General features: G+C 46.0%; 4 protein-coding genes across 9 annotated transcripts; 2 read left to right on the forward strand and 2 right to left on the reverse strand.

Moving 5' to 3' along the window:
• Positions 1–22,583: 22,583 nt before the first annotated feature.
• On the reverse strand, positions 22,584–44,216 carry LOC144156130 (uncharacterized). Its single transcript, XM_077687956.1, has 9 exons — positions 43,702–44,216; positions 43,343–43,435; positions 36,575–36,650; positions 32,866–32,913; positions 31,533–31,603; positions 31,356–31,435; positions 30,251–30,312; positions 30,104–30,165; positions 22,584–24,081 (listed from the first exon to the last, which is right to left on the reverse strand). The coding sequence occupies exons 1-8, from the start codon at positions 43,736–43,738 to the stop codon at positions 30,111–30,113; spliced, it is 522 nt and encodes a 173-aa protein (XP_077544082.1). The 5' UTR covers positions 43,739–44,216; the 3' UTR covers positions 22,584–24,081; positions 30,104–30,110.
• LOC144156127 (G-protein coupled receptor 83-like) lies at positions 22,769–24,215 on the forward strand. Its single transcript, XM_077687955.1, has one exon. The coding sequence runs from the start codon at positions 22,813–22,815 to the stop codon at positions 24,052–24,054; it is 1,242 nt and encodes a 413-aa protein (XP_077544081.1). The 5' UTR covers positions 22,769–22,812; the 3' UTR covers positions 24,055–24,215.
• A 149-nt stretch (positions 44,217–44,365) lies between the features above and the next one.
• On the forward strand, positions 44,366–79,262 carry Nst (phosphoglucomutase 3-like protein nst). The gene is made up of 16 exons (XM_077687954.1): positions 44,366–44,524; positions 46,021–46,091; positions 48,889–49,018; positions 51,867–52,036; positions 57,107–57,231; positions 61,160–61,312; positions 61,402–61,444; positions 62,512–62,636; positions 62,699–62,812; positions 66,385–66,486; positions 66,580–66,635; positions 66,719–66,782; positions 70,506–70,628; positions 70,710–70,831; positions 74,102–74,153; positions 74,912–79,262. Exons 1-16 carry the CDS (start codon positions 44,424–44,426, stop codon positions 74,999–75,001), a joined length of 1,641 nt encoding a protein of 546 aa, XP_077544080.1. The 5' UTR covers positions 44,366–44,423; the 3' UTR covers positions 75,002–79,262.
• Positions 79,263–84,923: 5,661 nt separating this feature from the next.
• Positions 84,924–116,254, reverse strand: LOC144156131 (uncharacterized). Of its 6 annotated transcripts, none has more exons than XM_077687960.1 (7): positions 116,026–116,252; positions 112,742–113,004; positions 108,471–108,540; positions 103,797–103,976; positions 98,526–98,614; positions 97,919–98,029; positions 84,924–85,928 (listed from the first exon to the last, which is right to left on the reverse strand). In XM_077687960.1, the coding sequence occupies exons 3-7, from the start codon at positions 108,509–108,511 to the stop codon at positions 85,837–85,839; spliced, it is 513 nt and encodes a 170-aa protein (XP_077544086.1). In that variant the 5' UTR covers positions 108,512–108,540; positions 112,742–113,004; positions 116,026–116,252; the 3' UTR covers positions 84,924–85,836. The 6 variants fall into 6 exon arrangements, with proteins under 6 accessions (XP_077544086.1, XP_077544085.1, XP_077544087.1 ...); XM_077687959.1 differs by lacking the exons at positions 112,742–113,004; positions 116,026–116,252 and adding exons at positions 99,894–99,960; positions 111,019–111,711; XM_077687961.1 differs by lacking the exon at positions 112,742–113,004 and having other exon boundaries at positions 116,026–116,254.
• Positions 116,255–137,614: the final 21,360 nt, after the last annotated feature.

Consider the following 137,614-nt stretch of genomic DNA (forward strand, 5'->3'; position numbering starts at 1 on the left):
TCGTTTTGGCGGCTTCAACTAGCATAGCATTCTCTACACGAAACATTATTTGCACCAGTTGGAGTCCTCGTCCTAACAAATCTAAGAAGCATTAGCGGGGCACATTGACTGCCGAAAGCGCTTCATTATAAGCGTCGGACGGCTTTCGCTCGTGACATCATCGGGAATGTGGGGGAGCTCTTCCCACAGTTCACCGATGCTGCTGTCTTGGTCCGGACTCGCTGACTGCGCGGGTTCCGTCGTGAGTCCCGCGCGTCGGAAACAGTTACGGAAAGTGTCGGGTGTCATGTCGCTCCGTGCGAGGCGCAATGCCTAAGTCGCAACTCTTGCTCCGTGGTCGCGGCCAATCCACATCTCAATCGCCGCTCCGAGACCATGCATTTCGGCGGCCATTCTAGGCGCGCAGAGTTCGATATATCGGATGTGAACTTCGTTATAAGGAATATGTTTCCCATGTATTTCCGTAACTAAATTATTTTTGTTCGATATATAGCATAATTCGCTCTATCCGGGTTCGTTATTGCCGGGTTTGACTGTACTCTGGACAACGTTGCCTGGGGCGCCATCGCGGTGGCGTAGCAAAAACCTTCTCATTGTATTTGCATGTGCATAAACAAGGCACGCCGCGGATATGCACTTTTTTGCAAGTAGCCATAACGGAAGCCCATTTGTGAAGAAGCGAATGTATGCCATGCATACAGCCTGAAGAAAGTATCCTCGCGATCTTTGTGAGTCTCCCAAACATCCCCAAACCTACTAATAAGACGTTTGAGACGGTTATTAAATAGTTAATTAATTAATATTATAATTAATGCGTTGGGAACAACAAAAGACATTCATCTGATACAAGTCAACAACAGCGAAAAAAATAGAAGACAGCCACTTTATTTCCTGCTGTGTGATGCGCGTGTACGTAGCACTAGACTGTTGAGTCGTCATAAGACATCTAAAAAACTACTGTAGGGAAGTCAACGCATTTCGAATACTTATCTGTGCGCTAAACCTCGCGAATAAGCTAGAAAGGACGGGTTGAACACGAGATTCCGACCGATGCTCTGAAGAAAGTTATTCTTTCTCTCATCGTGTGCTGCAAACTTGTGGGGGATACAGCTTGAAATATTCAGATGCGTCAGAAGCTTGCAAAAATGACTGAATTACTAAAAATACGCTTTTTAATGCACTAAAGCAGTGGTTCTCAAATGGGGGTCCGCGGACCCCAGGGGGTCCGCGCGAACATTTGATGGGTCCGCGAGCCTCCCTCAGAATTTTTCCAACCGCCATTATTTTCTCGATTTTGCCAGCCCTTCCTTCCACTGGAAAAACGTGGCTTCGCCGCATTACATGTACACTTAAGTTCTCCGTGTAGCACATAGGTACTTTAACATCTACTTTTTGCACAGCACGCCAGCTCTGAGAAAAAAAAAAAAAAACAGAAACAGAAAAGGCAACATATCGGTTTTCAGAAGACTTTTAGATTCAAGAGAAAATTGTTCACCATTATGGGGCGCATCGTCATTTACGTCAAACAGAAAAGGCGGGCATTGGATAAGTGTGTGGGCAACATAAGCTGCAAGGACAAAATGTTTGGAATTATTGTGGTGTCCCCCATCACTTTCGCAAGCCCAAAAGGGGTCCTCGGGGCAGACATGGCTGAGAACTATTGCACTAAAGCATCAAAGCGGGCGATTTCGAGCACAGGCACTGCTGCCCCTCACAAGCGGAGTGTAGCAGACGACAGCGGCGCGAGTCCCTAAGCCGACGTCAGAGCCAGGGGGCGCCACTCAAACATGTCACCGCCAATGGTGTATGGTGCGTCACCGTGGCGGCTTTCCCGCTTGCCGGAGTCACTTGGCAACGCGGCTGCCTTTAGCCAATGTCGCCTGTATAACCACGTGCCAACATGCGAAACGCTAACCTTGGAAGAAATCATGGCGGAATAGCGCCATGAAGCAGCGCCGGCGCTGGACGAAGCCACAAAGATGGAGGCGACGACGGGGAGGAAGAGGTGGCGCCTGCGGCGACCACATAAGCTCAGGCCGTAGTCGGCTTGGAAGCGGTGCGGAGTTACTTTCGCGCGAAGGACAATCCCAGTGCGGACAAAAGTCTGCAATGTTTATAAAAGTAGCTCTTGCTCTCAAAGGGGCGCAGCGTGCGTCAGCAGACGTCTACAGACATGTACAAGTGAAAAGGGCTGTTAAATGCTGATGTTCGTCTCTTATTAATTTCTTGAGAATTTCTTAATCATACATTTTCCTGGATAGTACGTTTCTCCCTCGCGTTTTCTTTTTTTTTTTTTTTTTTTACGTATCAACGAGGCTCTACTGTATGTGGCTTTCGATGAAGCTAACCTGAATATGCTTTTACCAAGCAAGGTATCCGAACAAATTTATTCAATAATTTATCCATTAGGCCTGTATATTGCAGGCAAACGGGCCAACTTCATGGGCCTTGTTAAAGCCAGGATCAGACAGAACGAGGACGTTTGTCCCCAAAGAGTACGGCCGCACCGTTACAATACTGATAAAAAAATACAAATAAAAAAATCAGTAATGAATCGGCGTTGATTAGTCTTTTGCCCCAAACGTGTGGTTACCGAAACGTTTTGAAGGCGAAAGGTAGAGCGATACTTTGGGTCTGGTGGATTTTACCTGTGAGGGATGACTTGAGGGCGAAGCGATGTGGAGACGGTCCTGCGATGGTGGGGGCTGCTCAGGTGCGGCAATGGACCATGGCCGTAGATATATTTTCGGGTTCGGGATAGTCAACCGGCGCGGAAAAATTTTATCTTCTTTATCAAACAAGGCGTTACGTTAAAATCAGCATAGGTATTTCCTTAAAGGAGCTTCTGAAGTAATTTTTGCTGTAGAAAAATCTAAAATGGACGACCCGGTTTTGCGCTTGTGTGAAACAGCTACGGAATGCTCACAAACGCGAGCGCACTTCTGCGCACGGAGGCTGCGAGGTGCCCTAGTCGGACTTTTCTAGTCCGACAGAACGAAGAATTTTGTTCTGTCTACTCACGAGGTACACATTGTTGTTACGACTGGCGTGGGGGAAAAGGATTGAGTTTTCGACGCCCACGCCAGCTGAACGGCTGAACGCTGGTGCTGCCGATTCCACTTGTCGCTGACACTATACTAGCAGAGCAAAAAAAAAAAAAAAAAAGAGAGAGAGAGAGAGAAAAAAGTGAGCATACATTTTTTGCCTTTCGAACGGGAACCGCAAGTACGACTTCAAGGCACGCAGGAGCGAGTCAGAAAGATTTCATCACCATGGAAATCAGCAAATGCTTCCACATACACACCCAGAGGCTCTTGCTCGATTTGCAAAATGAAAGGGTGCATCTGAGCACACTGCAATTGCGAATGCATTTATCTTGTTGACGCTGAGCGGTCGCTCTGGCCCTTTGTGTTAAAGACGGAGGAGGTGCGCGGGTAGGACTGGATTATAATACTATTCACCGGAACCTCGTTACTTGCAGTCATGTTTTCGCAGCTTTAGCAAAGCTATGCGGAACAAGTAAATATATGCACGCTCGGACTCTAAGCAGCAGCTTCCGACCAGAATGTTCTGCAGGAGAACTCATTTGACACGGTCCTCGAGTGGTTCAGCACCTGCCGGGTTGGTGCTGAACGAAGAACATAGGCATAACTAATCCGTGGATGGACAATCTAGGTCTCGCATTAGTCCGAACTGCAAACTTCAATTTCTCAGAAAAAATGCCAGGGATAGAATTTGCAGGGTAAAGACGTCCAGGGGTGGCTAGCTTAGATCTCTGTTTAGAAGCGCCCCCCGCTCCTTTCCTTAGGTAACGTTGCAATGAGCGTTCTGCAAGGTTTCTGACCACATTTTTCAGCGAAAAATAAGCAAGCACGAATGGAGTTGCGGGGCTGCCGACGAGTGAGTTGGAGGGGGGGGGCGGCTTGGGGAGGGGGGGGAAAGGGGGGGGGGGGCAAGTGCCCCATTTGCACTCCCCTGCCGATGCCCACGCCTGCCGCCGTTGTTTCGTCGTTTCCTCGGCCCGTTGGGCTCATTTTTTGCCGATTCACCATGGGAAAAGTGCACACTTTCTTGGGCTCGACCGTGTGCATAAATGAGGGTTTGTTAACGCGGAATCGTTACTTGGCTAGGTTAGCGAAAGCACACACACGGCTGGCGGACACCGAATGCGCACTCCCTCTGATATCGTCCGCAAAAAGCGTCCACAGCTGCTCTTTGCTAACGCATTCCACAGCGTTTTACGCGTAACATAGCGCGAGTACATCGGAAAGAATCAAACACAAACAAATGAGGCGTTTTTTTTTTCCGAGATGAGCCAGATCCACCTAACGCGAATTTGAGAAACAAGCGAGTTTGGTACTGGACGTAAATGCAGTGCCGTCAAAGCTATTGTATGATGTATTTTACATGTCAGCAAGGGAGAGTTCATGGCCATAAGTTATTAGAAATTATGCCGTGAATTTGAGCAATATTGGGGTGATAAGTCTCGATTTGGCTCATATTGAATTGAAACACTCAGGTTAATGCGGCATTCTTATAAAAACTTCACTTAAATTGACTTTCAAGCACCGTGAGATTTAGTTTTGGTTGAAAACGCATTAAAATATGCAACAGGTCTTCAAGAACAGTAGAACCAACTATACACGGAGAACAGGTGAGTCCTCTTGGCTCCATTAGCGGCTCTTTTCGAATTATTCCCTAGGGTAATTTTCTTGGGCACGCCTGACGGCACTCACGAAGTTAGCAAGCTCTTATTCATTGCTTTGACCGGAATTTACAAATGCTTCACAAGAAGGCTGCTCATATCTTATAGGCCGTGTCTAGAGTGCCGTCCGACGGTATTATAAGCACTCCACTATATCGACGTCCACCGGTGTTTGGGGCAAAATTGCAGAGTCTAGCAGTACATCGATCTAGATAACGTAAAGCTAGGCAACCTAACCTAAACATATCATAAGATAACCTAACACACACAAAGAAATCATTTAAAACACCAAAACTAACCTAAGGCATAAAAATTACACCTCAATTAAATAACGAAAAAACAAAAACAAACGGGGAACAGCCGGTCTCGAACCCCCGACCGTGGGATCAAGAAGCAAAGACGGATCCTGTACACTACAACGACAGACTCTTTCGGCGGTCTTAGCCTAGTGTTAAATATTCGAATGTCGTCGGACGGCACACTAGCCATGCCTGCAACGATCAGCTAGAGTGCCGTCGGACGGCACTCAAGACACTGCGTATCTTATTTCTTAATTCAGTGGTTCGTACTCTCACAGAAAAAGGGGGGGGGGGGGGGGGGGGCGATTTGCCAGGGCTGAAAGCAGCCGCTATTTAGTTAAGTATTAAAATGGTAAATATGGAAGTAAAAAATAACTATAACCAGGGTTATTTTGTAGGAACAGGTGAGATGAAATAACTCATTGATTCACATCTCTCAGTATCGTTTCGTTCACTTCTTGCGTTCACTTCGTCGTTGACATCTCGGGACAGATCTTTCACCGATCTCCTAATTGCTGTCTGAATTCATGATAAGCCAGCTCCGAAAAGCAAAAAAAAAAAAACCACCTCTGAAAACACCCCACGAAACAGTCTGAACACTCAACCCTGAAGCAAACTCCCATTGGCCAAAAGGAGTTGGCTCATTTTGATCCGTGAAACAGCAGGATCCGGCTCATTTTCGATACAAACTACGATCCGCGTACGTGTTTACAGGGCGTTATCTCAACTATTTTCTAGCCACTCCTTTTTTAGCGGAAAATTGCCCAGTTTTCCTCGTCACTGCAGTTTTACCCGACTCAGTTTCGGTTTCTGGATCTGGCTCGTTTAGAAAAGAAACGCCTCAGATATACAGCCCGTTTTGTGCTATAGCATGGATCGGAAAAAATAAACACGAAGTACTTGGCGCACACTGTTTCATGTAGTGCATTATAAGAAGGAGGAGGAAGGCACAATTGGCGCGTGGTCAATTCCCATTGGCTTATGACGCGCTTCATAGGAAAAAAAAATTACACCATCTTCCCGTGGGGAACCCGCATCGTGGCGGTTCCGTGTGGTTCCATTGTGTTGCCGTTATGTTGAGTGATCTGGTTTTTACTAGCGCCAGAGGGAATTCCGCGTCCGGGTCCACACCGGTGGCAAAGGCACGCAAGTGCTGTTGTGTTACGGTGAGTAGGCGGTGGTTCTCGAGGCGCCGAAACTCGTCCATCATGTTCTTGTCGATGTTGTCTCTGTGGTAGAATCGGTAGTCTCCGTCAGCTTTGGTGAGGTAAAGGTTTTTGACATTGGTGCACCGGCTGAGAGCAATGTACACGCCCTCCTCTTCGCAGCTTTGTTTTCTTCTCCTTCTTCTTCGGCGGTTCCCCTACGGGAAGATGACGACGGTGGTTGAACGCGAAGCTATCTCGTGATGGATTCTTTGGTTGGCCAATCCCTAGGGGCATCCTGCCACAATCAGCATCAGAGGCGCTGCGGACGGGGCTGGTTGAGCTGCAAGGCGCGTGGCGCTTCCCGCCACAGCTTTCCCACGGGAAATTCAGCATCCCCCTCTAAAGTTTTCAGTTCGTCGTTTCCGTTGACGTTCAGCTTCGCGTGCCTTCGTTGTATCAGTAGCTTCTTGACGTAGTTTGAATGAGTCAATGTCCTAAGGCGCGTTCTTAGCACTAGCTTCTGTCCCGGATTTGTAGCGTAAATTTCCTTTCTGCGAGGTTTTCCCTGCAATATCTGTTTACCCTTTCCAGGAAGGCTTTGACGAACACTTTATTAGATAGTCTGTTCCCAGTGCCGGTTTATCGCCAGCCTTACATTGGCCACCATAAGGACAGTGTTTTGAAGCGGGTCACACGTATGTGTCTTCCTCCAAATGCAAAAACGTTTTTCTTTAAGCTGCATACATCAACACTCCCAGTGAAAACATGGTTGCGCGAGAAAGGAATGTCTATTCCTTGGTCTGACAATTGCCATTTATGCAATGAACCTGAAACCATTGATCATTGTTTTGTTTTGTGCCGGGATGCGGTGTTTTTCTGGGATGTGTTGCAACGAACTCTTAAAAAGGACATGGACATTACCCCTTATACAATTCGGTTCTTGCCTTTTAGAGATGTTACTGGAGTGCCCTATGATATGTTTGTTGTGATCGGATTGTATAGCTTGTGGAAGTGCCGCATGCACGCGGAACCCCCTCGCCCAACGAAGTCCATTTTTCGGGAGCAAACTGCGTTGGTGCGGAGCATTTATGCGGCGCAAAGTGACCCACCAGAATGGCTGCATCTGTTCGACGCGTGCGTCTGCTTGCCAGAGTTTTAACGGACGGCTTATTTTAGCTGCAGTGATGTGCATCTTCTTGGATGACTCCTAACTTTTGTAGGCTGTATTAAGGGCAGTTTTCCATGCAGTAAAGAAAAAAAAAAAGGATTTGTAGCGTAGTGGGAAGAGCACCGCGTACCTCCCGTTGCGACCAGAGAGTCGTGGGATCGAAACCGGGCGCCGCTAACTATTTCTTTTTTTTTATATAGTGTAGTATCGCAGAGCTGTGGGTGTAAGGAGGAGAGTTGCGCATGCGCAGTGAGCGTGTGGACGGCGCCGCCATCAACGACGCAGGACCAGGCGAGCCTAAGAAATGCTCCGCATTTAAAAAGCGCAGAAAACGAGCGTGCATCGAAATTTTGCCCGCAAATTTGATTGGTGTAAGGTTTGACCACGGAAGTCGTCATACTCAGTGCGTCCCCCACATAGTTTCTTAGTCGTGTGCAACTTTCGAGAAGGAATATGCTGAAATATCCTGTGTAGCTTTTTTTTGCATCGTATTTCAGTGAACATATCGTACGCGATGGCATTTGTTGCGCACAACTGAGCAAGACTGGCAAGCCGCGCGGCAAAGGCAATGTCTTTTCACCAAGCTCCCATTGGTGCGGCGGCAGTGGCCCAAAAAGATATCCCAAAGATAACAGCGGTTCTCATGTCAACTTTTCAATTTGTTGGGCTTGCAAGTCACCCCGAGGAACATCCTACAATCTCGGCTCCAGTTATGCTGAAAACACCGCAGTCATTGAAGAAATGTGCGTCGATTACTGCTCTATTCGCTGGAAAAACAATGCGTTTTCGCGCAAGAATGACGGGGTTTCCAGGACGAAATTGCACTGCTAGAGCTCCTTTATACAAATTGAAGCCTTCCCAGTGATCTTTTGCACGTGCGTATTACGCGCTTCACGTAAAGAGAAAGTTCCTCGACGTAAAGCCAAAGTCGACCACGTTTTCTTATGATTAAATGAATGAAGATGATCGAAAATAAGGAATGCTAGTCGAGGAAACAGGTATGGTAGCAGTGTGGTTTACTTGTGTACATTTAAGTTTGCATAGGTAAAAAACGCCAGCAGCGATGGCGTAGAGGTAGAACACCCGCCTCGCGTGCAGAATGACCGTGGTTCGAATCCCGGTGCCAGACAATTCCCACCGGAATAAAAAAAAATCCGCGTATTGATGGAATTGCACAAAGTGGCTTGGGGTGCGGCCTGACCCCGGCGACCATTGCCGGTAATGCACTCCCTCACCAGAGCAGGATTGGCCACCCTGTTGCAGTAACGGCCACAACCTCCTACGAACACGCCAATTAACCCTCGGCCCTCAGTCCCCAGCGGCTGCAAAGCAACTGACCACGGCGGCGGTCAGACCTGTGACGCAGCAGAGGGTGCTAAGAATCCCTGGATCAGGATAGGCCGCCAATGGAATCTGAACCTGGCAACGTTTAACGTGCGAACCTTATCTAGTGAAGCAAGTCTCGAGGTGTTCGAGGAATTAGAGGGCATTAAATGGGATGTAATAGGGCTTAGCGAGGCTAGGAGGGCAGGCGAAGCCCTTACGGTGCTGAAAAATGGACATGTCCTATGTTACCGTGGTCTAGATGACAGAAGAGAACTGGGAGTGGGATTTCCAGTCAATAAAAGCATAGCTGGCAACATAGACGAACACTATAGCATTAACGAAAGGGCAGCAGGTCTTGTAATTAGGCTCAATGAGAGGTACAAGCTCAAGGTGGTGCAGGGCTACGCGCCCACATCCAGCCACGACGACCAAATAGTGGAACGCTTCTATGAAGATGTGGAATCGGCAATGGCTAAAGTAAAAACGCAGTATACCGTAGTTATGGGGGACTTAAGTGCTAAAGTAGGCAAGAATCAGGCTGGAGACAAGGCAGTTGGGAACTATGGTCTGGGCTGTAGAAATAGCAGGGGGGACCTACTAGTTGAGTTTGCAGAACGGAATAACCTACGCATAATGAATACCTTCTTCTGTAAACGGGAGAGTCGGAAGTGGACCTGGAGGAGCCCGAATGGGGAGCACAAAAATGAAATAGACTTCATATTATGCGATAACCCTGGCGTCGTGCAGGATGTGGAAGTGCTCGGAAGGGTAAGGTGTAGTGACCACCGTATGGCAAGATCTTGAATTAGGCTAGATTTGAGGAGGGACCGCAACAAGCTAGTACGAAAGAAGCCGATAAATGAGCTAACAGTAAGACGTAAAGTAGAAGAATTCAGGATCGCGCTGCAGAACCGATATTCCGCCCTTAACGAGGAAGCCGAGCTTACGACACAGGAAGCCAGCGACAACCTTACACGCATTCTCACGGAGTGTGCAGTAGAAGTCGGGGCACTATGGCTACTGGATACTGGTAAACTTTCACAGGAGACGAAAGATCTAATCAGGAAACGGCAAACCATGAGAATCTCTACCGCAGCTGACAGAATAGAACTAGCCGAGCTCTCGAAGTTAATCAATACGCGTAAGACAGCTGACATACGGAAGTATAATATGGAGAGGATCGAATACGCTGTAAAGAACGGAGGTAGCCTGAAAGCAGAGAAGAGACACCTTGGCGTGGGGAAAAATCAGATGTATGCACTTAAGGATAAGCAAGGCAATGTCACCACAAATAGGGACAAAATAGTGACAGTGGCCGAGGAGTTCTATAGGGATCTGTACAGTAGCCGGGACATACAGGATAATGCCGAACGAGACAGTAGTTCAGAGGAGATAGACATCCCACCAGTAACGAACGAAGAAGTAAGGAAGGCTTTGAAAGAAATGAAAGGGGGCAAAGCACCTGGTGAGGATCAGATAACAGCAGACCTCTTGAAGGATGGCGGAGAAATTGTACTTGAAAAACTGGCAAACCTGTATACGCAATGCCTAATGACCGTAATGGTACCGGAATCTTGGAATAACGCGAACATCATCCTAATCCATAAGAAAGGCGACATGAAGGACTTGAAAAATTACAGACCGATCAGCTTACTGTCAGTCGTCTACAAGGTATTTACCAAGGTAATCGCTAACCGAATCTCTGCAACCTTAGATTTCAGTCAACCTAAAGAACAAGCAGGGTTCGGTAAAGGTTATTCAACAATGGACCATATTCACACGATCAATCAGGTGATAGAGAAGTGCGCTGAGTATACTGAACCCCTATATATAGCCTTCATAGATTATGAGAAAGCGTTTGACTCGGTCGAAACCCTAGCAGTCATTCAGGCATTACGGAACCAGGGGGTAGATGAGCATTATGTAAGAATACTAGAGGATATCTATAATGGGTCTACAGCTACCATCATCCTCCATAGGGAGAGCAGTAAAATACCTATAAGGAAGGGTGTCAGACAAGGAGACACAATCTCTCCAATGTTATTCACAGCATGCTTACAAGAAGTATTCAGAACGTTGGATTGGGAACAGGTGGGAGTAAGGGCTAATGGAGAATGCCTCAGTAACCTCAGATTTGCTGATGACGTTGCCTTGCTAAGTAACTCGGGGTACGAATTGCAAAGCATGCTTTCCGCACTGGGCGAACAGATTAGAACCGTGGGCCTGAAAATTAATATGCAGAAAACTAAAGTAATGATCAATAACCTCGGGACAGCACAGCAGTTTGAGATAGATGGCGAGGCAGTGGAAGTGGTAAGCGAATATATATACTTAGGCCAAGTTGTGACCCCAGATCCCAACCATGAGGCAGAGATAATTAGAAGGATCAGAATGGGGTGGGGTGCATAGGCAGACATTCTCAGATAATGAATAGCAGCCTACCATTGTCGCTGAAGAAGAAAGTGTATGACAGCTGCATCCTACCGGTACTCACGGGGCAGAAACTTGGAGGCTCACTAAGAGGGTTCAACTTAAATTGAGAACGACTCAGCGGGCAATGGAGCGGAAAATGATAGGTGTAACATTAAGGGACAAGAAGAGAGCGGAGTGGGTCAGGGAGCAAACTGGTGTTAAAGACATATTAGTAGAAATTAAGAAGAAGAAATGGACGTGGGCAGGGCATGTAATGCGAAGGCAAGATAACCGCTGGTCATTAAGGGTAACAGAGTGGATCCCTAGAGAAGGCAAGCGTTGCAGGGGGCGGCAGAAAGTTAGATGGGCAGATGAGATCAAGACGTTTGCGGGGATAAATTGGTCACAGTTGGCACAGGACCGAGGTAATTGGAGAATAATGGGAGAGGCCTTTGCCCTGCAGTGGGCGTAGATAGGCTGGTGATGATGATGATGATGAGGTAAAAAACGGGTCTAGACTGAACCGCAAATTCTCGGTGCTGCCCGGTACTGATTGGTACCGATCGGTACAATCGGTATTAGTTGGTACGATTGCTATATTTTATGCGAGCAGTCGCACGTCGCACTGCCCGTCAAGCGAAGCTGTCGAGATTGGCGATTAAATTTAGCAACGCCTGACGGAGCACGCGGTCGCTACAAAATTTTCCGGCCCGCTGGTTCCCATTGTCGCCTGCTGCTATCCATGGGCAGGTCGCTATCTATAAAGCCGATCGTGGTCCTATTTTGGTCGCCTGTGTTCTGAACCTAATTCGGCTGTTCCACAAGTAATAACGCAGAGGGAGAAATGCTCGCCGGGCATACGCCGCGGCATTCCATTCGCCGACGCTAGTCTGTGCACGCCGTTTTGTTGACTGCTCCTTCGCCGCTTGCGTATTGTTTTTTTCTTTATTAGCGGAGCACAAGTTCGCTGCAATAAACTTTTCTTCCTTGAAGAAACCTGCGTCGTATTTGGCTTCGTCACAATAGTACTCATTCAAATAAAAACCCTGCTTCTCGCCGAATTCAACATACTGAAATAACACCATGTAAGTTAAGCCATATAGTGAAGAGAGTGGCAATGATTTCCCTTATTTATTAGACATCACTAACTCGGAGCAATGGGGCACCCCACTGCTCAGTACAGACCTCGGAGGTCCAGCTTCAGGTGGTTCGCATTGGAGAAAACGCCGCCAGGGTTCGAGGCCTGCTGGCCGTGGCCAGAGGGAGGCGGGAGAGAAAAAAAGAGAAGGAAGAGGGCCCCCATGTTTCTCTCCACTTGACCCCATCCTGGACACAATAAAGTTTTATATACCTGTCTAACCGGAGCACAGCAAACGCTTTAGCTCTGGCCAATCCCCCCCCCCCCCCCCCCACCCCTTGTTGATATCAAATTCACCAAAAAGTCATCATCACCACCACTATCCCTTAGGAGTGGCTGCCACGCTCATTCCACTGGTTGGTTGGTTGTTCAATGGAAGCAACCAATTAGGGGAGAGGTCGTGTCGACGCAAAGGCAACAGCGCCCACCATTCCACGCTGCTACACCAGGTCTTGCCACTCTTGGAGGTTCGCAGCAGCGTCTGACATTCATCTGGGGTCCGGGTGGCTAAGGCTCGGTATCTTTACCTGTGCAACGACCGCCGGATCCTCGCTAAGATGAAGCCGCGGCCGCCACAGCTCCGTTCAGGCACCTGGAATTGCGACATCCGTCGCGCGACCTGTTCTTCGGACACCATCTCATGCGGCGCTGGCAGCGTGACTGGGCCCGGTGTACGAGCTGCTGCTCCCTCGTTCGCGACGGTCGTGGGGCCGTTTGCTGGACTGGTACCTGGTGGGCCTCGTGGTTGGCAGTACGCCCACGGAGAGTGCGCTGGCAGCGTCACTGGGTCCGGTGTACGAGCTGCTGCTCCCTCGTTCGCGACGGTCGTGGGGCCGTTTGCTGGACTGGTACCTGGTGGGCCTCGTGGTTGGCAGTACGCCCACGGAGAGTGCGCTGGCAGCGTGACTGGGGCCGGTGTACGAGCTGCTGCTCCCTCGTTCGCGACGGTCGTGGGGCAGTTTGCTGGACTGGTACCTGGTGGGCCTCGTGGTTGGCAGTACGCCCACGGAGAGTGCGCTGGCAGCGTGACTGGGTCCGGTCTACGAACTGCTGCTCCCTCGTTCGCGACGGTCGTGGGGCCGTTTGCTGGACTGGTACCTGGTGGGCCTCGTGGTTGGCAGTACGCCCACGGAGAGTGCGACGTCCAAGCTCCTCTTGCACCTCCATAAGGGTGCTAAACGTCCTACAACACTCTCCGGCAGCAGCGTCCACTATTGGCATCAATTCGGGCCTGACCCAGTGGTGCGCAGGGCATGCTACTTCATGACCTGCTGTGCAAGAGCCACCTCACCAAGGTCAACCTGAACCGAGACTCTTCGCCGCAATCTATTTACTCGATGACAATAAAGATAAATTATTCGCTTGGAACGCCGTGTATCTCTTGTTTTACCTAAAGCAAGTCTCTTTGCCCACCCGCCGCGGTGGCTCAGTGGTGAATGCGTGCCCAATGGCGTTGCTGGGTAAACTTGCACCCGAGGCCCAGAAAATTTGTCACCCCCTCACATATACAAAACAATTATTGATAATAAAACTAGTGTTATTGTTCTTATTAATAATATTAATGTCTTCCATTGTTACCATAGTAAGGCTGGTTCACACTTGAGACTGGAACTACCAAAAGCGATTTCTGTCTCTCTTGTCGCTCGGCATCGCTCTCGTCGCGGGACAAGAGCAACTGATCTCGACAAATTTTGTATCTTTCATTTAATACCAATGCAAAAAAAAAAAAAAACTTTTCACAGATACTGAATGCGTGGGCTTCGAAATGTCAATGCAAGCATGCATAATATGCAACATGCGATGCGAAATGAAGCCACAGGATAATTGATGTGTGGTTATTTATAAAGAACTGGCAATATATCAGAAAAGTAAGCAGCAAGATAAGAAGCCGTATGTTATTTAGGCAAACTAAACCATAATAGCTACACGAGCTTGGTTTAGAGAACCCCAGACGACGCCTCGGGTGCATATCTCGAATACACAATACCGACCTTTTCAGTGAATTAGGCATCGATAAAAATCCTAACAGTAAGGAGCATCGTGGCGTGTCGCTCGTGAGCACGAAAACACTGTTAGCAGCCGAGAAAGAAGTGGCCAAGAGCTACTTGCGGCAGTACAGGGCAACGTTTATAGTATCTATAAACGTTGGTACAGGGTGTCGGGCGCTTCGACGCACTTACTGGCGCGGGCGCGCCCTGGGAAGAGCAGCGCAGGAATGGAAAGCACGTGTCGCCCGGCGCCTTGAAACGCAGCGCATTCCGAGAAAGGCCGCGCCTGCTCGCACCGGGTGTCCTAACGGCCACCACATGTGGATGGACCCCGGCGAAGACGACTCGCTTTCCCCCCTTCTCCTGGTCCTCAGCGGCAAGAGGATGGGAAGATGAAGACAGGGAGACGCGGTCCGGGCGCAGGAGAGCTCGGCCCATCGTCTTCGGGCTCGCCGAGTACTGTTTCTTAGGCGCCCGCTGGGCTGTAAATAAATTTTGTACAGTTTTTGCATCGGAAGCTGAGTTTGTCGGTTGAAGATACCCGGGGTCAGATCCTCAGCGCTACTGCGGCTTGGAGGAGAAGCCCCGGGGAAAAGAACATCGCGAAGATAACTGGCGCAGTCGGCACGATCTTCAACAGCGACTACTCAGCTAGCCGGCGGGTGATACGGGCTCTCGACGGACGGAGCACGCGGAGAAATCGCGGTCTGCTGAACGAGATCGGCAGGAGCAGCAAGCTCGCCACCCAGGTGGAGAAGCGGCTCGATCGGCGCTCAGCGGACTTCTCAACGGCGACCGAGGGAATCTCTGCGGCCTGCTGAGCAGCGGAGAAGCAGCTTGACCAGCGGTCAGTGGAGGCATCAGCAGCCCATTGAGCGTGGAGCGGCAGGAGCAGCGAGCTGTCGGCAGGCGAGAAGTCAGCTAATAGTACATGTCACTACATGTAATAGTAATAGTACATGTATCGTACACGTAAAAATAATATAATAGTACACGTACCTAATAGTACACGTAAAAAGGATGAGAAATGCAAAATTCTACGTTTCAAACATGAACGCGAGCGACGCAAACGGCTCACGACATTCGCGTTTTCGGAACCGAAACTGAATAGAAAAGGCGGCCATTACTGGCGGCCGGGCGTGACGTACGTGATGGAACGGAAGCCTCAGAGCCGCCTTAAAATGCGCGGGGTACTGTCGCGTTTCGCAGTGTGATTTACACAGACGAACTCCCACTTATGTTTGCCCAGGATAATGAAGTTAGGCGCAATTGCGACATCGCGTCGCTATCAATCGAAATGAAGTAGACCCCACGAAAGTTATTTTTCCATCAGAATAACTGCCGTTGTAACAATCCTTGGCATTGTGAGTAAAAAAGTGGGCCGTTATTTACAAAGCTACTTGCTAGTACGATATCGAAAAGCAGCTTTGGTTAGCCGGCGTCTCGGCTATCACATCGCTCTCTTTGAAAGGAACAAACCGCATACGGGCGAAGATCAATCACTATATTTTTAATATACATTACTTGCAAACACCATCGTGAATACCAGCCCAAGATTTTTCGCCTTGCTGCACATCGAGAATCGAAATATAGAAAGGATCTGAAACTACAAGCCAGCTCCCATAGCTGAATGATGCCCTAAAACACAAAAAAAGTTACCTATCTGCCGCTGTTTTCTACTTTCACCACAGACATGTGCTGTTGAAAACATTTTACTTTCCAGTAAACTAAATCTAGCGCTCTACAAAAGTAAATGCTTCATTTTGGGAATTGAAATAAAAATCAAGTTTGTTTAGGAGAGAAGCAGTTTCGTTTCAAGATTCCCTCTTCAAGGCCAACTGCACTCAAATTTTTGACAACGTAAAAATAATGTCACCTAATAGTACACGTAAAAAGGATGAGAAATGCAAAATTATGCGTTTCAAACATGAACGCGAGCGACGCAAACGGCTCACGACATTGGCTTTTTCGGAACCGAAACTGAATAGAAAAGGCGGCCATTACCGGCGGCCGGATGTGACGTACATGATGGAACGGAAGCGGCCGCCATAGAACCGGCAGCCGGTCAGAGCCGCCTTCAAATGCGCGTGGTAGCGTCGTGTTTCGCACTGTTATTTACACAGACGAACTCCCACTTATGTTTGCCCAGGATAATGGAGTTAGGAGCTATTCCGACATCGCGTTGCTATCAATCTCGAAATGAAGTAGACCGAACGACAGTTCTTTTTCCATCAGAATAACTGCTGTTGAGCAATCCTTGACATTGCGAGTAAAAAATCAGGCCCTGATTTACAAAGCTAGTTGCTCGTACGATATCGAAAAGCAGCTTTGGTTAGCCGGCGCCTGGGCTGCCAGATGGCTCTACTTGAAGGGAATAAACCGCATGCGGGCGGAGATCAATCACTATTTTTACTATACGTTATGTGCAGGCAGCTTCGTGAATATCAGCCCAGTATTTTTCGCCTTGCTGCACATCGAGAATAGCATTATAAAAGGGATACGAAACGATAAGCCAGCTTCCACAGCTGAATGATGCACTAAAACACAAAAAAGGTTACCTATCTGCCGCTGTTTTCTACTTTCACCAGAGGCATGTTCTGTTGAATACATTTTACTTTCAAGTAAACTAAACCTAGCGCTCTACAAAAGGAAATATTTCATTTGGGGATTGAAAAAAAAATCAAGTTTATTGTTTATGAGAGGAGCTGTTTTCTTAGCTTCCGCACTTCGCGAGACGACGGCCAATATTTGTGCCGATGTATTCGTTACCACGAGCAAGGCTGATTTTGGTTCTCTTAGCGAGTGAGGCAAAAGTCGCGCAAAAGTCGCGCGTGTACAACTCAGGTCGCAAAACTTTGGACAGACCCGCCGCGGTGGCTCAGTGGCTAAGGCGTTGCGCTGCTGAGCACGAGGTCGCGGGTTCGATTCCCGGCCGCGGCGGCCGCTTTTCTGATGGAGGCGAAAAGCAAAAACGCCCGTGTGTACGAGATTTCGGCGCACGTTAAAGATCCCCAGGTGGTCTAAATTAATCCGGAGCCCTCCACTACGGCGCGCCTCATCGCCTGCGTTGCGTCGGCGCGTAAAACCCTACAATCAGATCAAAACTTTGGACAGGTTTAAGGGATGGAGGTGACGTTGGCCTAGCCCAAATATTGCAAATATTGGACGCGGAAGTGCAAGTGGTCAATAATTTATAAAAGATCCTCTTTTTTCTGTGATAGATGCAATAGGAACGACAAATGTAAGGCAAGTGTGCGTGTCGCGTTATTTCTTTTAGCAGAAAAATTATTTCCAAGTAAAAAGAGTTTTAAATGCAGAGCATTTCAGTAACTCACGATGTCACCCGCGTTGACGTCCGTAGTCCGCACCGTCGTTGTCCCTACTATATAAAAAAAATACTATCCGGCGCCCGGTTTCGATCCCTCGACCCTGCGGGCGGAACGCAATGTACATGGTGCCCTACCCACTACGCCACAAAGCCGACACAGAATGGGACGCTACGAACGCGCCTTATATCGTTGACTCATTCAAATTACTGCTGACAAGCGCTCTCTCGTCAGCAGTTGCCACAAGTGCAACAACATTAAGTAACTCAAACTACTTAACGTCGTGCGCCCCCGGAACTGCTCTGCATTTGATCGTGCCCCTCGCGAGGGGGATGTTTCACTGCGTCTTCTCTCGGTCGAGGGACCCGTGGCGCCATCTGGCGGAGGCGCGGCACAACTCGTAGCACTTTGAAAAGATGCGGCGCCAGCCAGCTGTGTGTGTGCGTGCCGCACTTGTACAAATGGCGAGTGCATTGGCTGTCCACAGAGCAAAGCATTCGTGCAAGTAAGCCGTTGCGGTCAGTCAGTCAGTTAGTTAGTTAGTTAGAATTAGTTAACAACTCCGCAAGCATTTGCGTTTCTTGCTTTTTGCTAGGTCCAGAATGTTCGCAAGCGCGCGTATAGTTTGTAGGCTTCTAATCTCTTATACTGCGCTGAAAAAACGGCTGATATTGCTACCTATGCGGTTAGTTTGAAACATTTGATGGCGACGGCGGTACAGCACTACAGTGAACTAGAATACCTAGTTCACTATAACAGCACGGTGGTGTAGCAGAGAATTTCCGGGCGAACGCGCCCGGCGCAAGTCGCCGGAGAAGCGCGAGCTCCGCGGGACAGGTTCCCCAACTACAGTGTACACTGTACCCATGCTGTACCCCAACCTCCGTCACAGGCCGCTCGGAACTTGTTTCGGCGACTCTCCGCCAGGTGCAAACGTCATCTGCACGGAGCTATACTTTGAACGACGGTACCTAGTGTGCTGTGCGCTTACGAAGCTTAGAATTTCGCCCAGGTGATTTTAAGAGCTTTGACTGCTTATTTGGATCAAATCTGAACAAAGAATAATTTGAGTGCAGTTGGCCTTTAGCCCTCATTCACACAGCCGCTTTTCACCCCGTCACGTCACCGTCTTCCGTCATGGGCGACGGTTTTTCGGGCGATTTCTCGCCGAAAACGGTGCGACGGTGACGGAAAGCCGAGCTCTACGTTTCTGTTCCGCCAACGCGACGGGACCACGCCCCGTGCTAAACTATGCAGCCAATCAGAAAACAAATTTTTACGGGTAAATTTAGCGAAAAGTGAGCACACGTAAAATCTAAGCCATTTCCTTTACTTTTCAGATTAAGCACGCTCAATTCTAGGCTAAACTGATCACTAGGTAGACGGCCTGTACACTGACGGAGAGCTCCAGTACGAACGCTACTCCGTTTATGTCTCCGTCGCAGTTTCTTGACGTGACGGTGCCATGACGGAGAAAGTGACGGCTGTGTGAATGAAGCCTTAAAGGCCAACTAAACTCAAAAATTTCTTTGTCTAAATTTGATACTCTATGCTCTTAAAATCACCATGGCGAAATCCTAAGCTTCGTAAGCACAGAGCACACTAGGTACCGTCGTTCAAAGTAGCTCAGTAGCTCCGTGCAGACGACGTTTGCACCTGGCGGAGAGTCGCCGAAACAAGTTCCGAGCGGCCTGTGACGGAGGTTGGGGAGCCTGTCCCGTGAAGCTCGCGCTTCTCCAGCGACTTGCACTGCGCACTCTGCCGGGCAAAGGGCAAATCTGCCGGGCAAATCCTCCTTTTTTTTTAATGCAATAAAAGAGATTAGAAGTCTACACACTATTCGTGCACTTGCGAACGTCCTGGAGTTACCAAAAAAATTTTTCTTACTTGAAAAGGATATTTCTGCTAAAAAATAGCGCGACACGCACACTTGGCTTACATTTGTCATTACTGGTGCATCTATCACAGGAAAAAAGGATTTTTTATAACTTCTTGACCTCATGCACTCCCGCGTTCAATATTTGCAATATTTGGGCTGGGCCAACGCCACCTCCATCCCTTAGACTTGTCCAAAATGTTGCCACCTAACTAGAGTTGTACACGCAGGTGTGTGTAGGCATTTCTGCGAGTTTTGCCTCACTCACTAAGTGAACCGAAATTGCCCTTGCTCGTGGTAACAAACACATCCGCATAAATATCGGCCATAGTCTTCTTTAAGTGCGAAAACTAACGAAACTGCTTTTCTCCTAAACAAACTTGATTTTTTTTTTTCAATTCCCAAAATGAAGTATTTACTGTTGTAGAGCGCTAGATTTAGTTTACTTGAAAGTAAAATGTTTTCAACAGCACATGCATCTGTGGTGAAAGTAGGAAACAGCGGCAGATAGGTAACTTTTTTTGTGTTTTAGGGCATCATTCAGCTGTGGAAGCTGGCTTATAGTTTCAGATCCCTTCTATATTTCGATTCTCGATGTGCAGCAAGGCGAAAAATCTTGGGCTGATATTCACGATGCTGTTTGCAAGTAATGTATATTAAAAATATAGTGATTGATCTCCGCCCGCATGCGGTTTGTTCCCTTCAAAGAGAGCGATGTGATATCCGAGACGCCGGCTAACCAAAGCTGCTTTTCGATATCGTACGAGCAAGTAGCTTTATAAACGCGGGTGACATCGTGAGTTACTGAAATGCTCTGCATTTAATAACGGCCTGCTTTTTTACTCACAATGCCAAGGATTGTTACAACGGCAGTTATTCTGATGGAAAAATAACTTTAGTGCGGTCTACTTCATTTCGATTGATAGCAACGCGATGTCGCAATTGCGCCTAACTCTATTATCTTTGGCAAACATAAGTGGGAGTTCGTCTGTGTATATCACACTGCGAAACGCGACAGTACCCCGTGCATTTGAAGGCGGCTCTGAGCAGCCGCCGGTTCTATCGCAACCGCTTCCGTTACATCACGTACGTCATGTCCGGCCGCCGGTAATGCCCGCCTTTTGTATTCAGTTTCGGTTCCGAAAAAGCCAATGTCGTGAGCCGTTTGCGTCGCTCGCATTCATGTTTGAAACATAGTATTTTGAATTTCGCGCTCTTTTTGTGCGTACTATTAGGTAACATTTTTTCTACGTTGTCGAAAATTTGAGTGCAGTTGGCCTTGAAGGGGTGACTGGGGTCACGTCGGTCACGTAGCGCCGGTCACTCACAAAGCGCCTCGCTGCGGAGCACAGTGCCCGCGTGTACACAAGTGGGCGGGTTCGGATGGAAGGGTTTCATCTTCTCCAGTTGGTCACGCTTCCGTAACGTTTCACAGAAATCTCTTTTGCGGTCTGATGTTTTGCAGCCGCACGTCGCTGTTGCGCTGCCCGACTCGTTCCAGTAGATTTTTCCTCGCCCCAGTGCATGGGGAGGGGCACTCAGCTCAAAAATCTTGTATACTACAGCAGCGTCCTGTCCTTTGTCGCAGCCTTAGGCATTTTTTTCTAGTAATGTTCACAAAGCATCCAGCAGAACGCTTTCATGTTCACGAAGCATTCAACAGAACGCTTCCACCAGCACCGAAGCGGCCCCTCTCACCCACCGCAATTATCGTGTGGTCCCCCGACCATCTTCGGGGATGGGAGCACTCAGCGGATCGAATGCCTCATAGTAGAAAGTGGGTGACGTACTGGGTGTTTATCTTTTTGTTACGCAGTTAATTTCGTTGCCCTGTCTTTTTTTTTACTCATCTTCCACCTTGAAAGATGAACCTATTAAAGCAAAATATTTAGGTCATCAGCTTCAGATATTTCTTTACTTAGAACTCCGTGGGACGCCCACACGAAAACCATGATAAAATAGAAAGAAAATGAACACAAGGCTATCCACTTTATTTATGTACGCAACGCAAATACTCATTTATATTGCTATTAACTTACAGGTGAATGAATTAAAACAACGTAGATTTACCTGATTAACAGTTAGGTAAATAAAATAAATGCCTACATAACTGTTCTATTTTTTGCATAATTTGTTCGACAAGCTACTCGTCCGTTGTTCTTTTAGTTTAATAACACGGGGCTGCATGGGATACGCCCTTTCCATATATCGCCATCTTCGCGCAATTGCCATGTGCTGGCTGCGTCGCTGGGCACGATGAAAGAAAGTCAACGGTCAAAATATGAGCTATCAACACCCGATTTCAGGTTCAAGCACTGAAGGAATCTGGTGCAACCAAGGGAAATCGCGACGACCCATTCGTCTCGCCCATTATTGGACACCTGAGCTACCCCCTCCCCCCCCTTCCTCCTTCCACTTGCACCCCTCCCCCCAATACAGGCTGTTAGCTCCTCCGCACCAACCTTCATTGCATGTTTCACATTTACTTTCATTTCGTTTTAATTCTCAGGCCCCGCTTCCTCAAGATTCAATCTTCCCCATATTTCTTTTTCAAGTCATTTTCACCTTGGTTTCCTTCGGAAAATATGACAAGCGGACCGGGGTACACGGTCTCCGACGTGTCACCGCGAAGACTCCAGAAAATGCTTAACATTCACCATGACGTACCCCGTACAGAACATTTCATGTGCGTAAAAAAAAGCCACGTGGAAAGCCGCCAAGGACACATGACCAGAGTGTCGTTGGCCCTAATGCCTCACCCCTTCACCCCTGGAGAGCTCCAACTTGTTTCCTCACTTCGAAATATTTAACGTGTGCCAAAATCTTGACTCGCGGGTGTTCCCGTTTTTCGCCTCCACCTGAAAAACTCACCACGGCCGAGATCAACCCGCATCCTTGAACTCAGCAGCACAGCTTAGCCAGTGAGCAAGGCATAGCTATGAGGCGTTTTCTGAATTTCTACCTGTATAGAGCTGTCGCTCTGAAACCAATCATAAAAAGCACCGGCTGTGAATGACCCATTTTCCACACAATTAAACACCCTTTAATGAAAGGACTCCAACGAGAACATATACAGAGGATATGTGCGGAGATGACCCTCTGAATTATCTGACTACTCCCATTTACAGCTTCCTTTTTTTTTTTTTTTTTTTTTCGCTGCTCCATTAATCTGTAGATTTAAAGCATGAAAGTCTGCATTGAATTTTGATGTGTTGCTATTTGCTTTATTTGAAAATGTACAGACAGAAGTTTCACACGAGGCAGATCCAGAGACTCGTTGCCACAGTTTCAAATAACATTGTATTTCACTGTTCATGTCGAGCATGATGAGGGACTGTCTTGCAAGAATCAAACACTACAGGCTGTGCTTTCGCAGGACTGGACGTCGGGGGCCAGAGGCCGAGACCAGCACTCCACAGAACGAGCATGGACGATGGGGATAGAGTGTCGCCACCATGGCTCACCACCCGTTTACAAATGCCCGAGGATCCATGCGCTGGCACGGCCACTGGCAACCTCAGCATGCTATGCTCACTTCTGCGGAACCTATCTATGGAGTCACAGCCGCTTCTGCAGCAGCCGCGAGATGTGCTCGTCGTGGTGCTTTACGGCCTCGTCGTGCTGGTGTCGGTGTTTGGCAACACACTCGTGTGCCACGTAGTGCTCCGCTCTCGCAAGATGCACACCAAGACAAACGTGCTCATCGCCAACCTGGCTGTGTCCGACCTGCTCATGACCACGCTGACCATTCCCCTGAGTGCCTCGCGCTTTCTGCTGGACAACTGGCCCTTTGGCGAGGCCCTCTGCTACCTGGCGCCCTTCCTGCAGGTGACCTTTGTTTATGTGTCCACACTCAGCATGACGTGGATCGCCTGCGACCGCTACAGTGTCATCGTCTACCCACTGCGGCTGCGGCACCTATGCCCAGGACACCGGGCCGTAGCCTGCATCTGGGCACTGGCCGGCATGTTGTCGCTGCCGCATGCCGTATTCAACCGAGTGGTGTCCCTCTTCACATACCGGCTGCTGGTGCGCTGCCAAGTCCAGTACCCAGCACCTTCAGCAGAGTTCCGCAGGTGGCTCACCCTGGCCACTTTCCTGACACAGTACGTGCTGCCGCTGGCGCTCACAGCCTACATGTACTGCCGTGTGAGCCGTACGCTCTGGACACGCAAGGCGCTGGGTGCACTCACGCGCGAACAGCAGGCCTGGCACACGCGCTCCAAGCACAAATCACTCAAGATGCTCGTTCTGGTGGTCCTCTGCTTTGCCATCTGCTGGCTGCCACTCAATGTGTACCACCTGGTAGTGCACTTCCGCGACCATGATGGGCCCGACCGGCACAACTCGAGCTTGTTCATCTTCTTCCACTGGCTGGCCATGAGCAGTGTGTGTTACAACCCCTTCATTTACTGCTGGCTTAACGACAGCTTCCGCCGGGGCGCAATGACCTGTCTCGCCTGCCTGCTGGGCTGCCCCAAGCCAGCAGCGTCCTGGGGCCTCAGCCAACAGTCTAGCCGGCTTGCCCAAGACACGTCGCTCGAGAAATGCCCCTCCACAGACTTGCCCGTCACCCGTGGGGGCAGGTTGCAACGCTGTTCGGCTGGCCGCAACTCGACACTTCGCAGCACGTCCCTGGGGCACAGTGACAGGACCACATTTGTGTGACCAGCCACAGCGTCCAACGCCCGACCTCTGCATGCGAGGGAAGAAAAAGTGCGCACCATGAGCTTATGCGTGCTAAAAAGCAATGCACACACGGAGTACGTGTTCGATTTTCTGGTTGCGACACCACAAGACCTGAGTATAATGTAAGATTCATGCAATTCTGGAATAGCCGAGCATTAGTTTTGTACAAAGTAATTGATACTTAGTTACATTAAAAATGATAGTGGTCCTGAAGCATTTACTCTGGCAGGACACTTTATACAGCAACTTTCACAGCCATTTTCTGGAATAAATTCCTGGCAATTAGAAAGTTCATCGGACCCTTTATTTCAAAGCACTCCTAAATGCAGTAGCACAACATTCCTTTGCATCGACAACCAGTCGCCCACATTGCAGATAGCTCCGAAAATAGCTTTACTGAGCTGACAATGTGCATTGTCATCTTGTGCTGTCTCCCTTTGATACTTACCAGCAAAACTATTTTAAGTACGATGCACCGAGTAGCCCACTTAAAGCTTTATTGAGAAAAAAAAAACATCTTTAGAGGTGTTTTACATGCTGAAGATGCACCTGTGCTACGAGGCAGACCATATTGCAGGGCTACAGATGGCTTTAGACCACCCAAGAATCTAAACGTGTACTGAAATCTTTACACAGGCATTTTCAACTTTCGCCTCCGTTTGTAAACCTTCCACTCCCGCTCGGATTGAACTCATGTCTTCGTGCTAATCAGCACGCCTTAACCATTGAGCCACCATGGCAGGTTGTATTGACAACACACAACACCTGTGCCAGTTGTAACAAAAATGGCAACAAAAACAGAAGGGCGAGGAGTCACCAGCTACTTTCCCCCACTCAACTCATGATGCTACAAGCCTAACTTGTGGGACTGATGTTGAGCAAATAAACCAAAAATTGGAATAGTTTTGTGGGCTTGCCGCAAAAACTCGTGGCGTTTCAAATAAAAAAAGTTGCTTTGTGGTTATTGTGGGAATTGCTGAAACCCGCATTCCCGGTGCAGGGTCTGCTGTCATGAAGAGACGAGAGTCGTGCTCAGGCGGTTAGCAGACGACGCGCCCAGCATGTGATGCCAGGCGACACACTGCTGTGCTATGGCTTGTCAAAGAAATGGAAAGAGTGGACAGTACCCGTGCCTTGAAAATGTGGACGCGCCATGGTTAAAGACGAGGAAGCCGACTAAATAAATATAATTACTGGGGAAAACTGACTAGCAGGGTTGTTAAAAAGAAAGTACAGGAAACGGGAATGGTGTAAAAGATGGACACCGAAAAGTGCGAGTCTATGAAGCAGGTGAACAAAGGACCAAGGAAGGACATTTTTACAATAAGAGTAAGGGGAGTTGGTTGCATTTTGAGGCCCGAGATGGCTGCCTGGGGACGAGAATCTATGTGAGAAAACACTCGCCACAGGATGACTCCTGCGTATGCCAAGGAGAAGATTCCGAAACAATCGAGCGCTTAGCGAAATTACAAAGTATCCATCCAGCCTAATATGGAAAGAAAGTCCACCTTCCTGAAGCACAGGATTTTAGTTACAGTTGAGGGACGTATTAATGATAAGTCTTTGTGAGAAAAAAAAAAAAAAAAGAAGGCAGGAAAGGGACATTACAGAGCCGCCACAACCATAGTTGTACCCTTGTCAAACGTGCCTATTTAAGGGCACAGGGTAAGCCCTATACTTTCCATGCATTTTTTGCCATTTTGAGGTACACTTTTCTCGGCATCTAATAAAGGTATCTGCTTAACGTATATATCATTTTCTTTCAAATTTTGTGCTCTTTTAACTGTACTAGAATTATGAACATTCTTAAAAAATTCAGTTTTTTATAATTTTTTGTCCGTTAGTACCTAAATTTTGGCATTATTTTAGTATTAAAAGTTGTGTACCAAAAAAACTCTTACGTGCATATTTTCAATTCTAGTACAGCAGGTGTGACAAGTTATGTAGATGACAGGGGGAAAAAATCAGCTCGTTGTCTTGGAAGATATAGGAAATAATGGTACCTATGTAAGAAAAAAGATTGTTTTGAGATAATTGAGTTTAAAGTAAAAAATGAGGTGAAAAACAATACTTTTTTGCCAGAAACACCAATGGAGCCATTTATTTAAAAAGCACCAGCTTCATAATCACTGTCAAAGTCAGTTTTTTGCTTTTCACCCAGTCATTTGTCCTTCCTTGACTATTTTGTGCACCCTTGTACAGATCTGTTCACAAAGTGTTTTGCTTGTGGTCAACCTCTTTAAGCCACTTGATGGTGGTGTTGCGCCCAGGGTTTGGTCTGAATGATTTCAAAATGCTGGCTCATGCGTTGCTTCATCATTTAATGAAAGAACAGCATCCAATGTTGCAATCATTAGAGTGTGAAGCCCAAAAAACATGTTTTTTGTGCGCAGCTTCGAAGGGCAAATGTGGAAAAAACGTGCAACAGGGTCTTTGGATTGCCCTCGCTGAAAAATCAGCTATGCAATGGTTGCTAAGCAATTTCTTAATACAGCTGGTTCCAGAAAAGCATTTTGATCTGAAACTGGAAGTTTTTTGATGAAAAAAAATGACAATACACCCTGAGAACATTCTTAAGAGGATGTGGGCACTTACTACTTGCTTACAGGAAAACTGCTTTTTAGCGAGAAATAAGACTTTTTAAGGCAAGTGTGAATATGGAAAACGTGCACAAGGAATTGAACTTCCTTAATTGCGAAGAAAAACAAAAAGTCATTTTTTCAAAATTTCACTTTACCCTGTGCCCTTAAGTGCACTCCCACGGAGTGTACTCAGCTAAAATGTCATTTGGGTGCAGCTAAACGGCAAACACAAATGACACTTTCCATGGAACACACTTTAAGCTAAGTGTGTTCCCGAAACACGCTTTACCCAGGCCGGCTCGCTGAGTGAGTGCTCTCATCAGCAGGGGTCCGAAAATGAGGAAAAAATAAAATAAAAATAAATAAAACGTGTGTTTAGATGAATTTAATTCATGTTCACCGTTAATTATGGATATATTGTTAACTTATTTTTACAAAACACAAAAGACAAATAATCTCGCACCCAACGATGTTTGAACACCGCCTGGCGGGGTGTTTGTTGCTCCATGGAAGCTGTTCTCTGCAGCATTCGCATAAATGGTTTATTGTGCCGTTGTGGTTGTGTTCCCGTTTCAGCCTTTTTGTGTTGTAATCCACGCTTCCTAATAACCTTCCCTCGATGATAATGCTGCTGTGATTTACTGTGCAGGGAATAACAGTGAAGATATGACTACCGGTGCTCAGTCGTCGTTCCGACGGCGTTCTTTGTGGACATGTGAGAGGCACCGATTGAAGTGTTGAACAATGTAAAAACAATCACGTTTTTACATTATTTCTCACGTGACAAAGAGTGCGAATTTCAAGTAATATTGCCGAATATTTACGCCAGCTATTGTCACTGACATCGTGGCCAAGGGCACTTTATTTCGCCGTTTAGCAGCGCGTAGCCAAAGTGTCATTCGGGGAGCTCGAGTGCACTCGGCGTAAGTGCAATTAAATAGGCACGTTTGACAGAGGTATTAGCTTCAGCGGATACAGAAAAAAGAATTGAGAGTTGCAGTTGGAAAAAAAAAAAAAAAAAAAGGATTAGCAGTAGCAAACTAATTACTTGTGCAAATGCCATGACATTTGCCATCACCCCAATCCAAAGGGGAAGCCTTTAGCCATTATCATCATCATCAGTGGGTCGCTTTCCCAGTGAGGTTTGGCTGGGCCCTGTCGCCTCAGGTTCAGTTAGTTCCAACAAGGTGGCACTACTGCTGGACAGACCGTCCCCGTGCGAACTGGGAGATCTGCAAAAGCGCCCTTGAAGGAGACGAACACAAGACGGTAAAGGTGTGCCATATCAGGTGAACCGCTGTGAGCTTCGTGCCCACGTTTTTGGAGGTCCCAAACAACTGCGCTTCGGCACTACTGTCTACTCTGTTCCCACACCGGAAAACCTCGCTCGTACGACTGCCACGTGGTTAACGTGCCGGGAGCTGGTGGGGTTGCCTATGCCAGAGAGTTGGGATAGGCCGCATAAGAACACCTGCCCACACAATATATAAAGCAATTGACAAACCAACATGAATTGCAGGAACACACAGCTAATGGCTTTAGGAGCTGCAGGGATGTTGCACCATCTCTTCAGTGGCTCTAGGAATGGTGAGACAGCCTTTGAAGAATTGCAAACAAATTGCACCCGCCACTTTGCTAGGATCTACTACGTTTGATCAGCGATTCCAAAGTTCCAGTTTCTTCACGAGTCAGTGCTCATTTTTGGCCGTTCTTCCAAGTAAGTCACAGGGGCACACCATAATATGGCGCAATTAAGCACTCACTCCAAAGTAATGCCAGTATAGCATCTATTAAACAAAAGTGTGCGGTATGTCTTTTTAAAAATGGAGCAGAGTTCATAACGAGACGCCTCCACTCAGAGTTTTATTGTATAGCACAAGTGTGCTCTATGGCAGCTTTAAAGAATTTTAACACGTTGCAATATTCTGACCACACCAGCGCAAGACTGCCAGTGAAAGCACAGGCCCCGCACAGGTAAACTAAGTGAGACCACACAGCAAAGTCGATGTAACCAATAGATTCGCACTACATGCCCACCGGCATCACACCTCGGGTCACACAACAGATGGAGTTAGAAGGTCAATGAAGTGTTTTGTAAACATTGCGGGATTCAAGAGAGTGAAGTGCCGGCAGATTGCTTCATACTGTACATAGAAGAGCCCGTGAAAAGACGCGAGACACAAGAAGAAGGAACACACACATGCCGCTGGATAAACAAACACCCAGCACCGTGTTTGTGTTCCTTCTTCTCATGTCCTGCGTCTTTTTTTGCTGGTTCTTTCATGCATTGTGGAATTACTTGTGCAAATTGAAGTCTGGAGGCCCTACGCCATGTTTCAACCACTCTAGGTGCGTTTACGCAAAATTATTTAGTAGAAAAATCAATTCAAAAGTGCTGTTCTCTTCTGATTGATTGATTGATTGATTGTAGGGTTTAACGCGCCGACGCAACGCAGGCGATGAGGCGCGCCGTAGTGGAGGGCTCCGGATTAATTTTGACCACCTGGGGATCTTTATCATGCACCGAAATCTCGTAGACACGGGCGTTTTTGCTTTTCGCCTCCATCAGAAAAGCGGCCGCCGCGGCCGGGAATCGAACCCGTGACCTCGTGCTCAGCAGCGCAACGCCTTAGCCACTGAGCCACCGCGGCGGGTGCTGTTCTCTTCTCTGCATCTCCGTGCCGATTTCCCACGGCAGTTCGTGTGGGACGCTTACTCTTGCAGGCTTGGCTTGGCTGCGCCTACTGCACGGCTCGCCGACCCTCCATCAGAGTCAGTCTGCCAGCCGCCGGCAGGTCGTCGCAATTAGTTCGCTCAGTCAAAACTAAGCCTGACAAGGTTTGTGCCAGGAAGATCGGGCTTTAGTTTGTTGGTTTGTAGACTGTATCAAGCTTTCTTTGCTTTCTTACTTTCTTTTTATTTAGGCAATGTTTTCTATACTGCATTCAACATTCTGCACTGCAACCTTCATTTTCCACGAGCAAGTTGGCAGACTGCGTGCAGACTGACACTGACAGCTTGCGGGCACAGTGCCGAATAAGCTGACTGTCGGCTTGGTGTGAGCACGCCTCTTACCACACAGAGACGAGCCAGGAAAGCTCCAAAGGTGGGGGCGAAGCGCTTCCCAGTTGAGCGTCTCCCATGACGCGGAGGGCATTCAGCCATTGTGTACGCCTCGGCTAGTGAACCGTATGATTTTAAGCAGTGCTGGCAGGCTTATCTGACCCATTCTACAGCCGCAAACATGGCAGAAGTGTAGTATGCCAATTCCTTAGATTAGAGAATACGCAGCCATCTACTGCACTAACTGGAATGTACCCTAAATGTGGGCAGTGGACAACGCTATACCCCACACAGGAATGGCAACACACACAGCTGTAGAACCCAACAAGTGAATATTGAAATAGACATGCCAAAACAAAAGTATTTCAAGGGGAGCACCATACCAGGAAACTATGTGACGAAGTCCAGAGGGCGGTTGAAGCCTCCCTTCCGATTCATGTATTGGCTGGGGGAGAACAAAAACAGTGTCACGTGTGTATACCTTGGTCACTCAAGTCTCGCACAACATACTAAACAACCGTTCCACTCACCGATACTTCCGCTTCTGAATGACATGCACGGCCCCAACGTTGTTACCAGGTATGTGCTTGCCCTGCGAGTTCGTACACACCAGACACAAAGACAAAAAACCTTGAGACAAAGGCTACAAGCAGCAGAGAAAATTCCAGAGTTGTCACTATATCAACTACATTACTGTACTTGGTTACAATTCCTTTCAACTGGTGGCAAGACAATGCAAAAGAAGTGTATGCTGCTATTCATTCCTTCCTTTTTTTTAAGACACACTGACTGGCTAAGGCCGAAATGGAATTAGTGCGTGCCTATACAGCTGAACTGCTGTCCTGGCAGAATTTTGCCCAAAAAGCTTATACACCACCACATTTACTGCAACTGCTCACTGTGCCTCATAAAAAAAACATGGCCAGGGTGCTAATGCTAACAGATCTGCATCTAGCTAAAAAAAAAAAAAAAAATCCGAGCTGAATACCTAGAAATATTTAAATCAAACATGAACAGCACTAGAACATGCAACCAAAGTGCATGTCCCATAAAGAATGCCTGCACATAAAAACAAAAATCATGCACGCCTTGTCAAACGACTACTGTGGTTCAACAGAAAGCTTTCTTGTGAGAGATTCTTTGGTTGTTGTCCAATTTTCCCAAACCACTTCGACCATGTCAAAATTGAGCAATCAGATAGACGCCGGCTTCATAACGCAAGGGACCCAGGTTCGATTCCGGCCAAGGGAAGCATTTTTTTTTCTCTTTCACTTGGGCATTTTCACGTTAGACGCCATCAATGAGAACACTAAAGCTTCGCTTTAAAAAAAGAAAAAACTGCTGTCAAAGCCCCCCCCCCCCCACACACACACACACATAATACACTGTTTTGGGACAAAAGAGGTAAGTCCACCGCTACATGCCGCAGATTTAAATGAGTTAAACTTGTTTGGGGAAGGAAAAATATTCGGCACTGTAACCACTATACATTATATTATAAATGAAATCTGCTTGTTGCAAGTCCCCAATAACAACTCTCATCCAGGCAATCACGGAAGGGAAAACAACCTACGAGATGCTCATTCCTCCCCCTGCACTACTACTCACATCCATCAATAAAGCAAAAACAGGCACCTTGGATGAATCGAAACTGCCGAATCCCATCAGCTTCATCATCTCTTGTTCCTCTTCCGTCTTTCCTTCCAGGTCCTTGTCTGCAGAAGAAGGCAAAGGGATCATATTGGGGCATACCCTGGCCTGTCAAGAGTACTTCTGTCTTTCAAGTGAAGAAAGCCATACCACGCCACGTACCAGTGATAGGTGGCCGGTCCAAAAGGAATTTTGGAAGTGCTCCAGGAGTTTCCACCTTCTCCTTGCGTTCCCTGCAAGCCCAACACAGAGAACCACACATCACCACTTTACAGTATTGAAAAGTAACAAAACCAGAGCTGAACAACAGTAAGACTTTACAAAACCGAGCACCCCACATTACTGATGCAGACATGATTGCAGGCACTTATTTAGTCAGAAGCTGCACCTGGGGACCTAAAAGAAGCTGCATCGAAATAAATTAAAAAAGCACGTCCCCGTGAAATCTTAAAAAAAAAAAAAAAAAAGCATGCCTAGTGAGGCCATTCCAAGTTACCGTAAGAAAAAAAAAAAAATCACACATGCGCACACACACACACACACACATACATAAGAGAGAGAGGCCACTTTACATGGCTTTTTTGGGCCCTAGAAGTACTTCTGGCAGCAGAAAATGCTGAAATGCACTCGAATGATGATAGTTTAAATCAGTATTCAGCTACAACTGAAATGTGAAAATAGTAAACTTCAATACTGAAACTTACTGTGAACTGCATAAAATTCAAAATCTAGAATAGTCGCACACACACAAACACATACAAGGACACACTAAAATAAAAAAGAACTGAAGTAGAACACTCAGTATAAAACAAAACTCAAAACGTGCAAATAAAATCACCACACAACCCTTAGTAACATGAAGCCAAAATGGAAATAACCAAGAACACACCAGACTACCAAAAAATGTGTCAAGAAAATGCTAGTGCACTAAACAGGGGGAAAAAAAAAGGCAACAAAGCAAGAAGACGTGCGTCTCACAATTAAAAATGTTAACCATGAAGTTAAAAAATTATGACGACACCTGGGAATCATGACGTAGTAAGCACAAGAGCAAGAGTGTTCAGTTGGTGAACATGTCTTCGTCTCTCTTTCTCCCCATTACTATGACTCAGCTTATAATTGTGCTCAAATCGCCAAACAAGTAATCGAACCGCCTAATTGCTACTTCCGTACTTGGCATGCACATATAACTCATGTAGTTCAAGGTACATGTTTCCAAGTTGAAAGTGACAACACATTCACTAGGTGCGCCTCTAGTTCACTGGAGTTTCCAGCTGCAGTGGTGTTGGGGATGTGCGCTCATCTTGATACCTATAGCTTCTGGGTTCCATACCCACCCAAACCAAAATTTGCTCAATCTTCTTTTTCGGCTCAACTACATTACTTCTATTCTTCTGCCGTTGGCCACTTTGTGTGCCATTCTTTCCTCGCAACACACGACGCCCGATTTCTTGCTCACTGAGGTGACTCACGATTCTGCATAGTAATGGCTCACCTGCTCCTTGACCTCCGCCTGGGAGACCGAGAGCGTCTTCTTGGGGATCTACAGCAGGAGATGGGGAAAGTTAAAACTTTTTTAAAATATAAAGCAAGCTTATAGCTGCTAATGCAACACAAGTTTCAAACAAAATTTTTAAAGCTCCAAATTGCCGGATTTCATGTAAAGCAGATTTAAGCAGAGGTGCCATTGAAAATGGCTCCAGATGAATCTGACTATTTGGCTTTGCGTTAATGTGTGCTTACTGATGTGTACGCAGTCAGTTTTGTCCCCAACAGAAAAGCAACCCCAGCAGCGGCTAAAAATGGCAATCAGCAGGAGAAAATACAGGCACTATGACACCAAGGTGAGTTCGGCCTACTAGCATTAGCATCAGCAGTTGCAATTGGGGTTTGCAAGACAGCCAAATCGCTCAAGCATGGTTATGCACCCAACGCGCATCTTCCTCGGAGGATGGTGAACACGGTGCTGTGTCCCACTGTTCACTTTTCCTTCACTTGAAAATATGATCCGCAGCGGCTCAAATGGGAGAGTTGACCCAGCCTTAATCCCTGATTGATTGATTGATTGTGGGGTTTAACGCGCCGACGCAACGCAGGCGATGAGGCGCGCCGTAGTGGAGGGCTCCGGATTAATTTTGACCACCTGGGGATCTTTATCGTGCGCCGAAATCTCGTACACACGGGCGTTTTTGCTTTTCGCCTCCATCAGAAAAGCGGCCGCCGCGGCCGGGAATCGAACCCACGACCTTGTGCTCAGCAGCGCAACGCCTTAGCCACTGAGCCACCGCGGCGGGTAGCCTTAATCCCCCTTGTTAAGACAACACTCTTAATAGAAGGAGTATGAAGATCAAGGGGACACTTTCAACTGTTCGTAGATTTCCCTTCAACATGACTCTTCCATATTGCAAGCAGCGCTGTTTTAAAAAGGAAGTGAAACCAGCAGATGTAAAGCTAATGATTTGTTCAATTAGCAAAATATGTTCGTTTCATTTTTTTACGTACATTTTACACATATCCTCAGCAGTATTCTTCTATGCATAGCCAATTTAGGACACTTGAAACGTGATTATGCGGGCCAGTTCAGTGTTGAGAATTGCTCCTGAAACCAGATGAAAGTTGCTTATGTCACACAACAATGAACTCGCAGTCGAATTCATTTCTGAAGCCTTATCCTCCAAAGCTTACATGGCACTGTTTAGTGCCACTTCGCTGCACATGAATTATAACTAATGCCAATAGCTCCAACTAGCAGGAATACTGGTCCTCATTATCTAAACAAGGACACTTGTTTTCAAGTAAATTTTACAGCCTTTGTAAAGCATGTGCTTTCAACTTCTTTCCAATAATCATCTTTTGCTAAGACTGGATGAATCTAAGCTTTTTTTTTTTGTATACACACACCCAATCACTTCTCAATAATAACTAAAAAAATTGCTTCTTTTAAAAGTTTTAATAAAGACGAAAACAAGATTATAGTTCTTACATAAGGCTCTAAAAAATGACCCCACTAAAGTGGCAAAGTTAGTCTTCACTGCACTGCTTCCCAATGAAGCCACAAGTCCTCTCACGAACAGCTGAAGAAAAAAGGTTTCGCAATTAAAACAGCGTAAACTGGGAGGTCACAAGGCCAGTGTACACGACACAGATAAATGTGCACGGTTGTTCCGAGTTGACCCTCTCGTGCTGCAATTTTATGCCCAGAAAATCAGGACACACAGCACCTATGAACTACAGCCTTCCTAATTCAGAACACAAGCTTGCTTTTCTTCTTCTTTCACAAAAGTATTGAAACAGCTATATTTCCTGCACGATTTAAAGATGGAGTGTCAGAATGCACTGCTGATAAGAATAATCAAATAACAAATAACAACCATTTTTAGACACTAAATCCCATTTTGGTCAGACTGTTTTCATGACAGTAATTTTGCAGTTTACCATTCTTTAACATTTAAGGTAGTTAGTGATGTGAATTATGACTAGTGGACTAACACTGACTAGTGATGGAGGCTTATCGATTGTACTACCATTACTATCAACAGCCAGAAACTGGTGGTACACTACCACTGATTGTCAACTACAGTAGCCGACCGATTTTCGGACTCGAAAAATTCAGACTTGCTGGATATTTCGGACTCTCCCGAGTAACTGCCAGTTGTCCCACAGGAGTAATGACTCATGGATTTTTCGGACTGCTCTTTTATTCGGACTATTTTTCGTTCCCCTACAGGTCCGAAAAATCGTTCAGCTACTGTATTGCAGCCCTACCGAGTGCCGACAGCTGCAAAGCCATTGGTACAGTACTGCCAAGAGTCGGCTACGGCTGCTGCCGGCAAATTCACCCCGTGACCTCATGTTCAACAGCCCCACCTTCCCGTCACCAAGCCATCGAGGCTGGCATTGCAATGTGCAGATGAGGCTCACGGTGCTCACATTACCGCACAAGTATTTGCAATGCTAATGGGTAGAGCCCCTATCTTTCCGCGATTCCGCAATTCCGCGAAAAATCGCGGAATTGCAGTGTTTTTGCGGAATTCAAAAAAAAAAAAAAAAAAAACACCGTCAAAAGTGTGGTGCTACGTCCCCAAAACGATATATTCGGTGAAATGTGGCGGAAAAGTGGTATTTTCTATTAGTAATAGCAAAATGGTTTCTATTAATTGTCTGCAACGTTTTTACTGTTGAAAATTTTAATTTGCATCTGCGTATTCCTACCTTATCAAATAATCAAATAATAAAAGTGTCTAGTTGGTGCAGCCTCCACCCGAATGAAGGGGCTTAGCCACAGCCACAGAAAGAGAACATTGCACACGACAAGGCCTGTCAGATTATAAAAACAAATGAAGGGTGCAATGAGAAAAGCGGCTAGCAAGGCGCTAGTATACTTGGAGAACTCTTACACTTGAAAGTTCTTCAAGAGTGTGAGGTGCTTGGATTTCCAGCAAGTTGGGTGTCTCTCAGAGTAGAGATCAAATTTTGGGGCCGTTCCTGGATTTATAGGCCTAGCTGCTAAATGGCAAGTGTACCTGAAGTCTGCCCAAGACCTCAAGTCTAGTGACAGGGACTTAGCACCATTTCTTTCTAAACAAGAAAAGCCAGGTGGAGATTTTGATGTCCTGGCTTTCTGGGCTAGGATGGAACACCCGAGTCCAACACTTTCTTCCATTGCCCTTAAATACCTGTTGGTGCCAATCAATTCTGTTGACAGAGAAAAGTCGTTCAGTCGCTATGGTGACATCGTGCTATTCTCTTGGTGAAGAAAGCACAAAGCATCACCAGATGCTCAGCCACAACAGCTTTCTTCAGTTGTAAATAAAATCTAGCATGTAAGGAGTCTGATGTGTCTACGTAATAAATGAACTGCTACATGTACCTTATGCCGTTTCAATGTTGTCGCGGAATTTTGCAGATTCCCCTATCTAGAATCGCAGAATTTGAAATGTTCCACCGCAAAAAGTAAGGGGCTCTACTAATGGGTTGCCACTATGTCCAGAGCCTGTACAATGCAACACACCTGGCTCCATGAAAAAGAAAATGAAAAAGAGAATGCACGGTGAAGCTGCACTAGCACTACGCCCCACAAGGGCACTAGCGTTGTGAATACTAATTTATGTTCTTTTGCTCTGAATATAAACATTCCCAGCAAAATTGCAGTGCTGAAAGGCTGCATAACCTAGGCCCACGAAGCAGGTGCAAAAAGAATGTACCGGCTTCTCGGTCGGCGCCTTGGTGAACGGTTGCGAAGTCTAGGAGACAAAGATCGGGACCGGCTCCTATGTCGTTCTGAAGAAGAAAAGCAACAAGTATATTCAAGCTGCCACACACTGGGTGTTTCGAAGCTAATGTGAACATTAATTTTTTTGTTCTGCATGAATTTCACGTTCTTGCCACCACATTGCATGCTCTATTTAGTTGACCAAAAAGATTGGGAACAACTTTTACCTAGCGGCAGAACATGTCGTCATGGACAAATGGAATGCGGACAGCAAAATAAGAACCAGAAATGCAAAAACAGAAAATACGCCTCACGAGAGTCCAATATTGGTACATTTGGAAAGCCACGTTTTGCAACTTAGTTACTGTTATTTTAAGCCACGCATCAATTTGACTTGCATTGAGAAATGTCTCACTATTTGTGTACTTTGGTTGATATTTTCGTGATCGCGTTTCATCTGTCCATGACTATACACGTATACAACACTTGAGTTCTATTAGACCGCAAAATAACATAGTAAGTGCTACGGCTAATCTTGGTATTCAAAAATAAACTATAAAATGTGATCCTCATGCGCAATCTCAGCCACAAGGAATGACTCGTTTGCAAAGATTTTGTAGTGGGCATAATAGTACTGCAACACCGTGTAGTAAGTATCACTGTTAACAGCAAATATACGAAACATGACATGAAGGTACCACAAATACCATGTAGGTTGGCTCCCTAGCCAGTTCTGTTCAATAATGTACTTAAAGCATGCAGAAAACATTAAACTTTGCCTTTCTCTCGTCACAAGAAATGTAATGTGCTTGCCTCCCCCTGTAAATCATACTGAAGTGATTTACGATCACAAAGACCACACAGTAAGAGAACATTTGGAAGCATACAACATTAACGTGGTTGCTGAGACTTGCATCAGCAAAACGTTCATCACACTGCATGAGAAAAAGCACACCCTGATCAGTTCCATTTTTCAGTAATCTTTGGTTTGTGTTTTCCTGTATAACTATCGTGTTTCACTAAACCTTGCAGTTGAAAGTCACCGCTTGTGTCACTGTATTTGCTTGTGTCCTGTGTTATTGTGCGCTATTAAGTTTCTAGATATGTGCCAACCTGCCTAACTTTCAGTTCGATGCAAAACCTCAACATGACTACCAATATTGAAGTGGTGTTACGAGTGCCTTCCAGGACATTTGGTGGTAACAATAAGCCATGGGCTTGAGATGAAATAACTAGTAGGTACTCTGTATCTTCAAAACCTTGTGTGCTGTCGTATGCACTCTGACAAATGCTTGCGGAAGGCAAAAAAGAGCAGAAAAGGCGAGATGCTTCAAACTGCAAAAAAATTTGTCTTCCATTTTCAAATAAAATGCTAAAAATGCTAGTCTGCCCAATGCACTCTCCCTGCCACTTGCCTGTTTCAAATCAAACCAAGTGCGACTGTACAGCCATTGCAATTTTAAAAGAACTAGATGCATTTATGCGCATTTTACATGCCCATGTCCCCATGGCTCAGTCCAGTTCTGTGCATCATCTACAACTGCAGACAAAACAAACCAGATTATGGCAGAATTGCCTGAAATGCACCGCAGCAGTTGATTTATCTGCACTTACCAGAACAGCACTACATTATCTCAAAAGTTGTGATGACTGAAAAGGCAGGCACGTTTTGCAGTGTGTGCTGCTGTTTGAAATGCTCAAAAGAAAACGAAGTGACTGCCTGAAGGTTGTAAGCAGATGCAAAGGTTTGCTAAAGGCAATAGCAGCAACTATGCATCTACAAATACCATAGGTGCAGCATACCACCTTTGCACTGAATCTGCTGACATCGTGCACCTGTTCGCAGGTCACTCTGCTTCCCGCTTTTCAGAGGCTGGTGCTTGTCAGAGCAGTGCTGCTGAGCTCCGTGTTACCCAAGACTTCCTACCGGCCCCATCAACTCTGCAGCAAAAGTTCATGACGCAATGAAAAAACTTAAAAGCCAAGAAATAATGCAGCAGTGGTGCACACAAAGTTTTACGTTAATGGCTCTGTGAGAATACGAGCACCCATTCTTGCACTTAGCACTTATTTTATACTTACTGCAAAGTCCGGAACTTTTTCAGTCATGTGGAAGAGCTCTTTTATTGCCCCAATGTTAAAAGTGCGGGACCCATCTCATAAGAACAATTACAAAAAATGGCAGCATCTCCACTCCGTGGATGATGGCGAGGGTGCGGAGTACAGGGACTCAAAATGACATCCAAGTTGTGCCCCGAGTGACATCCGATTTGCGCCCCGACCATGACGGATACTAACTCTGTCTGGTCTATCAGACACAGACTCGAATCCTGACGGTGACTGTGTGATTTTTTGCGATCCTAAGGTACTCCGCACCTAATAGATTTATTTTATACTTCTCAAAAATGCTGAGATGGCACTTTGTATGTGCCTGTATGCCTACTTTTCCCAGAAACTTGGCACTCAGAAGCCAGTATTACTCTTCTGCCACAAAGCTGTGCTTTCCTAAACAAGCTTGCTCCTATCACGGTTTGCTTAAAACACTGAAGCTACACCTGGGCTACGAGGTGCACTGGGGTGGAGGGCTTCCGTATATCAGACTGCAACTCGCAGAAATTTCACAGGGCGGCAACCTTGGCATCCTGCTCCTAGGGTTTGTAAGTGGCCTATCATGTGCAGCTCTGAAAAGTGTGGCTTTTGCAGATGTTATAAAGAATTTTTGTGCAGTTAATATCACCCAGGCGTGCCACTCACTCCACCACGGCACACCAACATGATATGATACAAACCAGCTATTATATTCCTCCAAAGCCTACCTATGTCATCTCGTATGACTGAAAGCCCCAGAGGCTGCAATTTATGCACAAGGAGGAGATTTACAACATCCTACGAGCTGCTGTGTGCAGAAATAGGCTTTGAAATGGATGAGATGCTGTTTTAAGCCTGCCGGTACTGCTACTATTTAGGCCATGATGGTCATCTGTACCTGCAACATGACAATGTTTTAGTTCATCACCCTCCCGTGTGTTGGTGCACTCCAAAATGGAGTTTTGTTTCTGCAGCATGATCCACCAGGGAGTATTTACGATATGGCACGATTGCTTCCTGCATTGGCCTTGACATGCTCTCGAATGACACGGCTCATTAATGCCTGAACAGCAACTGTGCAGTATTGCTTCCTGTGGTCACCCTTCCCGAACCAACCCTCTGCACTCGTGACAAGACAAACAAATGCAGCGCACAGGTCCTGATGAAGGTGCTTAGTCCACCAGGACATGTAACGGTGCATTTTCAATGAGCCCACCCACTGCAACTGTGTTTTTAAGATGTATACACGCAGATACACAATGTGTAACCTGAGCACATAAGGACATGCTCAGTTCACATTATCATGAAGCAGATGGCACCGCTGAAGTGAAAATAATTGTGACTAACCTATCGCCTAGCCAAAGTTCCAGCCTCCAATTACTTGCATGTGTGCTTTGCAGGATTTTACTTTAAGAGGGGTACTCCAATACACTATGCTGTAATGCTAATGTGGATATCCCAAGTTTTCGTCGCATTTGTGGTTAATTAATTTAATCACAAACACCTGTGACAGCCTTTATCAAGATATTTCCCAATCGTTATAAAAAAAAAACATTTCCGGCCACTTTCGAAGCACCGGCGTTCTTTTCATTGCATTTGCGTAAACACGCAAAGATATGCAAGCACTTTGGAGAAAATGTTTTGTTGGCATAAAAGGACAATGAAGACCAATATAACATGTTTTAGGTAGATACATTACCTCGCTGAAAAAAACAACAAATACCCCACTCTTGAGAGCAGCATTTCTATGATAAGTCAGAAAACAGCTAAAATATGACGACACATCACCACCACAGGCCACTCTGTGCAACTTGCACCAGAAGTAAAATAAGACACACAACAAAGACGCAACAGTACAGCTCTGCAAGTTTCCAAAAACGTTCAGTGGAAGTTTACATAGTTTACATGTTTGAGCGTTGACAAAAAAAAAATTTAGAAGCAATATCATGCAAACTGAACTGACAGGATATGCAGTGACACCAAAGGTCAAAGTGTGGTTTCAGTTTCAGTGCGATGCCCCAATCCTGTGGCCGCTGTACGCACTGAATACATGACTGCCTTTAGTGTGGCCCTACTGCATGGTCTTGTTGCTTTTGCGCAATAATTTCTGCTAAAGTCAATTTATCAGTGCAAAAGTACAAGGAGGGTTGGCCACAATAAATCCGACTGCATACTCAGAAGCCTCACAATCTGTGCGCACACTCTGAAGCCTCCGCAAGAGCAAACGAACGCACAACAAATATTAAAGGGACCCAGAAAAGCCTTCTGTAAAAGTTACCAAAGGCCTTTACTGTCGCGTAGTACCAATATAGCGATGCAATGCCGTTGGAATTATTGATCTACATTCAGTATTAGCTGCACCAGAAGCAATTAAGTGCCCCTCTCCCCCCTTGCCGATCGATTCCTCCTCCCTCTCTGCTTCTTTCAAAGCAGCTGGAAACACTCGGAATAGCCATGTGACATCATGACGCTCGACTTCTGTTCTCCGCTAGCTACATTCCTGCGCCTAGGCACGCGTCAATCGCTGCAGACCCGCCTTTGCCTCAGGATCGCGCAGGAAGGAGGAAGAGCAGCCGGAAGCCAATGGCAGTGATGTTGCCGGCGACCGACGATCGGCTGAATCAGGGGGGGCGCCTCGCCATTGCGTCAGCCGCGGTCGGCGTTGCGTCAGCCGCGGTCGGCTCGCTGCGGCAACGCGCTCATCGGCTGAGAAAGGCGATCTTCAAAAATCGTTTACAAATTATCCGTACAACGTATAGGGCTCACACTTGGCTCAAAAATCCCCCGTTATGTGTTCTACCACCTGAATGCATTTGATTGCCACCTTCACAAAGCTTTTCTGGGTCCCTTTAATACTGAATGAGCACCCAGCAAAGAAGAGGACGGGTGACGGCAACACACGCCGTGTCTGCACAATGGTGTAATGTGGTAAAGATGTGATATGTGCCTCTGCATGCAGGTGGTGGTGTGTATGTGCACAGCCTCCGTGATCAACAGTGCAAGATGAGACCTTACACCGATAGCAAGAGAGGGCGGCGATGGGCACAGAAAGAAAACAATTCGATGTGCTAACGCTGATCTAATTTGCCTTACTTGGCGATGCCAATTAACCAAATGTGGAGTATTTGAGCGCCTAGACCAAACCTGCATCAAACCACCCCAGAATTGTTGTTTTCTTTTCTTTTTTTCAAATTGATAAACTTCTTACACCCCCCATAGCAAAGCACATTGGTTGATTGTAGGGTTTAACGCGTCGACGTAACGCAGGCAATGAGGTGTGCTGTAGTGGAGGACTCTGGATTAATTTTGACCACCTGGGGATCTTTAACGTGCGCCGAAATTTTGTACACACGGGCATTTTTGTTTTGCTTCTCGCCTCCAGCAAAAAAGCGGCCGCCGCAACCAGGAATCGAACCCGCGTCCAAAAGAAAGCACAGAATAGGCAGACCAGCGTCAGCTCTCTGCCTCTGCGATATTAGTTGTGTGGTTGGCTCTGTCATCCAAACAGTAGTGCAGGGAACAAGCAAGATTACCCTGAGTTAGAAGATGAAGAGAAACCGAAAATTACCATGGAAATACTTACTCTGTCATCCCTAAAAGATGTACGTGTGAATGCATGATGCAGTGTGTTATGCTCACTGAGAGACAGATGACTCGATCATGTATTAAGAGAGCATCGATTAAATGTGTATAACATTCCCTGCTCTTTTTCGGGGAATTCTTTCAGACATAGTAAATGTCAAGACTACAAATAAAGACATGCATGGTGTGCAATATCGCCAGGTCTGCTAGCGGCACGTGGTGAAGCTTGAGAGCTTGAGTGGTCGGCTTGATGTAAGTGGCAGCCAACTTTTTGTGTATTTAAAAGCGATTACATGCTCCTTTTCAAAAACACGACGAAGCGTATAACAGACAGACTCCACCGAGAAAAATTTTGTTTTGTGGTCTGGGGCAGAAAAGGATGCAGGAGGTTGGGAGGCCACAACTGAATTAACTGGAACTTACGAAACCACACGGTACATGGTATAATGGTCTCGATTGTAGGGTTTAACGCGGCGACGCAACGCAGGCGATGAGGCGCGCCGTAGTGGAGGGCTCCGGATTAATTTTGACCACCTGGGGATCTTTAACGTGCGCCGAAATCTCGTACACACGGGCGTTTTTGCTTTTCGCCTCCATCAGAAAAGCGGCCGCCGCGGCCGGGAATCGAACCCGCGACCTCGTGCTCAGCAGTGCAACGCCTTAGCCACTGAGCCACCGCGGCGGGTGGTATAATGGTCTCGCTTTCGACAGCTTTATCATCACACACAAATAGCATACAGTTGTTTTGTCATTCACTCACTAAGAAAATGTTATCCGTGAAATGTTTATTTCTGTGATTTATTCGCATTGTTTAATTTGCTATTTCTCAGCTACTAAGGTATCTCCCGCCGCCAAATAAAAGCTGAGAGGGCTGCAGGCAGGTTGGAATTTCGTTGGAAACAAACTTATCAAACTTGCTAGATATCTTCAGTGTTCCCTGAAGTGTCTACAATAATGCTGCAGCAACCTGTAAACGCAAGCTTGCGGGTCTCTTAGGAAGCCGCCCCCGTCACCGTCCTGGGATAACGCAGATTGCAGGCTAGATCCACAAATTCTGCGTAAACGCGAATGCTTGGTACCTATGACATACCTCTTGGAAGTCTGTTGCGCTCTCGATCGGGATCACGGTCCCGCGGAATGTCCCGAGGGCCATCCCTCTCGCGGGATCGGGACCTGGCCCTGTCTGTCCAGAGCGAGAAGGGGAAGCAGGTTGAAAAGACGAACGGAGCATCAGGCAAGCTCAAGAAAAAGCACACACACTGTTCACAGACCAACAACCCGCTGTATGACCTGCAGTACATTCACTTTTTTTTTTAATATCTGCAGTCTCACAGCTAGCTCAATGTGTACAAAAACTCTGCAGTCTCACAGCTAGCTCAATGTGTACAAAAACTCTCCAGCAAAAACCTTCTTTTACGTCAAACTTGGGATGAAACAATACCAGCTTACCTCTTCTCTGTGGCGAACGAGATCGACTTCGACCCATCGTTAGCTGATGACAACACTTGCACACCGCAACCTCTGGCGCCTTCACACAACTGGGGCCGGAAGGGGCGGAAAGATTCCAGTCGCCGTCCTCTACCCTCAACGAAGCTGGTACACAGGTATTTGGTGACACGGACTGTTACTCACAGAACAGGGAGGGGCTAAGAATGACAGGGGGTCGCATAAAAACGCTTTCTTGATATCTTGACAAGGAGGAGGTAAAACAATTCCAAAACCGCACAAACCAACGCCCAAAGCCTGCGGGGCTCTGGGGGGTAATAGCGGACCGGTAGTTAATTATACTTTATATATGCTTCGTCCTGTTATCACATTACGTTTTTGCACAAAGAACACTAGCACCCACAGTACAGAGTACCCACAGGAGAAAAAGTGGGTGGGTGGCCTCTGTCGGGCACACGCGGCAAACACTTTTGTATTTTAAGTAAAAAAAAAAAAGCAAAGGAAGAAATGAGGCAAAGTTTCGCTGGTTGTTGAACTGTTCATTATTTTTGTTCGTAAGTCATAATTATCTCATCATGTAGTGCTTCTTCGGGCTCTTCACTGTAGCTAGGTCAGCCAGCTCTTTCCCCATGTGCACCCTCCTCACCATGCACTTCACTTCGTCGTCTTTTGATGCGTTCCCTCTCCTGTAGGATTTCCCGCTAGGGAATCACGTTGACGTCAAGATGGCGCTCTTCTTCGAGCAAGCTGTCAAAACTGCTCTGCAAAATTATCCAAAATCTGCTGTAAAGCCTCTTCACTATGGAACAGCTGGAATTCGCGACAAGTAAGTCAGAACGACGCACGCAGTGAGTGGGCAGCTTCGAGAGCGGAGAACAAATCGCCGCGACATTGTCGTGGTTATCGAAAACCGGTCCGTCAAACAGACGTGGCAGAGCCAGCGATCGGAGAATTCGCCGCAAAAGCAGGGCTTAGCATGCTGATAACGCGGACTATAGCGATGCAGGATGTTCGGTCGAGCTATGTTGAAGCATTCTGTGGGATTTCAAAGAAATCTGTCGCCTAAATTTGTTCGTGGAGGGTGGTGGTTCTGTATCCCCAGTGCTACAGTGTCTAGGGAAAGCAAGCACTTCTCATAGCTCCTCGTTAGCTAGTATGCGGGCCACGTAAGAAGTCAGTTGAGTATGTTGTGGGTGTGTGCACTGTGTTATCCATAAATCTGAAACCTGCTTAGATGTTGAGACGGCGCTATTCTTGTTTCTCTTTTTAAATTGCACAATATTAGGCTGTGAGGTGGCATTCGTTCCCATCATTCGTACTTAATGAGTGCCGTCAGAACTTCAGAAACACCTTGTATATGCACGGACCCACATGTACTACGCGTCAGTCACACCGTCTGTGTACCCTTCGGCTTTTCAAGAAGTCTATTTAAGCAGACGGCTAATGGGTCTCTCTGGGCCCTGGTGCTTTAAACGAGTACTGACAATAAATTTGCGCTGTTTTTTTGCCCTCATGATTGCCTGCTATCCCGTGAATCTAACGCCAGAATCGAGACTCGCCAGCGCGCTGTCAAGGCATTACAGGCGTCATTCATGTCATCAGTTTCGGTTTCGGCCGGTGAGAGCCCGGTAGCCCGCCAACCCTTACGTCGGCAGATTCGAAAGCATCGACGGGCAATTTTCACGGCCGCCCGTGTCCCCGCAGTGCTATTAAACAATTTGGCTGTCCGAAACTGCCTAGAAAGGTGGCAATAGTCAGCACAAGCCCCACTAAAATTAAAAAAAAAAAAATTATCACAGGTGTCCTAAGAGAAAATGGTAGCTGGTCCCAGCTGGTTAATGGTTAAGTTCCCAGCTGGGCCCAGCTGGTCTTAGCTGGTCCCAGCTGGAACCAGCTGCTCCCAGCTGGGAATTTAACCATAAACCAGCTGGGACCAGTTACATTTTCTCCTGGGGTGGCGGTAATTCTTTCAGATGTTGCGCAGGCTACCGGAGCTTTAGCGGCTGTGAGCTTTTACTTCACGTTTCCGTACATGTCGCCACTACCCAATTTGACATTTCTCGACCCCTCGAGAAAATCAGTTCCAATCAACGTCTCACGCCCATAATTGCAGGACGACATCTCAGAATCTTCGTGATATGATACGGACTACGTCAGTGTATCTTTTTACAAATCGAACTTGTGGTCAGTAGTCCTTTAAAATTAATAACAAATGCGTGACATACAGGAATGTGTGTGTTTTTTTTAAAAAATATATTACACAATGGCACATCATCACAAAATTTGGGTTTGCATAAGTAACCTTTTCTTCCTGTGTTTCAGAGGTGAAATCTTGGGGTCGTGTATGTTTCGTATGGGCATCCTCGCTGCCTTACGTTCAAAGTACAAAAAAGGTATACAGCTCTTCTTTATGTCCTTATTCAAAAATTCATACTGTGTCTGCAATCCTCGACAGTCATTATTCGTCGTTACCATATTGCGATTGCTTGCCTGCCTAGGAGTAATAAATAAAGTGCGTTTTTAACCTTGTGAAGAAGCAATGTAGGCATTGTATTGAAAGAGGCGAGAAATTCAGTAAAGGTTAGCATTCTTCTGTAATTTTATATTGAAATGTATTCCTCTGCCTGCAAATTAGCAAGTGCAATTCTATCACCTGTGGGTTGCTGCCGTGAAAGTGGGCTCACTTTCTGGTTCAAAATAGTGGGTACAAGCTCAGTTTGACTACAGGAGGTATGTGTGTTGTCAGAAAACTACTTGAATGCATTTGAATTCTGTTAGTTCAACTTCACATACTTTGAGATTTCCTCCCAGTTCGTCCAGACTTTGTGGTCCCATCGCAGTTGAATTAATGGGAGCATTTCAAGACTGTTTTCAGGGAAGTTCAGGGAAGAGCTGATAGATTTGTCGCGTCTTGTAATAGCTTCTTCAGTGCTTGTTTTGAGCTAAAAGGTTCTTTCCATGCTAAAAATTTTGCAGGTAAAGCAGGAAGCTGACTTTCTCCTCATCTTTGATTTCTTTGTAATGTAGAGTTTGCCGCCGTGAATTGATACTATGGCAGGGCTCCCTCTTTGCTTCAGCCATATTAAGCTACCAAAGTTTCGTGGGGCTTTGTTGTGCGTTTGAAGTCCTGTGCATCAATGTACTTCAGAAGCCCTTATAAACTCAGTGATTTGTGACGTCACAAGTAATCCAGTGAAAAATGTGCCAACACAGTCTCTAGCTTTCAAAATGGCTCTTCACATGTTATTCTGTTTGCGCATTGCTTTTGTCCCTTTAGAAGCCCTTTAATTATAGTTAATTTAGCTGGTCACAATTGTGGTAAGAGGAATTTTGAGAGCACTATGTGAAGCTTACTTTAAAGGGTCCATGAAGACAAAATGCAAGTTTGGTTCATTCTTGAGATTGCGTCATTAAAATAACACTGACACCGCTTGTAACGCTAAGTTCAGTGACATGTTATGTAATTAAGAAAAAACCCAGGCCGTCTCCACTAACGTGAAACCTGGGGAGGGGCAAACATGCAGTGTACAAGTGTATTCTTGGCACCTTGGCATTTTCGCTAACAGAGATGAAACCGTTGGGGGGTAGAGGTATACAGCTTTGCTGTAAAAGTCTCTTGTCTTTGAAGCACGAAGCTCTCTAGCGCGAAGCAAAAACGAGTGTCCCGGTGTTTTTTTAGTACGCATTACGAAGCGTTCCAGTGCGAGGCGCAAACGAGTGTCCCGGTGTTTTTTGAGTATGCCTCATGTTCTAGCACGAGGCGTAAACGAGTTTCTCAGTGTTTTTTTAGTACGCGTTTTGAAGCGCTCTAGCGCGAGGTGTAAATGAGTGCCCCGGTGTTTTATTTATACGCGTTACGCTCTAGCGTGAGGCGTAAACAAGTTTCCCAGTGTTTTAGTACCGCGACTACATATGACGATTATGACGATGACGACGACAGGAGATGCTAACAGCCCTAGCCCCTAAGGGGCTTTGCCCCTAAAAGAGAATGGCCATGTGACCCACTAGCTCATTTCCCGCACTAGAACCTATGACGTATTATGGGCAGCTGTGCGATTGGCTGAGGCCGGCAAAAGGAAACGGAAGAAGGGCTTATAAGCTTGCACAAAGAGCTGTTTGCGCTTAAATTTAGAGCACATTATTTTTATAGCAATAAGAATGGTAGGGTAAACAATAATGCACATGTAAACATACAAGCACATGTAATGCACATGTAAACATACAAGCACCAGTGCGTACTGGGCGCACTATGCTTGTTATAGCTGCACAGCAGTCCAGCGCTTCAGGGTTGTCTCACATGACACTGCCCAGTTGGCATAAGTGACATTGTCTTATGTTTCCCTGTTTGTCGAGCGTACCCAATGTTTCACAAAACAGTTGCTATCAGCCGTAACAAAAATAAGCCAGGTTCAAATCCGTTCAAAAACAAAGCGAGTGCGTACAGTGGGCCTGAGCAGTATTGTGGCGCCATCTGGAGGAGGGATGGTAAACGTAGCAACAAAAGATGAAGCCCTAGTCGACATACTTAACACTCGTTTCAAATACCTGCCCTGGATCGTTCAAATACCTGCCATCGCTGGTGTCACTAAACACACAATTTTGCAGGAGAATGCAAATTTTGGCTTAAATTGTGTAATTTCTCAGTGAATAAAGCATCATTTGCTGTCGGACAAGCGCTGGAGGCACTATACAACACCTAAGCATTCGAATAAAACAAACTTTTATTTTGTCTTCATGGCCCCTTTACAGAATTACACCGCAAAAAGCACAAAAGGTTGGTTACTATTTTTTTCTCTGCCTAATCAGAACTATGAAAAATTGAAAACCGTATATATTAAAGAGAAAATTCATGTCCCCCTTATCTCTAGTTATTTTTTTTTACTTTTCGTTTTTACGTGCTATGTGAAAAACACCAAAAAAGAATAATTATAATAAATGTAATTTTAATAACTTCAAGTGTTTGTCATGCATTGCAAAACAGTTTGTTCATCGAAAATTTATGCTGTTGTAATAAAAAATAGCTGCAAAAAAAAACGGGAGGGGGTGGTTTATTTGTATAAAGTCATTTGTCAGCTGTAACCCATCTGGCCCAATACGGCAGGACAGCACCAAGATAAACGCCGAGTCCAATGCTACAATGTAGTCAAGGTTAGTAACAAAGCGTGCTTTTGTTTGCGCATTACATTTCAGCGGTGGTTGGCGTCATGATCACCGCATCCCACAACCCGGAAGACGACAATGGCATCAAGCTGATCGACCCAATGGGTGAAATGATGGAGGCGGACTGGGAAATCTTGGCAACGGAATTGGCCAATGCTCCGTAAGGGAATGTGTATTTCCTAGATTATGTAGCTCGTACTGATATTTTTACTGACTAATTTTTGTGATATTTTTGTTGTCTACTTACTGTATTTGCACGATTCTAACGCACATCTTTTTTCACTAAAAGTATCCTTAAGGGAGTACTGACAAAGTTTTCGTGTTAGTCTTTTTTTTTTTTTTCAATATTATGGGTGCCTACCAGCCGACTAATCATTTAATGGCACATTAGACAGTTGGTCGCAGTGTAAGTAATTATTTACAGCCTTGTCTATTTGTGTCAGTTCGGAGGCAGCCGCCATGACAGGAGGGCGCTCGTGATGTCACCATTCTTGTTGCACCACTGCTGTTCTGGACGTGCGCTTGCACGCGCGTCTAGACCGGCCGTGGTTTTCACGATCTCCACGTGCTGGGCAGCATCATGTCAGTCCCAAGACCATGACGTCATACACCTGCCGGAGCAGCGCATGCCAATGGCGCCAGTGTGTTGGCCACGTCATGGGGGCCAACGCGTTGGCCACGCCACAACGCCGAATTTCCATGTTGCATGTCTTCGAAGAAATTTTTGTTTGCAGCATTCGTCACAGATTGACGCACTGGTGTTAGAGTGACAGTTTGTGGGAACAGCTTGTGGTGCATAACTTTTAATTTCTGGTATTAGTAAATGTAGGAAAAAAAAAAACAGCAGTCAACTTGTTTTAATTCCATACGAAACACAAGTTACAATAACAAGAATGAATGCAGCTAATACAGCCAAGTAGATTGGTAGAAATCTTTTTCACCCATGCAGAGTGTGAACCTGTTGTGCCATATATGGACGTTATAGAATGGCACTAGCTAAACAACTCCGGAGTTCATTTATAATAGCAGAAAACAATCACTGGCAGCACGCATCTTTCAAGAAAATGGAGAGGGGGGGACTCGGAATAATTTTAGAACACTAGTTTGTATTTTGAAAGACTGAGAATGTCCAGCTTATTTCGCCTTTCGAGCCTCAGTGATCCATGCTTGCCGTCTTTTCTTTTGGTGCGCTTTTGCAGGGAATCTGTAGAATTTCACAGATGGTTTCCTCTCTTTCGCCTTCTCATTACTGTTGTGGCAGCAGACCGTGCAACAATACCGGAGGTTTGCCTTGGCTTTCAGTTGTGCCACCTTAGACATCGTGAAACGAGTGTGGGAGCGTCCGCTCTTTCCTGCACTCCCGAACTGAGGGGGAGGCCCGCCGGCCCGCTCGGCCCGTCTGAAAGCCACACGTGCAGCTCGGTGTGCACGCTGCCGCACTTCCTGACCCATTTCTGTCTTCCCACACCGCCTGAGGCACCCGTCCCTGCTCCCGCTACTCACGAATGCGAACAAAGCGGCCACCGGCTGCACGAGCCGCTCAACCCAGCACTTGGAAAGCACAGCGGGAACCCCCCTCACTCCCGGGAAAAGACGAAGCCACCACTTCACGATAAAATCAGCGCTGCCGTTGCTTCGCAAACCAGAGCTTCGCCTCCCTAAACCAAAATCAGATTTCAATACTATTTCCTGCTTAATCTTTAATGCCAGTACGAGCTGGATGAGCAAGTTTTAATAAAGCACACGGAATTTTTCCTGCCACAGTTGCATGCGTCAAGTAAAATATCTTTTGCGAGGTACATGGTGTCTTTTACATCTGCGCGGTAGAATCGGTGTCAAATTATTTTTTCGGATTTTGTGTTTCTGTAACTTTGTTTTTCATATCATGCAGTATTGTGTTTTTTCGGATTCTTGTCAATTCTTGTAGTGCAGAAGTGATCTCACAGCCACAAGAACGTTTTTTTAGTAAAAGATGAGGTGTAGTAGGTTAAAAGTGTCAGGTGTGGTAGTTGCTGGCCCACGAGGCAGCGGTAGATTTAGTCTCTACCCTTGCTCCCCCTACGGCATTGGACTACCATGGCACCCTTTTGTCCCGAGACGCAACTTTTGTCAGCCTCGAGGTCCCTACACCAATTTAGGTGTGCCCATCATAGCTTTCCCCTCCTGCACCACTCCCTCTCCCACACCGCGGAGTGGCTCCTTTGTCTAGTTCAAACTAAATCCTTCCCCACCCCCATCGTATACCACCACATCCACCCCTCGCTATTCTCCACCTCCACTGTTCCCGCTGTGGCCTCAAGGCAACCTCTTAATACCAGATGTGGGAGTGCCAGGCCGACCCCTTTCCTTCCATCCACACCCTCTCCCAATGGTGAGCGATCCGGACCCGAGGATCCGGAGGCACCCTGCCGTGCGCGCAGCGGCAGTGGCAGCTTCACCAAGAGAGGTCTCCCCCTCTCCATAGTTTGCAGCACTTGGCGAAGAGATACAATAAGGTCATTCATTCACTTATATATTCAAAAGATGAACAGAGATATAATAGGAATGGTGGAGGAATTCTCTTTCTCAAGGGTATAGATGGCTATGGGTAACATAATTGAAATTCATCAGAAACATGGCCTCTAAAGCTGGGAAACAAAATCACAAACTTGTGCGTAGTGCAACGGCTAACGAAGTCCTTAGCACCTTCTAGCCTTATTCATTGTGCCACTGTGGCAGGTAAACTATGTGCCGGCTTACTTGAAGAAGGAGGATTTCATAACGTATATGTGGGCACACTTTTGCTGTAGCCAGATTTCCTTCTGTATAAAAAAAAAAAAGGTACATGCCAGAAGCTAGTTAGCCATATTGTTGACAAGACTGTCAGGAAATTCCAATACTGCAGCACTGCTCTGTGCCCTTGTGTTTCTAAGGCCCTGAATGGGGCAAAGGATCAGTAGAGTGAACATGTATGCTTCAGTTTTGCTCTTGTGTGTGCCTAAAGGGCGTTCCTTTTCCTCTGTGTTCAGGGACAGCTCGCTGGATTCTGTGCTGGACCGAATAGTGGCCGCCACAAACACGAACCTCCAGGAGCCCTCCACTGTGTACCTGGGCCACGACACCCGGGTGAGCAGCCCTGGACTAGCCCAGGCTGTGAGTGAAGGCGTCCGATGTGTTGGTGGAGCTTTCAGGGCCTTTGGTGAGCATGAGCCTTGTTTATTTTTCATTTGTTATTGTTATAGTTTTTGTTTTCGTGGGTAGTTGAAATGTGTAAATCATTCTTAAACCTTGCTATAATGAAATTTACCCTCCACGGTGGCTCAGTGGCTAATTCGTTGTGCTGCTGAACCCAAGGATGCAAGATAATCAACTGCGCTTCACCACAGTGTACAATTTACACTGATTCGTCGGCAGCTGTACGAGAGCTTCGCAAAACTCTCACATCTAACGAACTTCTGCTAGAAATCCAGGACATAGTGGACACTTACCCATGTCGTGTGCGCGTGTCATGGCGCCAACGGAACAGCCACCCCGCAATGCAGGCTGCAGATGCCAGAACACTCCGTGCATGTGCAATATCCAGCTCCTCTTGCACCTTCGTCAAACGGTGTTTGCCTTGCCAGTGATAAAGAACGTCTACGGCGCACCGCGCGCTCTCTCATACCCCCGCGCGGTACGGATCTCCCTGGCGGGTTGTCTCGCCAAAATGAGGTCCTGCTCAGACGTCTTCGCCTGGGAGTCGCCCTCACGCCAGCTGTGACGAGGTCCTGGCCACCTCAATACCATGCCCTGTTCAACTCCACGTGCCCCTTTTGCCCCGCTCCTGTTGACCAGGCTACAGCGGAGCACCTGGTGTGGAGTTGCCCTGCTCTGAGAAGCCTACGCGTTGTGCACATCGCCACCTGCGGCCCGCGCCCTGGACGTCCGCCAGATTTCGTGGCCAGATTTCGTGGTCCACATCATGGCCCCCTGCTCCGATTCCTTCGGGAATCCGGAGTGTATCTGTATATTTAATTTCCCCTTATGCTAAATAGCAAACTTCCGCAATAAAAAAAATAACAATAATCTCAGCCGTGGTGGCTGCTTTTTTGACGGAGGCGAAAAGCGAAAACGCCCGTGTGTCGGTTTTGGTGCACGTTAAAGATCCCCAGGTGGTCAAAATTAATCCGGAGCCTTCCACTATGGCGTGCCTCATAGCCCAAGTGTAGCTTCGTCGCATTAAACCCCACAATCCAAATAATCAGCTATAACGAAATTTGCTGTAGAAAAGTTGCGGATACTACAAAGAAAGCATGGTTTGCAGCAAGCAAGGTTTGTGGTCAGGCAAGCTGGCACATCTCCGAACAAAATGGCGCAAAACACGACAGGGTAAAGGAACGTCATACACAAGCTCTGGGATGTACACAATTGCTGGTACACAAGCGCTTGTGTAAGTCGTTTTTTAAATTTGTGTCATGTTTTGCAGTTTCGCTTGGTAATCATAGTTTCCTTTTATATTATTGGTTGTACGTGTAGACAATCGTTATAACGAAGCAATGGTTGTAACAAAGTAATTCGTACTCCCTTTCCACTTCGTTACTCCACTTTCTTGAACTGGGTTTAAAGGAGCCATGAAGAGAAAATGCAAGTTGGTTTTATTCGAAAGATTTCGTGTTTTATAGTGCCCCCAGCGCTTGTCCGGATACAAACGGTGCTTTATTCACTGAGAAATTAAACAATTTAGGTTAAAATTTTGATTTTCCCGCTCAATCGTGCGTTTTCGTGGTCCCAAGTGACATCACTGAAACCGACCGCTCTGCAGCCTAGAGTACCTTCATTCACGCATCCGCCGTACAGGGTAGAGACACGTATACACTGGCGCCGCCATTTTCGGTTGCTCGCTCGCCGCCGAAGCAAGTCATTGTGTCAAAACCGCGCTAAAATTATCGCCGCAACGCGGTTTACTGAAGAAGTTTGAATCATATTGTCTGTTTTGCGTTGCTAGGTCTCGTGGGAAACGAAAAGAATAACGCGTTGAGCCCGTTGGCCCAATTGCGGCGGCACGGGACCGTTCAAAGGTTGTCTCCACCCTGTACAGCGGTGTTGGTTTGTTCCCGCGTTTCTTTACGTTCCGTAACCTAGATGGCGCCACCATAACGTGGCAAGCGTTTGGTTTGTTTTTGCCCACATTTAAACCTGGCTTGTTTTTGTTCTGGGAGAAAATATTCGTTCCCTGAAACAGTGCTCGCTCGACAAATGGGGTCACGTAAGACACCGTTGCTTGCGTCAATCGGCCAGTGTCGTCTGAGACAACCCCAAGCCCCGTAGTGCTGTGCAGCGAAACCAAGCATGCTGTGCGCAGTACGAACAGCAGAACGCATCAGTACTTCTATGTTTACATGTGCTTTCGTAACTTCCACTGTTTGTCCCTTCATTCTTATTGCTTTGTAAAGAATGTGCCCTAAATTTAAGCGCAAATCGCTCGTTCGTCTAGTTTGTAAGTTATACCTAATTTGCGTTAGCTTCTGCCAGCCTCCGCCAATCGCAGAGCTTAGCTCATGTGACAACATAGGTTCTGTTGCGGGAAATGAGCTGGTGGGTCGCATGACCATTCCCGTTTTTCCTAATTATGTAGCTTATTTGAGCGAAGTTTACGTTAAAAGTGGTGTCAGTATGATTCTAACGAGACAATCTTTTGAATGAACCAAACTTGTGTTTTCTCTTCATGGCTCCTTTAACTACAATCAGAAGAAATCGTAATGCTTGCAGCCGGCTCTCTGAGTTTAATCAAGCTTTGCAGCTCATTTACATTATTGAAGAAGTGAAAATGACAGGACCAGGCCTTCTATCTGAGCACTGGTGACATCCATCTTTTTGCACATGTGCTTTGTTGTGGATGTTTTCCAACTCGCACAGCTCGCCTTCGTTGTGCTGTAAATTTGTGCACATAACTGGTGCACCTTACGTATGTGCAAAAACATGCTGTCTCTGCAAATGAGTTCACAAAGTTTACTGTTGGTGTCATGTAGGAATGCATCTAGACTGGTTCCGTGCACAGCTAGTTGCATCAAAGCTCCCTGAGCAGAAATGCTGATCAAAGTGAGGTGTATTCTGAAGTCCGTTAACTATGCGCATACTTCATGCTTTTAATTCCCAAATGTCGAAAGCTTTCCTGCTCCATAGCTTCCTTGCAGGCTACACGATACAGCCCTTTGTACAGAAAGTCAGAAAATGTAGTCACAGATTTACTGAAAAAAAAAATATATTCAGGTCTGGTTGCTTATTGACATCGTGTCTGTCCAGTGTGTGCTGGGCCTGCATTCATGAAGTGGGAAGGGTATGCAATGCTGCAGGGTCATGCCAATTTGGGCTGAAATACAGGGCTTTACCGTGTGGCAGTTGGAGGCAATTGCAGAGCACTGTCTTGGCAAGCTCACATTTATCTTGGCAAGCTCACATCAATAGTCACTTGGTACACTTTTTTCAGGAAACCTGGCTTCATCTGAAAAGTTGATGAGCCATTTTTGTTTAGTGCTTTAACTACATAGTACTGTACTGTTAATCCGTTGCTCATGGTTCCTTTTTGCTGACGGTTACGTGCTTACATTTTGAGATTGCTCATAACATCACAAACCCATGTAGCATCACTCTGCTAGTTCGTGCGGTAGCCGTAAAGGACTTATGGCATTCCCTTATTTTGCAAGCTTTAGAAATAAACTGAGGCTGTATGCTTAGGCTAAGTGAAGAAATGAATAGGAAGGCTTATCTGATTCATTCCTAGCAGTAGAAACTGCTGAATACGACCCCAAGTGAGAATTCAGAACATTCTTACAGTGTTCCTTTCAACGGACGCTGCTGCTTAATTTCTAAATGAAAAGCATGTATGGTTGACCATCTGTCATTAGCAGCAACTGTTTGCTTGGAAAACCTCTCAAATTATTTTTGGTTGCTCAGACATGCCATCATACAGTATAAAACAGGAAAGTAGGAACTGCACTTGTTCTTTTGTATTGTTAGATGTAAAGAGAAGTGCATTAATGCAGTTGAGCATGCTTATAGCAGCTGCACGTAATATGCTAACAGCTTCATCTGACAAGCGAATGTGACATGACCTATACATAAACAGTGCACATAGCCATCAGGTCAGTTATACATCAAAACCTCGCTACAAGGGGCACTCAAGAGACACTTGGTTATGAGAGACATTTGAATGAAAAGGGTTTGTTTGATTTTCCTATGTTCACCACGTTAGCAACTTCGCATACAAGAGACCTTGGTTACAAGAGACATGTCTCTTGCATCCCCTGCGTGTTGCTTGTAACGAGGTTTTACTGTATATACTAGGCCTGGCTGAAGCACTGCTGTAATATTACACCTAGAGCCACTAGATCAGGTTTCAGAGTATCGGCACTCTTTTCTCTCATTGTTGGCTGCCGCCTACAGCGGCCATTGGTCGAGCCGCATCACGTGACATTTGTTTACCCCTGAAGACCCATGGGCGCTGACATTTTGGTGCCGCCTGTCTTGTCGTGTGCGCGCGTTCTTCGATAAATCGTGATTTTCGGGGCGCAGTGTGGCTGTATGAGATGTTGAGAGTGACTTTTTACCCCCAGACAAAGTAGTGATGCTCTGTACTGCGCTGTTTCAATCGGCTGGAAGGTGGAAAGCGCCTGCTTCTCTTCCCGCTGGGAAAGAACGACAGTGGCCTAGCGTAACCTGCAGCCACTAGAAAAGCGTAGCTTATTTAGTGGCTTCGCATAACTTAGAGCCACTAAATAAGCCACGCTAGCATAACCGAGCCTAACCCTGTCTCACCGGCGCGCTGTCTCGAAATCCTTGAAAAGTTAACACGGCTGTCATGGTTACCAGGCGGTGCCCGGACCGATTCCGCCTGTCAAGGTTGGCCGCAATTGGGCACATAAACCTGGCCACCTTGGTGATAGGCACCAAAATGGCTGCCGGCGTGCATCAGTGTCGTTACTCTTAAGCGTACCATTTGAGAATAATATGCATGGATTAGGGAAGTTTGCAAGTTATGTAGGACACGTTACTTCGTTAGGCTAGAATACGAGTCATGCCATCTTCCTAGATTCTGTGATGGCTATTTGTTTAGTCCTACTGCTCACCTGCACAATTGGGGTAATGCTGCAACTTTGTAGCATTTGTCTTGGTGCCTCCAACTTTGGTTTAATGTTGTATAGTATTTCTGCTCAGAATTAAGTTTCTATGGGCATCTCAACGAGCTGTGAACCCGCTAATGAGTGCTTCTATTCTCTCTCCATCACTGCAGGCCACCTGACCACCCCTCAGCTGCACTATATTGTCCGCTGCTGCAACGACCCTCAGTACGGCGAGCCCACAGAGGAGGGTTATCTCATGAAGCTCACGAAGGCTTTTACGCAGATTCGTGCTAACGTGAGTGGTCCATGTCAGCAGTGGCACAATGTGGTCATTTAAGCTGTGGAGGAGCGTACTAAGGAAGAATTCTTTGAACATTGGGCTTTGCCTTGGCCTTTTCTAAAGTAGGAGTGATAAATAAGAAAAGTTTGTGGACAGAGACTACCGTAGGCTAGTTAGGTTACCTGAATGCTTGTATTTTTCCTTCATAATTGTTAGAAATAGAAATATTTTTTAATATTTTTGAAATTATGCAGTATTGCAGTCTTTATAAGCTGTGCAATACCCGCCTTAACTCTTTCGTTACCACGCCTATTCAAATCGATCACCGGTGATCGATGATTTATATTGCCTATTTCGACATGTTGTAGTCATTTCTCGTACACATAATGCGGCCAGTGGTTTGTCTAGGCACTGCCCTTTTAGAATCAGTTAAAATTTTCCCGCTCAGGCGACATTAAGATTTTTGACAGCGTTTCTTGCGAGGGGAGGTGCGTGTGTTTTTGAGGTAGGGGGCGTGGCCGCTGTACTTGACAAAAACACATGCCGCTCGTGGTTAGACTACATTACCATAATTTTTTTTTTGTCAAAAGGCTCCTGGCAAGTCAAGTACCAAATAATGTTGTCAGCTTTGTAATCCGACAGCGTTGAGAGGTGATAATTACTTGAAAATGACACCAGCTATTCACTAGTGATCTTTGGTTCGGAGAAAGGATAGCTTTATTCTGCCAAATCTTATTTCTGATGGTCCCTCGCATGTCTAGCAAGTGTGCCTGGCATTTTCAGCCAGTTTCCAACAGTTTCGGTTTCGTTTTTGCGTTGCGAAATTCATATTTGGCGCTACTACGCAGTTACCCAACTACAAGCTCATTTGCCATGGCGCCTCCGTTGCCCACTAGTGTGCCTCGAAACAGGCGTGCCGCTCGTGCTTCCACTTAACCCACGCCTTACTTCTGTGATTACAGCTTCAGGTGAAAGTCAAAAGATAACACCGAGTCGGCGGATATCAGTTCAGACGAGGAGAACGCTACCAATCGGCCTTGAACACCGCCAGCTGCTCACCGGCCAGTTTCGGTTTTGTCCGAGGGTATTTCCGGAAGTCTAGTGTCGCTTCTTAGTAGAGCTGTCTGCTCTGACAAAGTCTCCAACAGCCTTGTAATTGTTTCTCTTCGAAATTGTTAGGTGGCGCTGCAACGTAGTAGGCTTGCAATGCTGAACTCTCTTCATAGCACGACGGCGGCTTGGTGAAAGCTTCCTGGGCACGATTATAGCGCATTGTACCTTATTCCTGCTAGCAGGGCTACCAGAGCAAGTCAGAACATGATAATAAACCGCAAATTAAAGTCCTGACTGATAAGCGATGATCAGAACGTCAACACGCATCCACCACAGAGTTTGGTTTTCAACTCCAAGCGGATTTTTTCGCTTAGCTTGCTTGCCTTCAATATTGTGTTGGTCATAATCATTGACAAAGTGTTTATAAATCACATGAAGGCTAATTTTGGTCTTTAGTGATGTCAAACCACCAGATTTCTTCTAGAGAACCATCCAAAATAGCAATACAGTTGAACCCCTTTATAAGAGACACGTACCGGGGAGCAGTTTCTGTCTCTTATACGAGATGTCTCTTATAAGCAGGGTACCATGTTTTCACTTACTAATAAGACCCTAGTTCAATGTGGGCACCCTATGACTAAAACAAGCTCAAAAGAATGCTACAGCATGTTTCAAAAGATTCATTCTAATTTATGTTTGGCCCCCAGAATTTATGAAACAGTTCTGAATCTTTGTTTGCTTCATGACTGTATTTACACTGTATATTTTACAACCGATTCTGCAAGCTTTTTTTTCTTTCCTCGTTTGTGGATGATGAATCGTACATGTTGAGTTCACAAGCCTGATGAATAGGCGGAGCGCACAGCTTCTTCCGCTGTGTGCTCAGGCTATTCATTATGCTTGCAGGACTCAACATCTGCGATGCTTTTTGATTGGGAGCTATGCCAGTGGGAGAACCCGCATGTGCGATCGCGCTCCATCCAATGGATGGCAGTAAGCTTCACCCACTTCTGTAAGTTGCATTTCCATTGGCAGGGCTTCTCATCGTCATTTCATAGCTGACTGAACCACTGTGTGTTTGCTGAAGTTATAATAAATAGCGACTGCAGGTGTCTGTCGTCCACCTGTGCTTCCAGGATGGAAGCAACTGCAATCAGTGACTGGTGGCACTGCGTCTGAAGTTAAAATGGCTATTACAAGTGAGATTATTGATTAAAGTTCAAGGATGACTTGTCTCTTATAACCAATCTTCTACATCCGATGTCTGTTATAAAAGAGGTCGATTTAATGGGAAAGATAGGGCAGCCAACCATGTGGGTCAATAGTGTCTCTTATACCCATTTGTCTCTTACATCAGTGTCTCTTATAACGAGGTTCAGCTGTATTTGAAATAGAGGTTGGGCTTCACTGCAAGGCACGGGCACCACGCGTGCTAACATTTTCTTTTATATCTGACAAATTGTACCGCACAACGCAATCTTTTTTCTAGGACGGGTTTTTGAAATGTTTACCTACAAAATGTATATTCTAAATTTTTTCTACTAGTGGTGGTATATTATACACAACTTCCAATTTTTTATTTTCTTCGACGCCTGGACAAAAATTTTGAATTTGATCATTTTTTTCGCAATCATTATTTATGAAAACATTATTAAAACTGGTGTCGTTGGAAAGCGCGTGGAATAATCTGCATTTTATGTCACTGCAATGTGTGCCTAACCAGTATGTATAGCACAGAAAAATGTTTTGTTAGACCCCTCAAAATTGGTCAATTTCTCGCGGTAACGAAAGAGTTAACCTAGTTGTCTTGCATTCAACTGTGCGCTTGTAATGCAAATGACGGAATCATCCTTTACCAGCCATGGACATCTTGGCCAGTTTAAAACAGCCAATTTATGGTCAGAGTCCTGTCTTTGCGTCGTAAACGCAGTCTAGCCAAAATGGGACAAATCAAAAGTACAAAGTGCCAGTAAATGTTCACATGATTTTTAGTAACGTTTGCTAATTTTAGCTAAATGTAATGTTCTCCTCCGATGCTCCTCCGTTCTTGGCTCATCCGAACCGCACGACATTGCGTGGGAGGTTCAAACCCGATTTGCCACAACATGCTTGCTGGCGGCGGCGGTGCACTGCGAAATCACGGCTGAGCAGTGCACGCTGCCATGCATTCGCTGATCACACAATCACTTCTGAGACGCAGCAGATATGCGCCGTGACTGAGAAGACTTCAGTTCACGCTGCGCACAAATTTCACATTAGAGAGTATAGTATCGTCAGCGCTTTTTGGTTATCTTCTTCTCTGGCGCCCGGTCCCCCAATAGCCACCCTGCGGCCCCGGCATGACTCACCCTCAGCGGTGCCATGCTGTCTGCATTCGCATTGCCTTTTTATGTTTACTTTACTAGCTCAGAGGCAGCTGCAGACAGACAAAGGCGAAATTTGGGGCGAGGTTCTCTGTTTTGTTCGTTTCATATACATTTCACAGTGTCCATTTCGAGCAAGCCCTGATTGGCTGAAAGCAGATAACGAAATGTGACGCAGCAGATCATTGGACCGAGGCCCCGCATGTGCAACAACGTCACAACTGGAACGGACGTGAGATGGACATTTTCGAAATGGACAGAACTTAGGAATCCACCCCTGGTTTGCTACAGAAAATGTTGGCACGAAACAAACTTTTTATTGGGGGAGCTGTTGAAGCACTTCGTAACACTGACCCTAATCAAAGCTATTGATACTATGTTGGCACACAACAGAAGCGTTAATGTAAGCCATTGAACCACCGAAACAAAGTTATTGGTGCGAGTAATTCTTGCATTATCCTGAAGGTTTCACAATCAGCTCATTGTTGAGCAATGCGCTTTAGCTTGATTTGTTTGTGTCATTTCAGGGGTCAGCTGTAGGAAACTATGTCCCCTTCATTCGCCTGGATGGTGCAAATGGGGTTGGAGCAATGAAGATCAAGTCCTTGCTACCTCACTTGGGAGGCCTGCTAAAAATCGAGACATTCAATGATGGCTCCGAAGGGCGACTAAACCACATGGTACTTTGACCTGTTTTAATCAATTGCTGTGATTACTTTCACTGAAATTTTATCATTATATGTCACTTGTTTTTGTGTCTTCTTTGTAGTGCGGCGCCGATTTCGTAAAGGTCTACCAGAAAGCTCCTGAAGGTAACCACATATTGCTGACATTATAATTGAACTTTATGCAGTAAGACCCTCTAATAATTTCTTCATGAGACTCGAGGAAAGATAAACACAATAGCTACAAAAACAAACATTTAAACGTGCTGCTGCTTAGGCTGTCTAATGGGGAAGCCACGGGGTAAAGCTTCACTGTCATACTTTGTAGTTCTGAGCAAGATCCGTCAGGTGTTGAGAACTTCCCGGTTTCAGCAGTAGTATCAAAACAAGTTCATGGAACGCAAGCCACTGGGTTGGAGATTTGGCATTTAAAATAGTATTAGCCCTTAACTTTTTGTATGCATAGACTTGTTAATACTGGAATGGACGTAGATCTAACGGTGTCTAATGACTATCCACAGATATAATATTGGTTATAAGTAAGCAAAGGCTCATCTCGTGTTAACAGGTGCACAGAGTAGGCACAAATAATTTTTTGTGACAAAGTGACAAGTAGTGACAATGAAGTTGTGCATATTTAGCAGTATATGAGAAGGGTAGAGGGTGTTCATTCAAAGGCTTCATTGTTAGTTTTGATGGTGAGACTTGGGGACATGCATAGTTTCACGTTCTGATTGTAGATGTGAATTTTGCGTTTATCTAATACTGGTATGTTATAATTTATGCAAATCTTTAGATTTAATTTTCTTACAGCTATTGTAAAAAAATGCTGCTGCACAAATTATTATTATTGTTTTTTTAAGATGTTGATGCACAGGTTTTTGGGACCATACGCTGCTTGCAATAATGGGTTTTTTTGCTTCGAGGAGTGCATAATGCTTTTGCATTAATTCCTTATCTCCCATAGCAAAATTTGGGACAAAGCATGAGGGAGCATCACAGTACGACATGTTATCTAATGGTATTTTTATACGTAGGCGTCAAAGAATCCTGAAGCCAGGCCCTCCAATGTGCTGAGTGAAAAGATGCCACCTTCGAAAATTTATTGGAGGGTTTCCACTGTATTTTTGTATTTTCAAGTGTTCAGAGCTAAGTGGTTGTGCTTCTTTTTTTTTTTTTTTTTTTTTTTTAAATTTTGGTCTCATCTTGTTCAGGGATTCCACTTGACGTTGGAGTGAGGTGTGTCTCGTTTGATGGCGACGCGGACCGAGTGGTTTATTTTTATCACGATGAAAACTTCGTCTTTCATCTTTTGGATGGTGACAAGATCGCGACTCTGGTGAGGCATCCATTGTACGTTGCACTCGTTTGCGTTGTGCTCACTGATTCATGTTCTTTCAGATAGCCAGCTATATCAAGGAGCTGCTTGATGCGGCCAAAATTTCTCTGAACATGGTCATTGTGCAGACTGCTTATGCTAATGGAAGTTCTACGAATTACATCACCAATGTGCTGGTGAGCTACTTTGAGTGATTTGGGGCCTTTTTTGGTTTTCTGGGAGAGTAATTTAAAAAATCGGGTGTGTTTTGCTGATGTGAGCAAATCTCACCATGGAATCTGATGTATATGAGGTACTCCCCTGCAGTGGCTTTAACAGAAAAACTGAGCAGTCGAGCCATGATATAACCTGCAGAGTCCTTGAATGCGTTTCTGGTCCCGAAACTCCGCCGTAACACTATGGGAGAGGTTCATATGTCACCACAGCCACCGCATAGAGGCTGTGGGAGCACGGCGGTGGCCAGACGAGGACTGTGCACTGTGTCAAGGAAGCTAGGCTCTTGTGGAATGTGGCGGCATCGGCAGTTTGTTTTTGTAGTTCCAAATAATTTGTATATGAGACGTTTTTTATCATGTGTGGAGGAACACTGGGCGGAAATGCCAGTGATCATATTTTCGGGTTCTCATTTCATTTGTTCATGACTGTACATATATTATTGCTGTATCGGCATGACTAGCTCAATCAGAGTCTTGATATCTTCCAAAGGTAAGCGAAATAATCTTTTTCACACGCAGATAGAGCAACCACATCGTATGTCAGGCTAAATATTAGTGATATCAGAACATTAGCAGTTTGATGAGTGATAAATGATTTGATGAGTGATAAATGATTGCCTCGAACAGGCGCAGTAGCTTATACTGAGTGATGTGCACAGAATTCCTAGTGGCAGCTTTTGTCCCTGAATGAAACTGCAGCTGCAGTTTCATGACCAGAAAAGCATTGAAGGACTGATATAACCAAGCCCTGATTGCAGATGAAAACTGTGTTAAATCACGAATTTCATTATCAAGTCGGTGTTTGTACATTTCAGCTGTACAAGTATTGTTGCCAGTGTTTAGAAGACTTCCTGGTAGTTGTAACATGTGAACAAAATTCCCCAAGAAACTTCAGCTATTTATGCAAGTAATCGGGCCCTACCTTCATGGTGTACATAATTAGCCTGCTGATTGCGATGGACACGCTTCGTGTTTGGCGTATATTGACAGTGCACTGGTATGGTCTGCTCTCCTACTTGACTAAGTGTCATTTGCCGGCAACGTTTTTACATGAAAGCACACATGCAAATGATGATCTGCCTGGGCTCGTGTATTTACGTACCATGTTTTCGATCTTATAATCGGCATGAATAATATATAAACCTTAAGAGTAAAGAGGAGTTGGAGTAATACGCGAATTTTGTCCCGAAGTCGAGTTTCACCGTAATGCATAGGTCATCGTTGTTGTCACTGCATTCTCTCTGCTGCTTTCTTTCTAGCTGGCTCACTGTCATAAGTATAAAGAAATTTAAGTTTTAATTGTTTTTCAGTCTGGGCCAGGGCGATATACTATCTTCATTGCGAGTACTCTTGCTGTTTGTCAGGTGCCACCATGGGGAAGTAAGAGTGTTGAAGAGGGTCAGATAATAGGGGCTGCCACTGTCACAAGTGAGGGAAGCTTCTTGCAACCTAGTTACTTTAAAATCAGTAAAGAAAAACATGGTTTTTAAAGGAGCCATGAAGAGAAAATGCAAGTTGGTTTTATTCGAAAGATTTCGTGTTTTATAGTGCCCCCAGCGCTTGTCCGGATACAAACGGTGCTTTATTCACTGAGAAATTAAACAATTTAGGTTAAAATTTTGATTTTCCCGCTCAATCGTGCGTTTTCGTGGTCCCAAGTGACATCACTGAAACCGACCGCTCTGCAGCCTAGAATACCTTCATTCACGCATCCGCCGTACAGGGTAGAGACACGTATACGCTGGCGCCGCCATTTTCGGTTGCTCGCTCGCCGCCGAAGCAAGTCATTGTGTCAAAACCGCGCTAAAATTATCGCCGCAACGCGGTTTACTGAAGAATTTTGAATCATATTGTCTGTTTCGCGTTGCTAGGTCTCGTGGGAAACGAAAAGAATAACGCGTTGGGCCCGTTGGCCCAATTGCGGCGGCACGGGACCGTTCAAAGGTTGTCTCCACCCTGTTCAGCGGTGTTGGTTTGTTCCCGCGTTTCTTTACGTTCCGTAACCTAGATGGCGCCACCATACCGTGGCAAGCGTTTGGTTTGTTTTTGCCGCATTTAAAGGAGCCATGAAGACAAAATACAAGTTGGGTTTATTAGAAAGACTGCTTAGTCCCGATAACAATGATACCAATATCATCGCAATCTTCGAACAAATAACGGAGATATTAAAGAAAACGTTTGAAGCAGTCGCGACCCCCTGGACAATTTCCCGCAACTTTTCTATGACGTCACGGAACCTTGTTTGTGCGATTGGCGGCCGCCTAACTCACCTGTCGCGACGACACATGACTGGACGTCTGTAATGGGGCCTCTAGTTCCATTTGACCGCATCACTTGAATGCTAACGTGCAGTTAACGCACTGAAAATTATGTTTTATTGTTGGCCCGTATGGCGTCATTCTTGCTCATAACACGTCACTGTGGCGCAAAATTTGAAAGTTTTTAAATACTTCTTGCTTTTTTTTCGTTAAAAAACATCTTTTGTGGCTCTAATGGAGCTGAGTGAGATACTGAATCCTCGTTCTTTCAAATTAAACGAAGTTGTATTTTCTCTTCATGGCTCCTTTAAACCTGGCTTGTTTTTGTTCTGGGAGAAAATATTCGTTCCCTGAAACAGTGCTCGCTCGACAAATGGGGTCACGTAAAACACCGTTGCTTGCGTCAATCGGCCAGTGTCGTCTGAGACAACCCCAAGCCCCGTAGTGCTGTGCAGCTAAACAAGCATGCTGTGCGCAGTACGAACAGCAGAACGCATCAGTACTTCTATGTTTACATGTGCTTTCGTAACTTCCACTGTTTGTCCCATCATTCTTATTGCTTTGTAAAGAATGTGCCCTAAATTTAAGCGCAAATCGCTCGTTCGTCTAGTTTGTAAGTTCTACCTAATTTGCGTCTGCTTCTGCCAGCCTCCGCCAATCGCAGAGCTTAGCTCATGTGACGACATAGGTTCTGTTGCGGGAAATGAGCTGGTGGGTCGCATGACCGTTCCCGTTTTTCCTAATTATGTAGCTTATTTGAGCGAAGTTTACGTTAAAAGTGGTGTCAGTATGATTCTAACGAGACAATCTTTTGAATGAACCAAACTTGTGTTTTCTCTTCATGGCTCCTTTAATAAGGCAAAGATGTGGAAATTTTTTAAAAATTTACATCACAAATTTCATTAAAACAAGGATTGTTATATTATATCGAGGTTCGACTGCATAAACTCGGTGCTCCAGAAGTGAAAGAGGCATCTGAACTGCTGCAGTGGCTCAGTAACTAAGGTATTGTTCTGCTAAGCCCAGGGTCAACCCCAGCCACAGCAAGCATTTTTCTGGTGATGCAAAATTAAAATGCCCATGTGTCAAGATTTCGGCGCCCGTAAAGGCCCCCAGGTGATCAAAATTAATCTCTAACCCTTCGCTATGGTGCACTTCATAGCTCAGGTGTGGCCTGGGTGTGTAAAACACCGGAACTTTCTTCAATTTGAAGGAGGCATTTTTTTCTACACAAATGATGTGTCAAGTTTTTGCACTGCTGTTTGTACTTTTCAGAAACTGCCCGTGAAATGTGTGCCCACAGGCATCAAGCACTTGCACCGAGAAGCCCAAAAAGCAGACATTGGCATCTACTTTGAAGCAAATGGCCACGGCACTGTATGGAAGCATGCTGTTTTGTGTCATTTGTAATCAGTTACATTGTAGTGCCTTCCTTATATTGATACAATGTCATCCCCCCGTGCCACGCAGGTACTATTCAGCGAGAAAGCACAGCAAGCCATTCACAACTTGTCCAATGACGACAAGTATGTCAGATAACTATCATTCAGTCCAGACTTGGAGCGGTCTATTTGTGCCAGCTTGTGTTAACTGGGGATTTCCATTGCAGTCAGTATATTGAGCAGCAACAGGCTGCCAAGAAGCTGCTGTGTACCATGGACCTCATAAACCAGGTGTGTAGTTTTTGTTTTTTGTCCATGGCAGTGAAGTACACAAATGTGTTACAAAAGATGTTGAGTGAGCTGGTACTTGGCCGAAGTAGACTTTTGCAGCGCAAAGAGTTTATGTAGGCTGACAAAGACACGCAGGACTGTCTGTCTCTTTTTGTGAGCCTACAGAAAGGTCTGAATTAAGGTGACACAATTAACTGCAATGGAGCTCAGAGGCTGCGCATGAACTCCAGTTTTGAGTTCTTTTATTAAATTAGAAGCGACGAGCAGACACAGTGGAAACAATTACTCAGTTACAAACTGAGCTAGGATGGCGCACTGGGCTAGTTGGTGCGTACTACCAAAATTCAAAATGGCGCAAATAAACAGGACGAAGACCGTCTGAGGTGGCCTTGCCTTGCCCCTCGTATCTTGCCACACGGTTATTAGTTATGCTGTATCTGTAGTGGTCACTGCATTTTCATTGCCAAGTGTTTGGTTCCTCCAGTTTTATGTTTTTGTCTTTCGTATTTACTGTTTCCTATCACAGTTCCTTCTAACCTCCCCTCCTCCTCCTTCTTCGTTATACATATTTAGCAGGCTGCAGAATAAACCACCAGTTGGTAGTCAGCGCAGTGTGTTGCCATTCCTTGTCCTGTTTATTTGCGTTTTTTGTGTTCCAATGGTAATCAGTTACATTGAAAACAAAAGGAATATGTGCAAAAGTGTTAACAGTATACCCGCCTTGGTAGCTCAGTGGCTAATGAGGCATTGTGCTGCTGGCCATGAGGATTTTTTACCGCAGTCAAAATGGAAGAGGTTAAAGATACCGGTGTGGTCCACTTTATTTTAATCCCTCTGGTGCAGCGAGCCTCATAGCCCAGTTCTAGCTTGACGATGTTATTATAGAACACGATTATTATCATACAACACGAATAATTTGTGACGGCAGTACACTAAAAAGGACGGCAGCGCAGTAAAGAAACTGGTAAGAAATAGCGACAAAACTAAAGAACAGCACAGCAGAAACTGTGGTTGCTTTTCTAAAATTTCTGCAATCATACTGAGTGCACCTAAAGGAAGCAAAGTTTGTTCTGAGTGTGCAGAAAATTGCGGGGTAACTAGGGGTGTGCGAATATTCGAGTTTTGAATACAAATCAAGTAATGTCCAAACAAATAATTTGAAGTCACAGCTAACAATATTTGGATTCACGGATAATTTCCTCCCAGTATATTTGGAAAAGTTTGATACTTCCCCCAACCCCTTCTTGGAGTTTAGCGGTGGCGGGGTACGCTTGTGTGTTGCACGTGTTACTTTGGCATTGCTCAGTTTAAAATCATGTATCACATACACCATGCTCATTCTTGCATGGGCCGCAACCTGTCTGAGCCTATCCAAATCGCAACAAGAGGGAAAAGGAGTGCAGTCTCTAATCATGTGAATAAGAATTGCCTATGTGGTTTAGAATAAATCAAAATACCTCTGAACCGATTTTTTGGTAACCTTGGAATAGAAAATGCAAATGCAGGGGGGGCATTTTAAGTGTGCATTTTTTTTCTCTGGGTGTCTATTTAAATTTAAAGAAAAATTATATTCTTTGTTATTTGATTCAATGTTCGGATTTTTGCTGCTATTCGAAACATTTTTTATTCAAAGGGACATACGACTGATTTTTCTGGGGTATATGCTCTCTGTCCCAAATGAAAGGGTGTCACTTCATTTAAAGCACCCTGAAACGAAACGGTTTCTTTCATAGGGCCCTAGAACATTTGGAAGCGAAACTTTTTTGATTACCAGCCATAAGCTTGCTGCCAGAAGGAATGCTGGCAACCATAACCGTGAGCCACACAGCAGCATACTTTTGACTGTATGTGAGATGAAAAGATATTTAAAAACTTGTCCCCAGCTAAAACAATAGTGAAATGTAGTTTCTTCTATTCCTTTATGCGGTTTTTGAATCGGGCATTGAAACTGACGAAGCTGTTTGTATACGTACGGTAGTGTAGTGCGTAGACACTACATGGCTCCACCTTTCGGACTTGAGAAAGTTTAGTGCCAAATTAAAATTATTTCCACCAATTTGTTTAGAAACTCCCAGGGGTGAGACAGCTGCGCATATTGCACAGTTTTGATACAAATTCATTTTCCTGCGCCAGGGTGCTCCAAAGGCTTGAAAATTGCAAAAATTGCGCCAAACTGCTCCAAAACAGTCTGAGAGCCAAGGATTTTAACGCTCCCGCGGCAGCATTCAGTGGGGAAAAATACTTACTGATGGCATAATTTTCCAGCACCCTCAAGGTGATACTGTTTGTAAAGGTTTAACTGATTGATCATTCAATACAAAACCCGCATAAAATTGTCCCCGAAAGAGTTTTTCTGAAGGTCAGAATGTTGGGTTGCACATGTTATATTCTGTGCGTTCTTAAAGTTTTCCCACCGGAAACCATTGCAAAGTCCTGTATAAAAAATACTGATGTTTACTGAGGCGACAATCTACTTGTTCAAGATGATGAAAAAAAGGCACTTTTCGAAGCGCTGTATCTCCGGAACGACATTACTGGCCGCCATCTTGGTGTGGTGAAGATTGGAAAACATGGCCGCCGGGTGAAGCACTTGCTCATGGTTCAGGCTAGTTCACTCTAGTTCAGGCAGAGCGCTCTTCGTAGATTTCTACCGTGCTTTTTCGTTATGGGGGAGGCTAGGTTTACATTTATTCGTTCAATCTGTTCGGGGAAGTTGCGCGACTCGAAATATGGAGTTCGTCAAAAACAACGCCGTGTTACGGCATTGAGTGTGAGGTGCGGTGCGTGGTTGAAGTGAAATTTCAGACTCATTGCGGTGTTATAAAGTGCTGAGTTCTTGCTGCCTTTAGCGACCTTGCGAGCGGCGGGAATGAGACAGTCGACACTGCAGAAGGGGCGGCGCAGGCTACATCGCCGCAAAATGTTCAAGGAGTGTTCGATAGCGGGACGGGCTATTATTGCACGCGAGTAATAATGGTTCATCTATCTGAAGTGAAATTTAATGCCAAAAGAGAGGTGGCTAAACATACCTACGTTACTCAAATTGCGATCGTAGTGAACGTGCACCTTGGGGATTGAAATGGGAAAGCTGGTGGGGTGCGACGACTGTCACCTCGCTTTGCGCAACTTTTGCCGTGGCTCTACACTTGTGCATAAGGCTGAGTTTTGGATTACAAAAATAATAATTTCGGCATTCGCATGAGAATAAAAGTGCCTTACGATTGCTTAGTTTTTCAATTCGATATTTTCAACAGCGCTCCACACTATCTAAGCTTAAGAAATTTAAGAAAGGTTTGTAAAAAGTTAGTGCAGTTAGTACGTTGTGATACTCTAATAGAAAAAAAAAATTTTTCAGAGGCTGTTTCAGTGTTCTGTATGTTCAAAACTGATTAAAAGGTGCACTTTTCCCCCCAAGTTGCCAAAAATTTGATTTTTTAGGCTCCTAAGACGACATATTTAATGTCGTTACTGCTCCAAATCAAGGTTCCAAATCAAGTTGTCCGTCCCTTTAAATTCAATTTAAGCTGAAATTTTACTATGCACACAGCTTTAGTGAATAACCCTGGATAGGCAGACTTGTCGCTGTGCACAAAATCCTTGAACAGCGCTGTCATTTAAATGGAAGGGACTGATGCTGGAATGCTTTCTCTTGTAGAAGGGTTTATGTTCTTTACATTGAATTTAGTGCAGCTGTTTGCCAAGCTATCCTATCGCTTTATGCAGACTGTAGGGGACGCCATCTCAGACATGCTTCTGGTGGAGACTGTGCTTCATGCCAAAGGAATTTGTGCTCCAGAATGGAACTCGTTCTACGCAGAACTTCCAAACAGGCAACTCAAAATTCATGTATGCCCTTCCCTTGGGTTTGTTTAGTGGAACCTTCAACGTTTTTTGTGCTGCTACAAATGAGTGTCCACTTGCCTTCAGGTGGCCAACCGGAACGTAATTACTACCACCAATGCTGAACGCCGGTGCCTGTCTCCGACTGACCTCCAGCCTGCCATCGATCAGCTAGTTCAGGGATTCCAGAACGGAAGGGCCTTTGTCAGGTGAGGCCCTGCTTTGAGTCTGATTCTTTGCTGCATGCACCAGGCCCTTGTGTCATTTTCGCTGCCTTTTTTGCACAAAAAGCTGAACTTGGGTGGTGGTATTAATGTGTCGCAGGTGTTAAGCTGTGAGGCACCATGCTTCTCAGCTTTCGGTACACTTCACAATCCGAGCTCACGGCATTTTCTTCTCCCCTTGAACAGTCAAAATGTATTGATCTGATTTTGCATTTATGGAAACAAAAAGTGATACAACAGTGATGCAGTGCTTCTTTTACCATATTGGCTCACACAACTTAGGACGCGCCTTTTTGCCTCTGAGAGTTGGCAAATTTTTTTATTGCGCTTGGCACTCTAGCTCAGTCTGCCCACTTTTTTTTCCCACTGCATTAACCTTGTGCATGGCTGTTCAACCAGCTGGGGCTTAGCCTGCCTATTGTGTGAAAAAATTATGAGTCGAAAAAAAAAGCGCTCCGTATGACGTAGTGATAGTGAAAGAATTAGTGTCCAATTGCCGAACATGCCCTCTCATTATTATGCTTGTCCTCTTATGTTTACTTTTTCTTCTCTGTGACCAGTGTTCTCATCACCAAGTAAAGTGGGCATTTGGCGAGAGCGTACATAGCTACTCCCCTAACTGCTACTTTTGCAATTAGCATGCCCAAATTACTTGTGTAGGCCTCAGTACATGTCCCCAATGCCTGTGCTGCATGGTAACTTTCGATTGATGATTGAACACTCGCTTACAAGTGTGCCCCATGCATTTACAATGGGGCACTTGGTAGACAGATGGTTCAAAGGCCTTTGAAATGGCCGTGTAGCACAGGTATGGCACACATTTCTAAGTGTAAGGCCACAATGCATTCACTAGGTCCACCTTTTGTCAGCTACATGCACCGAGTCATCGTGGTAGTGGGGGGTGCCTGCTCGTCGCACATTCTGGGGCCCCTGGTTCGAAGCCTGTCCGGACCAAAACTTGCCTTTTTTTTTCTTTTTTTTCCAACTCATTTCAACAGAAGCTTCCTTTAAGAAGTTTGGCGTCAGTCTGAGTATTCTTTGCTCTGCTTTTATTCCTTGAGCCATCAGCCATTTTTTTGTGCCATTCATTGGCCATTTTGTGTGCCGTCTGTGTTCCAGGGCTGTCGTATTTTTGACGCACCGAGTTGACTCAGCCTTATGTGACAGCATTTATGTGACATGAAATTTTCGTGTTACCCTCCTCTCTTTTTTTGCTGCTATGGGTGCCACTGCCTACCAGCCCTGTAATCCTAGAGTGGCACATTAGATGGTCGACCGTAGCATAAATAATTAGTTACGGCCACGTTTATTCTTGTCAGTCTCGGTTTCTGTGAAACCAACACTGCGGCAGCCGCTGTGACAGGACGGTGCTCTTGCTCTTGATGTCACTGTTCACGTTGCGCCATGGCCGGTCTGGACACGCACGCCAGATCAGCCTCCAGACCGGCCATGGTCTCACACACCCGGGCAGCATGACGTCAGTCCCAAAACGGTGATGTGATGCACAAGGCGGAGCAGCGTGTGCCAACAGCAGCCAGTGCCTTGGCTACGTCATGGGGGCCCTATTTTGGCAGTTTGGGGCAAGGTGCTCATTGCGTCTCGCTGATGCCGATGTCGAAAGGGTATCCATTTTGAGCGTCTGTGTGCATGCAAAGATCAAAATTGATTTAAAATGTGTCATACTGAATGGCTACTGTTGAAACTTGCTGGGGGTATCTCCATATGCAAGGGAAGCTTGTTAAATACCTCAGCTTTGAAATTTCATGTCAGTTCTCCTTTCAGGAGTGGAAGGGCTGCACCATTCGTTCTGCTTTTCCTCCACCATCCTGCGCCAAAACTTCTCCCAAACGGTGCCTTAGTGGGCAGCAAAATGTGAGGCAGCATTGAAATGATGTTTGGTGCGAGTTCCATTGCGCAGGGAGCTGTTAGATGCATTTGTTGAGCAGCCCTTCGCGATGTGTTGCGCTCAGTCGTACTCTGTAAAGACTTTCTGCTTTATGTCGCTGATCTCAATTTTCTGCTGTCTCTGTGGCGGCACTACAGTAGAACCTGCATCAGAACCTACAGTAGAGCCTGCATAGCCTGCATTGCTATGCCTCACTGATGATGTTGTTTTTTGCACAAAATGCGCTACAGGAAAGCCAACTTTACGCAGTGGTTTTCACAAAAAGAAAACCCTTCCCGTGGTCAGAGTCGAACCTGGGCCCCTTGCGTTATGAAGCTGACGTCTATCCGATTGCGCCATTCCGACGCAGTTGAAGCAGTGTGGATTTTGTACTCTGACTTTGACTCAGGTTGCAGAGAGAAAGCTTTGCGTTTTAACCATCTTTCTCTTAAAAAGGCGTGTTGACTTTTTTTCATCTTCTTGCGTTCTGTAAAGGTGGACACTCATTTTTTATTTGTCTGAGGTGTGCTCAGGTATAGTATGCGAGGCATCATTTATCTCTAATTCCCTTTTAGTTTCTCTTGCCTGTGACGCATTGACGAGAGCATGGTGATTATTTTTTTCCCCAGGCTTGTTAGGTGTAGGATGACGGTATTCTTCTTATTGGGTGGAAAAGGGAGCATTTCGCCTATCACTAGTCTTCTCTTGGTCGTTACGCATACCAGCAGTGGTGTTGCAATAATGCACTCATTTATTTTTCATTCGTCTGAAGTCAGTCGGGTGTATCTATTCAAGGCATTGCTTAACTCAAGTTGTTTTTTAGTTGATTGTTGTGTCAGCTGTGATTTTTTAACGATGGAGGCACATCTTTTTAATTTGTCCAGATGGAGGCGTTTCAATATTAAATGTTAGTAAGAACCATTTAAATTTTTTTGTGTGTGTTTATCAGAAATAAAAAATGCAAAAAATTAAGTTTGACCCTAATAATTTGCTCCCATGCAGGCTTGCACTGCTCTCAAATGCACCTTTTGATGCTCCAAAGCTGCCCCAAACAGCATTATTGCTGCTCCCTGAGCTGCTCCAAAAGGCTCACGCCCGCGTCCACCCCTGTCCTTTAAAATCTGATACTGTTGCTTTGAGAATGAAGTTGTGCAAACACCAGGACTAATGCTTGACTACGAACATAGTTATGCAGAAAACTGATTGACAAAATTTTAGCGCCCTCTTGTTTCAATCTTAGTGGCTGTGCGCACTTTTTTTTTTTTCTGGTTCAGTCACATTTGTGCAGAAATTTTAAAAATGTGCATTTTTTCGTTTGCATTGGTACTGGAGCATGCTAGCCATTAACAATATTTACGATTTCATCCCAGGCCATCTGGAACCGAAGATATTGTCCGTGTTTATGCAGAGGCCAGCTCCCAGGTAAGTCGTTCGAGACCCCCAAATATACTTTGAACCAAATGCTGTTAAAAGATGTAGTGAAGGAGCATAACAATAACATTTAAGTCGAAGAACGTTCGGCTCAAAGTCATTTGACATGCCTGTGGAGCACAGGTATTAGGCAGGCCTGTGGAGCACGGGTGTAAAATAATTAACAACATAGGTCATGTATAGTGCAAGCTTGTTTATAACAAAATTTTGACAAGCTGGCTTTGTATAGTAGTCTGTGGTTAAAACTTGACAGCATGAAAGTCATCTCTCTTCTCCTCCTCCTCCTTTTTTTATTTTGTAAGAATCAAAATATTTTTCAGCCAGGGGCGGTATTCCTGTGTTTTGTCCCTTTTGTGTCCCTTTCAAAAGTGCCTTTTGAGCGAGCCCTGATTGGCCAAAAGCGAACACCCGGATGTGACGCCATGCAAGCACGGCGGAGCGATGAGCCGTGGCTACTCGGTGCAGACGATTTGGAGCAAAGGATTTTTCGTCGCCTTATTGTTGGTTCGCTCGCGCAACAATAAACACATAAAAGATACTCCGATACGGTTTCAGTTCTTTAAAATGCGTTTGCAAGAACAGTTACGGTATTTGAATCAAAGGCCCACTGCTTAACCGGAAGTACGTCACGATGAAAGGGACGCAAAAGGGACGTTTTCGAAAGGGACAGTTATGAGAATACCGCCCCAGGTGTGTGACACAAGCAGCTTTCCGGGGTTTTGTGTGAAACTTGGTTTGTGTAATTTCAGGATGCAGCCAACAAACTGGCATACGAAGTTGGCATGAAGGTTTATGAACTTGCTGGAGGCATCGGTGACAAGCCCAAGCCTGTGGCCTGAAGTAAGGCTGCTTGACGGAAGAAGCTACGTTTCCAAGTTAAGCCGCGTCGATGACAGTGCACGAACTGCCAAGCTCTTCTATTGCAGCACAAATGGTTGCCCCTTTGCTCGAAATCACAGTGGCCTGGGACATCTTCTGCTGGTAGTGCTTAAAAAGGAAGCAAACCGAAAAGGGAGCAATGTGATCTAAAGAGCTGTCTGCATTTGGGCTTGCAAATCTGGTTTTGTGTCTTTCCTTGTGTGTCACAGCATGCTGTCAACTATGTGGGCCAGTATGAAAGGGTGACATAATGTCTCTACGATAGGCAGTGTGAAGGAGCTTTGTGGCCTACTGTGCGACTTCGGGCCCAAGGCAGCACGGATCGTGCTTGAATTTGTGTATGTGCCCGCAACATGTCGCAAGGCCAGCCGACTTTTTGCACCCACCTGTCCCCCCCCCCTCTGCTAAGCTTCCAGTGAGCATTTCAGGTTTGATAACTACTTGCTGTTGGCTTTTGTGATAATTCAGTATACTATTACTCTGGTTGTCTCTGGGCTGGGTTGCTGCCATAGCACAAGTGTATGTGTGTGTGTGTGTGTGTGTGCGTGTTACGAACTGCATTGACCCATTCCTGAAAGTCACAGCTGCCACTCTACTGGGCAGGGAGTATGCATGCTAACTGAAAGGGCTGCTTTGCACAGCAGTTTGCTACCTTTTGTCCAGTTGTCAGCTGAGGCAATAAAGTGGCCCCAATATTTTCTTGTGCACTGTGACCATGGCTTTCCAAGAGCAGTGCAACTTTTGGCATGCTTTTGTTACCTTGATTTTTCTGTTCCTCTGACAATAGGTGCTCCAGAGTACATTGGGTGCTTAGTATGTTAGCAGATTGAAGGTGACTGTGTTTTACGTAGCTCAGTGGGTAGGCTTTGCATGATACTATACTTAATGTACCTTTTGTGTGACACTGCATCCCTGTTGGATTAATAAGCGAATGCACGCAAAGTAAGCGTGCCTTTTGTACTTTTGTCTACCGAAATTGTAACATATCCTGCTTACCTGAACAGGACGTGAAGGTCCTTCTTTTTGGCATAGCACAATCTTGAGATTTTTCATTCAAAGTTCTGCACTTGCAGGCTGCCAATCAATTTGGTTATTGTCGCTCTAACTTTTCGGAAACTCGGATATCTCGTGTCCAGTGGCTAGCTGCCAAGTTTGCCCCATTATTGATGTGCCACTGGCAAGAAAATGTTTTTTTTTATCAAGGCTGTGCGAGGCATTTTTCAGACTTGGCTGTTCAGAATGCCCAACTTTCCCAACTTTGAGCCCTTTTATAGTTGGCTGTTTAGAATGCTCTCCTGGTTAATGCCTGTTGTCAGTTTTCAGCGTCATCTTGGTCATTTACCAATTGGTCTTCCTTAATGCATCCACTTTCAGTTTTCAAGGTTTCATGATTACAAATTAGTGCTCGTTTGCCGATCTCTATTGCTGCTGCTTTCATTCTGTTTTTATGGGCTGCATGGCATTCTTACTTTAATGAAAAAATTTAGATTAGGCACGCAAAATGTATGCTTCACTCAGCCTTCTCAGATCGTTTTGGCTTACCCCAGATGTGCACCCCTATGGAGTGCTGCCTCTGTGTGAAGAACAGAAACATCAGCTAGGCAACTGAGCAATGAAGGGTTTTTAGAATGATAACATTATGTCCTGTTTGTCGTGGTTCTCGTGCTATCCCATTGAGTAAATTTAATGCAGAGATAATGATAGTGTTGCACTGTATGTGTAAAAAGTATGAATCACATTTTTTTGCTTTTAGATGTGTCAGAATTAATAGCCTGCACATCGTGGGGCTGACTTGATGTGGACAACCGAGTTCGAGTCTGGCTGTCCGAGCTTTTGTGTAATTTGGCACACTCGTGTATTTGCTCTAATTGGTCCTTAGTCGCCACAAATTTTATACTGCTTTTCTGGTGTGGGCGCAAGTAGCGAGGCTTTTCTGGTGTGGGTCTAAGTAGCGAAGGCAGTTCAGCCTGATCAGAACGGTTTACCGTAATTACCCGATTCTAACGCGCCCCTGATTCTAACGCGCACTTGATTTTCCAGGCAAAAAACCGAAAAAACTTGCACCTCTGTTTGTAACGCGCAAGGAACTTTGTGAGCAAGAAAAACGAATGCGAGAGAAACGGGCGATTTATTCCCCGAAGTAGTCTCACTCATCTCACTCCTCGTCGCTCTCCGAGAGCTCCTTGTCGCCTTCCGCTGACCGCAACATCTCGTCATTGGTGCCGCCAAGCCCGTTCGCGATGCCACACTTCTGAACGAACGTTCAACCATGTTCGATGGGATCGTGGCCCACGCCTCGCATGCCCATCCCGCGAGCTTCTCCAGATGCATACGCTTCAGCCAACCGCTCGTTGTGAACGCGTGGGAGTCGCTCGTAAGCCACGGAAGCGGCGCACCTTCGTTGCCGCTGCTGTCATTGCTGTTATCAAGCACGCAAGTGGAATAATTTGACGATTTGTGTGAACGCCGAAAGAAAAGTCTAGGCTCCTAGATCCGAAAAATTGTTGCTAAAAGCTTTGGCGCCATCTTGAGATGGCGATGGCGATGGGTGGAACGAAATTTCAGCTGTTTCGGCAGTTTCGGTTTCGTATCCGATTCTAACGCGCATGCGATTTTTCGGTCTATTTTTGCGGAAAAAAGGTGCGCGTTAGAATCGGGTAAATACGGTAATGGCATGAATGCAGCCTGTACTCCTGAAAAGAGGCTATGTCTTAGAGCTTGAATGCTAAAATTTGCCTTGTGACGTTGCTTGTCGTTTAGCAAATCACACTTTGTGCCGTGATCATGTGTTCATGGAGGGCACAGCTTTGTTGAACATGGCTCGTACGCTTGATCTGGAGAGAGAGCATTAAGGCAGCTCTGCCTTTCCGCCTTTTTTGTTGCAGTAGTTATCGTTAGATCTTGTTACTGTAAAAGTGTGCCAAATGGAAGCCATTAACAACCATTGCATTGATTATAACAGCTGTCTCCATAATAGCTCTACAGAGGGCTGTTATACAGTTGGTTTTATAAAATGCTGGCAAATGTTACCAGATTGCCTGACTCTCCTGCAAATGTGGATACAAACACAGTTTTGCCTGTAACGTTCCTACTCGAAATCCGTAAAGAATTTTTTTTTTTTTTAATCGTAATCATGAGCATGTTCTTACTTGCTGTTTACCACAGACTTGCTGTGGCTGAAATAGTGTGCGCAAATATTTGCTATTTACAATCGGACCAGTAGGAACTCTATTTATTGTATTTTATATTGTGGTGCCACCATTAACAAGCTTCTTTGTTTTAGTTTATTATGATAGTGCTTCACCATGGTTCAATGTCGTCAAGGCCTGTGCACGCACATTTATTTTCTGTTTCACAATTTAGCATCAGGCATTCCAAATTATTTAGTGGGCTTTGGCAGTCCTTGTGAAATCGCTCCCTCAGCCTGCAAGTGTTTAGCCATAAGCACCATAAGCAAAATGTTGCGCACAGTCGTTGCCTCAGCAATATGTATACCGAAGGTTTCTTTTCTCAAAGTCGGTTTATCTTTGGAAAATAAAAAATATACTTGTATATATTTATTATATTTAATGAAATAGGTGGATTATGAAAGAGAGAGAGAAAGTACTTTCCTATTTTCTCCCGTCTTCCTTCCTGTGATAGTGCATTGTGGTGGCTTGTGAGAAACCTGTAGTGTGCCAACTAAGTTTTCTGCATTCATTCTCTGAGTTGCGGTTAGTAGAGAACTATATTTCTTCGGCCTGTGTGCTTAAACAACCCATAGCATTTGACGGTTACATTTTCTAGCAATGCTGGGTGGTGTACTTTGTGCATAATGCTTGTAGGTCTCGTTGCTTTATAACCTGCTGGTTTGCTCTTTCTAGTGAGTGAATAGGAATAAAGTTTGTTGCTGTTTATATGGTGCATGAATGCCAGTTTGCAAGCAGAGATTAAACTTGAGTGTTCAGGTTTGGTAATTTGTTGCAGGTCCTGTTAAGAGCAGTAGCGAGGCTTGCTTCCATTGGCAGAGTTGTGCACTTTATCAAAGGGTTTCTTTAATCATGTTGTGGTGATTGTCTCTAGGTTTCATTTCGACAGAGGTTATAGTTTTATTTATTTTTGTATGTGCACATGTTTGCCTATAGTGGGCTTGCGATTGCATCTTTTTTTTTTTCTGGTACTTTTTTAACAGTATATATTTCTGCGTTTTGGTTAGTTTAATTAATAAACAATTTTATTGTAGTTTGATGGTGTGCTGTGTTTAAATTGTCAGCTGGATTGAAAAACTTGCAACCTCACAAATGTGTGCTTCATTCTTCAAGGCAACTTAACTATATTAGTACTAATAACGCTGCCCAACTCAGTTAACAATGGTGCAAGGTTTCACCTGCAGTCCTGCTGCTGATTGCGATCTGAGTTCAAGGTCCACAGCCAAGCTGTGGGGCTTTGTTTTACAGAGGGGAAAAATGTGTGATGCAGCTGTGCTCACGAATTCTTTGCTGCAGTTGTTGCATTCAGGCCTTGTGATTGGAATAAATGAACAATGTGGCACTGTAATTTTGACCCGTACAGACTCTGCAAACTCGTGGTCGTGATTAGCTGTGTCATAATTTGCACATAAGCTGAAGGTGTGCCATAGCAAAACAACGAAAGCTAGTTCAACCAGCTACCATCACAGCAGCTAGATAGCAACAAATCCATTTCTTGTTCCCATGTGGAACAGTGTGCGCTGCATTCTTCGGGTTTTTGTTTAAAACAAATTATGAGCAGGAAAAGGGAAGATAAAAGGTGTTAAAAACAATAAAAAAGTAATTTTGTTATAATGTACAGAAAACATGCAGCCAGAGTTCTTTCTCTACAGAGGAAGAATTATGGTAATAAAACTGCTGAAGAAAATTGAGTATCCATAAGGTGAGGCACAGAACAATTAAAAGTTTATAAATGAATGTGGTCACTTACTGAGACCTTTTCTGAGAACAGCATATTTTGTAAAAGCGAATGGACATTGTGTATTTAAGGCATGCAGAACCATAATACGGTTTGAAATTTATTTTTTGTATTGGAACCTGAGACTCAGAATTCAGGATAACAAAAGTTCAAGCACTGTATCTGAAATCGCACTTCGTAAATATTTGCACTATGCATTACATGAGCCAAGGACTGCTTCAAAAATCCGAGGATGAGTGGTTATTCTTTTCACGTGCAATTAGTTTCCTTTGGAGCAATATAGTGCTTGGTGTAAATGGGGACAGACAAGTTAAAAGGAAAATTTCGATTAGTATGCACCAACTAGCCCAAACCATTGTTCTAACGCAAAATTGCAGTGTTTACATAGCAGAAGAAAATTCATTTATGAAGGCTCAGGCAGAGACTGTAGTACTGATTAAATGTGCTGTGGTTCCTGTTGGAAGAGCATATTTCGACTGGGCGTGCTCTCTGGGCACTGCAGCGGGGATCGTGGAACAGTTTGAATAAAGCGAGATTGCCTATAAGTGACTCTGTTGTTACAAGGGTTTACTGTACATAATTTAGTACAGTCTTCGACGATATTGTGTCTGCCCTCCAGTCGCGTGATTGACAAACCTGGTCGCCTAGATGCACCCCCACTGGCGCCATCTACTGGTTTGCTTGCAACACTCATTCTATTCTTTTGATATGGCTCCGTTGGTTCAGCCTCCATGGTGTAGCGGTACAGTATTAGAGTTTCACGCTATACGCCTCCCGCTCTCGTGTCGGCTGTCGAATCGCTCCCTTAGTCATTGCAATCGACACTACCTAAAAGTGAATCTCGGGAGATCTAAATCAGCCTTGTACGTTTCAAACATCTGGAGTGCTTCTCGTACATGACATGTATTGTCGCTTCCTGGGCGTAGTTTACATGCCAAAAAAAGAACTATAGCTAACCCTCGTTATAATGAAGTGAACGAAATTATGAAAAAAATCGATATAAGCAATTATTCAACATAGCGACTGCGTCTTGAAGTGCAGTAAGTATACAGCCGAATTAGTCATGACCACTCTGCAGAAATAGTAAGTGCAAGATATTCGGTGAAAAAAAGCCTTTATTGAGGCACAAAGAAGGCAGTCAGCTGGGTCTGTCGTTTCTGCCGGCTGCGCACTCTGCTTTGTTTCGCAGAAAACGGGGGCCTTCTGCGTCTGCGCCACAGTTGGTATTTCTGCCAAGAACCAGGTCTACCATTTCAGGATCTGCAGCTCGACGAAGACGGAGACATCTGTGGCAGCCATTGCGAATGGCTCCAAGTTGTCTTGTGCCCCTGTAGTACTGCAGAGCCCGATCATAATTGCGCTGTGGGATCTTTACAGCGGCCATGAGGGAACCAAGGTGCGGATTTCGGAGCAATTTTTCCCTTCCTAAAGCTAGAGTGAACTAGAATAGGATTCTAGTTTACTTCACTAATTCTCACATATGACGCTACAGCTCATATGTGGCTAGAGTTCCTGCATATAGCTCCCCTAGGGGAGCAGCATGAAGGAAATCCTTTCCTCCATGGGGACCAGAGTTGCGCTTCACTCGCCATCTTAAGCAACAGCTGGTTACCGCTGCACAAATGGGACTAAAGTTTCAAACGAGGCAGCACATATGAGAAAGGAGTTCACGATGCGATGGCAAATTGCATTAAAAATCATCATCCGCACCGCTTACGAGAGCAGCGAGAGCAGCCGAGAGCCCTTCTGACGATGGTCCTGATAGTACTAACAATATTGGGCATGAATAAGGAGTGGCTACTTTACAACACCCTCCCCCACACAACAAGAAATGAGCAGGTTTGTGTACACCCAATGTTCAAGTCCATGGGAGCCAGTCTAGAGCGTTCGACACTTTATGGCTGCCACCTCCATCAGTGATTATGACATCTTGACCTTGGTGATCCATAAATAAGAGCTACTGCCAGATGTTAAAGCAGTCTGTTGGTTCTTAATGAACCCTTTTCCAGTTTTGATTGTAAGTATTCCGTGCTGCCCTTGCCAGTCCTAGTTTTTCTTGGTTACAGCATGGTACAGGTTGCTCGTATTCGCGTTGCGCTTATTTCGAGTAGACATGTTGCATTGTGTTCGCTTCTACTTCTGCCTTGATTGCAGTGGTCTTTGCCAGTTGTGGGGGCGGGCATCTTTGCCAGCGGCATGGTCACAATCGTGTTAGCTTCCTCGCCAGCAGTGTGTGGTGCACTGTACCCACAATACCACGCAACTTGTGAATGAGGCACCGGAGTACAGACTCTCGCGGCTTTGACAAAAATCAAGAACACGTCAGAACAGATTACGAGCATGATCAGGAGAGTTGCCAACCGCAACAGAGGACTCAAGGAAGAAGACGCCTTGCGCCTGGTGCAGGCTTTCGTCGTGTCGCGAATCACCTACTCTGCCCCGTACCTCTGGCTGACGAAGGCGGACAGGGAAGCGCTTAACGCGACCATAAGAAAAGCAACAAAGACCGCCATGGGCATGCCAATGTACTCGTCGACGCAACGTCTGATGGACAGGGGCACGCTCAACACCGCGGAAGAGCTGATGGAGGCTCACCTGTCGAACCAACGAATACGGCTGAGCAAGACCGAGCACGGCCGGGCCGTCCTGAGAAAGATCGGATGGCAGATCGAACCACAGCCAGAGACGGTAGCGCTACCCAAGGAGTGGCAAAAATCGATCGAGACTAAACCCCTCCCTCGTAACATGCAAGCGGGAAGGCACGACGAGAGGCGATCGGCGCGGGCCAAAGTTCTGGCCCGGCAGCTGGAAGAGGACCCTCGGGTACTCTACGTCGACGCTTCGCTCCCGAAACACGGCACGAAGGCAACGGCGGTCGTTACCACCATCGACAAGCTGGTCACCAGTGCGTCGGTGCGCACAAAGGACCCGGCTGAAGCAGAAGAGGTGGCCGTGGCCCTCACCCTGGCTACACCGGAGGCGAAGACCGTGGTAACCGACTCCAAGACAGCATACGCGCGCTACCGGAGGGGGAGAGTCTCTCCCGCGGCACTAGCCATTCTGAACAAACGAAGACCACCGGGACGAGCGATCAAGCTCGTGTGGGTCCCGGCTCACTCGCAGGTGGAAGGCAACCTCCTTGCCGACCACCACGCCCGAGAAATGTCAATCCGGGCCGAGGACGAGCTACCGCACCCCGCCACGAGCTACAAAGATATTGTCCAAATGTACCGAAACGAGCGATGTAGGCTTCCCGGTCCGCATCCGCAGCTGGACAGGCGACAGCAGACGATCGTTCGTCGCATGCAAGCGGGGTCGCTAACGCATCCTGTGCTCCTGAACAGGATGTACCCTGCCGAGCACGACAGCTCGTGCCCGTTCTGCAAGGAGAAGAGAGGCACTCTCGCACACATCATAGGGGACTGCACGAAACTCAAGACCCCCCCACCTTCCCTTCCACCCACCCCTATCCCCAACCCCCTCGAGCGATGGGAGACGTTGCTGTCCAGCCCCGACCTCGCCACTCAGTACGGACTGGTGGCCAGGGCCCAGGAGCTGCTGGACACATATGGGTCCCGTGACTAGGGAACCACCCCATCTGGTGCCTGCGCGCACACCTTATTTAAAGGGCTCAGTAAAAGTTGTTTCTCTCTCTCTCATTGGTCTCCAACTGACACCTTCTTTCCTCTGTTCATGGAGTGTTGGCGTTTGTCCCTACTCTCACAGACATGACGGGTACCCTCCCAGCTGGCTCCATGGGACTCTGCTCAGAGATTGTGTATGCACTGGTTGTCAGGGAGCAATTCTCCCAATGGCCACAATGACAGAGACAGTCTGGGTCCCTGCGGCTTTAGAGCGAACGGAGCCTCTGTCACCCCCAGGAAAGACAGTGTTGTCTGGTATGTCCCATGTATACCTGGCAACAAAGCCTCAAATTTGTTGCTGAAGCCAGAGTTTGGCTACAATGCGTGAATACTTGAGCCCATGCACGAGTCTTCAGATTCCGCTGGGGCTAGTAGTGGTTACTCCAGCGCATAGTTTCATATTAGTATATTAGTATGAAACTATGCTCTAGCATAACTAGTCGGGTCTCCCTTATCCCAGCTCATACTGGAACTTAACATGGGGCAAGCTGGGGGCTACCATTTTGCCAAACTGCACGTCACTTGTCTCCATCCCCTTGTGACCCACCACGAACGCGTGCATGGTGGCATGGGGGTTGAGGACCAGCGTTCATTGCATATGCAGCCTGGGACCAAGACACTTGACATGCCACCTGCCAAAATGGCAGCAGCCTCCAGTTCGCCTTACATGCGGATGAGGCATGCGGAAATAAGGGTCCAGACAGTGTCCAGATTTTATTTGCTTTCCCAACCTGTAGCTGCCGTTGGCTATTTACGATTGAAGCCAGTTTTCAGCTCCCGTCTTTGGACACTTCCTCGTGGCAGTTTCCACTTTGCTTCATTTGCACAGCTTCTTCCACACTATATGATAAGCACTTGGGGGCAAAGTACTCCTGAATGCACCAAATCTGTCTTGTTCATCAGCTGCTTTGCTGTCGTAACTGAGCACTGCAAAAGGCATGCCCTGCAGCACACAATGCTTGCAAAATTCACCCTCTGCTTGCGATGCAACTAGCAGCTATGGCATAGATTCGACCTCACGGCATGCCAAGCCCTTAACACCGTGGCCCATCTATCTAGTGTACGTGACGACAATCTCAATCGCAGTCCTTGCACCTGCCCTGCAAGTGAGCACTGCAGCCTTTGCCACACTCGGCACCCTGTGCAGAGGGGCAGTCGTGCATGTCCTTTTTGCGAGGCTGCTCATGCACGGCAACTACGAGGTGCTCGGCCCATGACCACAACACTCCCACGTGCCACCCGAGGCAGCAGCTTTTCAGCTGACCACTCTTCGTAGCACAGCGATCATATAGTGGCACATAAAAATGCAAGGTTCTTTTAGGAAATAAGGTTTATTCAGGGTTCGTACAGGCTTCAAAAGCAAAAATTCAAGGATTTTCAAGGACCAGAAAACACATTTTCAAGGTCCCCATCTAATGTTTTATCTGGGATTATTTATAACTTTTCCAACACAATGCAAAAGTTTTTTATTGCACAATACCTAAGCACATTAGTGCACATCTAGATAGGTACTAACGGGTTCGTAAATGCTCCCCCAGCTTTATTTTTCTTATTTCATGGCTGGTATTTACAGGTTTTTCTTTTTTCTTGGTGTTTTGCTGAGGCTGTTTGATTTCAAAACTTAGTTAATGTTGCCTGTATCTCCTGCTTTGTCAGCAAGAGTATCAGCTGAAATTAAATCGAGCAAGTGTTGATTCAAGGCAGGATGAACTATGTACACGTCCACCATTTGCACGAAAAAGCAAACGCAGATGGAGCGTATGAGGCACAGCAAACATGCAATGAAAGGCCGTCCACAGGCTAGATGCAAGATAGAGAACAAAAGCTGGCTTTTGCTGGATTGTATCGTGATATGGATTGGATTGACAAGTGCCTGCTCCCAATGTTGCCTTGTGATAATGAAAATCCACCAAACTTGTAATTTCACGCAATACACTGAAACTTGATTGTTACGTTTCTTTACATTTGTTAACACCTAGAATTCATGACAAACACTTTATATTCTTGTGAATAGACAGGGCCATTGATTCTCTCCGGAAAAATCAAGGGTTTTCAAAGATCGCTAAAAATTCCAGGACTTTCCAGGCCTTGAAATTGACACTTTCAAATTCAAGGGTTTTCAAGGTTTTCAAGTACCTGTGCGAACCCTGTTTATTGGAGCAAACTTGTGCACCGCAACACGTTGGGAGAAAAACATATTGAACAATATAAGCCAGGCATGGCCTTCAACACCGAGGTCCTGCAGAAACACCTCCGGTGTGCGGCTGGTGTCGCAAAGAGCCACACTTGGTGGCTCTGTCCAGCCCTTTCAGCTTGCCTGCAGAGAAGAGAAATTGTGCAGTCATGGACAAATGAAATCTGAACACGGAAATAAGAACCAGAACATGAAAAATAGAAAAATACTCTTTGTGGAAAGCCAGATTTCCAAACGTTGGTACTGTAATTAAGTCGTGTGTCAATTTCGCATGAATAGAAAGAAATCGCGCTATTTGTGTGTTGTGGTTCATATTTTCGTGATACACTGAACGGTTTAGGTGTGTAGTAACACCCGAACAAACTGAACATCCATGCCGCCAGGTCTTATGATGGAAAAAATTAGCCCCATCTTCCCGAAGGGAACGCTGAGTAGATGAGGAGCATCTCGGGATTCCGTTGTGTTTCCATTGTGTTCCGCTCAGCGTCGCGTGCCCTTCGCTGCGCAGCTGTGTCTTCAGTGGACGTAGCGTTGCTGTTAGTTTGTGGGGTGGTGCTGACACTTGCTTGCGCCAACCCACTAACTGACGGGACTGTTGCTTCCATCACACTTCATCGTAAGAACGGTGTGAAGTGGAGTCAACCGCAGCAAGCGCTGAACTGAACACGCGCAGCGCGCTACCCGATTTACATTCAAGGTTGAAGGAGAGGAGACGAGAGGAGGACAGATGCGCAAGCGCCGCGAAAGCAGAAGCGAGAACGCGGGAGAAGCGAAAGGGAAGTGCACGCAGCTGGTACGAGAGAAGAAGTGGCGGGAGTATCGTGCAGCTGTGGGAGAGACGGAAGGAGGAGAGTTGCGCATGCGCAGTGTAAGTGCGGACGCCAACGCCGGACATTCCCAGACTATAAGATGCTCCGCATTTAAAAAATTGTGAACTGTCACAGAAATATGAAGCTCGTGAGACCACAGACACCACTGGTTCCACACTTTACTAACAGGTTGCCGCTGCAGACTGGACGCCTGCCAAAGAATACAATCGCATGCAACGTGCCACCACCTTCGGCTTCAAGATTAGTGCAAAACATTTTGTATAATATTAAGAGCTGTTTCGCCACGAACTTTACAAAAACTTATAAGACATTCTCGTGACACTCTGGCAAGAACTGTGGAAAAATTAGAGTTGAGCTAACCATAAGCAGCCCAACGAAGCAAAGGCTAGCCACGTGAAACAGAAATAAGTGACAAGATGTGTTTTCGTCAAAACTCCTAATTCTGGTATACCTTGATCTAGATCCTCTGACAGACTCCAAGGAAGGACTTATGCGCCAGCACTCCAACAGTCAGCATTCAAATGAAACGATCAAAAGGAACTATATGCCCCTCTACAATCATCCAGTTGCAATGGTTTATGCTGACCACTGCTGACCTAAAAAAAAATTGTGACGTCAAACTGCTTGAAAGTGGCTGGGCAGTTGCCAGCTGCTTTATCAGTTTTCTTTAACATTGACTTATTTTAATAGCTTGCAGTAATACTGTCGAACACGGATATATTGAACTCCGAGGGGATCGCGAAATAGTTCGATATATGAAAAATTCGATATAAAAAATACGGGCTCTGAGACCTCACCTATGGCGGACGATCACTTACCGATCGTCGCATTCAAGAATGACAACTAATTCCGCAATCACGACGCAACAGGACGCTTTATTTCTGTGAAAAAAATCGCTGATCCTGGCCTGCTTCTTTTCGTCCTGGAAATGAAATTAAAGACTGGTCTCGATCTTCTCGAGGCTGCACAACTAGAAAATTTCAGCAGTACGCTGCGCCTTCGCACACCATGCACAACACGCACGCAAACGAAGAGCAGCGCGCACGTACTACAAGAACTTTGAAGGTAACAATTCCAAGGCTCTCTGAACGGACTCCAACAAAGCGCTCGCGATGGTCATCTCCGAGAGAAACAGTGATCTTCGAAAGGTGCGGGACAACTCGCCAAACAGCAGCAACCGCAGCAAAATGCAAAAGAAGGAGGAGGCCGCCAGCACCTTCGTTCCCTCTTCCCTTTCCCGAGACGACATCAGGGGAAGACAGACCCAGAAAGAGGAAAAAAAAAACTTTTTTCGGCAAGCCGTGGAACGTACGCAGCCGCAAACAAACAAACAAAAAAAAAAGAACATTTTCCGAGCGTTCGGGCTTGTGTGCGTAGAGAGATTTAGCATACCGGGCTCCGTCCGCTAACACTACGGCGGCCGGTAGCGGGGCCCGACTGGGCAAGCGCAAATTCGTTCAGGTAGGGGGGATTAGTTCCGCGAGCCAGTCTTCACCATGCCCGCGCATTCCTCCACATCCTTCTCAACCTCAATCGGGGGTGCAGCGACCGCCAAAGAGCACCTTCCTGCTCGCGCGGCGTTCGATATACCCAATGTCGGGGAAAAATACGGTTCGATATAAACGTACGAATTCCTATACTTTTACACAGAATTTTCAAGGGGATAGTTTAGGAGTTCGATATAGACAATAATTCGATATACCCGTGTTCGACTGTACTGGAATTGTTATTTGGAAAAAGCGCTCTTTTTTACTAACCTAACTTATTTTGGATTCATGGCCCCTTTAACCCCAGACACCGCAAATCTGGAGCAGCTGCTCTTTACTGTTCCAACAGGAAGACTAACTAGGTATTTGTTGGGCAAGCGATATTAGTCAGCAACTCAACATAAGGAACAAGCATCTTTCAAACAGTTTCAAGCCAGAGGGGGGCTAAAAATCATTTTGCCAGGCCGTCTATGGAAGGATTTCTAATAGTGTGCCTTCCAAGTCGCCATCTGCAACCAGCACTGCCCTAATGGGGCAAGCTGTTCATTGTGGTCCTTTATATTTTGTTGTCTTCCTGTCTTGCAACATTTATCGGCTTGGAAAAGTTGGCAAATCTACTTGTTTCGTTAAATTAGGAAGTTGCCGCATACTAGGTGAACTCATTAAGGGGAGACGTGGGTCCTGCAATTCCGAAATTTGACCCAAAAAAAATTCACTTTTTCAAAACTGCCATTTTCGGAATGTAAAGCTATTTTTCTTCCTGCCAGCCAAATATCCAGACCAGGAGTACATATTTGAGCCATAATATCAATTTATAGCACCGAAAACTGCTAAAATCTGCCAGTATTCGATGCAAAAATGCACTTTTTCGACGGCTTGCCACTCGGGTTCTGCATGTGCTATGGCGTCCATCTTGGTCTCATTCAGAAGTGCGTCTTTTCTTTTTCAAATCCCCGCCAGAACCACTTCAATTTGTCACTGACAGAGTATAAATGGGTAGAAACAAGACGGAACGCGCCACCCAATTGGCTACTGACTGCACGTGACTGCAGAGCGCAACCTGATTGGCTGGGCGCCGTGGGTCGTCTGCTCGGCACACGCATCACAGTGCAACGGCTCATGTACTCGTCTATGCGACGACGAGCAAAAGCCCCGAATGACATAAAAATAAAGTAAACATGTCTATCGATCACCAAAAGAATGAACGAACAGTATTAGAAAGCGCCTGGAATACGCTTTTCTGCGTGTCTGGCGGCAACTTATCGCAAGAACGGTGCCGAGACGGAGGTAGGCTTAGGGCTCCCGCGGGCTGCCGAGACAGTAGTGTTAGCAATATGATTTCACCTGAGGGTGCACTAATGTGCATCTATCTTTAGATCAGCAGCAAACAAAGAAAAGAAATAGGTGGAGGATGCCGCTTGCCGACAGTGTAAGAGAAGTGTTTTCATTGTATGATTTATCAATGATGCTGCGTCGGGTCGGCCCACTTCCTGGCTTGCGCTTCCTCGTCGGCAGGTTACCATATAGAGCGATTTGAGAATGGTAACGGCTCGAACTGTGCACAGTGAGCGCAGTGGTGATGTGACATACAAGTAGATCAAATCGTAAACATGGTTATCCCACCTAGCCAAGCGCATGCATGTCACAGAACAGTGGGTGCACTCTGTTACCGGCCCTTTCGTTGCAACTCATTTCACGCAATGCAAATTGCCCTGGAGCCGATTTGCTTGCAACAAATGAAACAGTAACATAACAAAATAAATGTTTACAACTGTGGTGCACAATTGCCACCTCAGGCCTGGTCGCCGAAGAGTGATGGCCCGCTGCCAACAGCATAAAAACTGAAGCAACGTTCTGGCTTTGCTTTTTTGTTCAGTTTGTAGGCCAAGTGCCATATGTAAACTTGGTATGCTCATGTTGAGCGAAAAGCAAGCTACGTTCTAAATCGTTTCTTTTTTTCACATGCTCAATAGATGAAACTGTCACTTGTAGCTTCCCTTTTCTCAGCTTCCCTTTTGTTTTTTGCATATGTGCCTAGCCTTACAGACGTTTTCAGGTTGTTTGTTTTTTCCAAGGATTTCTGCAAACGTTATACCATTGAATTCAATATAAAATGAGCTGCATGCTCATCCCTTTCTTTACATTTGGTGCCAAAATCCCGTGCGGAAAAGTCTTTTTTTCTCTACGCACGAATGGTAGGGCCTCATCTATTGTCTACTCTGCCTCCTCGTGCTGTGAGTGGGGGAGGAATAGTCTGAACTGTATGGCCCTGAATGACACGGGTGAAGAGAGGCACGCCACAACGAAGGAGCGCTTCAAGACTAAGCTTTCGACGAGACTACCCTGACTGGTGAGACAGCTAAATGAGGCTCGCAGCATGTCCAACGACGCACAATCAACTCTTTGCCAGCAACGTTGAACTCGTCAAGATCTACGCAGAGTTTGCCCCACGTGTTACGAGGGATGGTACCGGGCTCAAATTTCTAGCCCATCACAATGACCTGGCCATCATGATGCTGGCCGATCTTCCCTCTAAGATGGTCGCACAACCACAGTTAGAACGCCTTCTGCAAGCGCCAGTGGCCAGAATCATACCGTTACCCCAAGGACTTTCCGGCCGACCCAGCTGCTCCCTTTCCAGTCGGTGCCAACGTCGCTGCCCATCAGTGCTGGACTGCAGGAGGATCATGTAGCAGCCGAGTCCTCAGTCAGCGCCGCAGGATTTGAGACTTCCTCTACGGGAATCGTTGTGCATAGGGTGTGGGATAAGCCGGAAGCCACTAATTTACAATCCGACACCACTGGATTCCGCAGTTCTAAAGAAAGCGCTGAACACTTTCGAGAGCACTCTGCCCAACAGCAATGCAGTGCTCTGTCGTGGCTCCAACCACCGACTACGCTCGAACGCAGCAGGCGATCGCAGCTTCAAGGATGCAGTTCAACGGACGCGTCCAGCACGCGGCCACCAGAGGAGACGCCCGCGGTGCCATCTCGCAACACGGCCGCTGAAGCGCTGCCAAGTACCATGTCTCGGTCTGACTCAATCCAAAGCAAGGAAGGACGTCTGTTATATTTAAAAGGAGGTGCTACGGCTCAAATCCATGGGAAAAGGTGAAACGCTCCAACGACTGACCAACGTCTCCGCCGGAGCAGCACAGGGAATGGAATGTCTGAGCTACCCGAATGAAGAATCGCCATCCCCTCATCAGTCTTCACGGACCGTGTCAGCAAGCGTAGAAGCGAGATTCAACGAAGCACCCCGAAAGACGACTTCTCCAGTTTTTGCGCAGGAAAACGTGTTCCAAAATCCCAGCTTTACGCCAGACTCACGTGAACGGAGCGTGAGAAAGGTAGACCATGCACGTGAATACAGGATCGGCTTCAAAGACTGCTCTGACAACAAGATAACACCGAAGCACTGCAAGAATACCACCATAGTATAACCGAGTGTAGTGAGGAAAACGACTCTTTACAAACATCCTTGCCTTCGCAGAAGCACGTCCGCAAGAAAAGGCTACACCAAGTTGTGAGAAATGTCAAACTGTGCCTCTACCCCAACCACAGAGACAAAAGGTGCGCAAGGAACTTTCCAAGGAGGACTTCAAGCTTCATCCACACAAGGTGGTCGCACAGGAAATAGACTAAGAAAACAGTAGAACTCTGTCAAACTTTTCTATGGCAATGACAATGTAACGGAAACGGACTTGCATAATCGGCACTCATGGAGACAAGGGATCTAGAAATTACAATTTCTGCAGACAAGGCTTGCATTTTTCTGCAGGGTAAAGAATGTTGAACGGGGGGTTTGTGGGATTGGGCCCGCATCTTCCTGGGGGGGGGGGGGGGGGGAGTATGTAGAAAAAGATGAAGTGGTAGTAGAGAAAGAAGCAGCAGCTTTCTTGGAATGGTGGCCTCCGGTCTGTCTTCTCTTTGCCCACCCCTTTCTTTACAGGCTCAATGTGCCTCGGGTAAATGTTAAGAAGCAACCACGTGGAGCATTTTGCTCGCGTCTGGCGCCCGTCGGCGTCTCCTAGCGGCGACGTGAAATGGACGTTGGAGAGTACCAAATTAAAAAAAAAGAAAGAGACAATATGACAAATTATGCAGTTTTTAGCTAATAAAGCAACCTGGCAGATGGTGGTGGGGTAAATGTTGCTCTCCAACGTTTTTCGCGTTGCCACCAGGAAACGCCGACGGCCGCCAGACGCGAGCAAAACGCTCCATGTGGTTGACACTTTATGAGTAATAAAATGAGCTCATTAGGTTTTCTGAAAACTGTACTTGACATAATTAGACTAATTTTATCCAATCAACTAGCTTTGCAGGAATATAAATAGCATCAGCATGCATGGCAAGTCTTAAGCTACACATCCATACCATTTATTAAAAAAAATTTAATAAAAAGTTCCTGTAAGGCACTAATTAGGCTCCAGTATTTTCGTTATAACTCAAGAAATAATTATGCCACTTGAAAATTAATTACACATTTGAAATGAGGAAGACGAAACCAGGGTTCATACAGGCGTCAAAAGCAAGAATTCAAAACACATTTTCACCACAAAAACACCACAAAACACATTTTCAAGGTCCCATCTATTGTTTTATCTGGGATTATTGATAACTTTTTCCACACAATGCAAAAGTTTTTTATTGCACAATATCTAAGCACATTAGTGCACATTTAGATAGGTGCTAACGGGTTTGTAAATGCTCCCCTAGCTTCATTTTTTTATTTCATGGCTGGTATTTAGAGGTTTTTTAGAATGGTCCAAAATCGCGAAAATACGCATGTTGGGAAAAACACATTCTTGAAGCCTTTATACCTTCAAGCACCTACTCTAAAAGTTTCGCCGCTGAATTTGATCGGGAATAATCTCAAAAACGACTTTGAAAACGCAGCGGGAGCCGCAAAATGCTGAAAACTGGGCTAAAAAAGCTTGAACTTCGCGCGCGCCACACTCCAAGCAGACTGCCGGCGGCGGCCATCTTGGGCTCACTTTATGGGCCTCGTGCACTGCAGTTTCAAATAAACATCTGGCGCCACCTGGGAGCGGCGGCAGAATTTTTTCTTAAGAACAAAATAACCATATACAGCAGTTCGCTACGCGGCTTAATTTAAACAACAACCGTAAAATAAGTATACAACAATTACCACGTTTTTTTTTTAATTCACAATTGTTATAATAGAAATATTACGCTGACGAGTTGTGCGGGAATACAAGCCGAAATAATTTAGAAAGCACCCCTTCTCCAATACAAGCAGACGACAGTACACGGATCAGCTGCCTGCGACGCCGACGTTCCCAAAGCACATAGTACCCGAAAAGAAATAAAAAGAACAGATCCATAAATGCATTTGCGCATGTGCACACTACTTGGCGTAAGACCGCTGCAAAAAAAATGCCGTGTATCCAGTGCATATTTCTGTAGCGCCTCAAATAGCCTTAGGTGTGCACGCATCTGTGCACGCATCAGAAAATACATGGAACAACCCACGGATATGCATGCTTGAATTGTACGTAGTCATACCAGCAAAATATGAAGCTTTAAAATGAAAACAGAAACGTAAATATTCACGCTACACTGCGACACAACCGTAAACAGATGGACACACACCAGCCACAATTCGGAGAGTCGCATCTACACTTTTATTGAAAGGACTCTAAAAAATCTCCAACATGTACAACTTGTAGTTTGCGTTTAAAAAACGAGTTCAAGTGGGGCTTGTTGCGCAAGATATTTTTCTGACAAAGATACAATCTCCATTATTCAAAATGGTCTTATTTTATCAAGGTCACTCCGAATGCGAGAGGAATCATTTGTGCACAATTAAAGCTCCTGTTGTGCGATCTACCATATCTGTGCCCGTGTCTATGTCGAGCGATAAACAAGGTAAATAAACGTTCAGAGGCTTTCATGAAAGCCTCGTCTCGCGCATCTACGTCCAAAATTATTCGCATATTAAGTACGCATATATAAACCTATGAAAGCACTTCAAAAAGCACTGCAATATTTTTATGAGCCCATCCAACGAACTCATCGTAGTTTCAGCAGTTTGAGGTAGAGTTTACTCAAGCAGTTGGCATTTTCAAATACCTGCCTCTACAAACCTGAATCTTCGGGCTCTTGAAGCCGCTTATCCTTGGTGTCGCAATGTATACACACAAACCTTTCGCCGCGATTTCACACACACAACACATCAAATCACTTCCCGACATGTACAAGGCACAGGGGAGTGTACACACGGGAGAAATTCGCTTCTGCAAGCACCATGAAGTCGCGTAGTCGGTCTTCTCCTCACAATAAGCGTTCCACCAGCTGCTTGGTTATGCCAGCAGTTCTAACCCAGCCGTTCTGATCTAAGGCTAAGAAATCAAATCTACCAAAGCGACCACAGCAACGAAGGCGTTGCTGGCGTCATTGGGACGTTATGCCATTATTTCATGCTCTTTGGGGGCCGGCGGCCCCACAAAAAATTTTCCACTGGTGGAGCCAGCGATCACACCCTCCCTCACACATACATTATCGCTTCCGGGAGGCGATGCACACACAGACGCACACTCCTGCACTCCACTCGTTCTCTTGTTAACATCGCGGGCTTCCGTCTTTTATTTTTATCTTTTATTTGGGCAGCGCTGCTCGGTGTTCAGTGGAAGCCGTTGCGAAATGACAGCGTGACCACGCGCTGCGCGGAGACAAAACCGCGCTTGTTTAAAACTGTTTTTATGTGATGCATCGATTTCCTGTCGCCTTTGTGAACCATATACCATATTCTATTTAATAAAGTACCGTTTGCCTGTTCGTATCGCATGGCAACAGAATAGCGGTCATTCCTTCTTTCTCTTCTAATAATCGTACTGCGCGGAATACTATCCTCCGGACGTCGTCTGCTCACGGACTTCAGAAATTATGCCTCCGTTGCCCGCAAGATGGCGCTGAACACAGCGCATCTGCGGCGCCACCATACAAGCGCACGAGGCCCATAGCCGATTTCTTTGTGCTTATTTTGCGCCATCCCAAAATGGCGTCGCATGAGGAGAACGAGCGTTATCGCCGATTTACCGAAGGTTGTTTCGGAGCCGCTGATTGGCAGGAGCTCGCACCCTCAAGTCGAGCTGGTCGAGCCCCCCGTTCCGCATCTCTGATTGGCCGGCGCCGTTGAGCCGCCATTTTTTTTTTTTTCGTTTAGTTTTTGCAGGCGCGCGTTCACCGCCCCAGTATTTTCAATTCGGGTGCGTTTTCTCTGCCGTTAGTGACTGCAATTCTGTCACAAAGTCTTTATGTCTCGTTCCGCAATGCCTGGAGACCTTTATGTCAAGGAACTACGCGCTGCAAGCGTACGAAAACACGATGGAGACGCCGTGGCGGTGCCGAGATTGCCTGTCACGTACGAATGGTCCGAGAAGCGCTGCGTGGAAACGTCCAGATTTATTTAGCTGTTGTGCTTTGGTTTTATTTGTGGAAAAAAAAAAAAAAAAAAAAACCCCGCCCGCATCTTCCCACGGGGGGAACTCGAGTAAATGCGTCGCAGAGTGGTGGGGGTATCGCGTGAATGTTAATTGTTATTTCGTCTTTATTATTCTTATTTATTGAATGAAGGAGAAGCGAAGGCAAGGAGTGTAAAGTTAAAGTCTGTCTTTATTGCTTGGTGCCGTCGTTGTATTGGACGGAGAGGATGACTGCTTTGTGGTCGCTAAAGTGCACTGTCAAGGGGTCTTTGAGGAGCGGTCGTGCGATTGCGTAACTGGTGAAGACGTTGCTTCCATCGCATCTACTCGAGTCAAACAAAGCGTCAAGCCAAGCAAAGACGCCCTTGACTGAATTCCGAACGCGCGCTCCGCCGCTTTCACACTGCCCGCGTTCGAGGGAGAGGAGTACGGGGGAGAGACGCGCATGCGCACACTTCCGTACACAAGCGCGCGAACTTTCCACGCACCCACCACGCCGTTATCACGTGTACACGCCCTGCCGCCGTTACTGTTGAGCGCCACGCAGCGCACGGGTAGCTACGACGCATGCGCGCACAGACGCACTCCCCCAGCACCGCCGCAGCCGTTGTTGAGAGCGACGGAGCGCACGGGGTACACACGCTCCTCCCGCACCGCCGCACCTGTTGTTGAGAGCGAGGAGGGTACGGGGGAGAGACGCGCACCTGCGCCTCGACGCGACGCGCATGCGGAGTGAGCGTGTGGGCGGCGCCGCCATCAACAACGGAGGACCAGGCGAGCCTAAGAAATGCTCCGCATTAAAAAAAAAGTCTGCAGCACAATATGTTTGTGCTTTTATTTATTTTGCATCGACGTTGAAGGAAGTGCAAAGTAGGAACTACCGTACGTGAAGTTCAGCAAAAAAGTGCAGTTTTCCAGTGCTGTTTACAAAATTTTCATTACTTGCATGAGCCTTCATGGTTATTTTTGTGGTACGGACGCATACTTGGTTTTTTTCTTGAGGAACGGTCGCATACTTGGTTTTTTTTCTTGAGGAACAGAGTGACACAGCGCTTTTTATAATGGGCCATGCTGTGGCAAGAGTTAAAAACTAAAGATGCAATTTTCTCTCTTATTTTGCGATGTCATGCTCTGTCTTACCGAGGGCTTCACTATCAGGCTTTTGACCTAGGATGATAATACTGGTATCATTTATGTTGCAATAAATAGATCTAGCAGGTGATGCTGTTTGTATCACTCTGGTATCCATCGACAAATTGAAGTCCACCTGCAGCTCAACAGTTTATTTTGTGAGGTCACGCTCTTCCTTGCGGGGTGTTCCCTTATCTTACTCTTGAGCCAGGATAACAAGACTGTATAATTTCATTTTTATTGAATTGGTCTAGCAGCTGATGCTATTTGTATCACTGAAGCATTTATCACCAAAGAGCATTTCACCTACAGCCTTGCTGTACGTTTGAGATGCATTGCAGGACAATCTCTAGTTCTGGGTGGCTGCTGTGCTCTATAGTCTCATTGGGAGCACAAAAATAACAGCAGCACATGGTATTTGTGCCTTTCTGTATTCTGTAAAGACTCGGAGAAAAGGTGAATGAGGAGATACAGTTTCTGAAGTGTAACAGTGGAAATTTTAATTTTCCTTCGCAATTTGTACAGTATTCGTGTGAATTTAGATCAATCTTTCTATTTTTGTGTTACAGTCACATACATGGTATGCTTTTCTTCGTGAAGAACACAGCTACAAAATGATGCTATTTATATTGTTGTAGCTGTGCTGTAGCAAAAGTTACCATGATCTGAAACTTCAAATGCATTTTTCTCAGTTTCTTTTTTTGCAAGACCAAGCTCTGACTTACGGGGGTTTTGTAATGTTGCTCTTAGGCTAGGATGACAAGACTAGTACCATTGTATTCGTATTACATTGATCTAGGGGGTGATGCTATTTTTATTGCTCTGTCATTGTTCACCTATTTGCAAAACTTAATAAAAATGAGGCAATTTTATACGAATTGTTGATATCAAATGTTCACCACTTTCATGCTCTTTCATGAAATGAATAAAAATAGCATAGCCCCCCCAGAGTAGACCTTTGGCATTATGTCCGTATAAAACATCATTGAGTTAGCTAAAGCGAAATTGCTCTAAACCCCCGTAAAAATGCCTCAATAAATAAATTTCAGTGTTGTATTTCTTGAACAAATGAAGCCATGTTAAAACCAATTACATATTTGAAATCAGTGTAAAAACTGCTCAAGACTGCCAATTTCCATCTAGCTGGCACTAATAATAAAAATGATTGTCTAAAGACCCACTGCCCCCTTAACACACGGAGCAGACACGGTACTCACCGCAGTGTGCCCCTGTTCCTCCAGCATCAGTCGTTCCACTACCACGTAACACGAGTCCCAGCCGGCTGCCATGAGAGCGCCTTTGCCTCCTCGTGTGCTGCTTGCAGCCGCCTGATCCAGTTGAAAACACATATGCAGTGATTTTCATTATGACAGATCAATTAATAAAAAAATTCAATTTAAGAACAGCGTCTCCCCTTAAATTAGCCAGTCATTAACTACCAAATGGAAACTTGAACATTGAATTGAATTACCAAAATTCAATGTAGCTGCAGTGAAGTTTAAAGCAAAAGTGTAGAAGTACCCAAGGTACACCCGAGACCACTTGTACCTGTAAAAGTACCCGTATTGAAAAAAAGGACTTGTTCCCTGTACATGCATCTTCCAGTATATTCCAGGAGAGCATTGTGCCCCCTGTATCTACCACACAATCCGAAGGTTACCCTGACCAGCCCTGCACGTTTTGCTACTGATACGATTTTCCTGACAATGATGGCATGAATGTCTCCAGTTCACTACATGTGATCCTGCAATGGGGTCAAGGATCACACACCCTCAACTGTCAGCGGCCGGAAGGGGGTAAGAAAAATGTGTTAAAGGTGCTCACTGGGGTGGGGCGAGCACGAACAACGTGCTCTGATCCAGCGAGTCGAGCAGGCAGCACAAGCCAGCAGTGCCCTGGCCGCACCACCAGTGCTGCAAGGAAACAGCGCGCATAATACGGTTTATGCAATCAATCAACACACTACCGGGTACCATTTCTAAATTACTCTGTTCGCAACAGTCCAACGTCTGCAGTGGCAGGATACCTGCAATCAACACCAGACAAATGGTAAGCAATAACCGCATCCATCCTAGATGAGATCAAGCCCAAATATGGTGCCCTACTGCAAATTCAACGTCAAACTAAAAAGAATTCCTAGCACCGTTTGTGGGGAAAAAAAGGTCACACACACCATACAATACAATTTCAATGGCGTGGTCAGAGTCTAATCTTTCTTTCACATACTGAGAAGCAGGGCTGGAAGAGAGAGTTCCAAAAGTATTCCGAAATACCAATATCACAGTACACGTGTTCGACACTTATACACAGGGATAAAAGCGGGCTTGAGTCGTTTGGAGCAGCTCAGGAAGCAGGAATAATGCTGTTTCGGAGCAGCTTTGGAGCGATAAAAAGAGCTTTGTAGCAGTGAAAGTGTCTGAGGCAGGGTTCGTTGGGGCTTGAAAAGCAAAAATTCAAGGGTTTTCAAGGACTTTCAAGGACCAAAAAACACATTTTCAAGGTCCCCATCTTATGTTTTATGTGGGATTATTTATAACTTTTTGAACAAAATGCAAAATTTTGATATTGCCTAATACCAAAGAACTTTAATGCACATTTAGATAGGCGCTATGGGTTCATGAGTGCTATCCCAGCTTTATTTTTTTTCATAGTTTATATTTAAAGGTTTTTCTTTTTTCTTGGTGTTTTGCTGAGGCTGTTTGATTTCAAAACTTGGTTAATGTTGCCTGCATGTCCTGCTTAAGAGTATCAGCTGAAATTAACTCAGCAAGTGTTGCTGCAAGGCAGGATGAACTATGTACACGTCCACCATTTGCACTTAAAAGCAAACGCAGATGGAGTGTACGAGGCACAGCAAACATGCAATGAAAGGCCGTCCACAGACTAGATGGAACATGCAAGATAGAGAACAGAAGGCGGCTTTCACGGGATTGTATCGCGACATTAATTCTATTGAGGAGTGCTGCTCCCAATGTTGCCTCGTAATAATGAGAATCCACAACTCGTAATTTCACGCAATAGTACACTGAAACTTGATTGTTACAATGTTTCTTTACATTTTTAACACCTAAAATTCACAACAAACACTTTAAATTCTTGTGAAAAGATAGGGCCATTGGTTATCTCCAGAAAAATCAAGGGTTTTCAAGGACCCTTTAAAAATTCCAGGACTTTCCAGGCCTTGAAACTTACACTTCTAAATTCAAGGGTTTTCAAGGACCTGTGCGAACCTTGCTGAGGGCAGATTTCCGGGGTCAAGCTGCAATTTTTAAATTTCTAGTAAGCACACACACACAAACACGCAAAACCAACAAAGAAAGATGCAGCAAAAGAAAAAGGTACCCTTGTGTATTGCCCGGCCTCTTCACTACGTAACGCAGGCAGGAGGGATATACTTACGAACTACCCATGTCAGTTTGGCACTACACGAGAATACTAAATGATACTGACAATTGGCATTTCACGATCGAATAAGATTGGGGAACACATTCGCATTAGCGTCCAAACTGAACGAGTAGACTTGATAGCATTAGTCTATTACTAAACAAGGAGGTTTGATTGATTGATTATGAGGTGTACTGCACCGACGCTACACAGGTGATGAGGCGTGCCATAGTGGAGGGCTCCGGATTAATTTTGACCCACCTAGGAATTTTTAACAAGGAAGTTTTATAATGAACTCTCCAGCACTGTTTAAAACCTACCAGTAAATCAATACTGCCTGGAATCGCCTTCACCCGAGAAATGACCATGGCCGGACAGGAGCGTGTGCGGTTTCACATGCAAAGAAACTAGCGGGGCGAGATATACAGGGCATCCTTTGTCAGTCAGACAGGCAGGTGGTGTTAATGTGTTAGATTAAAGGCCAACTGCAACAAAATTTTTGGCTCCTTAAATGCACAATTTGCCGGTAGTATTACCTGTTTTAAAAGTTGCTACCTGCAAAATTTGGAGGCCCAAATGTGTGTCGCTGCATCGTAAACTAAGGTCAAAAACACTCTTTTCAAACTGAAACTGGAATAAAAGGGCGGCCATTACGGATGGCCGCAAGTGACGTTACACTCAGGAATCAAGTGGGCTCAGCCGGCAGATTCTCAGCCGGCAGATTCTCCCACGGCTGCCTGTGAGAAGACGGCACGCATTCAATGAGTTTCGGGTCGTCTGTTTCTTCAAACATTTAGAACATGCGTGAAAAGGGGTTGGGAAGTTCATGCAACCATTATTGCTTTGCTGTGAGCTACTGAGAAGCGCCTATAGTCGTCCAGTAAAACGAAAACACTGGCATCGCAAGGCATCATAGCAAAGCTGGGAGCTAGAAAATAGGTACACAAAAGGCAGAGTTGAGCGCTAGATGGGCGCCAGCACAGCCAACATGCCCTGTAATGATCGATCCATCCCATCTTTGCGAGAGGAAAAAAAAAAAAGCTACCGTGGGAGGAAAGTGTCGAAACATGCTAAGTAGAGTAAGAATTCGGTTTCAGCACGTTATCAAAGTTCAAATCCAGAATTTTATTATTTTTGTTTACACGGACAGTTTTGTTTCTGTTAGCAGGGTGCCCACACCAAATCTTTAGGTAATGATGCCATGCAGTGACAAAAGCACTGCAGTGTCTTCGCTCGTCGTAAAACAGTGACCTTTCCCGAGGCTCAATGCTGCCAAATGTGCCCCCCCTCCCCCACGCCCTTTCTTCTAACCGGCGAGAGAAATGTTGCAAACAGCACCTAGCATTTATTTGTTTTTTGGAGAAGTTCTTTGAACTGAATCATTCCGTGCAGTGCGCCGCGTGCTGTACTTGTTCGCGCACCGACCGGAGCGACAACAGACAACAGCGTGTCAACTCGCGTCGGCCGTACTTGCGCTTTCGAAGAGCCGACCGGTTACGATCGTGCAGTGAGCCGCACAGCTATCTCTACCTGCCATACTCATTCATGCCCCGACCGGCCGCACACGCGTTTCTCGTGCTCATCCGAGTCGACCGAAAGCCTGCTGCCACACTTGCGCGCCGATAGTGTATTACCTTGCGTAGACCGGCCTCCGCACTTTTCGAATCTGCTCTTTATGCCTCTGAAACCCAGAGCTCCTCCAGATTCTCGTATACTTCATGCAAGAGGCACGAATTACACTGCTCACTCACGTGAGGCCGCTCATAAAAGGGCTACTGAGGAGAGGCGACGGCCTCTGATGCGCCACTTCCTGATGCGACTGGCACGTCTCATCAGGAAGTGGCGTGTTTCCAAACGATTAATAATAAAAAAAAAAAAACTGTTTGCAGAATTTAAACTTAGGCCACAAGAGATTTTAGTGGTGCATACCACACGCTGAAGAAAAATTTGGGGCAGGTAAATTTTCGTTGCAGTAGGCCTTTAAAGGAGCCATGAAGAGAAAACACAAGTTTGGTTCATTCAAAAGATTGTCTCGTTAGAATCATACTGACACCACTTTTAACGTAAACTTCGCTCAAATAAGCTACATAATTAGGAAAAACGGGAATGGTCATGCGACCCACCAGCTCATTTCCCACAACAGAACCTATGATGTCACATGAGCTAAGCTCTGCGATTGGCGGAGGCTGGCAGAAGCAGACGCAAATTAGGTAGAGCTTACAAACTAGACGAACGAGCGATTTGCGCTTAAATTTAGGGCACATTCTTTACAAAGCAATAAGAATGATGGGACAAACAGTGGAAGTTACGAAAGCACATGTAAACATAGAAGTACTGATGCGTTCTGCTGTTCGTACTGCGCACAGCATGCTTGGTTTAGCTGCACAGCACTACGGGGCTTGGGGTTGTCTCAGACGACACTGGCCGATTGACGCAAGCAACGGTGTCTTACGTGACCCCATTTGTCGAGCGAGCACTGTTTCAGGGAACGAATATTTTCTCCCAGAACAAAAACAAGCCAGGTTTAAATGCGGGCAAAAACAAACCAAACGCTTGCCACGGTATGGTGGCGCCATCTAGGTTACGGAACGTAAAGAAACGCGGGAACAAACTAACACCGCTGTAAAGGGTGGAGACAACCTTTGAACGGTCCCATGCCGCCGCAATTGGGCCAACGGGCTCAACGGGTTATTCTTTTCGTTTCCCACGAGACCTAGCAACGCGAAACAGACAATATGATTCAAACTTCTTCAGTAAACCGCGTTGCGGCGATAATTTTAGCGCGGTTTTGACACAATGACTTGCTTCGGCGGCGAGCGAGCAACCGAAAATGGCGGCGCCAGCGTGTACGTGTCTCTACCCTGTACGGCGGATGCGTGAATGAAGGTACTGTAGGCTGCAGAGCGGTCGGTTCCTGTGATGTCATTTGGGACCACGAAAATGCACGATTGAGCGGGAAAATCAAAATTTTAACCTAAATTGTTTAATTTCTCAGTGAATAAAGCACCGTTTGTATCCAGACAAGCGCTGGGGGCACTATAAAACACGAAATCTTTCGAATAAAACCAACTTACATTTTCTCTTCATGGCTCCTTTAAGGAAGCATGCATCAGCAATTAGCTGAGCCTATTCATACTGTGGGAAGTATTGCACCATTGTTTACGGAAACTGTACATTTGTATCAGCACAAACATACGATAACCTGAGACCATGTGTAAGCTTTCCACATACTTCATCGGGGTGACGCCTTTGTCACCTGCGGTGGCCTTCACGCAGAGTGAAAAACACCATCTAGGAACTATATTTTTGGTCACGTAGCAACGATTTAGGCATTTGACGACGGCCCAGAAGGTGGTGGCCATGCTCGTTTTTTGTGTGGGTTCTAGTATCTTAAATTTTGCCACGTGCATCCTTATTTCTAAATATGTACTTGATAGTCTGCCCTCCTGTCATCCATTTCTTCTAACTTCAGCCTCCAAAACGCCTTGTCCTGGCTAGCTGCAAGTCAGCTCAGTGAAATTGCCTCTCGTCGGGCCCGTAGGTACCAGCCCCATTCCATTCATTGTGAGGTCCCTTGTCTGATGCCCTCTCCAACGGAGAACTTCGCACTCTCCCCATGGAGGATTGCCCGTGCCCTCCATGTCAATACGCATGGTGCTTCCATCACGTGCCACAACAGCAGCACCTGTTGCGTGTCATGGGCGCCCTTACCATGCTGGTTGCCGACCACAGGCCAGTACTGGGGTGGTCCCAAGGATTCGCTCTGGGCGACCGGCCGCAGTACCACCATCCCACCCGGACAGCCTGGTCCACAGGCAGCCGCAAGTCGTGGTGGAGCACCAGCAGTGTAGTGACCGTGGGGGCCACGCCGCTAGGTCTCCAACGTGGTTCCTGTGGTGGGCACAGTGTTGTCTTCAGCCACAGCCCTCCAAACGGGAGAACACAAAAGCAGCTTCAGCTAAGGGGGAACTATCGAAAGACCAGACAGATCTCTGGATGGTATAATTAATCCCACAACAGCGCACCTCATAGCCAAGGTGTAGCGTCAGTGATGGCACTACGATTGGAACTGGGGCTAATTTGAAGTGCGATGTGGTTCTTGAAATGTCCACAAAAAATTTCACTGCTTGCCTGAAATAATTTGCCTGGAGTAAATCTAAAACATTTAAAGCAATTCCCCAAGGAACCCCTCAAGGCTGTTATTTCACCCTTACCATTTATAGGGGCCATGAAGACAAATACAAGTTTGGTTCATAGAAAAGGTTGCCTTGTTAGAATAACACTGAAACCACTTTTAACGTGAATTTCACCCAAACAAGCTACATAATGAGGAAAAAAGAATAGACATGCGACACCCAAGCTACTTTTCACTGAGCCTATAATGCAATATGGGCAGCTCGTCACGACTGGCTGAGGCTGACAAATGCAACTCAAATTAAACAGGGAATAAAGTTTGCTAAACAAGCTTTTGGCGCTTAAATTCAGTGCACTTTTTTTTTTTTACAACAGCAAGAATGGTGGGGTACACAATGAAGTTATAAAGACTTAAACATTAAAGTACTAGTGGATACTGCGTGCACTTGCTGGTTATAGCTGCACAGCAGTCCGGCACTTTGGGGTTGTCTCGCACGACACTGGCCAACTGGCACGAGCGACATCGCCTTACGTGACCCTTCCTGTCGAGTTGTACACAATATTTCACTAAACGATTAGTATCAACCGTAACTAAAGTAAGCCAGGTACAAATCTGGTCAAAACCACAAGTGTGGACAGCAGTCTCAGAGCGGTGTTGTGGCACCAACTTTGAAGGCAGACAGTAAACAAAGACAACAAAAGACACATTGCACTGTTTGCAGCAGCCTTAATCAACATACTAATGTCTGTTTCATGTACAATGAGGTCTGCTGTTAAACGGAGCTGGTGAATGCAGTTGCCAAGAAGTGGTGAGAATCGGAGACTGCCAGCTGGCACACGTGCACTGACAGCACAATGTGGGAGCAGCTGCGCCTCGTGTGCTACGCCGTGCCACTCTGCCGCTCAGCTTGCGAGAACTGGGAAATTTAGTGCTCGAAGGATGGAACAATAGATAACACACTTTCAGTTCGTGCCGGAAAACAAGCTCACTGTCACTAGTAGCCTCAGTTCCCCGAAGGGCAGTGCATAAAATGCCATGCTCAATCAGTTGCCATATCCTCCTGCTCACAAGTCCATAAAATGTCTCTCTGGCTGGAGTAACCTGCTTTCACGCTCCTCCTTGCATGTGGCAGATGTCTCGGCGTGATAGAGTGAAGAGCATCCACATGCCCAGATGTGCACTTTTTACAGCCTTGGTTGCCAGGGTGAAAACGTCGGTCATTTATAATGCACCAGCATCATCACCACCAAGGCCCGCCTTTAAAGGGAGCTCAACCCCACGCACATGTGTATTGCATTGAAGGGAGCAAGACAGCTACCAATTGGAAAAAAAAACAACAGCACTGGATGACAATTCAAGCAATAATTTATGACATTTTACACTCGAGGAAGAAGCTCGAGGCAAGCGAATGCTGAATAATGGTGTAAAGTTGGTGCAGTCACCAGTCCAATTTTTTCACCCACATCTTGAGAAGTCCATGCCAGTACTCTCGCACCTCCTCCCTTCTCTATTTTGATTGCCCTGTGTGCCTTCAATTACGATCACTGAGCCCAAACTCATTCTTACATTTGCAAGGATTTAAAAGCACTGCAGCCGAAAGACACACGGCGCATTATGTCTGCATTTTAATCCCTTGTCTTTCTGAAGCACTTACAGGGTTCCTACAGGCTTCAAAAGCAAAAATTCAGGGGTTTTCAAGGACTTTCAAGGACCACAAAACACATTTTCAAGGTCCCCATCTAATGTTTTATCTGGGATTATTTATAACTTTTCCAATACAATGCAGAAGTTTTTTTATTGCACAATATCTAAGCACATTAGTGCACGTTTAGATAGGTGCTAACGGGTTCTTAAATGCTCCCCCAGCTTCATTTTTTTTATTTCATGGCTGGTATTTAGAGGTTTTTTTTTCTTTGTGTTTTGCTGAGACTGTTTAATTTCAAAACTTAGTTAATGCTGCGTGCATCTCCTGCTTTGTCAGCAAGAGTATCAGCTGAAATTAAATCGAGCAAGCGTTGCTTCAAGGCAGGATGAACTATGTACACGTCCACCATTTTCACGTAAAAGCAAAGTTTGAAGCGTATGAGGAACAGCAAACATGCAATGAGCAAGCGTCCATAAACTAGATGGAAGATGCAAGATAGAAAACAGAAGCTGGTTTTCACTGGATTGTATCGTGATGTAGATTGGATTGACAAGTGCCTGCTCCTAATGTTGCCTCGTAATAATGAAAATCTACCAAACTTGTAATTTCACGCAATACACTGAAACATGATTGTTACAATGTTTTTTTACGTTTGCTAACACCTAAAATCCACGACAAACACTTTAAATTCTTGTGAAAAGACAGGGCCATTGATTCTCTCCGGGAAAAATCAAGGGTTTTCAAGGACCATTTAAAAATTCCAGGACTTCCCAGGCCTTGAAATTGACACTTCTAAATTCAAGGGTTTTCAAGGACCTGTGCGAACCCTGCACTTAGCATACTTACTCGCATAATGAACACACTTGTTTTTTCTCAGAATATTCAGCGTGAAAAGTTGCAACAAATTTTTAGAAGATGACATTTCAAATCGCAATGAAAATGGCAAAAGAATAGCTACAAAAACCTTACCTTTTCCATAAAACACATTTGTAATTATGTTAACGCCCCAATTTCATTTTCATTCCCATGTGCAATTTTTAAGTTGTGACCCATATAGAAGTCAAGCTTGTGCTGACATTTACAAGATTTTTTACAATGCTTTTTTTCTCCCTTCTTGCCAGTGCTGTCTTGATATCAAGTTACTGCAATCGTCGACGGCATCAGCAATCACGCCGAGATAAAAACATATGCAGCACAACCTTTGCATCGAATTATTTATCAAGGCTAGTTCTCAGGAAGTGAGGTGGAGATAAGTTAGTTACCAGAGTAAACTCAGTAAATCCTTGCAAGTATGTACAAAATCGCCCACCCAACAACACCGCACTCTCACTTTGAGTGTTATTCTGTTCCCGTTGCGTTCTGCGCACTGTAACAAAATTAACAGATTTGTCCTTGCAAGTATGTACAAAATCGCCCACCCAACAACACCGCGCTCTCCCTTTGAGTGTTATTCTGTTCCCATTGCGTTCTGCGCACTGTAACAAAATTAACAGATTTGTCAATTGTGTGCTATTTGAACAACGTGTATTTACTTCCATTCAGTTTCTTTCATTTCGCTATGAAGCTTCCGCCTGCATAATTATGATTAGAAGAAGCATATATATAAAAAAATTAAGATATCAGTAAACACAATGGTGAACCAAAGCCAGAGGACGTGGAAGCAGTTAACTTAAAGGGACCCTGCAACACTCTTTGAGCAGTGCAAGTAAACCTGTGCGACGTTTAGATTACACTGCCAGGAATACCTGAGCCAAATATTGCACGTGCACGTGAAGCGGTGAGCGCGCAAATCGATGTGAAAGACGCGGAAAAACCAACCGCTCTCTCTTCAGTTGTCCTCATTATGCATGGCCTAAGGGACGTCACATAGGCCATGGCTGCCCGATCGGCTGTCACTGGTCAACTTCGCGGCTAGATTCTCCCATTTCCGTCGTCGTCATCGCTGTGTATGAACCTCTTCTATGCCTGAACCTGTAGGCACAGTTTTGCCGTTTCTTTTGTGTTTTGAGTGCGCGCGGAGTTTGAGTGATGAGCTCAATACTTCCTTTTCAACGGGACCACTCGACTACAGACGTTTATTGCTTCAAAAACGCCCTACCAGCCCGAGCGCGCACTTGCAAGCAGGCACCGATGCCTGCTTTTTTGTGGCACCAGACCGGAAATAGGCCCCTCCGCATTGCGGAGAAAAGGAGAAAACTACCCGGCATGTGATATATCGAAGGCCGCCAAAGAGAACGCCGCGAGCCGCCCCCCTCTCCGGGAGAGAGCGCGCAGCTTTCGTCGCGTTCCGCGGTCGAGTTGAGAGGGAACGATTATGCGCGATTTCTCATCGCGCGTAGTTTCGTTAATTGTGAACGGATTTTCATAATTCTTGCGGGAGGAGATTTCTGGGACAATAGACTTTATCCCAAAACACATTACTAGTAGTCGATGGCAAGTGTTGCAGGGTCCCTTTAAGTTACAGCAGGAGTAAGTCTGGGTGCTGTACCTGCATAAAACGGGCACCAAAGTTACGTGACCTGAAGGATTCTGAAGGATCCTGAAGGATGCACTGAAGCATTCTGCCCACATGCTCACAAGCAGAAAGTGCTGACTCTCCACTCACCGATAGTGAATGAGGACCAAAGTCCGCACTGCCTTGGCCATATCGGGGGAGACCGGAGGGGCCTGGTGGCCTGCAGCATGGCAAAGATGGCGCCATTAGACAGGAGCCCCTCCTGACTCATGCAAGCCCATGGTAGTGTGCAACGTTTCCCAACGAGTTCTGGGTACGTAGCGAGAAAGCAGAGACTGTCACTTTGGAAAGTACGAATGCAGCTTAGGGTTAAGGTAATTTCTTTTACAGAACTTTAGGACCGTGGGAACAGAATGGTTGTCAGGCTTAAAGGGGACATGCAGACCAAACAACTTTGGTTCATTCGAACGATTGCCTCGGCAGAATCCTACTGACACCACTTTTAATGTACACATCGCTCAAATAAGCTACACAATTAGTAAAAAAGGTAATGGCCATGCAACCCACTGGCTCATTTCCGGCAACATAACCTATGATGCCATATGCCCTGCTGTGCGATTCGCTGAGGCTGGCAAAAGCAAATGCAAATTAGGCAGGACTTCTATAAGCTCGCCGAGCAAGCTATTTGCACTTAAACTTAAGGCACATTCTTTTTATAGCAGTAAGAATTTTGGGGTGAACAACTAAAAGTTAAAAATGACCACGTAAACACCAAAGCAGTTAGTGCGGCACTTTGCCAGCTGACACTGCCTAACACAACCGTCGGACGCGTTTGGACTTGTCCGACACACCACTGACCGACTGACATAAGTGACACGGTCACTTGCATGACTGCGTTTGTCGAGTCACAGCTGACGTTTTAGGAAACGATTAGTATGAACCCTTATAAAAATACAGCAAGTATAAAAGTCCAGTCAGGCACAAAGTGCAAACACTGGCACTTCAAAGGTATTGCAGCACCAAATATGAAAATGGACGATAAACAAGATAACCAAATGGCAGCCAGAGATGGTAGCAGCCCTGGTCAGCAGGCTACCTAGTTTTAAGGCCCTGCTCTGAATACATCATAGCTGACATCACGAAAACATTATTGAGCAGGAGAATTAAAATTTTGACCTAAAATGTTTAATTTCTCAATGAATAAAGCATCGTTTGCGACTGGACAAGAGGTGAGGGCACTATAAAACACTAAATTTTTCAAACAAAACTTGTATTTTGTCTGCATGGCCCCTTTCGGGGGCATACTGATCTTAAAAACTTATTTTTGCTTTCGAACAAATTTTGACGAAACTCATGAGCTTGTTCAATTTTTTAGCTAATTTCAAATATCTAATTAATTTTATGTATGTTTTAGAGGTAAAAACCTTTCTTGATTGTTCTTAATAGAAAAAAATCTATTCAACAAAAAATTAACAACAGCAAGGCATCAATAGATGCCAGAAGTCTTGGAGAATGCAATGTTTTTCTGTGTGGCGATCACATGCAAGCTTACATCAATTCTAACTTCTACGTTTGAAGTACTCCTAGGCAATTATAAATAATGCTAATTAAACAATTACTGAAACATGAAATGCAAAATTTGTTTCCAACATTGCATGGTTTAAACATTCAACTTAGTGCAAAAGAAATTACCTTCCTAGCTGCACTACATGCTGGGATGTACCTCAAGGATTTCCTATCGCAGCTGCTTATGGCGAAAATGAAAAAGATTATTGTTCATAGAAATTGGGCCTGTATGGCTTTTGTAAGTACCTGGTACTGTTCAAGTACAAACTTTTCGGAGAAAAAACTGCAAATTGAAGAAAAAGTGAGATCTAAAAATGCTTTTTTGGGGTATTTCTTGGTCCCAAAAACCCACGTGCCCCTTTAAAGGGGTTAAAAAAACGATGAGTATTTTATGCTCCAGAGCTACATGCGGGCTAATAGCAGGGGTGAGACAGCTGAATCAGATTTGGGAGCAGTTTTTGGAGCAGCGAAATCTTGATTTTGGAGCAGAAGAACCTTGAATTGTAGCAGAAGAACGACATATATTATGTCGCCTTAGGAGACTAAAAAAATCAAATTTTTGACAACTCGTGGGGAAAAAGTGCACTCTTCAATCGGTTCTGAACGTCATACAGAACACTGAAACAGCCTCCCAAAAAAAAATTTTTTTTTCTGCCACAGTAACACGAGGTACGAACTGCACTACCTTTTTACAAACCATTTTTAAATTCTTAGGTTCTATAAATAGATAGTAGAGCTCCGTTGAAAATATCGAATTGAAAAACTAAGCAATCGTAAGGCATTTTTATAATCATGTGAATGCCGAAATTGTTATTTTTTTATCTCGGACTTGGCTGTACGCAAAAGTGTAGAGCCACGGCAAAAGTTGCGCAAAACGTTTGTATGCATAGCCGCCTCCCTCTTGGCATTAAATTTCACTTCAGATAAATAAACCATTTTTACTAGCGTGAAATAATAGCCCGTCCTGCTATCGGAGACTGCTTAAACATTTTGCAGCAATGTAGCCTGCTCCGCTGCTTCTGCAGCGTCGATCGTCCCATTTCCGCCACTCGCAAGCTCGCTGTGAAAGGCAGCAATAACTCAGCGTTTTATAACACCGCAATGAGTCCGAAATTTCCCTTCAAACACACACCGGACTCACACTCAAGGCCGAAACACCGCGAATTCGTGGGAGCCATATTGTTTTTGATGAACTCCCGTCTTTCGAGTCCCGCAACAGATCAAAGGACTAAATGTAAACCCAGCTATCCCCATAACTAAACCAAGGTGGACATCGGCGAAGAGAACTCTGCCTGAACCACAAGAAAATGCTTCGCCCGGCGGCCACGTTTTCCCATCTTTACCACACCAAGATGGCAGCGCCCAGTAATGTCTCCGGAGATACAGCGCTCCAAAAATTGCCGTTTTTGTTCAACTTGCACAAGTAGTTTGACGCCTTAGTACACATAATTATTTTTTATATAGGACTTTGCAAGGGTTTTTTTCGATGGAAAAACTGTGAAAACACACAGAATATAACAAGTGCAACCCGACATTATGACTTTCGAAAAAACTATCTCGGGGACAATTTTATGATCAATCAGATTGAACCTTTACAAACACCATCACATTGGGGGTGCTGGAAAATAATGCCGTCAGTAAGCATTTACCCCACTGAAACTGACGGGAGCGTTAAAATCGTTGGCTCTCAGACTGTTTTGGAGCAGTTTGGCGCAATTTTTACAATTTTCAAGCTTTTGGAGCAGCCTGGCGCAGGAAAACAAATTTGTATCAAATCTGCGCAATATGCGCAGCTGTCTCACCCCTGCTAATAGGCATGCTGTAGCAGAGTGCAAAAGATAAATTTCGACCACCAGGGGTCCCAAGTGAGCCAATTCTCACCACAAGGGCACTTTCATTTTTCACCACCACAAAAACTGCTGCCACAACCAAGATTGAATCCACACACACACACACACAAGGGCTTGCATGCAAAGCCAATTATTTCCACCATGCTTTGCCCCATTCTTACAGACTGCGGAGACATGCGTCACGACACCCTGGCCCATTCTCGCCTTCCTTCTTGCAATTGGCTCAGCCCAGCCGCCCCCCCCTCCCCCAATTGTCTCAAGGAGACAGTCACCTGCATAATTGCCGCAATGGTGCTGGGGTAACCTAAAACTGCCCGCCACCATAAGCAATCCAAGTGCTGGAAAATAACAGACAAAGCGGAAGGTAGGGCGTTTAAAAAAATAAACAAATAAAATTGGCAACCCCTCTTAAGCACTCCCATTGTTCGCCACATGCCTCAGGTTACAAAGAAAATAGGAACTTCCAGAGAAATTATTACCAGAAAGATTCCACTATAGTAGATGTGCCTCATTCAACCAAACCTGGCAAGGTGATCAGAATGTTATAGTTGTGCCACATACAAATGCAACGAGCGCAGTCTTCAAGAATCAACACTAGGACAGGCACCGTTTGTAATCATTGAGCAACACCCACGCCCACTGCTAAAGTGGTATATCCCCCAATTTTGATGGTCTACACTTGTGTGCGGCTGTATAAAACTGCATTTTCAGAAACTAGATCTGCAGTTTGTTGCCAGCATAACACCAAAAACACCCTTATGTATGAAGTGGTCATAAGAAAAAGACTAGCAGTCTTGGAGCTTCAGCCATGTATTTCCCTTCATTTTCATACATGTGGATAAAGGAAGAGATTAGGAGCTGGTACTGGACTAAGTGGAGTGATTGACTGGACAAAGGTCTCCCTTGGCCCTGTGCACTCCACAAACTGCTGAACATTACCACCGAATCAGAGCAACAAACGGTGGCAGAGACAGCGTACATCAACTGCCCTTTGAGTTGTCGTACCTGGTGGCAGTGAGGACTTCAGGCCCGGGGGGGAACAAGTTCCTGGCTTAACAGCGCAACAAGACCAGGGACAAAGGGAAACCGGCACCCGCCAGGGTGGGCCTTGCCGTGCGCCTTGTTGCGTCGTTAAGTCAGGAACACTGCCCCGGGATCAACCACGCTGCTGGAAGACCGTGTGGGCCATGGTGCACATCTGTTGCATGCAATGCGACAGCACCTGGGTCACCGGGCTGCGGCAGAACGCAGGTCTTCATGTGCAGGACCTGCAAGGTGGACAAAGAAACCGTAATTCGGTACCAAAGCACTAACAAAAAAAGCACCAGACATGTGCTGTGTCACAGAGGGTCTATGAATTAATAAAGACCACCAGGGTTCTTAACCTTTTTTTAATGCGGAATGGGTGTGTGCAACAAGGTACAGGCGGCCACAAAATAAAACGGACCAAGCAAGCGGTGCGTGACAACTATCGGCGCAACACCTACAGGACTGTTGTCACAATAGCTGTGCAGGTATGCATGTCCTTTGGTACTCAATGCACATCAATTTTTTTTATTTTGCCTGCATTGCCTCATTCCTTTGGAATGTAGCACCCACAGTGCCCTGCACTACACACCGAACAACCGGCACAATTGTCTACAGTGGCTTACATGAACTGACGTCTTAACTGTCCCATTTCGCTTCGAGACAGCAAGTTCGTCTGATGCTCTTGCGATTTTATCAACTGTTGTCGGAGCATATTCGACGATAAAGATTTACATGGCGAACAAACAGACAGCTGATATAAGGACCGGCAACAGTAAAATCTTGTAAGGTTTATTGTCTGCTACTTCAATTCCTGTCTGCTTTAAAGCCAATCAAATGACAAAAAAATTAGCTTTTGGCAAACATCTTAAAGGGACACTGAAACGAATTTGTCAAGCTCCCTCCCACCTTTGCTTGCACTGCCGTAGACTGGCAAAAAAAAAATCATTTATCCGGGTGATTAGGCAGTATGGACTACCATGTGCAGTTTGCAGCGGCTGCCCCAACAGAAGTGACGTCAATACAAAGCGCTACGTGATTGGACGATGTTTGGACCAGTTTCGGTTCTGCAAAACAACATGCTTGGCATCCGACGTTATCGTCGGATGGGCATTCTCGATATCTCAGTAATCGGCACACCGCGCTTTTGCTATGTTGGCTGTAAAATGCGCCAGATAAGCCTACCAGCACGGTCTGGAATCCTATTCACTAGCCGAGGCGACGCAGCCGAAAAACGCTCTCTGCGTCACTCCAGAAGCTCAAATGTGATGCACTTTCCCCCCATCTTTGGAGCTTGCCTGGATCGTAAGAGTAGTGTTCACACCAAGCCAAGGGTCAACCGATTTGGGACTATGCCTGTGAGCAGTCGGTACTTATGGCAATACCACGCCGAGAACATGCCAGCACGTCAGTGTCAGCTTGCATGCGTTCTGCAAACTCGCTTGTAGAGCAATGAACGTTACAGCACAAAAATGGTGAATTCAGTACAAAAAAAACCCCAAAACAAAGAAATCAACTTTAAAAAAAAAAGCGCACTATCGGGGATTCGAACTTGCGGCTTTGCAAAACAATATACCTAGTGCTCCAGACCAGTCAGCCATAAGCCAGCGATGCCAGTGGCAGAAATCCAAAACATATAGCCAGTTTACATTTTTTATTAAGCTTTAGCATTTCCAAGCAACTTGGATGACTATTCCTTGCATAGCGCTCGTGCGGTATCTAATGTCTAGTGACTGCATTCCTAAGACGGAAAAGTGTTTGCAGGAGTGGTCGTGCTGCTGACCACTGTGCTAGTTCACCCAGCGCAAGACGTGCTTCCCGCACCGTGGGTTTACACTGTACGATAAAAAGTTTTCGGTTGATTTTAACTCCTTAGTACCTACATTCACTTCGCTGACTCTTCTCCCACCTTGAATTGGCCTCAGATATTTCTACTAGCGTACCAGTCAGCGAAGCATCGCATGTGCGCTTGTGTGGAGCGCACATGCGACATGTGAGACTTGGACTTAGAGCTTGATACAGTCTACAAACTAACAAACTGAAGGCACATTCACGGCACAAACATGTCGTGGTTTAGTTTCAGCTGAGCGAACCAATTGCTACGACCCGCTGGCCGACTTTCTGTCGGAGGGTAGGCAATCCGTGCAGTAGCGCAGTCAAGCCAAGCCATCTTATTTTGAAGTCATACGACACGTCATAGTCGATCGGCAAGGATGCAGAGAAGACAGCATTTTAGAATTAATTTTTTCTACTGAATAAAGTCGCGTAAACGCATCGTGCGTGGTCGAAACATGGCCTAGAGACTCTAGACTACAATTTGCGCTAGTAATCCCGCAAAGTTTATACAAATCACTTCAATGTCCCTTACAGCTGACGCGAATCGTTACACGTATTGGGCGCATGCCTCAGGCTGCTGTCCGGTGCCAAAAGTGCCGCTCACTAGGCGTGCTGCACAAAGTGCCACCGGGTAACCCATTCGAGAGGAACGAAGAGCCAAGCCCGACATCAAGAAAAGTGATATGCATTAATGAAAAATAAAAAGCATACGCACTCTGCTATCGCGACAACAGGCGCTGGACCAGGGGCTGTCGAGACTCGCGCCTCTAGTTCCGCATCGTTCAGTTGGTCCGTTTTATTTTGCGGCCGCCTGTACACTACCGCCGCCGCTCTGTCGACTTGTCGCGTCGCTCCCTCATGGCAGGCCAGAAGCGGGAGCGAGCGATTTGACAAGCGCCGTTCACTTCGCACCCCTGACCCCTAGCCACGTGGGTATTTAGAACACCGCGTTACGACGCTGGAAGCGTCGCGCAAAGCAGGCGTTTTCCGCAAATTAACGCTACACTGTCTAGGAGAAGGAAAAGAAAGGCACCCTGGCTAGACTGGCTTCAGCCATATCTCCGGAAAGGCGTCCAGCTAGAGTCGACAAAGGGCAATCGTGACGAACATTGCATGACAAAACGGACGTGTCAGATTAATAATTTGATTACGCACGCACATTAATTAAGTCATTAAGATTTCTACGAACTGGAAGTTAGCCAGCGGCATATAGTATAGCGGCTAGCATACATATAGACTGAAATCAAGGCTCGCTGTCGCAACCATTCTCAACGGAACAATTCAAAACAGCCCACTGACGTTTACCACTCAAATGTCATAACAAACAGCGCTGGGAATATTGTAGAAGTAAAGTGCGATACCTAATTTTATGCACTTAATCGATTAGGCATTAGATTACAATGGATTGCGTTCGCCGTCTGAAATACCTTGGTGGCGAAGTCCAGCACCCCGGTTCAGCAGAGCTTCGCGCTTGGCTCGAACGGGACCGAGTCCGAACGCTGATCGACCTGCTCAGTCAAAGCGGTCAAAGGGTTTATCACAGACATGATCACAGAACAGGGAGGATTGGTTTATCGCGGAGTGACCATGGAGTGATTCTAGTACACTGTAGCGACTGTAGTACGGGAGTGACTGATGGTGGCGCCCCCCGAGATTGAACACAGTCGGCCCCTGGCAGCGGTAGGACGAACCTCTCCTAGTGTGGATCCAAGTTGTGTGGATCAGAGCATAGAGGCTTTGCCGACTGTCGACAACAAGCCTTCAAAAACGCAGGATTGGCAAGCCCACCAATTTTAATGATTGGCTTTATCCAAGTCGTTTCAATCAGAGCGAAGAACGGCGCCTGCTCACCGCTCTACGAAACTTCCTCGATACATTTAGCCTTCAGCATTTCCTTTAGTTTCGTACCCCATTGGATGTGTCATACTTTTTTCCGAACTCTTATTACCTAATCCTTCTCCCCTAGACACCAAAATTTGCTAAAGCGTAACATGGCGTCTTTGTATCCCTTTTACATCCACCCCCTCGCGTCGTCTGCTTGTTTACTTTGCGCGCCGCAAGGATCGAGCTGCACATGCACGATAAAAAAAGAGTGAATTTGTGCACTTGTTTGGCAGTAAGCAATGGCGTAGTTAAAATCCCGGCCGTTGCGGGATAATGCACCAGTTTAGTTCCACAAAACATATCGTCGCCGTGGTCACCGCCTGAGCCTGAAACGTGTTATAAACATCGCTTCGACAGTTTGCACTTTTCTCACTGATGAGTGCAGTCGTCTGCCGTTTCGGGAAATTCAAAGGGTGCTTCTTGAAGGTAGAGTGGTGGTTATTTAAAGGAAAAAAGTAACTACATGAAACGGGTAAGAGACGACATGACCCGTGCATGCCAGTACATTTTCACATCCTTGCAAAATTGCGCTGTGTTTTTTTGGTAATAAGAAACAAACAAAATCAATTACATTGCACACGACCAGGGCGTCGTCTCCCATGCAACGGGGACGTGTTTTACGGTGGTTTCACACACACAAGAGCTTATGCCAGGGAATTCTACCTGTACCTTTTCGAAAATAAATTCCATTTTTGGGCAGTCGTTGCCCACACTGTGCGACATTCTTGCGAATTTTTGTGTATCATTTAAAGTATATTTCTGTGGATGCGCAAGAGTATTTCAGGGAGATTTCGCTGTAAAACAAAGCAGTTGTGAGTTTGCGTCTGTCCGGTGGCCCTTTGTGTGTCATTTTACGTGTCCCATTTTCAAATCACGGCATGAATCACCTAGCTGGTCCAGAAACGTGTCTCGCTCAGCATAACTAAATGCATTATATGGTCAGACCTTAACCCCTTGAGGTGTATACCTATATTTAAAGAAGTAAAAATCGCGTGATTTAACGCACGTTGCCCACATATGTGTCCAGGGTGTGTGCAGGGATTTATACACCCCCCCCCCTAACACCCCCCCAGAAGGACTTCGACACCCCCCCAAAAAGATTCCACAACCACAAGCACCCTGCCTACGGATTTATACAACACCCCCCCAAACATCCCACCGAAGCCCCCCCCCCCAAAATCGAAATTCTGCATAAACCCCTGGGTGTGTGCCACGACTTGCTGGATCTTTTTTTTTTTTTTTGATCCCCGCAATGCTGGCGTATAATACCATTCTGAAAAAAGGCTAGCCACAATTCCTGGACAATCTCGGGCCAAAAAACGGCTAATCAATTTTTAAAATACTGACGTTTGCGTGTCGAAGTATTGCTTTTTCACCGCTACGGAACACGATGCCTAGGGTACTTCCACTTGAAAATAATACTGATCACCAACGTTTGGCTTGTCGCGTTACGTGCGTTCTATTCTCCCTGCGTTTGGAACGTTGGCAGGAGCCCAAAGAAAAGAAAATCCCACAAAACTTTTATCCGCGCCCTTTTCAATCGATCCTCAAGAATCAAATGCCAATACAAAAGCGACGTTCAGTTGACAACACAGTGCAATTACCGCGCGGGAACCCGTTGCGTTATTTTCTAACGAAAAATAAAAAGGAACGTTCTACCACATCTGTAGCAGGGCAACTCCATTTGTCATCTTTATGGTTTTGTGATTGACTGTTGTTTAACTGTCTTCGTAAGCGACATTAAGCAAGACTGCAAACACATCTCGCTGTTCTAGGCACCTGTTATATTTTAAAAAGGAATGCAAAATGGTGAACAGTGCAGCCGTAACAGAAAATTTGTGCTCACTGTGATCTCCAAGAAGCTTGGTTTACACACTGTAACCAGCGTCACTTTGCAAAAATCTAGGTAAACATGAGATGTTGATTGTAATGCGTGACTTACAAATTTAATTCGCAATTTCACTTGCGATGAAAGCCTTAAACAAGTGACCCGACACCGTTATTCACCAAACCTGCCTTCGAAGTCGCAAAAATTTCACTTATAACTGTAGCTGCGCCTAAAAGACTGGTTTGAACGTTTACATTAATTATATCTCTACGCTGGTTAAAATTCAGAAATCAGATGTTGCCTTTACAACAAACACATAAAAGAATATCCCAAGCTCCTACGAAAAATGTCGGGGCAGTGAAGTGCTGTTAATTACCGGTTCAAGGAATCGCACAAATGGAATAATGCGTCATGCTACCATTGAAAGCGATTGAAACTGATATCGTAAACTGAATTACAGAGATCGAGGCTTCCTTATTTGTCCCTTTTTTCTGTTTTTATTGAAGGTTCAAAGTCATACTCAGGAAAGATCGAGCTTGCTACCAGCCGCGGCGCACAGGTTCATTATTTCGGCCGTTCAGAAGTTCCGGATGGGTTGCCGCTTTTTCGGCGTAGTAATGAAAGCTTATTGCTGCTTCCATGCAATAATACATTGAGCGTTGAGGAACCGAACTACAGCATGCCACACTTGCATGCGCCTTTCATGCGCACATACGACGCGGTAAAGGCACGAAGCGCTCCCACGCTGTGTGCATTCTCCCGCTACCGCTGAGCGCAGTATCCACACTAGCGGCGGTGCGACGGTGTCGCCACCTATATGTCTGGCGCGGCGGCTGCGCGCAGTTTTGTTTTTAGGCTGCGCGCGCACGTAACCCCCAACGCCACCGCACTGCCACTGCCGCTACGCCGCTGCCAGGCGCGTAGCCAAGATTTTTGTTCGGGGGGGGGGGCTAAGGTTGTTCTCCGCCCCTTCCCCCCCCCCCCCCCCCGGAGAAAAAAAAGCGCGGTAGTTTGCAAGCGCCCTAAAGGCTATGAAGATAAAATACATGTTTGGTTCATTAAAAAGTCTGCCTTGTCCCCATAACAATGATACCAGTTTTATCGCAAACTTCCAAGGAATAATCGATATATTAAATTAAACGTTTGAAGCAATGGCGAATCCCCGCCCACTTTCCGGCGGCGATTTCACTATGACAGTTAATAATAATAATGTTTATTCAAGCTCTTTTACACGCTAATATCCAGCCCGCATAAGCCCGAGTGGCTTGTGTGCGGGGCTGGGCAGTCTCGGCTAATACAAAGAGCCAAAAGAGAAACACCTTGGTGAATAAAACAATTCTAAAAAAAAAGGCACGCAAAAAAGAACATGACTGTAAGAAAAAAAAATACAAGCAAGAAAGAAACACACTGCTTTGCCTGATGACAAACCACTATAAAAGCATAAAAGAATAAAAATGTTTGTTTTGGTTCACAAACTGCACTACAAATAAAAGGAGCACAATCACATTCAAGCACGGTCTAAAATCATTGTCTTATTCAATAGCAGCTTCGCGGACCCACGCCTTTAAGTATTTTTTGGCTTTGGAGGGACAGTTAATGTTTGGGGGGGCGTCAATTTTATTAAAGTAGAAAGGAATGAGGAACGACCTTGTTTTCTTTCCATAGCTGGTTAGTACTCGAGGCAGCACAAAACGTTCAGTTTGACGGAGGCACCTTGTTTTTATATTATCAATTTTGAAAGGACTGTAAAAGAAATTTTTTAACAAGATATCAAAAATTAGTTGTTTTTTCACGTGTAGAACATCTGATTCTTTCATGACAATTTCTGTTCGGTCTCCATGATATCTAGTTCCATACGTAATATGGTGCGCTATTTTGTGCAGGATGCTATTAAGAGTGTTCAGTTTATAGGAAGATGCATGTCCATAAATAGTTAGACCATATCTAATTATAGATTCTCCTAGGCATTTAAAAACCATTCTTTTTACAGCGAGGCAACAAACCGATCGAAGCGCATACAAATGAACACATACCGCTCGCAAGCGTTTTGCAAGCTGTTCTATATGTAAATTCCAAGATAAAGTTTCATCGAATTGCAAACCTAAATACTTAACATCATGAACAAGATCGACTGGGCGGCAGGAGCACTTATGACAGGAGCTAGTATGCAGAAATACAGATGTGCTCTCGACAAAGGTCCGGTAAGGGCTGTGAAAACATATCAAATTGGTTTTGGATTTATTCAGAAAAATATGGTTATTATTCAGCCAGTTAATCAGTAGACAAACATCCTGTTGCATAAGACGAGCACCAACATCATAATTCGAACACGGTAAAAGAAGAGCAGTATCGTCAGCATACATGTAGGGTTTGGCATTCAGTGGCAAGGAAGCCAAGTCATTAATATAAATGTTAAATAAGAGTGGCCCCAGCACTGATCCCTGTGGCACACCTGAACGGACGCACAGCATTTCACTATAAGCATTCTCGATACGAACACACTGTACACGATTCGACAAATAGTCTAAGAAAAATCTGGCGTAAGGACCTCTAAACCCGATGTTGGCTAATTTTTCAAGGAGCAGCTTATGGTCAATCGTGTCAAAACGCCTTCTGGAGGTCTAAAAAGAGCGCAATAACGAGGTTGTTTTTGTCTATCTGACTGCATATATAGTCGTTAAAATCCTCTAATAAGCTGGTCGTGCTAAGTCCACTTCGGAATCCACGCTGCGCTGTAGTGATTAGGCAATGCTTTTCGCAAAAAGAGGTCATACTTTTTTGTAAAATATTCTCTATAATACATATAATTCATGACTGTATTGAGATTGGCCTATAGTTGTTGTGGTCTTTTCTAGATCCTTTTTTATGAAGAGGTCTGACAACGCTGACTTTCATACCTTGCGGGATTATGCCGGTGTTTAGAGTCTGGTTTATAATATAAAGTAATACACTTTTGAGATGACTGAAGTTCATTATTAAATCCCGCACCCTGACACTGTCATAACCAGGTGACTTATTTAGTGGCATTGCACGCATTGTTTGCCATAAATCGAGCTCAGTGACATCTGGCATATAGGCTGAAAAGACGCATGACGAGCTGCTCTGCCAAGAATCTGATTTTGCAACGTTATTTTTAAGTTCATTAACTGCATGTATAAAATGCCCATTAAATTTATTGGCCAAGTCATAACTATCTGAAGAGGGAAAGGAATCTTTAAGATTTGTATCAAGGTTTTTCTTTGGATTCCTGCCAGATATAATGTTTACGAGGTCCCAAGTTTTCTTTATGTTTCTGTTTCTTCGGCAGCTGGAAAATTGACCGACCTGATAACGTTTCTTGGCCAACCTTATCTTTGCCGTTATTTTATTCCTAATAATTCTGTATTCTTCCTTTAGAAGGCCATCACGGGGGTTAGCACGACACTTTTTTTGAAGCCTATTTTTTAGAATACACAACTCCATTACCTCACTATTTATCCAAGGAGAGTTAGGATTTCTACGCTTCAGCAACACTTTCCTTTTTGAACACTCATATATCTGCTGAAATTTTTCAAACAATTGTTCATAGGTCTTTGTATGCTCTAAGCCAGTTAGAGAATCCCAGTTGAAGCGCCGTATTTCTTTGTCAACATTCGTGGCATTTAGAATCAGTTTTTCTTGCTTAATTACCGGAGGCATTAAACTAGTGTCAAAGACAGTTAGTGCAATGAAATAATGGTCAGCGACCTTCTCTTTGATTACGCATCCAAACTTCTCATGCTTCGGCAACCTAGTGACAATGTGATCTATGCAAGTCTGTGTTAATTTGCTACCGAGAATTTCTTCCCTTGTATGATCTTGGATAACGTTCTCCAGACCATGACTTGCTATAAGGGTGAGGTAATCATTTGCTGCTGGGGTAAGTTTACCAGAAATATTAATGTTGAAGTCCCCAGCGAGTATAAACTTGTCTTCGCTTCCATGTTTTTTCAAGAGGTTTGATAGCTCTTCCAGAAATAATGCAACATTGGTGCTCGGAGGTCTGTACACGGCATAAACCACAACTTCCTGGTTACATTTACTAATGGATACTACTATGATTTCTGCCTCAGTCACCAAAAGTTCAATGCTTTCACAAAACCAGCCATTTTTAACGAACACTAGTACACCACCTCCTTTTCTGTGTTGCCTACACAAAGAAAAACACTGAAATTCAGGTATTGTAAACAACGCGCATTCATCTTCTGTGATGTTGATCTCCGTCAATATCAGAACGTCTAACTTAGGCAGGACTCTACTGAGCAATACAAGTAGCGTGTCCCAATTTTTCTTCATACTGCGGATGTTTACATGTATTAGTTCTAAAAATAGATCAGTGGATTGCTCGTTCACCCAGTCTCGTTTTTGTTCAACCCAATCAGACACTGTTTGAAATGTCTCAGACATACTTAGGCTATTTTGTTTAAGTCATTTTCATTGTTAATTCGAATGTGTGGGGCACCATCCATTTTCCTAGCATATACTCTACCGCCACGGGCCCACCAAAAGCGGTAGTTTTGTTCTTTAGCGCGGTTTTTCGTTAGCCACAGAAGTCGTTTCACTCTCAGGATCTTGTTTGTACGATTGGCGCCCAACGACTTAAAGGGAAGCTGAAGCGCTTTCCAAAAAAATTGAGTTAGATTAACAGTTATATAGTTTCTTGCGCGCTGATTCCGAATATCACATTGAAATTTATCGTACTTGAGTCCAAGTGGAATTTATCTTGCAAAAAGCGCGGCCACGTTTGAAAGACGCGCGCTTTTCGTCTTTTGACGCCCCTGATTGGTTGCGCCCGTCATGACGTCAAAGGAGGACACCCTTCGGCCGCGCGGGTTGTCGGAAGCATTGCGAACGATCGCACGGTTGCCTTTGCGGCAATTTAGCTTGCAGTTTAATTTTCGCACATGACTTGAAGTTTGTTTTATAATTTCCCGTGCTGTTGGTTCAATTATCTTGGAGCTTAAATTTGTTTTACACGACAGAGAACCCCAAAGCAGTGACTGTGACGTCGACTAGTGAGTTCCATCAAAATATTTTTGAATTAGGCAACCAGCATAGGGGGATTTTATACCTTATGTTAATATTAGGTACTGCCTTATCTGTTTCTTATTATACACAAAACCATTTATGCCGAAGATTAATGGGCGTTTTATAAACAATCTACCAGCGAAAAGCACGTACGTGCACTGCGCGAAAAAATAGCGTTCATGCGCTGTAAACGTATATGCGAGACACATCTAGCCGGTACACGCATAAACCAACAAGCAGACTCTGCTTCCGCATTTCCTTTGTTCGTTGTCACCCACCCCAGCCCTGTTACTCATCCCCGTACACAGACCCACACGCGCGCCCCATTTCGGAAGCGGCGCTACGGCGCCTCCGCGATTGCTAGCTGCACTTCGATGAGTGGCGTCTTACTGCTTCACATGCATTTATTCTGAAAACACTGCAGCATACTAGTGCCTGCTCAGCATTATTGGCTGTAGTAGGGCTTGATTTTCGCTTGTGCGTTGCGCATTCTGCTACAATATTACGGCCACCTCGTTATAATTAACAGACCAGTCGGACAAGGCAGTTACGTTGTAGTTACGTTACTTTAGGTAACAATCACCAAACGTTTGTGATAATGAATCGTTGGCCTGTTTCAGCATTTCTAGATTTAAGCATTTACCGCGCTAGTCGGACAGTGGCCGTATATTTACTCTTTGCTCCTAATTTTTTTAGTATCATTATTATATATATCACCGACTATCACTGGAGCACACTTGAGGGTCAGTGACAACAAGTGCTTGCCAGGTTATAATATGCAGCCACACGGAATCTTGGGCAAAAAATTAGGCCCCCGCAGTCAACACAAATTACGGCACGGTGGTGGTTCGGAGTGTTTTTTTTTTTTTTTTAATTCCAGACAAACATCACCTTATCGTGACATGTATACTTGCAAAATAAGTAATCTGGTTGTCTTGGTTCTTTTACTTTGTAGGAATACTGTACCTTAGCCGGGAGAGAACTTCTACCAGGATTGGCCCCTTGTTTTAGTTTCGCCAAAAAATTGTTTTTTTGAACACTGTCCTGAGCCCATAGGGAAAGAAAACCGACGCGTTTAACGAAACAAGTATTTCCTGAAAAAATGTGACTTGGTTTCTGGAATGGAACGAAACATCCCCGGCCAAAGTACAGCAGTATTCCCCATCCTTCCTAAATCTAGAATCTAATGTGAACATTCACGTCCGTCGCATCAAAAAAAAAAAAAAAAAAAACGCATTGTAGCGGTTTACAAAGTATTTAACGTAGTGTAGTATATTCTCTGCCATCAAGCACAGCCACCTCGGCTGTCGCTTCCGTATGTTATCAAGCATCCCGGCGTGGCATTATTCTGCTTAGGAATACGGCATGATAACGTATGCCTCGTTTGGCGTTCGTGCATACTTTTTGAACACGAAAATTGTACAAATGAGTGCTATCAACCACAACAACAACAAGTATCATTCACAAGGAAACACGGCGAAAAGAGCATGGCCGAGGCGGCCGATCCGGCCGGAAGTCCAGGTATGACGTTTTCCAGCCGGTTTTCGCCCGCGCTCTTCGGTCTTCCGGAATCGAGCGGCGAGATGGGGGCGGGGCATCGGGCCACTTTTGTTTGCTCATTGCGCCGCTTCTATTGCATGTATTGCAAAAATATTTCGTACACATGACCTATTCAATGTGTACTTGCTGCTAGTCAACTTTACTTTTAATTCTAAAACCGCTTCACCTTCCCTTTAATTAAGTCACCGCCAAGGAACATGATTGCGCGATTGTAAAGGGGCCTCCATTGATCTTATCATTTGAATTCTAACGTGCAGTTAACACACTCATAACTACGTTTTAGTGCTAGCCTATATACTATATACCACTCCTGCCGATATCCCTTCACTGCAGCGCTAAATTTGAAAATTTTTGACATTTGTTGCATTGCTAAAAACGCCTGTGATTGGAAAGGAGCTATGCGAGTTACCAAAGGCTAGTTGCTATTCAATTGAACAAGGTTGTATTTTGTCTTTAAAAGGCCCTTTAAGGTTCTCTCATGATATTGGTGTTGATTATGATTGTATCTGTGCCAGCTGAAGCTGTAAACTGGGCGGAAATCCGCAGACCGCGTGGTACAAATCTCTGCCCGGGATACGGGACGTACGTGCCGTCCACTCTAGGTGCGAACATGGCGCAGCGTGGCCTCGCTCAGCGGAGCGCCAGCGCACAATCCGCGGCCGCGCATCGAAGCTAAGCGGCGCAGGCGCATAGGAGCTTGGAGGCGGGGCTTCGTGTCGTCTGCTAGCGCGGGAGAGCGCCGTACTTGCTTTGCTGTGAAGCACGCCTAACTGTAGGCATGCTTGTACAGTCAAACCCGTTTATAGCGAAGTGCAATATGCACCGCGATTAGTTCGATATATCCAATAGTTCGATATAGCCAAACCCGCCTATAACGAGCTTGTTGTTACGAGTTCGAAATCCGCGGGAGCCCCCCCCTCCTTACCAACTCCGCCATCCGCGTATGCAGAAACGAACACTGTACAGTAGCCATTACCATACCAAAATAATCCATTTATTGCAAGTAATAAAGCTACTTTCCGCCTTAACTGCCCACGTTGCAAAAAAAAAAAAAAAGCGGTGATTTTTGTTTTCACTTTCGTTTTGGCGGCTTCAACTAGCATAGCATTCTCTACACGAAACATTGTTTGCACCAACCAGTTCGAGCCCGCGTCCTCAAAAATCTAAGAAGCATTGGCGGAGCACATCGACTGCCGAAAGCGCTTCATTATAAGCGTCGGACGGATTTCACTCGCGACATCATCGGGAACGCTGGCGAGATCTTCCCACAGTTCACCGATGCTGCTGTCTTGGTCCGGACTCGCTGACTGGGCGGGTTTCGTCGCGAGTCTCGCGCGTCTGAAACAGTTACGGAAAGTATTGGGCGTCACGTCGCTCCGTGCGAGGCGCAATGTCTCAGTCGCGGCTCTTGCTCCGTGGTCGCGGCCAATCCACATCTCAATCACCGCTCCGAGATCATGCATTTCGGCGGCCATTCTAGGCGTCCAGAGTTCGATATATCGGATGTTAACTTCGTTATAACGAATATGTTTCCCATGTATTTCCGTAACTGAATTATTTTTGTTCGATATATAGCATAATTCGCTCTATCCGGGTTCGTTATAGCCGGGTTTGACTGTAGTGTCTAAGCGTGCCGCGACGGCGTTGCGGGAAAGCGCACTTTCCTTACTGCGGCGCGTTGTGTAGTTTCTGCGTACGAGAACTCAGAGCGTCCACTTTTCAGTTCCGCGGTGCCAGTTAAATGCAAGTATTGTTGCAAACATTTCAGGACTGGCTTGGTTCGATGAGAGACGCTATATAGAACGGCATCGTATAATTTCGGCTACTAGGATTTATTTATAGTGCACTGGCTTTACACAGAACATAATTGTCGGTGCATTTCGCCTCCGTGGAATTTGGTCACAGCTGCTGGGTTGCGATCTGCCGAGTTTCTTCCCGATGTGTATTGGCTTTTTCATATGAATATCGCGCATCGTCGAGATGGTTCAAGCAGTCGCCCAGCCATGAAATCACGCCACCAGCACAATCGTCTACTCTACGGTCGAGTCCTGGACTGGTCCCACTCTCGTGTGCTAAATTGTAATGCATAAGTCATTGGTTGCGCTCTCTGCATGGATAGTTATTGGGAGACAGCGGCCCTTTCTTTGTTGCCACCTGTACGTATCTTCCTTTATGGTAAGACCCGTACTTCCTCGCAATGGGCCGACGTGAGCAATGAAGTTGTGGTCACCAGTTCCATGCTACACAATTGTGGAACAGCTACGCCGTTCTTTAGGTCCACAAATTCTGCATTCTTCTCTTTACTATCCCCATACATATGACCTAGCCAAACGCCACGAACAGAAAATTCACCAATATGTTCAATACGTTTTCAATATGCCTAACAATGCATGCAATGCCTTACATTAAACAAACACTTGCATTGTGGACTCGGCATATTCTCATTTCTTTTCACATTTAGGATACTTCTTGTCGATTTCTATGAGCTCGTTGATTAAATTCGAAGTCGCATCGAGGAATACGGGAGTGTCTTCGAGCAAGACCGAGCATGTGAATACTCCGATAAAAAAAAATTTCGGGAAGCTAGCACTCACGCGCAAGACTTCAATGGCGAAGCTGTTGTAGGTGAGCTTTGCTGGACGCAGCTAAGTTTTAATATCATTGTTTATTTTCATAGTTGCGGTGCTAGTAATCGTCGTCATATGCATCAAACAGGTCGTCGTCTTTCTCCAAGCGAGTGGTGGATGGAAAGTCGTCCTCGGCATTGTAGTCTTTAACCTGCAGCTCTTCATCATCGACTCGAGGCAGCGGTTGCAGGATCTGCAAGTCGTCTCTGGAAGGATTGGCACACTCGTAGCCATGTCTCCAATTATCCATAATGGCTTCCATAGAATGTGTCGGTCGCGGTGATCTCTACCAAGCGCGATTGTTTTTTTTTTAATTTGAGCATTGGAGCTTTAGCATTAACGCTTTAGTTTGCTTACATGCGCGCTAGGGATTGACGGCAGTGCTGGTGGTTCTTTTTTTTTTTTTGCTATAGCCACTGCGCGAGCCGGGGACTCGGCGTTTTCTGCAAGGCATGCGCTCACGAGTGATCGGCATGTTCTCGCTCATCAAGGTTTTTGCCAGTTTTTTATTCTCGCTAAATCTACTGCGCGTTCCTGGGACGCTCGGAGGTCACCGCAAGGCACGCGTCCACGAGCCTTCAGAATTTTCTCGGTTTTTTGCAGCAGCAGCGGCGATCTAACGGCCAGTAACATCCCCGTTGTTAAAAAAGCCGACCGGACGGCATATCCGGGAATAAGGACATCTGCTTTAGTGAGCACACGCAGAAAATACAGCTTTGCTCCCTTACCCTCTATTTCTAGGGTGCGGTGAAATCCCGAGAAACCCGCCAGGACTTGACCTGGCCCGCCGCGGTGGCTCAGCGGTTGGGGTGCTTGGCTATACTAAGCCGGAAGACTCATGTCCGATCCCAGTAGCAGGTGCCGCTTTCAAAAGAGGCGAAATGCAAGAACGCGCGTTTGCTGCGTGGTATCAGTGCACGGTAAAGTTCCTTCAGAAGCCCTTCAGAGCCCTTCTCTACAGCGTTTTCGTAGCAAGAGTCATTTTGTGGTGTTAAATCCCAAAACCCGAGCCAAACCAGTTCTGAAATGCCTTCAACCTTCAACAATACTTGCATTTAACCGGCACCACGGAACTGAAAGTGGACGCTCTGGCTCGTACGCAGAAACTACACAACGCGCCGCAGTAAGGAAAGTGCGCTTTCCCGCAACGCCGTCGCGGCGCGCATAGACGCTACAAGCATGCCTACAGTTAGGCGTGCTTCACAGCAAAGCAAGCACGGCCGTCTCCCGCGCTAGCAGACGACACGAAGCCCCGCCTCCAAGCTCCTATGCGCCTGCGCCGCTTAGCTTCGATGCGCGGCCGCGGATTGTGCGCTGGCGCTCCGCGGAGCGAGGCCACGCTGCGCCGTGTTCGCACTTAGAGTGAACGGCCCTGTACATTGCATGCACGGGAACCTTGTGCAGGCATTCCATTAAACGGCCATAGTTTCATGCAATTACTTGATTTATTTCAACGTGTGGAGTATGATGAGTGTGACATCCGCAATAAAATGACGTAGGCCGTAAGAATCTGATTTTTATATTTAGTTGCTCTTGTCCAAAATGCAAAATAAAATGTTTTGCATTCAACGCCCGTAGATTAGAGGTCAGTGTAAGACAAATGGAGCTCATTCTGTGCAGTAAACATAGATTCTATGCACTTGCGTTATGTGTAGCGCAGGTCTTATCTTTAAAAAAGCGAGAGGCTATGAATTATGCATACAAGAAGCGTTATATCTCTAGCAATAATTTTAACAAATATCAACCCTAAACACAAAATTACTCGAACATGACAGGATTAGTCCACACGCAAAGCGGAATAATTCAGCCATCGGTATTTGTTAAGTCATGCCAGTTTAAATTTGCGCTTCTGTTTTGAGTCTCAACGCAGTCCATTTCGTAGCTTCTATCAGGTCTCCGGGCGGACATGAAAAGCTTGTGCTTTGTAACATAATGGATCTGGTTTACATTTCGGCACAGCCCAAAGTAGTCTGCTGTAATGAGCTTGATGTTCTCAAATAGTTGCAGCCCAAATGTAGTCTGCTGTAATGAGCTTGATGTTCTCAAATAGTTGCATTATTACCTGTCAAGTTTTCAATGCTTCGTGCATAATGCCCTATAGTCTGCCTTAAAGGGGTCCTGAAATACCTTCCGCCGATGCATGGATGTACATGTACCCAAATAAAGCAATGTATTTGCAATCTCCTCCCGCAAGAATTTTGTTAAAGCGATGAGTATTAGCTGAGAAATCGTAAATCAAAAACCGCGCATTATCGTCGCTCCGCGTTTCCTCCTCCTTTCGACTTACTCTCCGCTGTTGACGGCGCGCGAGCTTTGCCTCCCATGATGCTGCGCTCCGCAGCGGTGACGTACTTCCGCTATTGCGCTGCTACGTCGTCTGCTACGGGCAAGCTTTGTTGACACCATGAATCCCGCACTTCGCTCAAGGCTGGAAAACCGAACGAAAAATCTGGCCGCATGTGTGCGGCGGCCTGGCCTTGCCCTTTCGCGGTGTTCGTTGGTGCAGTTGCTATCGGTGGCACGTGACTTTTTATCGGCGGCGAACTCGCAGCCGTACGGGGAAGATCGTGCGCTCGTTCCCTTTGATGCACCGACACTGTTTATCCAAAAAGTGCCGTATCAGATGTGGCCCCGCTGGTGCCGGGTCTTATTTTGCGGCGGTCGTAATTCCTGCCGGCGGCATGTGAAAAAGACATTTTAAATCGATACAGAACCCGTGCACAAAACCCTTCAATCATGTGACCAGTTCAGCTTGGGGCGACGCGTGGTGGAGAGCGGCAACGTTGGCAAAGCATGCTCCACCGCGGCTCTGAGCTTTCTAGCGCTGGAGCGAGCGCCACTTCTTTGAGAATCTCAAACATCGGTTGCCTTGACAACAAGGCACAAACCACTGTAGAACTCAGTTACAGTTGCGTGTTCCCGGTTCAGCTCGGGGCCCCACCTCGCGACATGTGGACACTGCAGGCGTACCACCCACTCCCATTGGGAAGTGCGAGATGCGTTTGACATTACAGGAGGCGATGGTGTATGTGTGTTGTGGACGTCTTTGTTTCGCGATGCAATGCGACGTTGTGCTTCTGCGGGTGGATAGTGCTTCCCATGGTCTGGATTATCTTTCTCGAGCGACGTACGACTCAACCTCGCATGGGGTATGTGCAGTGTGCGTGGCTAAAAGCCATCTCGGCTTGTGCGCCGGAGTTAAGTGACTTGCTGTTCGTCCCCGCAAACCGCGCGCGAGGTGAGTGCCGAAGTTACGACGGGCAGGAGGAGGCAACCCATCGTCTTTCAATCCCGGTTCAGACTTGCAACGCATGTTGTGACGTTGTGTTCGTTCGAAACCCATCTCTGGATTGTTTTGAAGTAGAATAAAATGTATGCGTCAAACCCGGGCATTCGCCTCAGGGCGTTCTCTGCGATTGCACGAAAGAAGTGCCACGGGGCTTCAACGCTTTCTTTACGGAACGTACTCAGGTAAGGGAATATCCATGTCGTGTTATGGCCGTGCTGCATTTAATACAAACGGTTAAACGTTTGTTTACACTTGTTTCGTTTGTCGTAAAATGTCCAAGCACTCCGGCACTCCGCCGGCAGATCAGCCGGCGAGCCGACGCTGAGCAGACGACTCATCTCTGCCGGAAGTGCGTGAAAAAGCCGCCCAATAGCAGGATGTCTAGCTCATGACGAACATCTGGGAATCGGTGATGTAGACATGTGAAGATGGCGGCGTCCAAAAATACGAAGGAAAGGGTGAGAAAAAAGCGACAAACTTTGCAACAAAAGTGTGAGCTTTCCGCTGCGCGTAAAAGAGTAATACTTGGCACAGATGACGTTGACGACCCAATCTAACGATTGCGCTAGTTCATTTAGTGTGCTCAAAACGCCTTTCAGGGCCCCTTTAAGGCGTGTACTATCCAGTAACTTTTCTGGAGCAGCCACCCCAACTATAGTTACCACTCCCAGATGAGGTAGAGCAAGTTACTGCAAAGTTCACCATTCGATGCTGTATCGAACTTTATATTTAGCAAGAAAAAATTTCCGTTCTGTAGGATAGACGGCAGTTTTTCGCGGTGGTCTTGCGCCAAGTAGCGGTCAGATACGCGAAATGCACCTATGAATCTGTTCTTTTTATTTTTTCTTGGGTACTATGTGCTTTGTGCACGTCGGCGTCGCAGGCAGCTGATCCGTGTACTCGTCTGCTTTTATTGGAGAAGGGGCGCTTTCTAAAATATTTCAGCTTGTATTCCCGCACAACTCGTCAGCGGAATATTTCTATCAATATAACAACTGCGAACGTAATAAAACGCTGTAGTTGTTGTATACTAATTTTCCGGTTGTTTAAATTGAGCCCGTAGCGAACTGCTGTATATGTTTATTTTGTTCTTCAGAAAAAATTCCGCCGCCGCTACCAGGTAAAGCCACATGTTTTAGGGGCGAAGCTCCTAAAGCCATGGGTCTGTCCATCCCTTGTGTCTCGTGGTACGTGACCGCCGCATGCTTTCGGAGATGTTGCAAAGTGGGCCGCGTTGCACGCGCAAGAACCGGCTGCAACCGGCAGCGCAAACTCGGCACCGGGAGCGCGAGCTTGTCTGTGTTCGCCAACGGAGGCGTGAGCGCACGTGCACTGCGAGGGGGAGATCACGCAAGAGATCACGCCACGAACGCAGGCAGTCGTTCTCGGAGATCGAACGAGACGCAAGGACCTTTGCTCGTTTCCTCTCGTCTTGTTCGGGCACAAGTTCGCCCTAAATAAAAGTTCTTTCTTTACCGTTGTGCCCTATCCTACGTGACAAATTGTGGTGGAGGTGCGGGGTAGTCCTCGATGGCGCGGGGTCTTTCACCAGGTCTGGGCCTGGGAGCATTGACTCCGAAAATAAAAGTTGATTTGTACAATGTACGCACACAGTCTTACGTCTTTCTTAATGATGTAATGGGCGAACTTTCACGGGAGAGTTACGGTTACCGATGATCTCCCCCTCTCGAGCTTCGCCCCAGTTATCATCATTCATTCCGTGGATATGGCGTGATTTTTTTTAAAACTGCAGTGCACGAGGCCCATAGACATTCTTCGAGTGTACTCTGTCTGAAATGCGTGCATTTGGGGCGGCCGTGCGGGACATTTCGAGAAAAGCGATAATTCGAGTAAAGCGACTTCGTTGTAACGAGGGTTTAGCCTATGCTCTCATGTGTTCGAATATGTGCGAACGTTATAAAAGAGGAAATAGGGCACAAAGACGGACAGAAAAATTATTCTGTCGTAACGCTAGTTCGACGCTCGCTTGGCAATGCTCAGAAGAATCTCTGTTATACAGAATGTATGATTTACAAAATAATAATAGCAGCAAAATTTGAGGGCGTATGTTCGCAACCCGTAATTTCCGCAGCTGGCGGTGAAAAGGAACTCCGGGGCGTGTCAAACCTTAGCAGCCGTCCGGCGGTGCGTTAATAATTCACCGCCTCCTTTCGCCTCTTCTTGTGTGATATATATTCCTGAGAGTTTGGGGTAAAACGAAAGTAAAGTTTGTCGTTCCCGCACAACTCGATGCTGCCCCACTGACGACTGGCTACAAAATTGCGCCGCGGATTCGATTGTTTGCCGCGGCAGCTGTGTGTCTTCGGAGGCGAGAACTAATGTTTGGCGCATGACAAGGAAGATCCTAATTACGTGTAACCTTCAACAAGGGGCGAAGTATGGCGAAAACATGAGACGGACGTATACGTACATCCCAAGCAATCACGGACGTCCGTGGGACGTCCGAAAAACAGACGAACGTCCAATGCCAAGTTTGGGTGGCCACTGTACGTCCACCGTACATCCATGTTCGGATGTACATTTGTGTACGTACAGTGAACAGCAACGAATGTACAAAGGATACACATTTTCGTGTGTTCGAAGGACATCCGCCCGAGGACGTACAAAGTTACCACGAAGCATCAAATAATGGCGTAAATTGAATACATTCATCTGATACAAGCCAACCACAACGAAAGAAATAATAGACAGCCGTTTTATTTCGTGCTGTGCGATGCGCGTGTGGGGCCCGCTGCTTGGTACGTAGCATTAGACTGTTTAGTCTTCATAAGAGCATGTCAAAAGTACTGTAGGGAAGCCTACGCATTTTGTATACTTATGGGGGAGCTCTGAACGCTGATCCTCGTGAATAAGCTAGAAAGGACGAGCTACACACGATCTGACCGATGCTCTGAAGAAAGATGTTCTCTATCTCCTCGTGGGTTGCAAACTTGTGGGATATACAGCTTGAAATTATTTAGATGTGTCAGAAGCTGGCAAAAATAACTTAGTTACTATAGTATGATTTTAATGCACTAAAACAACAAAGCGGGCGATTTCTAGCACAGACACTGCTGTCCCTCACAAGCGGAGTGTAGCAGACGACAGCGGCGCGAGTCCCTAAGCCGACGTCAGAGCCAGGGGGTGCCACTCAAACATCTCACCGCCAATAGCGGCCGGGAGTTAAAGGACCTGATCGGTCAATTCCATCTCTCCGATGCGTGGGTGCAGCTCCACGGCGACAGGTTTGTCGCTACTTGGGAAAAGGGACAATCTGGCAGTCGGCTAGATAAGTTTTACTTTCCACCCGAGCTGAGCTGTTACGTGGAATGCTGTGCCGTCCTCTCCTCCCCAACGGGGGTTCGTCGCGTGTCCGATCACCGGCCCGTGCTAGCGAAGCTTAACCTTGGCAACTGTGCGCCCCGCCACCAGATGTGGCGAATGGACGAGCGTCTGCTAAACGACAGGGAAAGTTCAGCAGCACCTAATGCTTCGTTGACAGCTCTGTGCGAGTTCGGTTCTCTGCCTTGGGATGAGTTGAAGGACCACTGGCGCGTGCTTTTAGTAAAGGAGGGGTCGTGCGCGCAAGGCGCGCGTCACGGGCGCGCTTAACGACACGTTGTGGAGGCTTCGCGTCGTACAGAGAGGGGGGGACCTTAACCTTCGCGATGCGGGACTATGTTAACCTGCTAAAGGTACGCTACGAGTCCCTCTTACGGCAATCATCGCAAGCGGTGAGCCGTGCGCAGACCTTGGGCAGGCCCGTCTCGGACCCGGGCTGGCTTCACGAGGGTGGGCTAGCTACTGTTCCAGAGGTTACACTCACTGACGGGTCGGTTAGCACGAGGGCTGAAGATGTAGCCGAGGTCTCCGTGGGACATTTCGCCACCATTTTCTCTACCGAGAGCGCTTCGTGGGATGCATGCGATTTTGAGGACAAGCTTGGTGCGTTTTGTGGGGTGCTACCGTGTGCGCCAGATCACCTTGTTGATTTGCTGTGTGCTCCCGTGGAGGCTGGCGAGCTCGGCGAGTGTGTTAAAAAATTGAATGGTGAGTCGGCGCCTGGGCCTGACGGGATTCCTGCTGGGTTTTACAAGAGGTTTTTCCCGGCCATTCAGGGTGCGCTCCTCGACATGATGAACGGCTTTTTTCTCTATGGAGTAAGGCCAGAATCCTTCCGTGAAGGTCGCGTAACCTTGATCGCAAAGCCAGGCGGGGATCCTACGCAGCCCCAGGCGTATCGACCGATCGCACTCAACACGGACTACAAGATCGTAGCATCCATTTTGGCTAGACGCACGAGTGCGGTTTTATCCGATATTATCAGCCAAGCGCAAACATGCAGCGTGCCAGGTCGCACGATTTTCTCGTCTCTGGCATTGACGCGCGATCTATACGACGAAGATTGGCACCTCTGGCTGTTTCATCTCCATAGATCAAGCGAAAGCCTTCGACAGAGTGGAACATCGATACCTGGCAGGCGTGTTGCGCCAGTGTATGCGTATGCGGACGATGTGTCCCTGTTCATTCGGGACGTGGACAGCTACCAATCGTTTATGCGGCTATTTTATGAGTACGGTGAGCTGTCCATGGAGCTCGACTGAACAGGGGCAAAAGTATGGCGGTGCGCTTCGGCACATTTGCGTGGCATGGCGGGCGACGTAGAATGGGTTATGGGTGTTCGAGTACTTAATGTAATTTTCCATTCCTCGGGTGAAGTGGCGCGTAGTACGTGGAAGCGCCTCCTCGAGAAAGCGGAGCAGCATCTTGCGGTTGCGTCAAAGTTCAGACTTTCCCTCACAGAGCGCAGCTACATAATTAAGTCGTCCGTCTCGGCGGCGCTTTTTTATGTAGCACGCGTAGCGAAACCGCCGCTCACCCGTAAGCTCGCCACGAAGTCTGGGTCATTCTTTTGGGCAGGCAAGACAAAAACCGTGTCGCGTGCGCTGTTGAAACTGCCCAAGTCAATGGGTGGTTTCAGTCTGCCTTGCTTGCAAACCATGTGTAGCGTGCTGGCTGTACGCTCAGTGTTCTACCTTGTGGACTCAAATGAGTACCCAGGGAGGGCGCTGCTGCAGTACTTTCTAGGAACTTCCCGCTCAATGTTTTATGACGAACGCATTGCCGGTCCCTCTGCCTAGCAGTTACCGCCATTTTATGCCCATGTTGTCAAAACACTGAGAAACGTTCAGTCTACCTTGCCAAGCCTAAATTTTAGGGAAATTACAGCAAGGGAATTGTGCGAAAAATTGGCAATAAACCAGTTAGATAATCAACAGATAGCAAGATCACGCGGAATCCGTTGGCATCAGCTGACATCGGCGGCACTTCCATCTGATGTTCGGGATTTCGGATGGTTGCGTGGCTGGGAAGTTCTTCCGACGTGTGACCGCCTGGCGAGATTCGGCATTGTGCGTTCCCCACGGTGCCCGCACTGCGGGCACACTGAACCATGCCTTGCTTCAGTGTCGTGTAGCGGTAACGTTTTGGACTGTGCTAAGCAGGTTGTTTGGTCTTACACTTAGAATGAGCACACGTTCAAATGACGTGTTGGTGAACTTCCTGATGTGTGCTGGGGCTTTTGTATTGTGGCGAAATCGTGGTGCCGCGCGTCTTCGCACCCGACCGCAACGGGCGATGTTTCACTGACATGTGCGGTCAATCCTTATGAGTCACTTGGAAAATGAGTTGGCAGTTCTAGGCGAAGAAGCCTTCCTGTTACGCTGGTCCACGCGTTTCATAGTGGCCAGGAACAACATAGCTGAGCATCACTATTGTGCCGTATTGACTTTCAACGAGTTTCTGAACTCTTTCTGTGAACACATGTGAACTTTTTATGGATTGATTTCGGAGTAGCTTGTTTCACCACCATAGACATTTGTCGTGCGAAGTGTTGACTGCCCTGAGTACTTGGAAACTGATAGGGTTTTTTCGCTTTCTAGGGCAGCACTGTTACCACTAGTCGCTGCGCGCTGATATATGGTTTATAATAAATTCTCTTTATCTCTCTATCTGACCAGTGTGCATTGGTGTTGTGCGGTGTATTATTCGTTATAAGAACATATGCTTCTCGATTTGTGATTCCGTAAGTTTTTACTGGACGTCCGAAAAATTCATTTTCGGACGTCCGGATGGACGTACGGCAGTGTTAAATCCGGACGTCCCATGGACGTACATGGTATGTCCGTCGGCCCTGAAACGGATGTCCTACAGACGTCCGCTGAAGCCGGTATGGACGACGTTGGACGGCCGACGGACGTCCAGTGGTTGCTTGGTACCACCCAATGGTCTTCAGTGGTTCTGAATTGTCTTGCTGACGTGCGTTTACCGGCGTGACGAACGAGTAAGGTGCTTCGCGAGCTTCTTGTTTCCAATTTCAATCCGGAAACGTAAAATTTCCCTGAAATTTTCTTCCTTCGCGAAAGAATAAAAGTTCATTTTACCATGTTCAATAGCGCCCCATCCCCTTTGTGTCCCCGTAAAGAAATATTTTGCGGACCAAGAAAAATGATAGCATTGTTGACTGGCACGAGCTTTCGTCGATTTTTTTTAGCCTGACACAATCGATGGGCGTTGAGCTGGTTTTCTACGCTTCTCTCGGACGCGCTAATGCGGTGGATCACCTCTTTCCCAGAACTCACAGTAACCAAGTGATAGCTTTTTTTTTGCGTGAGTAGTCAGGATACCGTCCTTCCCCAGCAATTTTTTCTTCAAAACCAGCAGTTGGCTTCAAAACCAGCTGCTGAAACCAGCTGCTGACGCCAACGTTTCCCGGTTAGAGC

The sequence above is a fragment of the Haemaphysalis longicornis genome, unplaced genomic scaffold, assembly GCF_048455015.1.
Source record: "Haemaphysalis longicornis isolate Haplotype H1 unplaced genomic scaffold, Haemaphysalis longicornis Haplotype H1 scaffold_1, whole genome shotgun sequence".
In the NCBI taxonomy this organism is placed as follows: domain Eukaryota; kingdom Metazoa; phylum Arthropoda; class Arachnida; order Ixodida; family Ixodidae; genus Haemaphysalis; species Haemaphysalis longicornis.

Coding starts and splice junctions, on each gene's coding strand:
- Nst (XM_077687954.1), top strand. CDS start 44,424: ATGGCGCTCTTCTTCGAGCAAGCTGTCAAAACTGCTCTGCAAAATTAT. Junction 44,525..46,020: donor ACAGCTGGAATTCGCGACAA/GTAAGTCAGAAC, acceptor CCTGTGTTTCAG/AGGTGAAATCTTGGGGTCGT. Junction 66,487..66,579: donor AAGCAAATGGCCACGGCACT/GTATGGAAGCAT, acceptor CGTGCCACGCAG/GTACTATTCAGCGAGAAAGC.
- LOC144156127 (XM_077687955.1), top strand. CDS start 22,813: ATGGACGATGGGGATAGAGTGTCGCCACCATGGCTCACCACCCGTTTA.
- LOC144156131 (XM_077687957.1), bottom strand. CDS start 111,064: ATGGCTCCCACGAATTCGCGGTGTTTCGGCCTTGAGTGTGAGTCCG. Junction 103,977..108,470: donor TTGGTCCTCATTCACTATCG/GTGAGTGGAGAG, acceptor TGCCCACCACAG/GAACCACGTTGGAGACCTAG. Junction 85,929..97,918: donor AGGAACAGGGGCACACTGCG/GTGAGTACCGTG, acceptor TCTTCTCTGCAG/GCAAGCTGAAAGGGCTGGAC.
- LOC144156130 (XM_077687956.1), bottom strand. CDS start 43,738: ATGGGTCGAAGTCGATCTCGTTCGCCACAGAGAAGAG. Junction 43,436..43,701: donor TCGTTCGCCACAGAGAAGAG/GTAAGCTGGTAT, acceptor CGCTCTGGACAG/ACAGGGCCAGGTCCCGATCC. Junction 30,166..30,250: donor ATTCAGAAGCGGAAGTATCG/GTGAGTGGAACG, acceptor GTTCTCCCCCAG/CCAATACATGAATCGGAAGG.